This window comes from Rutilus rutilus, assembly GCF_951802725.1.
Source record: "Rutilus rutilus genome assembly, chromosome: 19".
In the NCBI taxonomy this organism is placed as follows: domain Eukaryota; kingdom Metazoa; phylum Chordata; class Actinopteri; order Cypriniformes; family Leuciscidae; genus Rutilus; species Rutilus rutilus.
In genome coordinates, this window is record NC_140232.1 from 19,149,136 (window position 1) to 19,293,314 (window position 144,179).

Sequence of the window (144,179 nt, forward strand, 5' to 3'; positions counted from 1 at the left end):
ATAAAGTCTTCACGGACTTTATTTTAAACTTCTAGAACGCTCTTAACTCAGCACTGAAGTATTTTTGACAAATAAACAAAACGGAACAAGGCTGAAGCCATGAATGGAGACATATCCTCATCTGTGTCCTGCTGGGAGGCGAGGTTCTCACACCGTGACCACGGCGTAACGGGGTAGAAAAAGCGCTCAAACAGCTTGTGTGTGCAGGAGCAGGAGTTTGTGGGTAATTGTTGTTCTTAGTCTTAATGACAGGTCTGTGAAAAACACAACAAGGGAGTGTTTTTATGATCTGCTCGTAACGGCGGAGTTGTTTAATGTCTTGCCATCACCCCTGCTGGAAAAATCCCTTGGGTGAGACAATGTAAATATATAATTAGCCTTTCTTTCCTTTTTTTCATCAAACCAAACTATGAACAAACGCTCCTTGTTGACTTGTCATCCCCGCACAGCTTTCACCAGTCCTTCGGGGGACATAGCCGCCTGGCCAATAAACTGCCACGGCCAAGATGGGTGTAATTCCAACAGAGAATACTAGTAGAGCGTTAGCTGAATCTGTGCAAGTGTAAATGGTTTGGCCTATATGTTATGCGCTGGAGAGTGTCAACACTGACGTGTACCAACACATACTAATATCCTTACTGTATGGCAAATAGAAAAAAAAGCTGTAGTAAAGAAGTGACTACAAATGTATAATTTGGCTCTTGACATAAGCAACAGTCAAGAGCAAATTATGGGCACCGTTGATGGGCCCCATTGACTTCCACAATATGAAAAAAAAAAATATATACACTCAATACAAGTCAATGGGGTCCATCAACTGTTTGGTTACCGACATTCTTAAAAATATCTTATTTTGTGTTCAGCAGAAGAAAGAAAGTCATGCAGGTTTGGGAAAACTTGAGGGTGAGTAAATGATGACAGGATTTTTATTTTTGGGTGAACTAGCCTATCCCTTTAAATAAACAAAGGGATACAAGGGGGTACTTCATCACTGCCAAAATGGGCTTTTAATAAAACTTGGCAACATATGCAGTAGAAAGGTGAAAAAAAAATTGAAATCGGTGCTATATGACTAGAGAAAATGGAGAAAAAGGCTGTTGTCTTCCCTTTTGCCCAGTAGAAAAACTTAAAACACCCATAATGCACTGGGCATCTTGCCATTCAAGACCATACCAGTCTGCTAAGGATAAGCTTACCAGAGTCAAATACCAACTTGCTTTAGTAGGAAATAGCTCTTAGCAAACTTTTAGTCATAATGGAATTGATCCCGGGTTGCTAGAATTCAAAGAGTAAACATTTAGTGGGAGTGAGTTATTTTCCAGTATGTTGTAGGTAGTGGCTAAAGCTTGCAAAGTATTGTAAATACAGAGAAAACACAGCGACGAAACAGTTTTTTGTTTTGGAAAAAAACTGAAATAAATTGCCGTTCTGTCAGTTCCGCCCGAAGCAAAACGTTGTCACATACAGATACCATGGTTGCCATGGTGTTCCAGATTTACTATAAAGCTTATTAAAGACTAGACATAGTATAGTACAATTTTCAGTGATAAACCTACACTTACAATAACTGTTCTGTTAATAACTCTCGGTCGATCCAACTGTCCGTGGGTGGGGATACAAAAATGTGGCAGTATAATCTGTAGTTTTCATCAGTGGACTTTTGCTGACAAATAAATGTGAATTTCTCTGTCCAGGTAACACAGAGAACAAGTAGCCCTAAACATTGTCCCTTTACATATACTGTACTTTCAACACACAAAGCAGGTTGAAAATAGGTGAAATTACCCTTGAAGTGTATTTTGGATGTTTTCTGTTCACTAGTCTGAAACAACATGGTATGAAAAGCCAAACAGGACACAATATCTCACAATTGACCCGTGAATTAAAAAAACGTTTTTACTTGTAGTGAATTGTAGCAGCTTTTAGTGTCAAGAATTCAAGGAGACATAAACCAGTAACGTTAGGCTAAACAACACCCACAATACATCATAACTGAACATACATGTAATAATTAAACATAATGCATAGGCTACACTATAACTGGGGTTTATATGATTATGTCTTACATGTCATAAGCTTCCTTAAACTTTCCAAAATTCAAACTGAAACTAATCTTGATTTTAAAGAGCTAAGACATTTAGGAAGTATGTTTACTATTTTTAATATTGAGCACACTATATTTTACAAGGTTAAGAGAAGGGTACTATTTTTTATTTACCTTGGTTTTATATTGTACATAATTTATATCATATCTGTCTGTATTCTCACTGACTCCAACATCAGCGCAAGAAGCATTTCACTTCTGTCTGAGTACATACACGCTTCCAAACAAACATTAAAAAAAGAGTAAAGTCATGAATATTTATTAAGTCACGTTACCTAATTAATATTCATGAGCAAGCAGCAAGGTCATAGTATGATTCGCAAATGCGCATCCTGCTTCTGACAATCATAGATGAAATCACACACAGTCAGACCAAAGGCTTCATTGTAATCTGAATAAACAAAGTAAACCCAGATGTTACCTTCAAAATCAGCAGGCTAAGCGCGACGACGGTCTTAGAAGACTTCTGCCGTCGTGTTCGACAGTTCTGCACTCTCACGGCTTCCTTATTTTGCTCAGGCTTTCTGTTGACGTACATGTATTGTCTTACTTTTCCAATAATCTAAGCTAACTGTATATAAGATTATTAAACGCAATACGGAATTTTCGCGGCATCAGATGCTGTAAAAATCTTTCTGAACTTCCCTCTCAGACAGCTAAACCGGATGTTGTCATCTGCTATTGGCTGCGCGCCTCTAAAAGGGGAGGGGCAAAGTCGCAGCATGAACTGAAGAGCCCATACATTATTCAGGAAAATACTGTTTTGTTAAATCACACAAAAGCTTTCACACTCTCATTATCTGAACCAACAAATGTGCCATATGTTTCCACCACATGACTGTCTGATAATATGTATGATGAAAACTACATTTTATACATTTCACACATTTTGAAATGAAATGAGAAACTGGTTTCCACCAGCTGCTTTTCAGCTCTTCACTACTATAATAAAAATGACACAACTATTAAAATGGTTTATTTTTATTTCACTCTTTGCATATTGTCATTATTTAAAAAAAATAAAAAAAATAATATTTAAAAAAAATGTATGATTATTTTAATTGTTTAAGACTAAGGATCTGTGATAATTCTTTGTAAAATAGCAATATCCAGCAAAAAATAAATGTTAAAGGCATGGTTTAATTTTTTTGCAGAACGTTTTAACATAAAGACCTCCATTTAATATCGTTCACCCAGGACATAAAAGCGCGTGAATCCACCCATTAATGTGCTTTCTAAAGCTTTAAATGGTATTTGATTACGTCATTAATCGCGTGTTTTGAAATATTTTGTGTATGCTTGATCCTTCTTCACATTCTCCTGCAGGACTAGTGCAGGACTGTTTTGCATTTGACCATTAGGTGGCACTGTTTAAAAATTGTTTCAACATCTTTAAAGTACAGAACTTAAGGGCTCTGTCCAAAATAGTTAGATCTCCTGTAAAGTGGTTTACTGTAGATAGCCTATAAGATTAATCCTATTGGCCTGTAAACTCTTATGTATTAGCCTATTGCTAAGCTGTTTGGAAAGTTTTATAAACAAGTACGCATTCCAGTTTTGCAACGTAATTTATTTAAAAACATGTTGTGAGGACTTTACAGCTCAGTCAAATGGACTGATAATAAAAGAGATGTTCAGAGGCATGATCTGCTGGACACCAATATGTGCGGTTAGAGTCTATTCAGTATTAAGGTGCAATGCAGGAAAAAAATCAGGTGACAGGTTGTTTATGTATCTATTCTGAGCCTTTAATGGAAACATCTGTTGTCCTCCATGTCTTTGAAGGCATGATGGCTTATCGGGGAGCTGTTCCCAGTAATTTTACTGCAATTACACTCTGATTTAACATCTCTGATGTCAGGAGTTCTGTCTTTAAAAACAAGGAAATAGGAGGATCTGATAAAGAAGAAATGGGATTTAGTGTCAAAATAGCAACAAAAGTAGCAAATAATAGTACAAATAATTAGATTATAACAAAACCACAAAAATAAAAAAATGTTAACCTTTGTTTGCATTGTGATAATAGTAATTTGGGATGAATGTGCTTAATTGTCATGGTTCTAAAGTGTTCTTGCTGGATCTATTTGTAGGCAGTTTTGAATGAAAACAAACAAATGGGAACATCACCTATTGTGAGACGAGATCTGACAAAGAAAGGGCTATAAATATACAGGGAGTCAGGGACACACCACGGACAAAATGAGAAAATTAACAAGACACTGGTGTAACACATGAGGGCAAATCAAAGAGTATGGCAGCTGATGAACAAAGACAAGGGCAACTGAACTGGGAACAGTGCAAAACTAACTCAAATAATAGTTATTATAGATAATAGATAATTTAATTTAATTTTATTAATTTTATTAATTTTATTAATTTTATTTATTTTATTTATTTTCATTTTCATTTATTTTATTTTCATTTCATTTCATTTCATTTCATTTAAATTTTATTTATTTGTTTAATTTAAATTTAAATTTAAATTTGACAGGGAGCCATATCTTTGGATTTATCTGAATTGCTGCATATATATATGTGTACAGTATGTATAGTTTCATCATTCTATTTGACTGTTGAACATGTTTGTTACACAAAAGTCTTGCATATTTTATTCCCCTAAAAAAATGGCCTCCAATGCAAAATTTAGATGATGTTATGCACACATTTCATTTAGGAGGTGACGTGCAATCACAATGAGGTACATACTCTGAGCCTCATACAATGGGGAGACTGTTTAAGGTCAGCCGAGAGCAGGATCTGGAGGATCTGGAGTCGACCGCATACCAGCAGCAAGAAGTCAAAAAGTCAGGGGTCTGTGCATGCGGCTGTCCCCCTGGAAGCAAAAACAAATGCACGGAGGTCCTAGGCTATGTAGCTGGTTTTAGGGAACAGTGATTCCTCAAGGCCACCTCAGCAGATGCAGAGCAGACGAATTACAACAGTTGTTTAAACAGAGGTAATGGTACATTTGTGTGTGTGTGTGTGTTGGTATGTTACATGTATGTTGTAATGTGGAGACAGAGGGATAGAGAGAAATACTGTGTGTTCTTGCGAAAGGTTGGTGTGAGGCAGAGTCTATAACTTGGGGAATGTGTTTAAAGTGGGCTAGTGGCTCCAGATTAGAGCTCACCACCCCTGTGGTTTTCTACACACAAACTTGCGTGTGTGTGTGCTCGTGCATGTGTGTGTTTTTCTTAGAGTTGGGTGGTGCCTCTGGCTCACTCACCAAATGGAAAGGCTGCACAGAAAAACCTCTATGCACACTACCAAGTCAAACAAATATTTATTGCAATAATTAATTTTAATCATTCATCTGTGAATGCATATAAAATGTTCAACAATAACACAATTACATTGGGCATTCTTCTTGGATTAATTATGTTTTTATTTTTTAAATCTTAATGCATCGTTTAAACTGGCCATCGATTCTCTGATAGTGATGCTCTAATTGCAAAGAAGTTGATTTAAAAATTAAATCCCATTAATGTACATGCATTTCTGACTGGACACACACACAGTTACAGAATGTTTATTCTCCCAGAAGTACATTTAGGTCAGTTCGGGCCAGATTCCTTTGGTCATTACATAAAAATACATCTGGTCTGAGCGGAACTTCTTTGGTCATCCAAATAGGAATAAAGAACACACAGAAAAATGTGGTTTAATGCCTGGGCTAGAAACCATGTGTGTTTTTCCCTGAGCTCAAAATGGTCGATCATAAGGTGGGGGAATAAGAGAGTTGTTGAATGTGGGGGAAAAAGGAGCCAATGTGAGAAAATAGCAAGGGCGGAGGGGGCCGAAATGATGGAAGGGGTATTGGCAGAAGGCAGCCATGTCCAGCGCTGAGATCACTAAGTGGGTGGTAGGAGCAGAGCTTCCCCTTGGCCAAATCATGAGAAACACTCATATCTTCCAAGCATTTTGACTGGAGTAGGATGTCAACCGCTGAAGCCTGTCTGCGAGCCAGAGACCGAGAGCTGCACAGATGGTAGTGCTGACAAATTAGTTCAGTTCAGATCCAGACCAGTTTCATTTCTGTACCTGGCAGCGGGTCTCTTAACCACTTCTTGCCCGACGGGGCTGGAATGATCGTTCTTTCCACTTTTTTTCCGCTGAATGTTCTGTTTCCAAGAGAGGTCCCAAATCTGGGTTTGTAGTTTTACATGCGATGCGGTTAAATGTTGAATATATGACCGCCTGTACAAAACGGCAGAGTTCCCTCCAATCTCTTTATTTATATTGAATGAAAATGTGCTGGCTGCCTGCATTACTGCCGCCCACATGAACCAGAATCCAAGCCAGCTGGCTTCAGACTGGATCCTAACTCACAGAGAACAGAAGCACACAGACAAGGTGTGGCCAGACCAACCTGGCTCTCCTTAGGTTACCATGCTTTGGATAGGAATGGACTTTCTCTGGCCACTAACCTTCTCATTGCCCTAATTTCGATCAAGTGCAGCATATAACAACATTTGATTGCGTCTAGATTGAGCTGCATGGTGTGAAATGTGCAATGAGAACAAATGAGACTCTTATAAAAATATAAAATAATAGATTCTACTCACATGTTGCCGGTATTCTGACCGCCCATTCAAAGGAAGGCGATTTCAACCCCTGGGAGTAACGGTACTTTGTCCCCCATTGCACGGTATAAGTGTCCTTAGTGTAAATGAGCCTTAACATCTTCGATGTTAGAATTCTTTCTCGTATTCCAGTGACCATCTCGTGTTCTGTTAACATGTAGAGAAAAGTAATCCATCCAACGCTAATTTGATTCAAATTTGCCTCGACCAATGAAATCAGTTTGGGTGGAACTATCTGTGGGCTGACCAATGGAAATCTTGGAGATGGTTAATGAAACCTGTTTGAAAACAATCAATATTTTTGCACGAAATACACACTTCAAACCTATAAAGAGCCAATTATAGGGCCGTAAACTGAAACTGTACGCGCAATTGTCGGTGACTTTTCTTTTAAAACAGCATGTTTTTCGCAGTAAACTCTAAAAATAGATCAATCCTAAATGATTGTTTAAGAGCAAACATCTTGAAGACTGAAGACAAACAATCAAACCAATCAAAAATCCACCCAACTTTAATGAGCATTAGCATTGCAGACAACATAACTGCAGCATGTGCTTTTAATAAACAGAGCATCGTTGTCCATTGGTGTGGACGCTAATATAGTAGTTATCTTTATAGTTATTGTTCTTAGTGTAAATGGGCCTTTACACATGTAAACGGATGGTTTTCAACTCGTAGTAGAGTGGAATAATTGGTCTCACAAAGTGAGAAAATGGTGGTGCGTTCATGCCGAACATAAAAATATGCTTGCATAATTAATCAGCAAGTTTGTGGTTGGCGTAACTTGTATTAACTCTACGTATTTATGACACAGCAAAGCCCCAATAGTGTGCCATTGATCACAGCAATGTTTCCTGCATTGCAACAGCACACCTCACGGGCTGCACGAGAAAACAACCAAACAGCGTAACCTGTGCAGTCCGGTTCACAAACATATTATGATTCGGTTCTTTAAAATGAACTGTCACAAATGTAGGAGTTGCTGGTCTGAATTAGTCTGACAAATCCTCCACTGAATGAAATCACCTAATCCGTCAGAGCAGCTACTGAATCAACATATGACTCACTAACCCAATATTCTATCGTAAGAGCGCACAATGCGTAGGCTACTATGTTCATCTGATGACAAATTAGCATTGGAAGTGAAACAAATGTTTAATGGCTTTAAACACAAAGTAATATTCAAGTTCAGCTTGAAGAGAGCAAAAGCAATTAGACAGTAAAAATTGGTATCAAGAGACTGGAACATCTTTAAGCAGGGAGATGAAAAAACAGATGTCCTGTCTTGCACAGAATTCATAAATCTTATGTGGAGGAATCTGTTGTCTGTTTCTGGGGGAGCAATCGACTGCACACTCCTCATTACTCAATAGTGTATCACAGGCTTTGTATTAAAATCCATGCTCAGTATCCCATGATGAATAAATGGTGCTGGAAGATTGAAGTTTGGGATTTAAAAATCCCATTGAAAATTGAAGATTGATTTTTTTTTAAGCATTCTGTGCAATGCCTGATTATAGACAATTGCAATCCTGAACATTTGTGAATTAATGTCTTTTAAATTACATATTATTGTCACAACCACTGACTGGAGTAATCATGATCTCGATCCCGACTCCCTTGTTTTCCCACCATGGACTCCCTGATCACGTCCACCTGTGTGTCATTACCCCTGTTAACTTTGCCTATTTAAACCCTGTGTTCATTTACTCATTGTGAAGGCTTGTTTAGTGTCACACTGCATTTCTGAGTGTTATCCTGGTTGTCTCCCTGGATTTGCCTGTATCTTGGACCTTGTTTTATGTTTGGACTGTTTGCCTGTGGTTTTGACCTTATGTCTGTTTAATGGATTATGATTATGTATTACCCTAAATACAGCTGTGTTTGAATCCTTAACCTGTGTTTCAGAGCAGTTTCATGACCATTATTATCCAAGCTAAAAAGCCTCAAAGTAAACATTTTCCTTGTTTGGGGTTTTCAGTTAGAAAGCTAACAGCTTAGCTTACTCACGTTGGGTAGCACAAAGTAATTAAGAAAAGCTAGACTGACTAGAACAAGTTATCATGATAATGTGATTCATTTATGATCCTTCACACAGTGAAGTGCATATAAGATGGTCACTTTGAAAATTGTGCTTCAGCAATAAAGGGATATTTGTGGACTTTCTGTAGGTGGACTGAGTTGATGCACTTTTTGATTTCTCTCATTCCATCTGTGGAAATTATATCTTATGTTTTTTTATTTGAGGTTGAATTTTATGCAAAGCTTTTTTAAAGGGATACTCCATTTTTTTTTGGAAATCAAAGGCTCATTTTACAACTCCCCCAGAGTTAAACAGTTGAGTTTTACCATTTTCGAATCCATTCAGCCGATCTCAGGGTCTGGCGGTACCACTTTTAGCATAGCTTAGCATAGATCATTGAATCGGACAGGACCATTAGCATCTCTCTCAAAAAAATGACCAAAGAGTTTCGATATTTTACTCTTCTGTAGTTACATCGTGTTACAGGCTGATATGGCTAGGAACTATACTCTCATTCCTGCGTAATAATCAAGAAACTTTGCTGCCATACCATGAGTCCAGCAGGCGTAATGATACGACGCATTGCCTTCCAACGTGACCGGGACTAAGTTTGTCTAACCTATTAGACCTATTTTCAGGCGCTGCGTCATATCATTACGCCTGCTGGACCCATGATACGGCAGCAAAGTTTCTTGATTATTACGCAGGAATGAGAGTATAGTTCCAAGCCATATAGCGCCTAGAAAATCGCAACTTTTCTTTTTCCGTCAGTCTTAGTACATGATGTAACTACAGAAGAGTCAAGTTTTAAATAGGAAAAATATCGAAACTCTTTGGTCATTTTTTTTAGAGAGATGCTAATGGTCTTGTCCGATTCAATGATCTATGCTAAGCTATGCTAAAAGTGGTACCGCCAGACCCGGAGATCGGCAGAATGGATTCGAAACCGGTAAAACTCAACTGTTTAACTCTGGGGGAGTTGTAAAATGAGCCTATTTCCAAAAAAAGTGGAGTATCCCTTTAACTATTTAAATTTTCCTGCTTTTATCTCAGTAACATTGAAATTTAAAATGAGTTTGCAGTGACATGGACAAACAAAACATCCACATATTGTAGCCTACTGTATGAGACAATACACTCTACACAGAATGCTCACTTCAAGTACACTGCTCTTTGGAGTGCACAGGGCACAGTGATGCTGCTCACTTTCAAATAAATTTCACCCTAGATCTCATTTGGCCTGTTTGTTGGGTTCATGAGAGCTGTGTGATCTCTAAGCCATGTGTAAATGAGATGGTCTGTGTGTTCGCATGCTCATGTAATGGCATCATCCGAGCTGAAAATTAAAAAGATGTGGTTGTTGTCTTTGTTGTTGGCTATGGAGTTAATTGCGCTTACATGGCCCTTTGTCCTTCCTGACAAGATTGTCATTCTCAATGATCAGAGGGGAATCGTAGATGAGGACTAATGGTTAGCACACCAAGATGAATAATGATCATCTGATTTTAATTTATAGCTTCAAGGTCTTTATTAGTCTTTAGATTTGAGTTAATGTGCATCATATGAGGTTCTTCCTCAAACTCTCTTAATTCTATTCATGGGTTACATGCATAAATGAATATAAAATTGTTTATTGTATAAAAATAATTTATGCCACCATTCTCTCACTCTTTGTCTCATTCCACATGCACTGATGTTGCACATTTCTGGATAAGTCTTTCAGAAATCTGTTTTTGACAAGCCAAACAGTTATCATCTTCACAATGACATATAGTCTCTTTTTTTTTGTGTGTGTCTTTTAGCTAACTCCACCTTTTATGTCCTCATAAATTAATTTATGTAGATCTTCAAACTTTAAAGAGGCAGCTAAGTCTCCATGCTCTCTATGTGGTTGGCATCCTATTGTAAGTTAGTGAGAAAGCCTAAGGTTTCATGACTAGAGATGGTCACCTTCTGAACCGCTTTACTGCAATTCCAAACATTTTTCAGCATAGTCCTTTATTGCCTGGTGAGGAAGTAAGGGATTCATTGGGGAAGAAGGGAATCTTCTGTGACCAATCTGAAACAGAGAATGCTTATATATTCTTGTTTACAAACCAAATACGCTTCTTTTTAACAGAGATTCATAGTGTGACCTTTTTTTTTAGCAAAGTTTATGATGTTTTAAGGGACAGCCACACAATAAACGCAAATATAATTTTACATTTGCAATGTTTGCCCATGCAAAACTCACCATCACAATGCGAGTGGTTGCAAAGGTGTTGCTACAGTATACAGTTTTTAGGATGTTCTGTGTGGTTAGTTCTCTAATGTCATATCGTGGTCCCTAGATATGTCTCAGGTCTCTTCTGTAAGTTTATGGACTGTTAACAAAAACATGTTCTAAGAACGTTTTGCTAACATTCAAATTCCCATTAAGTTATGAAAACATCATTTTTGAATGTTCTTTGAACGTTCAAAACGTCCTGTTTTTTCTAAATCAAAAAAAAAAAAAATTCTTGGTTATGTGAACATTTATATTTTTAAATACTATGAGTGAATAATAATGTACAGTATGATAAAATTAATACAATAATATTCATTTTGAGATTTGCTAAATTACATTAAATAAATTACATAATGTAAAATAAATGTATAAATACAAATAATATACAAATAATTTATATGTAAATGTAAAAATGTGGAAATCAGCATGCACAATAAATAATAAATGATATGTGACCCTGGATCACAAAACCAGTCAGAAGTCGCACGGGTATATTTGTGGCAATAGCCAACAATACATTGTATGGGTCAAAATGATCGATTTTTCTTTTATGCCAAAAATCATTCGGATATTAAGTAAAGATAATGCTCCATGAAGATATTTTGTAAATTTCCAACCGTAAATATATTAAATATTTATTTTTGTGAGTGAATGCAGCACAATCGCAAACATAAATGGACAACTTTAAAGGTGATTTTCTCAATGTTTAGATTTTTTTGCACCCTCAGATTCCAGATTTTCAGATGATGTATAAATCTCAATTTAAAAAAAATGTACCCATGTGACTGTTTTTGTAGTCCAGGGTCACATATGTTAAATGATATTAAAAAAAATATTAAAAAAACTCTAACATTGGCCTATAGATGATGTCACCTGTCTTATTGTCTTCCATGTTAAAAAAACAATAGAAAATTGAAAGCACACCTTTTTTCAACAGGCTGCGTGGTTTGAAGTGAGCTTAATGGCAAAACCTGATTTCACCAAGTACAACACGTTCCTGGATCAATATCTTTGTCGATTCTGGAACAACATTCCAATCAACCAATCAGATTTGAGACACAAGTTTACAGTTTATGTCAAGTTTAGGCTTACAACCAGGGTTAGGTGCTTTCATCATTCCCTCTGATTTTATGGACTTATGGGTAGGGTTAGGTTTAGGGGTAGGGATAGGGTTCGGATTATATTTTCGGACAGGAATGTTGTTCCAAGATCAACAAAATATGACGTGCATGGGACATCATTCACTACCCTCCTTATTCAGTTAGACATCAACTTTCTTAGTATTCCTCAATCAATTCATTATAAACAATATAAGAAGAAAAAAACTGACAAAATTATAAAATAATGCCTGTTTTCCCATTCATTTTTTGTAATAATTGTATAGGGTCGCTAACAACCCGAGTTGTGTAACAGTGTAAGTATATTTTTCCTGCACTACAATAATTGAAACTTTGATAACTGAATAAATGCAACTCATCTTTATTCCACAAGGTGACAATGACTGATACATGAAGTGACGTTTCACTCGTAGTTACCGCAGGCAGAAAAAAAAAAGAATAGGAAGTATCATTAGCAAACCTTGAAATGGCTCTGCAATTTACTGCAGAGCAAGTACTAAACACAAATATTAGTGACACTGTCACTTGATGGTGGATCTGGTGAAGAAGCTGTCAGCGATTAAAATATTGATTTTGAAGATGTTCAAAATGGTAGTTTTGAGATCGCGAATATGAGCCAGATCCTGAATGTACTGGGAAATTAGCTCAAACTGAACCCTTCCAAGCTTCAAACTAATTTTTTTATTCTTCTGTAATTATAACTCTAATATAAGGAGGGTTTTATATTATCGCGACAGGTATGATCCATCAGTGTTAGATATAGATCTGGGTCGGTAAAGACCCGAATATGTAATAATGATTGGCGAAACATTCATGCATTTAAGGGTTAACAGTCACGGTTCATAGTAAAGTCAGAGTTGAACCAAATTGAAAGGAGCTGTTTTACAGCATCTTGCTCTGATCAGTCTTATTATGTCCTATATACTTGGGCTAAACATGTCTGTATGTCTGATTGTGTTTGTGTGTGTGTGCGTGTGTGTTGGATGAGGGTGGATTATGGGGGGTATGGGGAGGATTTAATCAGCAAAGTTGTAGGGTACGCTCTTTGATTAAAGTAAATGTATTGGCCTAACACAAACAAGCATGGAGTTAGAGTCTTTGCCAAAACACAGATGGACTGACAGAGCAATCAGAGAGAAACAGCTTGCAGTGCAGATCCTGATTCATGGCTGCTCTCTCTCTCTCTCTCTCTCTCTCTCTCTAGAGCTTGTCTTGCATGCAGTCACACTAAATTAGCAAATATAAATACAAGTTTCCAAACACTTCAAACAAATAGCTTAACAGTTCAGTGACAAACAGTGCTGGAGAATATAGCCTGTCTTGGCAGAGAGATGTTCTGTTCTTTGAATAAGGCTGCTTAACAAAAATTCTGAGATGAATAACTTGTGATTGTACTTCACTGATGTCAATTATAACTGGGGCTGAGAGATCTATTGAATATTCTTTATATATTCCCGGTGAATTTCCCTATGATTTAAATCATTTGACAGTGTGTATTGCAATGGTTTAATGCACACTAAATTTTGACCATTACGTTTCCGGTGATAGTTTTGCGATCCCCTCCCACCCGAGCAAGGAACATAAAAGAAGATATTCTGAGAAATGTCTCAATGTTTTTGTATACTGTAACAAATGTCCACTGTAGGCTAGTTTGCAGAACCCAAGTGCAGTTTATTGAGAATCCCAACATGAACAGATACAAAATAAACAAAAGGCTTGAAATGAAATGAAATTCACCAAACAGTGGATTAAACGAACAATACTAGACATGAGACCAATGAAACATGAGAGCTATACACACACACACACACACACACACACACACACACACACACACACACACACACACACACACACACAAGACTAATGACCAAACAAGAAACACCTGAACACAATTAAACAATGAGCGCATTAAAATGTGACACACAAGGAACAAGGAACCAATAAGAACATTGGACACATGACCAAAAAAACCCCCAAAAAACAATCAGAACATTGACACATACAGGGGAAGCACAAGACATGATCACATTATTGCAAGATACATGAGGAGCAAGTTAAGTACATGACAAACAGGAAGCATACCTGAGAGCATGAATACAAAATAAAAGACATGAACATAAACCAAAACCAACGTGACATATACAGTGAGCAAAAATATTATTTTGCAAGCAATCTCTTATGGCTCACCACGGCTGCATTTATTTGATTAAAATACAGTAAAAAACAGTAACATTACTGTTATAATATAACAGTTTTCTATTTCAATATATTTTAGTATGTTATTTATTCCTGTGATGGCAAAACTGAATTTTCAGCAGCCATTACTTCAGTCTTCAGTGTCACATGATATTTTAGAAATCATTCTAATATGCTGATTTGCTGCTCAAGAATCATTTCTTATCATCATCAATGTTGAAAACAGTTGAGCTGCTTAATATTTAAAAAATAGAAATATTTTATAAATATATTTATTGTCACGTTTAATCAATTACGTCAAATCATCGCTGAATAAAAGTATTAATTTAATTAAAAATCTTACTAACCCCAAACTTTTGAACGGTACTGTTGTGAATCACAGTTACCTTTAAAAGTACACTGTAAAAAATTTGCTGTAGTTATGCAGCTGTTTGCCAGTAACTTTCTGTAGATTTAAATTTATGCTATTTACTGGCAACAGTTTGTTCAAAGTTAAATGAACATTAAACATTAACAAGTCTTTGTCTTTACAGAATAAAACTATAAAATAACAATCTAATGCAAAGCATTCTGGGAACCAGAAATCTTCATCAACCTTTTTCTGTTTTTCCTTCAGATTTTGGTTCCCAGAATGCTTTGCATGAGGCTGTTATTTTAGTTTTATTCTGTAAAGATAAAGACTTGTTAATGTTTAATGTTCATTTAATTTTAAACAAATTGTTGCCAGTAAATAACATCAATTTAAATCTACAGTAAGTTACTGGCAAGTAGCTGCCAGTAATACTGTAATTTCTACAGATTTTTCTAACAGTGTAATGCATTACAATATTGTGTTACTCCTAAAAAAAGTAACTAATTGCGTTGCTTAGTTACTTTTTATGAAAAGTAATGTGTTACTTTTACGTTACTTTTTCTCAACCGGGCTTGCTTTTTTGTTTTTTTTATTCTATTTTTGGCAAATGTAAAGGCCCTTTCACACCAAATGTGAAATGAATAAGCCTCAGGCTGAAGGAAATGCAAATTCACACCTGTACAGTAGAGGGTGCAGCTAAAACAAACCTTTGTCTCTAAAACACCAAAGATGTGCTGCCATTCTGGATTGCAGAAGGATGGGATGCAGGAAAAGAAAGTTCAACACTGGCTGCATCTGAAATCGCATTTGTGAATGGCAGTGAAGCGACGCAACTGATGCTGGAAGGTCACATGATTAAGACAGCATGGCCAATGTAGTACATCCAGATTACATTAATACTATATGGAACGTACTTTTTTAGTGGTCGTGAAGAAATTACTTGTTAAAAAATAAGTACCTACTCAAGAGAGTATGCGATTTCGGATGCAGCCTCACTTAAAAAAATTAAAAACACAAATGTGATGTTTATCTAAAGTCATTTTTGCTTATTAGTATGGTTGAACTGGATCATCGAAGGTCAGCAGCAAAGACATTGCATAATAAAGTGAGATTAAATGAAGTATATTTTTGTATTTATTGTAATTATTGCAGGCTTGCACAATATTCTGAGTTTGCATTTCATAGTTTTTATTCATTTTGAGAAATACTGAATCTGTTTCTGTGAAAGTGTGAATGAAAAGAGTAAATGCATGCTCACATTTAGTCTAAAACTACAATAACCATCATGTTTAGCGCACACAACGCCTCTGCACTTACTCTGGATTTCTCTCAAAATGGAGACAGGAGTCAGTCAAAACATAGGAAAACAACTTTACTTATTTGAAAAAGTAACTGATATTTTGTTGTAAATTTATAAGTAATGCGTTACTAAAAAGTAATCTGATTACGTAACTCGCGTTACTTGTTACCACCAACACTGAAAATTATTCAATATAATTTTTGTTTGGCGAAATAATTTTACATACACATTTTTACTTTTTACCCTTTATGAGTTTTATCTTTAAGTTGGCTGTTCCTTTTGAGTTGCTGTCATGAATTGAATAATTCACCATCACTTTTACTGCACATTTAAGGTGTTGGATTGATGAGGCTGATCTTTGTAGATATGAATAGTTCAGCCATTCGGATTGGTTTATAAAATGTAATGTTTCCAGCCAATCGATTTCAAGCATTCATTATCCTGTCCCTATATAACCTCGACGCATCAAACCGACGCACTATCGCTGCGCGCTATGAGAGTTCTCTTTTTTAAGTGTTTTCAACTAATTCCTGGATTCAAAAAGAATTATGTGAAAGTGTTTAACACCCACAATGAGCTCTACATCGCTGATGGAGAACATAGATGGCAGACCGCTCAGTTGAATCATTCAGAGCTAATGCTGGATATTTGGCACCAATGCACTGTGGGTAAATGTCAGCATGTACATAAGGAAAACTGTGGCCTCAGTGTGGTGTGGTCTCTCAGGTCCAAAGTTTCGAGCTGATTTCTCAATAATTACTCTGTTCGCTTTTGGCATGTAATGGTGATGGCCGTTGCTGCAGTTTCCTCGCAGTCATACCGAGCCAAAGCGTTCCACATAACCACAGAGGGACAGCACACAAGCTTTATAAGACAGGAGCATGCTTACATTTCAGGGGCTGTATGTTTTATATTGCATTTTGATGATTTTTACATTTTACTCACATTATGCAATGAAACCAAGATCTGGTTGCTGTTTAGCATAGTGAGCGGATTCAAACTATTGAACAAATCAAGCACTTCTAATACACAGTGGCCCCAAAGTGTATTTGGACACTGGAGCCACAATTAAAAATGCATTAAATGTGCAATTACTTTTAACCAACTGGTCCCAAGGTTCTTTTTAGTGGATGAAGTCAGTTGCCCTCAGGTTCACACAGATGTCCTAGAGTTACCACAGGTGTAGCTCATCACATTAACTATGAACATGTTCATAAAGTGTCTGAATACTTTTTGTCTGAATACCCAAAAATTTTTGACAATTATCTCAATATATATATATTTTTTTCATTTATTTATTTATTTATTGGAGCTCATTGAGAAAAAAAAAGCTCCAGCGTTTCGCTAAATAAAGTCTTACATGTTTGGAATGACATGAGGTTGAATAAATTATGATAAAACAATTATTTTTAAGTGAACCATGCATTTTTATTTATTTTATAAACAGTTTACACACTTGGTTTGATATTTTAGTATTATTTAAGTATTACTTATACTATAATTGTATTTATTAATATTTTGAATTAGTTTTTATTTTTGTATTTTTAGTTTAATCTTAAGTTTAATTTAAGGTTTTGTCATGCATTTGTCATTTTTATGTGTTTTTTTATATTTCTATATAGCTTTCATAAAAAGAAAATTCAGTTTTATTTTTATAATTCAGCTTAATCTTTATTTCGTTTCTAATTTTTACATTATCTAATATGTGGATTTTCATTTATTTCAGCTTTATTTTTTTTATATATTTAGTTTTAATTAACAATATCCAAATGCAATGACATTCATGAAGTTTTAAGTGTCCAAATACTTTTGGGGGCACCTGTAGGCACATAAAGGGGATGACGTGAGAGTAAATGGAGGTGGAGAGTCACTACTCCTTGACTCAGTGTGAGCTCCTCAACACCTGTTCCTCATTAGGTCTCTGTCCCTGTGCCAGAATCAATAAGGCAGGATGCTAGAAAACAATCTGACTGCCATTTGTGAATGGACAGAACATTAGCGAATTCCAAATTATTTACAAACACAAGCCTCTCCTCATTACTCTTCCTCCCGCCCATTGAGTCTTGGGGCCCTCTGCATCTCAAGCTGAAAAAGCAAGTTTTTCCCTCCATCCATCCTAGCCTTGTGAAATCAGATGCCCTAATTTTATTTGGATTAGCAGAATATTGTGTTCACACAACACTTTCAAATACACATGAAAGCATTTAACTTTTTTCCCCAAACCTTCACACTCACGTCTCTCTCCCTCGCCCTTTAGATGACGTATATGTTTCCATAGATTACTGCATATTTGCTGGCAAAGACAGACTAGTTAAACAAAAGAGGGAAGCTTTCTTAGGGAGGGGACATCAGGGCTCCGCAGGGGTTGTAGAAACCTGGGAGAGAAAGGGGAAAGAAAATGTTGCGTGGCAATGTACCGTAAGTTTGTCATCTTTATAATAAACACATCTACATCACAGCAGTGTAAACATGTGGTTGGGATTGGAAAGCAGGGAGAGAGAAAGAGAATCGTTCAAGCGGAGTGAGTTCTGTATAAGCATTACGAGAGATCTTGGCCTTGGCTTGCGCTTCACAATCACTGGGGTAGAAATGTAAATACCGAAATAAATGATGCGAAATGAAATCAAAGTAAACAAAGTAATTATTCACATGCCATCCCCCAATTGCAGAACCCTTTGTTTACCTATATGTGCCAAAATAGTTAGCCTTACTTATACAAAAAGTGATGAGGGGTGTTTATGCAGCATATTTAAATGAAAACATAAGCTTTGTTCCTAAAATTAAAGAGTTTCGCTGGATACTCCATATAGGCTGCTCCCTTCTAAAAACATAATTCAAAGAGCATCCTAATCAAATTACAATTGAGAAACTGCTCCAACTGATTCATAATTGTTTGAGATTCACTAAAATTAGCGACTCATAAGAGTCATTTGCTCGGGAATTGGAATTCTAGTCGGGTACTTTTTTTATTCACTATGAACCGGTTAATATTTTTTGTGTTCAGTGTTCATTGGGGATATTACTGATTAATCCTCATGTCATGTCTGTTTTCTATTAGCTGCTTAGAATCACTATTGTGAATGAATCACTATTGATCTATCTAATCTGTGAAATGGGTTTGCAAAAAGGTTTGAGATTGAGTTTGTGGTTTGATTCATTTGGACAGTTATGCATTTAATGGTTTATAGCGGTTTCTCACACTGTAATTGGATACTTTTTTAAAGACAGAAAAGAAAAATGTAAATGTTTTTAATTAACATGTTAAAAGCTTTTTATTTTATTTTTAAATGGTTGACATTTTAGTTGTAACTTCTCCGAGATGATCTTAATAACCGACTTGATTGCGGATTAATTAGGCCTACTAATTGCTATTAAAGTGAAAATGTAGGCTATCAAAGCAAATATTAATAATGTCTGCGCGAGCTTAGAAATAATATGGCTTAATGGCTTATCATCACCCCTCTCCCTTAACTTTTTTGCCAAAACTACCACATGTGGCAGGCCTGTGACCAAAATTTTAATAAAATGAAAACTAAAAGACTTTCAAATCACATGAGCTAATATTTTATTCACAATAGAACATAGATAACAAATGTTTAAACTGCACAAACTGCACAATTTTATGCACAAAATGAGCTCATTTCAAATTTGATTCCTGCTACAGGTCTCAAAATAGTTGGGACGGGGGGATGTTTTACCATGGTGTAGCATCTCCTCTACTTTACAAAACAGTTTGAAGACGTCTGGGCATCAAGGTTATGAGTTGCTGGAGTTTTGGTGTTGGAATTTGATCCCATTCTTGCCTTAGGTTTCCAGCTGCTGAAGAGTTTGTGGTCGTCATTGACATATTTTTCGTTTAATGATGCTCCAAATGTTCTCTATAGGTGAAAGATCTGGACTGCAGGCACTCGGAACTCTTCTACGACGAAGCCATGCTGTTGTAATACCTGCAGTGTGTGGTTTTGCATTGTCCTGCTGAAATACACAAGGCCTTCCCTGAAATAGACGTCATCTGGAGGGGAGCATATGTTGCTCTAAAATCTTTATATACTTTTCAGCATTCATACACTCTCAGAAAATAAAGTCCATAATAGTACCTTTAGGGGTACAATGGCTTGTTACTGGGGCTGTACCCTCAAGGGTACAATATTGTACCTTAACCTTTAAAAGAAACGGTACATATATGTACCTTTTAATGCTTTTTGACCCTTGAGGTCCAATAATAAGCCCTATGGGGTATGTTAGTGTATATTGTACCTTGGGGGACAGAAATGGACTCCTACTGTACCCCTATTTCTGACAATGAGAGCCTTCCAAAACATGCAAGCTGCCCATACCGTGTGCACTTATGCACCCCCATACCATCAGAGATGCTGGCTTTTGAACTGAACGCTGATAACACGCTGGAAGGTCCCCCTCCTCTTTAGCCCGGAGGACACAGCGTCCTTGGTTTCCAACAAGAATGTCAAATTTGGACTCGTCTGACTATAGAACACTATTCCACTTTGAAACAGTCTATTTTAAATGAGCCTTGGCCCACAGAACACGACGGGGCTTCTAGACCATGTTCACATATGGCTTCCTTTTTGCATGATTGTGGATTGTGTTTACCGACAGTGGTTTCTGGAAGTATTCCTGGGCCCATTTAGTAATGTCATTGACGTCATGCCGATGAGTGATGCAGTGTCATCTGAGGGCCCGAGGACCAGGGTCATCCAATAAAGGTCTTCAGCCTCGTCCCTTACGCACAGAGATTTCTCCAGTTTCTCTGAATCTTTTGATGATGTGATGCACTGTAGATGATGAGATTTGCAAAGCCTTTGCAATTTGATGTTGAGGAACATTGTTTTTAAAGTATTACACAATCTTTTTACGCAGTCTTTTACAGATTGAAGAGCCTCTGCCCATCTTTACATCTGAGAGACTCTGCCTCTCTGACATCCCTTTTATAGCTAATCATGTTACAGACCTGATATCAATGAACTTAATTAGTTGCTAGATGTTCTCCTAGCTGAATCTTTTCAAAATGTCTAGCTTTTTCAGCCATTTGTTGCCCCCGTGCCAACTTTTTGGAGACCTGTAGCAGGCATCAAATTTGAAATAAGCTCATTTAGCGGATAAAAGGGTAACATTTCTCAGGTTAAACATTTGCTATGTTTTCTATATTCTATTGTGAATAAAATATTGGCTCATGTGATTTGAAGTTCTTTTAGTCTTCATTTTATTCCAATTTAAAAAATGTCCCAACTTTTCCAGAATTCGGGTTGTACATTTAGCGTAAACAGCAATTGATAATGGATAAGTGGATACAGTGAAACTTGCGAAAACTCACTTGCGCTCCACCATGTCAGATAGTAGACTAAGCAATTTTTCAATAGGCCTGCTTAGTATTGAGTCTGACAATCAATTTTGAATTTTGTGCACATCATGGTAACCGGCTAATTCAGCTCTTCTGACTTATTTTTACAGAAAATGAGTTAATGGCTTCTGCCTTACATGTTTGACTACTTGTGTGACTAGTGTAACTAGGTTCACATAATCAGTTACAGTAGTATATCTACGGCATCTTACAGACTATGCATTTTTTCTATAGTCTTACGTTATAATCGTAACGTTACGCCGTCATGCCTGAGTGTTTTGTACCAGACTGCACACATACGAGCAACGGTGACGTACATAGTGCGAGACGAGAGATGTAGTTCACTGAGCAATTTTCACCTAAAACTAAATGTTACTCTTCTGTTTTATGAGAAACTGTGACTTTCTTGACTTTCAGAATTATCTTTTAAATTGACAAACATCATATGTGTAATTCAGGGAACAGTTCAGACGGAATAAAAAGATAAGTTGTCTCTCGCCATTGACTACCATACATATTTTTTCCGAAATAAGGTCCCATGAGCCGGAAGCGGAGGGGAGGGACTTAGGCTCTCTATTGCAGTGATCATCTATTGGTTGTCCCGCCCTCACCAGTAAACACGTCATCAGAGAAGAGGGATGTCATTGCACGAGGGAGGGGAAGTTATTTTGATTAGCCTATAGATTACAAGGGCACGTTACTTTTTAAAAATTATGATGTGCACTAATAATTCATTTATAATAAAAACTGCAAAATTCCATATGTCATGATGACTTGAAAGGCTAGAATTTTCAGTATTAACACACTACTTGCACTATTTACACTACAAAACGACATAGAATAGTGCATACGTATGCAAATCGGGACGCACCTAAAGTTTTGCATTGTGCGTTTTTGATTAAAAAAGAACCGAATTATATGAGTCATCTCTAGGATTGCTAATAGTCACGCTGTATGTTTTGATTCACTAAACTTCCCCTCCCTCTTGCAGCAACATCTCTTCTCTTCTCTGATGATGTGTTTACTGGTGTGAGGGCGGGACAACCTGTCACTCACATCAGATCACTGCAATAGCAAACCACAATTATCCAACAATCCAAATATGGACAAAATGAAGTACCGCCCTTCATGTTTTCTTGTTCGAGAAGCTGCTTATATCACAATAGGGAAGAAAATACTATTGCAACGTCAGTTTCATGTTGACTTTAACCCCTTTCCAAACACTATTTATGAGATGCTGAAATGTCTTTGTTATCACTGATTTTACTACCACATGTTCCATATGTGTTGGGAATAGTTACCACATATGGTTGCTGAAACAAATGAATTCATTTGCTTTAATCGTCACCAGCATACATCATTAGACATACAATGGCTGTTTTGTCCTTCACCCTTGCCAGTTTTTCTTTGAGTCTAGCTGGGTTTTTTTTTTTTTGAGGATATATATTCCATCACTCTCTGGCACTGGATAACTGCACTTAAGCCTCCAAGCCGCGTTAGACTTGATTTTGCTCCGGGCTGATGGCAGCAGTCACTGAAACGTAACGCTCCTCTGGGTGTTACCATTGAAATGTCAGCCTGCCATTGCTGATCACTTGTTCAACAGCTTCCAACACTGGAAAATAAACACCTTTTTCGTTTTCTTCTTCTACTGTCTGATTTTTTTTTTTTTTTTGTCTTGTTTTTTTGGGGTGGGAGGGGTGATGAGATGTGTGATTTCAGGGCCTCTGAATTCCTCCATTAATGACTCCCAGCTTTCCAGATCTGAGAGGCTAGAGAGAGGGACTGCAGCTCTGATACTGATAGACCTGCTAAATGCTTCTCTCACACAAACACGGACACTCTGCCGGGGTGGAGAACCAATATGGATGTCAGCTTGCTGATTGTAACATTTTTACTTGGAAAAGAAGAGTACTTTTCAAAGATAAAATATTTTAAAATGATGTACACTCACATGAGATGATTCCAGTCACATCAGTGGCTGAATAAAGGCTGGTTTAGTGCGCGCAATTTTTATACGCTTGTAGAACAGAATTAATCATGGCGGACTGCAAATGGTGTATTACAGTTTTTTCTGAATTGCTAAAACACATTTCTTGAAACCATCACTCACTTTCTCAAAACCTTAAACACAAAACCAAATTTTCAAACCACATTCAGAGAACTTCTGACTCTTCTGGCAAAATCAAACAATGGCCTCAAAACCATTTTATATGTGCTCAAAATCAAACAATGGTTTCAGATCATACAGACAGCGAGTCAATATTATAAACACTTCAGATCATTAGACACTGCATCAAAAATGGAGAACACAGAATCCAAAGCATGCAGTTACAGGAACAAAAGTATATTCCCAGACAGCAATATGTCAGCCCCGATCCGGGCCACATCTGGTACATGTGGATTCCATGCGTACCAGATGTGGGCCGGATCTTGGCAGGCTGTCTAGGTTGTACCAAAGTAAACAAATGCCAACTTACAGTAGTAAGGTGAATAAATTGTATATGCACTGCAGGTATAGTATTGTACTGAATATTGTATAGTATTGAATGTCTGTATATTCAGCACTTGCATACTGTGAAAATACAGTGACCCAACTGCAAAAGACAAAAAGGTTACAGTAAAAATCTCTAAATGAAAAGCACGTTACAGTAAAGGACACTTTACTTTAAATAAAAAAAAAATTGTGTAGATCCTTTTTTTTTTCATTTATTCCGTCCAAAGACCACTTACAATGATAGTGAAGGTCTCTTACACCAAAAACAGTCATCATTCAGTTTTTCTCTAATTTCTCAAGTTTCTGTCAATGCCCTCTTTGTGGAATAAATATCCAGAAAACAAATTTTGTGATTTTTTTTTTTAGGTCAACATTGTTTGGATCATAAGAAACAAATGGAATAAAGACATTTTTGAAAAAATATATATTTTATTCCTGTTATGCTATGTATGCATAGAGGATAGGACCCATTTATTAAGAAAATTAATACATGAAAATATGTGAATAGGCAAAAACAATGTATTTTTTTTCATTCACCAATCAATTTTTTGTTTGTTTTTTAAATCCAAACTTTGTATAAAAATGATTCTCAACTCTATTATGAAAGATATAATATAATTATTTAATATACTATTTTAATTTCTATCTATGGTATAAGTGTAAACTAAATTGGATAATTTAGTCATTTTTAAAGACCAAGGAGAGGAAGATGTCAAGGTGAAACCTCCAAACATTTGATATCTCTCTTACAATTCATCCAGACTTAAATCGAGAAATTCCCTAAAACATATCGTTCTCTACAGAGCCAAAATGCCGATACCTGGGTCTCAGGTACCTCTACCAGGGTTTTTTCTGTCATTTGGCCAAAAGCTCATGTTATATAGGATGAAGACAGAATTGGCTCTATGTCTCGACGACAAATGCAAGGCCAAGACATCTATATTTGCCTATATGTTTTATGGCAGGTTGAGTTATGATGTTTGACTGACATTTTGAGGATCCAATGGAGTTACAAGCTTCAGTTTCGAGCTCGTGTTAATACGTTTTTAATTGGTTAAATATTTGCAAAACACAGACATATGTAAAGGGTGACCTATAGTAATGATTTATGGAAAAACGAAAATATGACGAAATGCCTGATATTGTCTTACAGTGATCTACCATTAGAGTGAAATTTAAGAAGAATTAAAAAAATATATTATTTCTCCTCGTTGTAATAGCCCCCCATCCCAACCCCCGCCCCCATGCATAAATCTGGCCCTGGATGGCCCATCACCCATCCTTCAATAACAACCACTTTGCAAAAATCAGATGATGTCACAAGGTTATAGATTTCGTAATGAGCCATTTTTGCAGTTTAGCGTAAAAAAAAGTTGAATCATGAACAGATTTATTTGACCCGAAAAGCTCATTTCACAATAAATGTTGATGAACCAAGTCCAGCCAAAGTTCGATTTCTGAGTCTAGATCACATCACATGATTAGAATGTCAGCCCTGACTGGCTCGTAGGAGACATAGGTTGTGCTCCTGTTGGCTCTAAAAGCAATTACACCGACGACCACAGTGTATTCAAGAGAGCAAGTCGCTGCAGTGCATCAAAGGTTACAGTAGATTGAACCAAGCTTGGCAACTATAACGTAGCTATGAATAATAAATGGTTGCCACCCATGCGGCAGTTAGAAGGGGGCAGCCTGAATCAGTTTCCATCACTCTGTTTTTAAGGCCATATGCCCCTTTTCATTACTTAGAGCACACCAGCTGTATTGTAACTACAACCAATTTCCTTGCAGTCTATAAAACTGTCAATCAGAATCATACAAGAGAGCCGAGCGCAGAGTTGAGTATGACTGCCTGAACAGGGGGAGGCTGAATCTGTAGCCAGATGTCAGCGAGTCGAAACCCTGCGCGCGAGATAATGTTGTCGGACTTTCTTGACTTTATTGTAAAGTTCAGGCAAATTGATTAGGCGTTTTGATTGTACGTTTGAAATGTACAGAGGCTAGGTCAGGGAACCGTTCTTTCTTTTCTTAGACTCGCACAGCATAACCGACAACGTCTCGGATGTCTTGGTTAAATCAAGCAGGTTTGTTAGTTTAAGGCCCGTATGTGAGGAAATTTGTAATGACTGGGTGTAAGGTGATGAAAATGCTAATGCTCCGTGCAACATTTGACTCGTAAAGGTCACAAGGTTACGCTAAAGAAATAGTCACGGGTGTAGCTACATTTTTTAAAGAATCATTTATTAAATGTATAGCAAAGAGACAAATAAGTTATAATATTTTTATTTGTTAGAATTCTATCAGTGTTTGAACATTATTATTTAGAGAGCTAGTACATTTGTTCTACTTTCATGGCTAGCTTTTCACAAAACCCAAAAACAGTCTTCAGATTGGACTCACTCTCGTCTATATAACACTGTAACGGGGGAACTTTAGTTGTCAAGAGAACAAGTTAGCAATGAAAGTGTGCATCTTAACGTCTTCTCAGTTATGTTCTCACAAAAATGGTAGCATTACATATAAACTCTTTAAAAATATACTTCTGTCAAATAACTTGACAACTACTATGTACACTACAAAAATAAATTTTCATATAAATAAATTATATGGCATACATTTATCTTTGTAACTGAAAACGACATACATCCACGCCAAAACCATGGGAAAAAATGGCAGTCTGTAAAAAAAACAAAAACATTATTTTTTCCTTTTAAAATCCTCTAAGAGCTATGATGGATCTGTAAGGTAAATGTTATATACTATTTTTTTCCTATTTAACATTAGTAAGCACTTTATACAGATCAAAATCCATTATTGTAACAAAGAAACTGTAATAATAGTGTTTTCCGACAGACGTAAAAATCCCTGCATTGTTAAGAACTGGCATTATGACCATTATTGAACAAAACATCTTATTATACAAAAATATAAATATTGCAAAACAACTGTAAAAAAAAAAAAAAAAAAAAAATTAGAATATATATATTTATATATATAAACATTACAATAGTTGCCAGCCATGATTTTCTCCCATTTCTGCCAATGTGACATTTAGGAGAACACAAACACAACAAACAAACAAACAACACAGAACAGCTCTCAAAGTCTTTGTCAAGAACAAACGTATGTTTGACAGGAAGTCAAATCTGGACGAGGGTGGGGGGGGGGGGGGGGGGGGGGGGGGGGGGTCGCAGCAAACACAAACACACTGTTAAAGACACACATGCCAGCTTCAGAGCCATGGAGGAGTGGGGGCTCCATGACCCTTGACCCTTAAAGCACTCGCATGCACCATTTGGCAGTTGAGGGGGGAACGTCCAATTAGTGTCACAGCGTTATGTTGTGGATTTTTATGAGGTGAGGTCAGCGCAGAGAACTGCTCGTGCTAAATTAGGGCCAGTAGTTGTGGTTTGTCATTGAGGAGGTCAACGAATTGACAAAAACCATCGTCATGATCGGCCGTTATGCGACGCACACCTTGAGATTGCTCGTTAGCATAGCTTATTAAAACAAAAACAAAAAGACAAAAAAAAGTTACGTCACCAGAATCAGAGCGGATATTGTTTTAACAGTAATGTTTTAGCTTAAACCATGATTGAACAGAAATAATGCCGTACCGTAAAAACGAACAAACAAACAAACGCTACAATGAAAACCCGAAAAAACCGTCACATTACATTACCTTAGTAATGCAAAGTTGGAGTCATGAGCAAATTTAGGGTGGCCGCATACGACCGTTTTACAGTAAATAACTGGAATATGAGGAGAGAATACAAGAGACCAGAGAGAGTTCCAGTACAGAGGACAGAAAAACGGAAGCACAGTCACCCAACAATCACTCGTTTCCTTCTTCATTTCTGCTCATCTAAATTCTCACGCATAGCGTGTTTCAATGTTAAACAGTAATTGTTTTTGTTTTTTTTCAACTACCACAGGTTTGTGATAAGCAAATTAAAATTAAAAAGCATAAACTCTAAAGCTTCAATATACACAAAACGCACGCACGCTTAAACATCTGATGCTTGTCGGCAAACAACTGGATATTAATGTGAAGGTCTACGTGTTCTAGCATATGTCTGAACAAATATCATTTCCCTGAATGTGTCCTCTGAAAGTGAAAGTATCTGTGCAGTTTTGTACTGGTGTTCTGAACAGAAGTGTACCGTAAGTGCAATGGAACTGCCACAAAATCGTTCAACATATTATGTTAGGCCACTTAGTGTTTGTTCTTGTTAGTTAATATGCATCTGAGGGGTCTAGGGGGCCTGACGTGGACCAAAATATTCATACATGCACACATACAACAACAAAAAAAACTGTACATTTTCAAACTCTCACACGCACAGTTCTATAAAATTAGAGAAAATAATTGCATAGCATTATACAAACATTACAACAATATCATAAGCAGCAACGACTGTATGCTGAAATGTTTGTCAAGAATGAAGTTTCCTTATGGCACAGATACCCAAATGATGGGTGGGCACTTGGAACACACAAGTCTGACGATCCCGGTCAAATTATAGCTACTCTCATTCATTATTTACATTTGTGTACACATAAATACTTAGAAATATCTAACAATAATACACCAGGGTTATACAGTAACAGAGTCAAGCACCGAAATGGCACCGCTGGTCAAAGTGTCCCCGCCATGCAGCACCATGTTTCTGAAACGCTGGCAGACAGATGTCCCATCTTTGGCTGTTTGAGCTTCAACATTCAACCACTGTGAAGACAAAGTAGGGGAAAAACAGGTTTAATAGCAGTTAAATATTCATTCATAATAACAGATAAGATACCTGGTTAAGTCCACATAATTGAATCAGATAGAAAGGTGTTATTATTAGTAGTCGTTTTTAATTTAATTTTCTAATTCTATTATAAACAATTATGTGTTAAATAAGTAATGCAATTAAAAACGCATTTTGATATATGTAATTTCATTAACAATAAAAAAAAAAATTGTTTAATGCTTTTTTAAAGGAGTCTCTTATGCTCAAGGCTACATTTATTTGATCAAAAATACAGTAAAACAGTAATATTGTGAAATATTATTGCAAATTAAAATAACTTTTCTATTTGAATATATTTTAAAATGTAATTTATTTCTGTGATCAAAGCTGAATTTTCAGCATCATTACTCTGTTTTTTTATCTGAGTTTATATTATTTAACGGACCTGAGCTAACATGAACTAACAACATGAACAATTGTATTATTAACAAAGATTAATAATTACTGTAATAAACGTATTTTTCATTGTTAGTTAATGCATTGATGTAAAATTATTGTAAAGTGTTACCACATTAACATCAGTTCTCTGTAAAGCTTCTTTTTAAATCAATGTGTATTTTGAAAAGCACTATACAAATAGAACTGACTTGACTTAATATTTTTGTGGAAGCCGTGATTCATTTTTTCATGATTCTTTGATGAATAGAAAGCTCAAAAGAACAGTATTTACACTACCGTTCAAAAGTTTGGTGTCAGTTAATTGAAAAAAAGGGAAAGAAATTAATACTGTTATTCAGTAATACTGTTCTTTTGAGCTTTCTATTCATCAAAGAATCATGAAAAGAATTATCACGGTTATAATATAGTATTACAGTTTATATGGATTTTAATTACATTTATTTTGAATTAATATAAACTTAAACCTTAATTCATGCATTATCAATATTAATATTAACATTTGAATAAATTGACAGCCCTATTTATTCATAGAACTGCTGATTTGATGTGGACCGCTTTACTTGAATTCCGCCGTATAAGAAGCTCCCCAACTAACCTCAGCTGGAGGGTCTTGTGTGGCAGACATTGGGAGTGTCATATTCTAGATCCTGCAGCTCCATGCCCTCCGCTTTTGAGCTGTCGTTGCTCTCGTCAAAGGGCACGTGAGGGTCGGAGAAGTGAGGGTCAGTGTAGACATCTTCTGAAGTGTGATAGCTGTCATTGGAGGGGTGGGACGGGTAGGTAGCGCTCTGGCCGGGCATCCCCGAATGAACGGCGACCGTCACCGAGGCCGAGGCCGTCACTGTTGTGATGGGTTGACCATAGGCAGGGCCTGTGGACGGCTGGGAAGGGTGAGAGTAAGGGTTGTGGGAACGGGGGCGATGGGCCCCTGAACGTTCCCGGTGGTTGGGGCCTGAACGGCCTCCTGGCTCAGTAGCGGTTTCAAAAGCATCCATGCGCGGCCTGTGAGGGGGAGGCGGGTGTCCGCTCCCAAAATCCCTCTTAGGGTCCCTGCTACAGTATCGCTTTGACGACTGAGGTCCAGCATCCTGAGAACTGGGCAGATGGGTAGACCTGTAATGCCGCTGTGGTTGCTGCTGTCTAGAGTCATCCTGTGGAAAACATTGTAACAACGTTACTTCATTGTTTTTATGTAAAATATATAGTGATATAAACACTCTACTCACTGAGTAAGAAGGACACATTGGCAATTCAACTTGACGACTGCCTTGTCGTCCCCCTGTGGCGATCTGCACCTCTTCCTGTCTGGCTGATCGCCCCCTGTTGGGCTGGAGGTCATATTGCTGAAGCTCTTGGCTAATGCCAGACACAGTAGTGTTGGAACCGTATTCTGAGTCTGAGGAGTCTGAACCTGCTCCAGGGGTCGTGTGACTGGGCCGCATGGTGAAGCGGACCACCTGTGGGGGAGGCTCTGGAGACGGGGTGGGCAGCCGGCTTCGTCCGTCCACTGGAGATACCTGAAAGTGTATTGGCCATGAAAATAAAAATCTGAGAAGTTGCTCTATCTAAAATTTGTGGATGTCCTGTGATATTTGAAATATTTAACATCATCGTGCAGTTTGGAATATTTACAGTGGCTCAGTTTAGCCACGCTTAAAAATGCTGATAACAGATAAATTAATTAAAATTCGATGTTATTTTGTTGAAATAAATTTAAATTAAACTAAAATCAAGCATTTTTAATGCTGCAAGTGAATTTAGGCATCAAAGCATTATAATGTAAAGTATAAGAAAGATGACATTAAACACTGTTTTTAAAACATGAGTGTTACACTGTTAAAAAGTTTTTTTTGTTCATATTTGATACATCAAGCTTTTATGGCTCATAATGTATGATATAGAAAAATATGGAGCTCATCCTCAAGGAGTAAAAAACACCCCAATTTTATTCAGAGGCTCAAACTGAGCTAAAATATGCACTTTGGAGCAGTTGCTGATATTTATATGGGCAAAAAATAAAATGCATGTAAATCTCAGTCGTCATTCTATATCTGCCAATGATATGTCTTAAGATGATTTTTTAAATGTTTAGTTTTATGATCAAAGCTCTGTCAAAACAATACATATCTGATACATTTTAACATGATTTTTCTATAAAAAAAAAGTAAAAAAAGATGCATGGATTATTAAGTAAACCTAAGCTGCTTCAGTCCCGTATATGCTCATCTTGAAATATTACTTAAGTTATTCTTAGGTTTAAAAATCTGTAAAAAGACATGTATCATGACCTGAAGTGGGATGCTTTTAGAATTATACAAAAAGGCCTTTTACTCTAAAGTACTATCAATCAGACAACAGGTTTTTCAGCAAATGTTGGGCTTGGAAATCTGCGTGTCAAATATGATAGAGTAGGTATTATAGGGTGTGAGCATTAGATGACAGCAAAAGTCATCTAAATGTCTAATATTGGTAACAAAATATTTTGGTCGCTCTTTCAGAAAAAGCTAAAAGGAGTTTAGCTCCGTATAGCACTATGTATGGTATGTGAAGGCGTTATGCAGGATAACCTAACAGGAGCAATCCTCTTACCTCAGGATAAGGGCCAAAGTAGGACAATAAGACTGGGAGCAGCACCAGTCCATTCAGGACCCCTAATACTGTTAGGATGGCCAAAACAGCGAAGAAATACCTGTAAATACACAGCAAAAAAACACTGTAATCAGAATAAAAAAGGAACTTTACTGCTATGATTCAAGCACAGAGCAAAAGTCACTCAGGCACATTCTAACAAATACTCGCACACAAAAAGACTTTAGTCGGGTTTGGTTTTAAACAAAATTACCTTGTGCCAGAGAAAGTCTCCAAAGAGGTCTTTTAGAAAGCAGCACAGAGAAGCAGAGGACATAATTAGTTGGTTAATTCAAAAGGATGGAAAATAGGGAAGGAAAAAGAGAGAGGTTTTTCTTTTCTCTTTTTTCTAGGGGTGAGTGGAGTACAAGCAAACACAGGGAAAAGCAAAACGGGAAGGAATGTGGAGTACAGGCTTGCGAGAGAAGAGAGGCAAAGCACAAAGGGACAGGGGCCTCTCTCGCTCTTTAAAAAAAGAACGCAGAAGCAAACAAATGAAGTGAACGGTATAGAATTTAAACAATTTAGTCTAGGAGGAAGAGACGAGAGGAAAGACTACAGGCCCCTTTTGCCTGGCCTCGAGCACATTCACTTTCCCTCTCTTTCTTTCTCTATCAGTCTTTCTATGCTAAGCCCCTGTGAAATTTCCCTGCCTTTTACAATCCCCTGCTCTAATTAAATCTCTAGAGTATCAGGTAAGACCCCCCAATCTCCTCGACAAATCCCTCCCTCCTGTCCTCCTTCGCTCCCTCGCTCTTTCTCTCTTCTTCATTATGGCCAGCTTTCCCTCCTTCGCTACTCCAGCAATGCATCAGTGTAAATTGCTGCGGCTCAAATTGCAGCTGCCATCTTGTACTTTAGAGAAATACTGGGATGAAAACACACTTTTTTCTTTATAATATATATTTTTTAAAATATATCAGTGCCATTGTTTTGTCTCAAGATGCACACCGGTAATGTTTTTTAAGGAACATTTATAAAAGCTACTTAAAATGTCCTAATTCAACCAAGGTCTAATCCTGGCTTAATCTAAACCCTGTCTGTGGAACCAGGCCTTAATGTACTTCTTATCTTCTTCACACACACAAATAATGTTAGATTGATAATTAAAAAGATCATATATAAAGAGATAAATAAACAAAGTAAATCAAATAAATATTATATAACTTAATTTCTCATTATAAATACATTTTTTGTATACATTTATATACGGATTTTTTTTACTGGAAAACACATTTTTGCAGTGATATCAAAGGTACTGCATGGGCGAAATATGCATTTAAACCATACTTTATACTGGAATTAATATGTGAATGCATGTGTGGGAGAGACAGTGTGTACATTAGTGGGCCAGCTGGTATGCAGCACAGCTGCACCTCAGACTAAACCCACAGACACATTTATAACTGATGCTGCTCTTGCTTGGCCTCCCCAGGTTTACAAGCAGCTCCTCAGACTCAAACAATGTCCTGTTATGGCCGCACGAGGTGGGCTTCTCACTAGAGAATCACAGACCTGGGTGTCTCTCTAGACACGCTCACTTTATGTCATTTGGGAGGATTCGTAGGTCTGGTTCAAGGGAACAGCTACCACAGTGTTTAACCAAGCAGACGCCACTTGTTTGGGGAGAGAGTGGAGAGAGAAGCCAGCCTGGTATTATTTAGGCTTATGTTTGAAAAAAAAAGTTTGGATCTTTAGACTATGTCTGCATTTCATCAAGTAAGGTTCCTTGAATTGCACTTTTGGGTTTGCGTTTGGCTCTTGCTCTACCACACGAAAGGCAGAACTCACAAGCTGAGAGATCAAACAGATCAATAGCTACAACTCAACAGACATCATCTTGGTCGAACCGCTCGGAAAGTCACAGACTCCAAACTAAATGTTCGTGTTGACGAGTGATTTAAGCCGGTGTGCTTTTGCACGGATGAGAGAGATTCCTTCAGACTGGCTGAAGCAACAAGAGAGTTTTATGTTCTTCAACTTTGAACTCTTGAGACGTCGCGTGAAGTGTCCATGAACCAAGAGCTGTTCTCGAAAGCCACTTCTCCCAAGCGAAACCTCGCCGAGCAACACGTCCGATCTGTTTAGATTCAAAACATTAGCGGACCTGACGGAGCAAAGTCAGGGAAACATTTATTCCTGCAAGGCTATAAAAATACAGCCTGCGTTTTTTGTTTTTTCCATATCTCCGGAGGCCAGGGGGTTTTGTTTGATGAAAAAACAGTAGTTGCGTTTCAATGGGAGCCCATGAGAGGGACTGGGGCCCAATGTGGTCTGCGGAGAGAGTGTGTGATTGCTCTGAACTTGTGTGTGTATTATTTTTCTGGCATGCTACTTTAGATCCAGAGTGATTTGAGGGTGGAGGGCTGTGGTGGTTTTCCAGTCCTCTAATAAGAATGAGCTACTGCAGACATTTGTTCTTTACCTCCCATAGAAACAGCCGAGATACTTACCACTCAAACACTCATGACTCAGTTTGATATAAGTGTGATTTGAATTTCAGCACAGTGATAGTCTCGATACCGCTCCAAGAAACAATAAATTAGCGTATCTGTTCGGACTCATCTGAGGACAGGAAGGACATAAAACATAAAGCAATTGCAAAGTTACTGATTTAAATCCTCTAAGTAGCAGTGTGTGTCACTCCTCATTTCCACTCCTCGACAAGCTGCAAAATAACCTCCGGGCCCTCTCTGTGCTCAGCTTGTAAACGTCTTTGCAGGGCCGTAGAAAAAAAAAAAGATTACAGAAAACACAGAGGAGAGCCTCAAGCTCTGTGAAGACAGACAGGAAAGATTGTGAAGGGAGGTTGGTTAAAAATGAGAAGAGAGCTAGGAAAACATTTACACTGTGTCCTAACCAGGCGTGATGTGACAAAAGCGACAAGCGATAAAAGTGATATTTTCTATGTTAATCAGTTTCTGTCAAACCAGCTATGATGAGCAAAGAGCAGCACATTTTGTCATTTGGTTAGTTTCTATGTTTATACTTTAATATGTTGAGCCAGATAGCTATGCACTCAGAGGATATTCATTGGATCACAATCATTCTCCTCATGAATATTAAATCATAACCGATGAGGTCTGTCATTGTGCGTCAAGCAGGTTTGGTTGAGCTTCTGTTTATGTTCGCTGATCAATGTTTAAATGTGAATAAAAGCCTAAATCAAATCTGTTCATCATTAAAATTGATGACCGAAAATTTGGGCTAAACTGCTCAATTCATATGGATTACGATCTCTTTATGAACTTTTTGAAGTGACAAAGTGCTAGTTGCCTGAACTCAATGGAGGGACAGAAATCTCTCAGGTTTAATTCTAAATATCTTCATTTGTGTTTCGAAGATGAATGAAAGTCTTACAGGTTTGAGACGAGTAAATTATGCCAATTTTTCATTTTTGGGTGAACTAACCCTTTACTCTGATTAACACAGCTATCCCATCTTAAAGTACATTAAATGTACTACAATCTATGCGGCAGAAAGGGATTGAAAAATACAAGTCTGCAGTCTTTACCTGACTATGAAGTCGAACTCTGACCCTGCCAGCATCAAGACTCCTAACAGGGTGGAAAACGCTCCATCCAGCACTGGGGCAAACATGTGCTCAAGTGCTAGAACGGCTCGTTTGTTCCTGTCCCCGATGGCTGTGAGGAACGCCTGAGAAGAAAACATAACATATATGATCAATATAAATCACCTAGACCAATAATAATAATGAGTGAACTGGCTATATATAGTCGCAACTGTGAGATAAAAAGATGCAATATAGTCGCAATTATGACTAGCACATGAACTCACTAGTGCCACGTGGACGGTAAACTCCACACCGATGCCAACAGAAGCGATGAGGATGACGACGGGCACAGCGCTGAGCTTGATGCCGATCAATCCCATCATGCCAAACAGCTCTACCGTCATCAAAGACAACACCAACACCTGTTGGAAGAGGACCGGCAAACATAAATCCATCATCCTAGTTCTTTCCGAAAACACAAGGAGCCATACTTTACATAGATTAAAGTAAAGTACGGCTCGGGTTAGATGGGTCAGCTTAGATAAAGCGCTGTGGAATGTGGGAAAATATCTGTTCTTCAGACGGGCTCTTTTGCGACGCTTTCATATGGAGCTGAACTCGGGCTATGAACTGGTAAAGTAAATGCCATAATCAGCTGATGAGTCTTGGGTTACTTGGGGGCCTAGCTGCCTTTGAAGAGGGATGAAGAGGACAGAAAGAGGGCCAACGGAGGGGAGTTTGGGGGCTGGCAAATGAAAGGGAGGGGGGTTGAGCATTGCGGAAGTGGGGACGTATGGAGTTTAAGGGGGCCGCTGGTGGTCTGGGACAAAAGCGCAATGGTAAAAGCTGAAGCAGGGCTATAACTTTCCCTTTCAAGTGTCCAGTAAAGCGAAAGGATGAAGCCACTATCCTGTCAGACAGAGTTGGATCAGTCAGATGGCTTAAACACTGCCCCTAATAAAACAGAAACCATCAAAAAGTGGCTGACAGAGTGTGGGAAAGAAAGTTAGGCCTCATGAATGATATAAATGTTACATACGCGCACATTTCAGCAGGAGCAGCAGGTCTTTTTTATATGAGGAGTGATATAGTTGCTGTGGTAACCTCTCATTTCCCCATTTATTTTAGAGAAATGTCTCAAAAAGCCTCATGTAGACTAAACAAACTGGCTCTGACAGTATAAGATAAACACAAAGCGCAGGGCTGTAAAAACACGGCTTCTCTTCAGCTATTCATGCCTGCCCTCCCCTGTCTTGCTCTAAATTGTGCACATTTAATTACTTCCAAACCTCTTGTACATCACAGTCCTTCACAGAATAATGAAGAGGACGTTGTGAGAGCTTGTTTCCACCTCTGAGTAAAAAAATGTATTAAATGTAATCGTAAGAAACTTGTTTAATGACATATGAACTAAAGCGGCAATTGTAAAATGTGTTTTAAAGGTGGTATTATGAAAATAGTTGCAGTTTTGAAATATAAAGGTGCAGTTATGAGATATAAATGTGGTTGTGAGGAATAGTCACAATTTCAATAAATAAAACATTAACTATAAAGTTGCAATTGTGAAATATAAAATGTGCAATTGCAAAAAAATAAGGTCACAATTACCTTTTATTTTGAGGTAAATAGATATTAACGGATGATGAAGTTTAGTGAAGGAGCGAGAATATGAAGAATTAGAAAAATTAGCATTAATTGAACCCTTTGATGCATGTACTGGTGAATAACCGAAACAAATATTTTAATGTTACTTTTTACTCCAAAACAGGACTATAATATTTCAAAAGGTTGACTTTTGAGAGAGTAACACAATGAAATAAAACTCAGTTCAGAAGATATAAAAAAACATAGATATACAGTATGAAATATTTTATTTAGTTATCTATATATTTATATCTATATATTACCACTTAAGACCTGCTTACACTAAGTCCAGTGTAACCACATGCTACGAAAGTAAACAATATTTGGAAATATTTTTTATAGATTTGTGCCAAAACTACTTAGACCTAGTCTGACGTCTCTTAAAAAAATGTTTGGATACATGAATTAATTTTTTCGGCATGTGAACAATTAAAAAAAACGACCTAGACTCCAACTGAAAAAACAACAACAGATAATTGCAGTGGATATTTCAGATCATGAAGGAGTTCATAGAAATGTTCTGTTTCATGCCAAAAATTCAGACTTGGTTTGTACAAGCCTTGAATGTACATACACAGATAGAGCCAAGTCTGTGATGAATGTGCGTGTACACAAAACCCTGACACATCATAAGGAGAAACTCACTATGATTCCTGCAGTCCAGGGGTTGAGCAGGAAGACGGCGCACACTAGAAAGGTGCAGGCCAGCACGACGCTAATGGACAGCAGGAGCCAGTGACGCAGGCCTACGTACTGCTCCCAGAAGAGGAATGGGTAGCCATTTGGGTAGCTGGGCAAGCCCTGGCGGCTGTAGTTGCTGCAGATGGCGCGTACACTCTCGATGGCCTCCACGAACTGTGGCGTCTCACGAAGCCCGTTGAGGTAGAAGGGAAACTGTGCATATTCGATGGGCTCAGCAGCCGGAACTGCAGACATAAAGACAAAGACGTCCATACAAATGAGATAATTACTAGTAAATTTTACTTTTACAACAAGCCACATGACCTGTCACTCTTTGAGAGTCGCAGTTAGCATAAAGGACGTCTAGTTCTCAAAGTGACAGACTGCACCTATTAAACATGTCGATTTTTTTACCGCCCCAGGAGGAAAAGAGCGCTAAATTACCAGCTATCAAATCTCGACATGCAGCCGAGTGTCAATCCTGATGATGATCTGCTGTAATTATGTTGTCAAAAATCTGCACTGCAATATCCCATTGCTCCTCTCTGGAACGAACACACACGCACGGAAGACCATCAAACGTTTGAGTATTGCCAAATTCATGCTGACAGTTATCACCTGTCATCAAAGCGTGTGTGCACTGCAGGGCTTTCAGCAGCAGGCCTGGAATGAGTCATCACTCTTGCTACTGGACTTGGATAAGCGGCAGTCTTAAAACCACAAATAAAATCAGAAGAATGTGACCCAGAATGACTAGCGCTCCAGAGGTGTGTGTGAGAGCATCTGTGAAGGGTGTGTGGGTGGAAGGGAGGGAATATCTGAGTGTGTGTGTTCCAGTGCCTGAAGGGGTCAGGCAGGACCACTTGCTAAACATGCTTTTGCCCCGTTATAATCTCCACTATAAATTTCCATCAGGACGGGAGTTGGACGTCTGCCAGCCTGCTGTGGGGGCTCAGACTCGGAGAGGCCGTTTCAGCTTGTTATCCAGTCACATTTTCCCCTAGCGCCCACTGTGTACTGCACACACACAATGTACACAAGATCACGCAGCCCAGTGTTGCTGTTAACTTTAAAAATACAACTACAATTGGAATACACCCACTTTCGCTGTCTGAACTTCATAAACGATACACAAGTCATTCAGTTTTGGAAAAGCTCAGTTGACCATTATTAACCAAACGTCAAAACTTCATATGTAACAGAATACATTTAATCATACTCCTAGTCTTAATATGAACAATGCATGTTTCAAATTTATTGATTTATTTTAAACATGCACTGATGAATTGTTTATTTTATTTTTTTACTATAAATTAATCAAATTAAAATAAAATAATCAATCAGAAACAACTCATCATTTTATGTTTAAAGTATAAAATTTAAATTAAAATTATGTCACCAAGCCCTATTATTTGGTAAGCCGAAAAATAAAAAACCCTACATAAGAAGATAATATATATATTTTTTTATTATCCTGTTTTTACTATCAAATAGGTAAAATTACGGACGTACAATGTGTTGTAAATGCCATTTCATGTTGACGTTTATCATTTAACACAAAGAATTTATATCCTACCAAATAAAACCTGAATAAAGGAAAATCCAGCAGGTTTGACAGCAGGTTTATTCACAGGTTTAAAATGTCTAAACTTCCAAACCACTAATGTAAACTAAGCATAACCCAACCACGTAATGCATTAAATGCCATCTTCTGCTGCTTGGGATGAAATTATTGTGCACACAAAGCATAGGCGCTGAGGATAACAGGATAAGATCAACAAAATTCAGCATATTAAAATACTGAAAAATAAAAGTTGGTCACATCGACTCATTGTAAAGTTTCTGGCCCCTTGGACTGGTGATAAATGAATCAGAAAGTACTCACTGTTGAGTCTGCTGACAGGAATGGAGTCTGTCCTGTCATGGATCCAATCAGGAGGGTGTGGACGGATGTTGGCCTGGGATGCGGCGTAGGCAACCGGGTCATTGCTCACCCAGGCAGATAAATAAATATAGAAGGCGTTTGGGTTGATGATTCCATCGGCACCCACCAACCGCTGTCTGGTTAGCTGGTGATTAAAAAAAAGAAAAAGAAAGAAAATGTAAAATTAGAAACTGTTCAAAACAGTATGCTAACTTTAACTATTTCTAGAAAAAGCAGATACACAAACGTATGTACTACATAATCGAGCATTGTGAATGCCCACCAGCACTGCAGCAATCTCTGCTTCTCGCCTAGCTACCTCCTGTGAAGGCGAAGTCATTACGGCATCACACTCAATGCCATACATGCTTCTCAAGAAAATAAATCTACAGTTTCCTAGCCAGGAGTTGGGGGTCAGTGTGTAGAGTGTGTGTGGGGGGGGGGGGTATGGTCAGGGTGTGTGGTAGAAATGAGAGTAAGTGAGAGAAAAATTGCTTGAGTTAGTGTAACAATAAAAAAATTGGCCGGAGTCCCTGAGCGCGTCTGTGTGCAGTTAACCTTGCTGTTAACACTGGAGGAAATGCCACCCAGCAAATGGAGGAGAGCTATAAAAATAACACAGCATCTGTACAAATGTTGCAAACACTTGCTTCTCCTGACCCCTATGAATACCCACAAAGCCCGGCGCCACAGACGGCTCCTGCCGTGAAGGCAAAAATAGGGTTTTTGATAGGACAATGACCTAAAATCCCACTCAACACAAGTAAAAATTAAAAACAAGTAAAACTGCCTGAAAGCAACAAAAAAATCTTGAGATTAAATACAAATTAATTAAATAAATAAAAAATCTGTAAAAAAAAAAAAAAAACACGGTTCACCACGGTTCATGTTAAAACTGACGACGCATTTATAATATGGTTTGTTGTAAATAATTATAACAAAGTGTAAAATAGACAGAGTTTGGCTAATGTACGTTTCTGTCGATGGATACGCATTCTGGCTTCCCCATACATTACAACAGCGATGATCAAAAACACATGGACAAAACAGTCACTCTTTATAAACTTTGTTCGATGCGAGTGCCGCATGCTCTAATATGACCATTTACTGAATGAATGTCATTTACGCCGTCAAACCTGTGCTCCGCACCGGCCTCGTGTTTCACGGAGGAGCGACGACAGTAGAGGATGAGAGAGGACCAGGCCTGGACTATTTTACGTTATGTTTTGTTTATGTGTGCACAGCAGTCGTCCATGAGGGGCTGCCGCTTTTTCTTTAGTTTTGTGTTTGGTTATTGATTAACCTCGTTACAATGATATTACATTTATGTAGATTTTTTTTCATTTGCATTGTTCTTGCATTCCATGTAAAAAGACTGGCGAGTATGATAAAAAATTTGTACTAGACAATGGTGACTCAGTGAGCCTCATCGAACCTCAATGGTGACTCAGTGTGTCCGTAGGGGGTTGTAATTTATCATAGTAATCACAAAGATGATGGGAAAAATGTTTAAATAAAAATAAAATCTAAAATAAAAATAGTAGATGAGTAATGTCTTACTCACAAAATTTCAATTTAATAAAACAAATAATATATAAAATAGAAAGTTTATCATTTTGTATTGACTTTCTGTTTAATGTATTTTGAAATGAAAAATACATATAATATAATAAAAAATATAAGGTGAACAAGAGACAGGCAGCATGTGATTCCCGCCTCTGTATACACTGAAAGGGGACATGGCAGCACTTCCAAGAGAAGGGAATAAGCGGACCTGGATTCCAAAGATCTGGATTGCATTAAGCAGCAGGATGCGCAACAACTGTATGTCTTCAAGCTGTCACGGGAAGCACACAGTGCAAAGCTGGCGGCCTCCTGGCCCACTGCCGCCCCTCTTCCCTCACAGGCAGAGGAAATGACATCACAGGGCCGCACACCAACACAGATCGGCTGGCTTTTCTTTCCCATTCAGCTGGCAATGGTTCAGCACAATAATGACCACTTGAAAACAACAAAAATGCAAATCATTTCTGGTCTTATGTGTGCATTGCCAATTACCTGACAAGACGACACACTCTCAAACACACATACACACTCTTTCTCGCCGCCGTCCGCTCCACACCTCCCACCCTCTAGTCCCTCTGGCATATGGTATGCCTTGTATTTTTCATATTTTTGCTCTCCTCTTGCCTGACATTTCATGCTGGGTAGCAACTGGAAACTGTTAATGTGTTAACCTGTTATGTTTTTGTGTGTGTGTGTATGCGTGCAGTGGTTTCTTTCTTGACAAGGCCCCTCTGAAGAGTCCTGAAAAGGTTGTATAGGCTGAGCTTTAGGCCTGCAGCAAGAAACTGGAACAAATGGTTTAAATGAAGACTTAATTGCTTTTTCAGAGGCAAGTTGCGGCCCCATTGAGAGCTTTAAATTCCTGTGCTTGGTAAAGCAATCAGAGAGAGAAAGAGAGAAAGAGAATGAGGACAGATACAGACGAACATTCAGAAGCCAGGTGTGGTTCCTATGCGTGGTTATAAACCCTGACACTGATGCTAAAGACATATCTGGCCAAGCACCCCTCCGTCATCTTGAGAATTACACACGCAGCCGGAGATTCACATAAACATGTTGACCATGTCAACCAGGAAGTAACAGAAAAGGCCAGGCCACTGTACTGTATCAATATACTTCGGGGGAAAAAAATAGAGATGGGCATGACAATTGTTTAATAGTAAATAATAATTATAATACAATATATTATTATTATTATTATTATCAACAATTTTCAGAATTTATATAAATATAACATTAATAATAAATATTAGAAATCTTATATTACACAATAAGTCAATATTATTATTAATTATTATTATTATTATTAATACTAATAAGACAGACAGACAGACAGACAGACAGACAGACAGACAGACAGACAGACAGACAGACAGACAGATAGATAGATAGATAGATAGATAGATAGATAGATAGATAGATAGATAGACATTTGATATATGACATAATAATAAAGTCATAAACATTATATGTAATATTAGGCTACTGCTAAAAATAAGAACAAATTTTTTTTTTCAAAGAGTTCAGCATGGTGCTAGTAATATGATTTTTTTAAACATTCAGTAAAAATAAAAATAAAATAATATAATAAATACATAAATTAATTAAAATAAATTAAAATAAAATAAAATAAAAATGTCACCAAGCCCGCTTATTTAAAAAGCCAATAAACAAAAGAAGTTAATTAGTTGAAGTTGTGAAGTTAATTAGTTCATTTAAGTTGCGAAATTTATTGGGCGACCTGCATAGTATGTTTCTTAGTAAATAAACAGTGATGTGCTCTTTAAAAAGAGTGGATACTGTAGACATAGGTGAAAGTTTATTTGTGGATAAACCACCTCGGCTCCATCATCTCTCTGAGAATCATGGGATTCAATCTATGAAAACTGGAGTTGCACTGAGATGTATCTGATCTTACTCAAGTGAGGTGGACTCAAGTCTAGTTCATTTCTTACCAGGTTGATGTTTACTGGCTTATCCCTGCGGCCGGTCTGCACCAGGAGTTTGTAGGCCAGGACACCATCGTCAGAGCCGTTCCTGTAGTTCCCCTGAGTGATCCTACCGGCCTGCCAGTCCTTATCGAATGCCTCCTGCACACCTGCCAGGACACACACACACATTATTTTATGGATCCTGTTCAATAGGTTATACATAAATCATGTTAACCTCTCCTCTCAGTCATCCCTCAACCCCTTGTTCTCTCTCTCCCCTCAACGCCAGTGGTCCGTTTCTAGGGCACATTGTTTTCTCTCTCCCTCGCCTCACTGTCTGTGACCAATTTGTCGAGCCATTTCAAACCACAATATTAAAGACAGCTCTCTCCACCCTCTCTGGAGCGGCCTTTACTGAAGCCTATACGCACATACATACACCAAAGTAAACGCACACATAGAGACGCTGTCCCTGCACCGAACAAAAATGTGTTCTAATGAGACCGCTGAGAGGATTAAACAAAAGAAAGTAAATGAAAAACACCAATGATGTTTGAGGTTCTGGTTGGCCGAGCTGACAGTGACAAAGCAAGTCTGTACATGCCACCCAAACTCTGTCTGGACAGAAGTTGTTTGGAAACAGGTACGCTTTTTAAAAAAGGAGCTATGAGAGAGAAAGTGGGCAAAACAAGGTTTTCTTTTGAATTTGACCCGCCCGGGATTAGATACGGCATTCCGAGCACCCGACACATGGATTTCGTGGAAAGAAGCCACTGTGGAGAAAGCCATTGCAGGGACATGCCCTTTATCTCCCAATCTTCTTGTTTTTTGTTTTGTTTTTTTTACTCTCACCTTCACTGCATTTTTTTGTAGTAAAAAAAAAAAAAAGTATTTTCCTTTTTGTACAGTTTTGCTCTGTTTTTAATCTCTCAATTTAAATCTCATTCTCGGATCATAATCCGTCTAAAGAAATTAAATGTGTTACAGATTTGGAGGTTTAACAGCGCGATTGATGTTTGTGAGAAACAGATGATCTGATGATGGTAAAATTGAGGTAAAACTCGTCTCCAACGAAGCGAGGCGCTGTCTGGAAACCAAGACAGTCTCTAAAAATGAAGCAGTTGGTGAAACTCAAATGGTTTTTAGAGAAAATAAAATTGTTTATAGGCAAATGGAACGTTGGAGATTTTTCCCCTTTGTAAAAATACTCCACCATTCAAAAGTTTGGGGTCGGTACGATTTTGTTTTATGTATCTGAAAGAAGTCTCATTTGCTCACAAATATTATGAAATATTATTACATTTTACAAGAACTGTTTTCCATTTTAATTAATTTTATTCCAGTAATGGCAAATCTACATTTTCAGTTTTTTTGGCCAGAAATCATTTTAATGTTGTTTTGATGCTCATTTCTTTTTTATCATCAATGTTGAAAACAGTTCAAACCATGATACAATAATTCAGGATTCAAGAATAGAAAGTAAAAAAAAAAAGTTTTTTGAAATAGAAATCTTTTGTAATATTATAAATGTCTTTACGGTCTCTTTTGATCATTTTAATCTTAATGTACTTTGCTGAATAAGAGTATTAAAGTCTTTTTCAATTTTTTTTTTACTGAGCCCAAACTTTTGAATGGCAGTGTACATCTAACGAAATGTATTGAGGTGTATGCTGAAAAAAAAAAAAAAAAAAAATGCTTATGTTGGTCATTTTGCTTATCAGTCAGATGATCTCTTCTAGTCTAAATGGGCAGTTCTGGATCAGAATGAGCTGCATTGTGCAATATGACCAGACTTTTTGCAGTTTAGTTAAAAGTTTGGCCTTTACCAATGGTTTCTTACACAAGACTGATCGATTGCACATCTGAGTGTATTACCTTGCAGCCAGTCTCTGAAGTAATGCAGCCACATGCGTGGGAGCTGGCTGTTCTCCTCCCGCAGGACGTACTTCACAGTGCCGAAGCGTTGGTGCAGCTCATAGAGCTGAGGCTGGATCTGTGCGTAGTCCGCTCTCTGGGTCACCACATACATGTTGTAGAAGGAAAAGTAGCGGAATTGGGCACGGATGAAGTCGTATTCGCCCGTCTCCCTAGGCACAATGTCAGTCAGCTCTAAACCGTCCCGGACGCAGGTGGTGCCGTACAGACTGACCCCGAGCAATGCCAAGAAGAGCAAAATTACCACCACCTGATAGGAAACACACAAAAAGAGAAATATGAGTCAGAGTTTGGCTATATCTGAAGCTACTGCTGTTTTAGTGTCTTATGACGAAGTTCTGCCCTGTTTGAGGTGTTTGTGGTTTTCAGAAGGCCCTGACTCACGAAATAACACTCACAAAACTTAACTCCAGGAGATTAGCTCATTGCTGGCATCTCTAATCCCACTTCTAATCAGATGATGTGTACGGTGAAAGAAAAAAAAAAAGAAGCATTTTACCCTCACCTTTGTTGTAGGCTGCAGCAAAAACGGTGCATAATGATTCTCAGCGAATGATGCAAACGTCCATCGAGAACACGGCGGTTCCAGGCAGCGTAAACTCGACTCCCCAAACTGAGATAGCAAGTCTCGTGTGGAACTAGCGCCATCAGGACTTTGGCAGGATGCTGTATCAGAGGCCGCCCCCGGCCCTGCGCTGCTGTTGTTGCGGTTGTTGTTGTTATTGTTGTTGCGGTTGGGGTTGGGATTGGGATTGGCATTGGGATTGGCATTTGGATTGGGATTGGGGGCAAAGGGTTGGACGGAGATGTGAGAATGTGGCTCTGCCGTGGTGTAGTAGGCCTGTGTTCTGGGGTCGTACTCAGTGCGCAGCTGTACGGTGGACTGCATGGTGATTTGGGTGTGCTGGGCAAAGCTGTGGCTGCTGTAGGAGGGCGGAGGGCTGTAGTGGCTCGAGTCAGCGGAGGAGTCGGCGTACGCTGCCTGCGGCTCCAAATGGATCACCCGGTTAGCACAAGGGCTAAAGGAGAGAGAGAGAGAATGAGCATTTCAGTAACACAAAAGCACCATGTAACGGTCGATTCTGTGTGGAATTTCCTGCAATATCAATTTATATCACAACAACACAGGAAATGATACAGAAGAGCTGGATAAAGTCGGCATGTATAGACTTAACATTCACCACAAAGGAAGTTAAAAAAGGTAGGGATCTTAATCATTCTTCCTTCTAAGATACCTCGATTGGTCCAAATTGTAAGTCGGCATCATTCTTATCCTTAATGAAGAATTCAATCCCATAATGCCTGCTACAAGCTTAGTTGTGCTGTCCTAATTTGCCTACTTTTACTATGCACTAAAAAAATTACTCTTTTTGTGAAGAAAAAGTGGATAATTTTGAGTGTGTAGCAGAAGATTAGGCTTGTGGGACATACATCATAATTGCGTCTTTAATGGGCTGGACTATTGCATAGTTTTGTGCATCCTGTCACCATAAACTGGCCTGTCATTTTATCACAGTTAACATCCTCTTATACATACTGCATATTTCAGTTTATTTAATTTACGCTACTCAATCCGGGTACCTTTGGGATACTCATTTCAACGTTTGGGACACACTCATTCTAATTTCGAAATCCAATACTACCAGGATGGTGGACGAAGCGAGAGAGAGTCATTCAATACAGATAAGTATCAATAAATACATAAAAAAATTGGATTATTTTACCCAACATTTGCGTACGCTCTATTTTTTCTATTATTATTAGAATATAATGCTGTTAGCTTTACAACATGCAAATTACTGAAATCAATTGAAAGTTGAGTGTCCTGTGTGGAGAGCCATTTGTGGCGAGTCGCTGCCTATCTAGCATGCTCCAAATCAGTTACTTATAAAGGTTCATGACAGTTAGTATGCTGGCTTAGAAGGCAAATGAAGAAAGTTAACAAGGTTTTGTAAAAGAGCTTGTATCTTCTCCATGATTTTCTATACGAATGGAGAGTAAGCGAGTGAGCTTGTGAAAGTCCTTCAGATGTGGCAACTCATTACTCTTGAGCGCTCATGCAAATGCATGTAAACACGACCGCAATCAGCTTTCCAGTCGAGAGCAGTTAAAGCCGAGAGGCGAGTGAGTGCTGGTGACTAGAAAGCAAGGGTTTCAACCATGGTGAAAGTGTAGGCATCAGGTTTAATTTCCTGCAGGAGTTTGGGGGCATGACTACGAAGGTAAAGTATGTGCCTATAGCTGACTCGCTTTCTCTCTCTCTCATCAGACACCAAGAATGTTGCAGAAAGCAGGAGAGGCAACAGCATGTCTTATTTAAAGGCCCGGGGCCACAGACAGAGAAAAACATCAACACACGCACATATGCACACAAATTATAGATGTTAAGACAGGTTGACGCTTAATTGTGCGGTTTTATACTGCACTCAGTGTCATAAGTCATTGAATATTTTATCTGAATTTATTCACCATATCTGATGTGTGTGTTGATGAATGTTTATATGAGAATAAAAGCCTAAATGAAATCTGTTAATCATAAAAAGTGATTGTGTGTCTTCAGAAATTTTGGACTAAACCACTCAATTCATATGCATTAGATTTACGATATCTTCATGAACTTTTTGGAGCATCAGAGTGATAGTTGAGTAGACTGTCAATGGAGGGATTGTGTTTCAAAGATGCATGAATGAGTAAATGATGACAATATTCATATTTGGGTGAACTTAACCCTTTAAGGTCATCATGAGAACAAAAATGTTTATATATAGACCAAAAATGTATGTTTACTTGGGGACAAAACCCCAGAAGTTAGCCAACTCTATTAGGGAACATCCTTCAAAAGAAAATTGCTTAAATTATGTTTTTCTCCTAAAATGCAAAAGTTATTTTTTTGCTATTCAGGGTAGAGTTAAAGTAAAATTTATTTATCCAGTGGCTTTCACAGACTAGGTCACAAAGCGCTTTACAATAAGCTAAGCTAAGTGTGTATTAAATGTATCACTAAGTTAAGTTATTAAATCTAAATCTAAATTAAATCTACACTAAGTTAAGCTAAGTGTGTATTAAATGTAATTAGCATTGAAAACAACAGCAGTTTATGATGAGTCTTCCTTTAGCCAGATAAATGTGTTCACTACCTGACAAAGCAGCAGAAAATGTCAAAGCGGCGGTCCTCTCGGCGGTACAGGTCCATGCTGAGGATGGCAGGAAAGATCAGCAGCACCATAGCGAAATTAAACACCACGACGACTGCCGCCTGAGAGAAAAGAGAAGTTGCTATTAAGCACATATTCACACTTGCACAAAATATTCACATACAGCAACACCAGCACATCTGCAGACGGTCTATGCCAAAACCACAATGATCCCAACAAATTCAATTTTAAGACAATTATCCTCTTCAGAACAGATGAATGACAAAAAAAAAAAAAAACACAACCCTTCCAAAACTGAATTTGGGCTCATCCATCTTGAGTGAAACCCACTTAAATTTCTAAACGTAAATCACATTGCTATCGAACTCATAATTCGATCAACACACTCCAATATGAAGAACTGGCTATGAAGTGGTTTGTATCCAAACCCAGGAAAAATACTTTCTCAGTGTTCAGCTAGATGTGGCTCTTCTGACCTTGGGAAACAGCCACTTTCTTTCAGAGCCGATATATCACACGGTTACTAAAAAGACTCCACCGGGCCAAGAGCTCCTTACCAGCGTGGGGAAACGAGCGAGTGATTTGAAACATTTAATCCTGATTAATTCGGTTGAAGCTTACAGAATAACTAGTGTGAGAAGAGAGTGGATGAAGAAAAGCGACATGACAATGAGAGTCAGAAACTGAGAGAGAGAGAGAGAGAGAGAGAGAGAGGGCAGATCGAAGCATGCCTGCCCTAGTTAGGGTGTATTTTTTATGGGTGGAAGTTGGAGCCATGTCAGACTGCCAGACCACCCAGAGAGCAGCTCAGCCTGACAGAGCCAAGACACAAGAAGACAGAGAACTCATGGATACAAAATACAGTGACTCCAAAAAGTATTTGGACACACTTGTCACTGCATTACAAAACAAAATATCTAATCTATCAGCCCTAAAAAGGAACAGAGAGGGAACAAATGAGAGACTGTGCGTGAGTGATTCTAGAGTGAGATCTGTTAGGCTCGACATGTGCGGCCGCTTTTAAGCTGCCAAAGAAACAGATAAAAAGACAGAAAGTCAGGGAGGTGCCAAAGGAACAGTGCTAAACAGAGACAGAAGAATTAAAACAGGGAAATAATGTTTAAATTCAACATTAAGTGGTAATTGCAGCAACCCATCACTTCTGTAATGTTATTACACAAAAATACACGTTGTTTAAGTAAATGTGGCAATTTATTTTAATGGGGAATAAATAAAGACAACCCTTTTTTCCTCTGGAATAATGTGCACCAGTGATTTGTTAAAACTTGAAATGTACTATTTATTTGATCAAAAATACAGTAAAAAAGCTGTAAAATTGTGAAATATTATCACAACTGTTTTCTATTTTAATATATTTCAAGAAGTAATTTATTAAAGCTGAATTTTCAGCAGTCATTACTCCAGTCTTTAGTCACATGATCCTTCAGAAATCAATATTGATGCTTAAAACATGTATTATTATCAAATGCAGTTGTGCATTCTGCATTCGAAACTGTGATTCTGTTTATTTATTTTATGAATATAAAGTTCAAAGGTAAAGCATTTATTTGAAATAGAAATCTGTTGTAAGATTATACATTTCTTTACTGTCAATTTCTATCACTTTAATGAATCCTTGCTGAATAAAAGTATTCATTTCTTGTTAAAAAAAAATCTTACTGACCCCAACCCTTTGAATGGTAGTATTTATATTAGTCAATTAGGTACATTTTGAGTTTATGTTGACTTTTTGACTTTTGTTTTCCCAGAATAAAAAGCCCGCAAATTGGTATGCAAGTGTATAAAATGTTCATAGGGACAAGATTATCTATAGGCTTGAGATGCATATGGCAGGATGAAAAAGAAGAAGAAAAAAAAAGAAGAAAAAAAAGAAATTTTCCCCAAAGTGGATAAGTTGAACCAAACCATTACACAAAAGTTAAACTAAACACATTTGGACACAAACGATCAAGTAAACACACTACAGCTGAAAAGAGACTGTTAAGGCAGGAAATAACATGTTTGCAAAAGCAGTATCTCTTAGCCGTGAGTGAGAGTGTGTGTGTGTTCACAGCGGTTTTGAAGATGAGTGTTTTCAGGCACAGTTGAACAGGTGCCAGTTGGAGTGCGCTACAGTGAAAAACAGTGTGTGTCTGACAGATGTGTGTGAGACATCAATCCACACATCCTAATACTAGATCTACAGCACCGTGTGAGTGCGTGTGTGTGAGTTCAGGCGTGAGCCACGTGTGGTCGGCAGTCTCATCCCGCACAACATATTCTGAAAATATGCAATCATCGAACAGACACAAACACAATACGAGACTTCACATTGTCTACACTTGCAGATATATAAAGAAATGGTATATTTCTGATTTAGGATCAAAGGATCCCAAAATGGGGGAGGCTGTCTGTAGGGTTTAGGCTGAGATTTGTGTGAGCGTGTTTGTTAAACAGAACAAGGCGTCAGTGTGTAAATCTCCGCGTCTGTCTCTGTGCAGCTGTGCAGGTTATGTGGATGATGGCGAGGTTACTTCACCTAAAGTTCAAAGGTTAAGCAGCTCAAGCGCTGAATCAGTGTGAGTTTCATGTGAGGGCGATGAGGCTTCAGACGTCCAATGGGGGAAATCTTTCAATTGAATTTAGTAAGACTGATTAAGTAGGTTCAAACGTAGGTAGTGTCAGATTTCATCTAGGCCATTTAAAAGGTTACTTCACCCAAAAATAAACTCATGTCACTTTTTTTCAGTAGAAAATCAACCATTCAATCACAATGAATGGGGACTGGAGCTTTTAATCTTCGAAAAGGATGTGAAAGCACCATAAAAGTGGTCCATAAGACTCATGTTATACTGTATATTCAAACGTCTTCTGAAGCCATATGATAGCTTTGTGTGAGAAAAGACAAACATTTAAGTCATTATTGACTGATTAGTGAGTAGTGAATCATGAACGAATTTGATTCATTAAAAAGATCTGACTCAAAATTATTCATTCAGGAATTGGACATCAAAACTTGTCACTCAAACATGCTAAAGAGAGCTAGAGAGGATTATAGTCTTATTGTGTATGATTCGTCATAGAGACCACTTTTAATACACTTTAAAGACCTGTTCACACCAAGATGAATATTCAGTGGGAAAATTTTGCACGATAAATGGCTGTTAATGTATCTGTTTAGTAGGGATGTGCCTGAAGCCTAATTCCAAACGGCACGGAAAATGAAAAATGCATTCTACTGAGCCCCTAAAGATACATGGTTAGGCTTGCTGCGGTAGTCGGTTATACATTACAGTGCATCTTCACGTGAGGATAGTAAGGAGAGATGACTGACGGCTCGGTAGAATGTGTCATTTCCTTTCCGAACACGGTATTTGGCTTCGAGGCACATTCCTACTGTTTAGACTGACACGAATATTAGTATGGAATCAATGCAGTATTTCTGCTTTTCTATAAGTGCCACCTACTGTCAGAAAATTGCATTTTCCTTAATTTTCCTTCATCCTGATGTTTTCTATGCATTGTTCTAACTGAACTTTCATGCCGAACATTTGTGTTGGTGTGAACAGGCCTTAGAGTTGCTTTTCAGTTCTTTTTTGAAGACTGAATTCTCCAGTCCACAGCCTTCAGAATATCTCCTTTTCTTTCCCCACAAAAGAAAAAGAGTTATAGGTTTGGAACGACATGAGGGTGAGTAAATGATGACAGAATTTTCATTCGACAGTCTCTTTATCCTGATTTAAGTCAGGAACAGTTTGTGGGCAGATCTCCTGCTCAGCCTCTTTGCAATGTCACTTCCACAGCCTTGCGGTCATAAATAAACCGCAGATGTGTGGAACAACAATCCGTGAGACCCACCCCCACTCCCAGATTGAGTTACATGCCCACAATCTGCACACTTAGGGGGCCATACCACTAATCACACGCCGTAGGGGGGGTTACGGGCCACACCAGCTCCCTCAACCTGTCACACGCTTGGTTTGATGAATGAAATCAATAAAAGTCACGTGGAGAAATCTGGAGTCAATGAAGGTTTGGAACACACGCACATACACAAAGAAAGAGCAGGTATGGACATGGGAAATTTCAGCAAACATCCATTGGTAATATAAACAAACACACAATTGCTACAGACAAGCAATTTGAACTGCATTCCTGTTTAAGAAGATGGAAAAAACACACACACACAAACCTGTAAGGAGAAGGCTCGGAGTGCTGGGATTGGAATAAGGGCGGCCATGAAAAACGCTGTGACATTACTGATGGAGGTCAAGGCCACACTAGCCCCAGTCCTCTTCAGACATTCACCAGTGCGGTCCTGAGGGAAAAAGACAGAAAGTAACATCACACTGTCAACAAATCCACTGCAAGAATTGTATTCTTCCCCCTGGAGTCCACTAATCAAGATTTCTTGCACCAAAAAGTGTTGTATATTAGCTTTTCATGTCCATTTTTAATTCTGACCCTGAGAATTAAAAACTGGCTGTTTTTGCTACTGTACCTCAGACTACTATACATAAATGACCTCTGTTATGACTGGCATGTGAAATGAGTAACGATGTCATTACCAAGTTGCTGAATATGTAATAACATGTAAACATGGGGAGTATTATATTAATGTGTGCACAGTTTGACATCAATACCAATGCGAGTACTGTTTTTGCAGCTAGTCTGAGGCGGTTTAGTTTAGACGGCTGATCTAGGAAGATGACTGACATCTGGCTCGTGATAACGTTGACATTTGTTATGTTTAGAGTAGATTTATTAAAAACTGTGATGTACATGCGAACTTTGTCACTTATTATTCTTTCATCTAATTGTGCTTCGAGTTTGGATTTAGTACAATAGATATAATTCAGTTTAACTGGAAATGACAATAAATTGTTTAATCTATTTTATTTATTATTCAATTTATTTAATTAGTTATATACCAAATATGGGGGTATGTGCAGCTCTAGATGTTCTGAGTGTATTCTGTACGGCTTATTTTAAGACAAATTAAATTAAAATAAAGCATTTATTAATATCTTGTCATATGATATAAAAATTATGTTTAGTGTAAACTTATTAAAAACTGTAATATTCCGTGAACTTTTACTCATTTATTTTTCATCTGAATGTGGTGTTTTGAACAATTATATTCTCAGCTCGATTGAGTGAATTTCAGTAGAATAGAAATAAATGAGTTTAACTAGAAATTTATGATAAATACATAAAAAATATACATTTTATTTTGTTATACAATTATCAAAAATGAAAGTAGGTGCAGTTCTTGATATTCTAAGTGTAAGACAAAGCTCCAATTAAAAATAAATCATTTATTGTCACTCTCGGGCCTCGATTACTTTCGCAAATAACAATTCAGACGATAGCAGAACAGAAACTGAAAGAAAAAAAAAATCACCTTTAATCACTGACAGACACATTATGACTTAAGGTGTAACTTGCATTTAAGCGTGCTGAAGTTTAAAATCGAAGAGAGCTGATAATCAAACAAATTGCCGTGACAACTTAATGAGCTCAACTTCTGATGAAAAGCTTTCCTTTCTTGCCCCGCTATTATGTGGATTTTTTTGGAGAGAGGAAAAAGGCAAAAACAGATTCATTTCCCTCCCTTTTCATTATCCCTCACTCGCACAGAAATATTTTCCATCAATATCATTTTAAACAAAGAAGCCCATGGTGCAGAAACACGATTGGCTCGTTTCTTGTTAGGATAAGCACTCTCTCCTCGTTTCAAAGCCATTCAGGATACGAGGCGCAAAAGAAACAGTTCAAAACCCCATCTCTGGACACACAGAGGTAGAGATGAGGAGAAGGAAAGAAAGAGGGAAAGTATTTCTGTGGTGTCTGAGGACGTGCAGGACCACACACAGAGAGCTTTAAGACAGGAGGGCTCTGCACTCTCTCTCCTCCCACAGGGGAACTGTTTACTTTCCACACAAAAGTGTCGCTGCACGCTGTGCAATCTCACATAAACACAAGCAAATACATGCCTGAACTCAGCCGTCTGCATTAGAGTAGAGTAATCTAAATCACCTCTCATACACCACCACGCGTACACGCACACGAAAGCTAAACAAAGATACCCCTGACAGACAGATAGACGAAAGCACATAAATAAATTTACTAAAAAAACAGATCACAAACACATAAGATAGCCATTGTCCAATCAAGTTTTGCAGGCAAAACTAACAACTCAAATCCTTAACATATGTGCAAGTAATGGCTATACAGAAACTGAATAAAGATTTACACAAAAAGTACTGTGGCAATACCATGGAAAAGTGATGATATCAGATGATAATACCATGGTATTTTGATAAACTAAAAAGACCAAAAGTATGTGTAAAAGTATGAAGTATTAAAAAGACTGTACTGCAGAACAAATTACTCTAATGATCTGGTTCTTTTAATGAATCGTTCAAAAATAGTTTTAATCAGTTTTTTTCTTTTTAAATCAGTTTAACGAATCCTTTACTATTGCTTTTAGTAAGTGTGCATTTTATATTTTGTGCACTTAAGATTTGTAAAATGGAAATTGGTGTCATTATATATATATATATATATATATATATTTCAATTAATGGCAACAGTGCATGAAAATGTAAACTGATATCTCTTACTGACACACAACTGCAAAAGATATAAATAACTGACTTAAAACCAGTTTTTTGGGAGAAAATACTAACGTGCCTAAGACTTTTGCACAGTACTATATATACATATGGTTAAAAAATAAATAAACTAATAGATAATACACCATTATTATAATATAATGCAATATAATATTGCATAAACATTTTTATTTAATGATTACATTATATCAGATTTAATAGATATTATACAAATATTTATACAATACGAAAATATTACATATTTATTCCATGGTATTCATTTGTTACTTCAAAGTATGTTATAAAATACAATGGAATGAACATGAAAAAACTAAAAAAACAAAAGAAACCAAAACAGACAATGGTAGTATTTTTTTTTTATCAGTGTTGTGACATTGTTCATTGGCCCTCAGCAGATCAAAGCGTGCTAGTGTTTTTGAAGTTACATCACAGGTCGGGGCAGGTACACACACATTCCTTTATGTAAGTGATAACATGAGGGTACGCTCAGATATACCCTCTTCCCCTGATAACATACTAGCTCCCTCATTTCTGAACTGACTGCCTTGTCTTGACACTATCTTTGGATGTGTAGTCACTGTGTGTTTCTGAGGGTCTGTCACAGGAGAAAACAGTAGTTGTTTAGTAGTGTTCCCTGTTTTTCAGGACGTGTGGAATGAGATAACACACCTCGAATGGAATCCTCTTGTTCTGGCCGGTCTCGCTGAAAGCATGAGCCAGGAGAAAGACATCATCCACCCCTACACCAAGGGCCAGGAACGGCAATACCTTTACGCACATCAAAACAGAAAAGCATGCTACATATAAAGTACACAGTAGGTACTGTAACATCTTAGGGCTAGTTCACACAGAAATGTTTTAACAGCAAAAGACGCTGGTCAGTGGAAAAAAGAAAAGAAGATGCAAGGTCTTGAGATGCATTATTTGAAAGTTGGACTTCTTTTAACTTGAGCGCCACGTTTTTAGAATGCCGTGTCATGTGCGAGACGCTGCAAAAGATGCGAGTGCTATGGTTAAAGATAGCGTCTGCATTGAAAAAGATTGGAAAAGTAGCACAGCGGAATGAATGTGTTTTGTGTGAACATCAACTGTTGTTCATGCGATGTACCTGTGTGGTAGCGGCGTTAAAGGAGATGCCCAAAAGCGAGCAGAGTCCCAGTCCAGCGGCGACAGAAAGAGTGACCAGCAACACTCCGGCCAGCCCGACCGCCCCCTGAGACTTGGCGCAGTCCCACCGCAGCATGGTCAGACACGCATAGGCAAGCTGCACACAGATAACACAGCTATAGCGTTAATCTGACATTATCACGTTACCGCAGTGCCGTTCTCATGAGTGCGGTCACGGCACAGCAGGGTCAGGCATGCACTGGCAAGCTGCATGTAACATAACACTAGGCCTATACACACCAAGTCTGAATTTTCAACATGAAAAAACTTTCATGACAAGGTTTTAAAATGTGTCTCAATATTGATCAATGATCAGTCGATCAATTGAATCTTAGGCTAGGTCAATTTTTTCTAAACATTTTTTTTACCTTTAGACACTTGTAGACGAGAGAGATGGACAGACAATTATATATGAACAGTTACTGTAAAAGTACATTCAAACTCTCAGCAACTGCATGAGTAGTTATCTGCTTGGCAATAGCATCAACCAGTTGACTAATTGGATTATTTAAAGAATTTCTGTACAATTTTTGCTTGTTTGGGGCTCATCTGACCACGACTGGACACATTTCTTTGGGGGCATTTACATTAAAACAACTAGATGGGAGTTGCAACATAATGGAAAAGACTACAGGGGTCTCAAGATGCATTTTTTTAAGCTGGACTATTTTTAATTGTATCCAACTTGTGAAAAAGAAGTGCCCAAATCTTAAAAAGTACACTTTCATGACTATGATTCTTAACACATTACATTTTAAATCATTATGTTTTAATATCTTTGGTCGTGCTTTAAAATACACTTATGTACACGTTGACTATCATACTAAAGCATATGTAAAGTACTTCTCAAAATCGTAATTTTGTAACTTTGTAACCGCAGTGTGTTATTTAATTACATTTAAAGTTAATATATTTTTTATTAATATTTACTGAATTGCAACTTCATTAAAAAGGTGCTATTACAAATATATTTAAATAAATTACATACAAATGTCAATAGAAATTACAGTAAAGTATATTTTAGTTTACAATAAATACTTATCAGTATATTAATTTCTGTCTATACTTTTTAAAAGTATGCTATATTTCACAAGGGACAGAGACTTATAAACACCACGCTTTTTGTGGGATGCTCAAAGAACAGCAAGAGGTTTTGTATTTTCTTGCTATTTAGTTACACCAGTTTTGGTGTGAAATTACCTTAAAATGTAGTTAACATCAAAATGAGGCATATTCCACGATTATTCAAAGACTCGGGTGGGTACTTAGGTTAAAATGTGTAACGCAGAATGTAGTGAATGAGGTTGTGCTTTAACCGGAACATAAAAGGAGTCTTTTAGTCTAGATAAAACTAAAGCTCTTCAAGATAGAACTGGAGATGTGTGAGTGAGTTTACCATTAGGAGGTAGCCACTGGCGATACGGATCACGCTGACATCAGAGAAGGACTTAAGAATGTCTTCGAGGGTGGTGGTGGTGAACGTGAGAACTTTCTGAGACGAATTTGCAGACACACTCTGCTGGACGGCCTGAGGACACACAGGACGGAAGGAAGAAAAAAAAAAAATTATTTCATGTTGTTTATCTTCGATTCATTGACACCCTTTCTATCATTTTTTCACTGCTCATCTTTTCCTTGTTTTGTATTTTCCCTCTGGCGAATGAAGCTAATTAAATAAAGTGGAAATCACAGTCCCACAAATGTTTCAACAGCACAATTATCCAAGAAATGAAAATCACAGCCCCACCCCCTAAAACCACACGCACTCACATCCACAAACACACACGTTCAGCCCTGCACACACACGCACTAAAAGGAAACCCTATGCCAAGCGAAGGTCAGGGCTGACAAAACAGAGACCAGATGATGTCACACACAAACCACCAATGGGACGGCAGCTGTGAAAGAGATTGTGTGCTGAGCGGGTTAATGCGTTCCAGACGGTCCTGTCAAACACACACACACACACACACACAGATACCACACGCATGCTAAAACACACACACACACACACACAAGTGGTGGGGCCACCATACCAAGAGGGGGATTCTGCAATGGACACCAATCACTAGCAAAAACTAGCTGTGTTGTAATGCAGTCATTCCATATTAAATGAGCAAATCTCTTATCAAAAGCATGCTAAAATGATTTGTAAACATTAGTTAATGCATTAGATGACTTAACAATGAACAATAATTTGACAGCATTTAATGATGCATAATTTTAATGTTGGACAAGTAACAAGTTAACAATTACAAGTTGTTAACGACTAGTTGTCTAAAAAAATGATATATTATAAACTAGGGCTGTCAATATTTATTTATTTTTACGATAAGTATGCAATTAATAGCACAAAAGGGTGCGATTATTCACGATTAATCACATACTTATCATGGAATTAAGCATACATTGTTTATCTTGTTTAGCGTGCTTATTTAGTCATCATTTGCTATATCCAGCAAAGTAAACTATCAGATTAAAGGATGCTTCTTACAAAACTGTATTTTCTGCAAGCTTTTTTCAAGGTAAATTTGCGTGTCTTTCCAAAAAAGGACACTTGGAGACATCAAAAGGACACCTAATAACCAAATTATATAAGGAGCCCAAATAATACATACATTTATGCATATGAAAGCACACATGAAAAGAAAAGAAAAAAAAACGCATCCAGTGTACAGTATGTGTACAGTGCAACAGCAAAGAGCTTTTTAGAGCTTGTTTTCATTTTAGACATATCAAGCTGCGAATATTTCACAGGACCACATGAATGTACTGAAATGTGCGATCAGTGCGTCGAGAGCCCACATAAAGTTTGTTATACTGTATATACTATTGTTAATTTAATTCATGTTTGTTAATAGTACATTCATTAATTTATACATTTTAAAATGTTATATGTAAATGTAAACATTGACACTATGCAGTTTTAATAAATGCTGTAAAAATGTTGTCCATTGCTAGTTTGACATCTAACGCATTATTGTTAACAAATTGAACCATATTAATATTTTCTGTAAAATGTTCATTTATAAATAAACTATTGTTCATTTGTTAATTCACATTTGTTCAAAATTAAAAAAATTATAAATGCTGAAAAAAGGTTGTTCATTGTTAGTTCATGACACCTAATGCATTAACTAATGTTAACAAATTTAACCTTAATGTAAAGTGTTGATTTCTAAAACAGACAGGACCGAAATACCTCTAGATGTTTTCAGTGTCACAACATTGCACATCAAATACATGTGAATGGTTTATTGTGCACATTTCTACAGTGTCCCATCGTGACCTTTCCTGACCTTACAGATGTGCCCCGTTTTTCCAAGTTCACACTTAACCTGAGCGTTTAAAGTATGAAAAAGGAAAAAAAAGGAAGTCTATGCCTTTGAAGGACTGCACTTAAACAGCTGGGTCCTAACCTCAAGAGACACAGCGCCTTTGGAATGTATGCATTACTTATGACTAAAGACGAATGCCTTCACACTGCATGAGTACATGTATGTGAGTGTATTTTCCAGGAAACACAAAGTTGGACTGAAGGAATGAATAGCCACGGGCCCCCTAAACGGTTCATAACAAGATCCAGTTTTAGGCAAAGTAAAACCCGATGAAAGGATGAATTACTAAAAACACTAAAGCAGAAAAAGTCACTGTAAATGTCTCCACTAAAGTAGACTGAAGTCTGGACATCAACAGAGCATTTTTACATCCTTTCCGTGAGGTGATTCGCGGTGAGAGACGTGCATGTACCTCAGAGTATCTCCTTTGCCAGGCCTCTAGTACGGCAGCTGCTTTGTCCTCATTCCAGTTGATGTGTGAGACTTCATCGTAGACCTTCAAGTGCTCGTACATCTGCTTTGGGGTCATGAGTTGGAACATGGTCTGAAGAGCCTGTGCACTTTGAGGAAGAGTGAAAAGAGAACAAAATGTTGAGCTGAATGTATGGTATAAACTGACCAAGCGTTTCATATACAAAAAGTTGTGGTGACATTAAACGGTCAGCACACAACTTTGTAGTGCGTTGTCCTCGGTGCAACGTGTGGCCCAATTTCAAAACAAATCGCTCGATGGGTGTTCGCTTTATTGGTTATTTAGCATGCTGTTAAAGCTCAATTTCTTGGGGGGAATGAAGTGATAATGGATGCTGCTTAAAAACAGTCTTAACCTTGTCTGTCATTTCTTGGGGATGAAAAAACATGAAAAGAAGCACTAACATGCTGAAATACAGCGGTCTGTCACTTTGCTCCACAGACGAGCTCAGACTTCTCCAACTGTAGAGTACAGACTCCCTCAAGTGGACTGTCAACCTGCTATTGTTCAATGAACACTTCTTGAATGAAAAAAACCCTTGACTTTCTCTTTTCAGAAAGCCACAAGGGAGTGAAAAGATTCCTAGAAATCGTAGTGGACGATTCCAGAGCCACTTGAGAATATTTTTCCGCCACCACCACTGCAGCGAATTAACATTTTTGGGATTTGTGACAATGTTCTCTCATAATATGGATGCTGAATTCTGTCCCCACTCAAGACCTAAAGAGGTCTGAAAAAAACATAAAAAAATAGAGTAAAAGGTGTGGGCTTCCTCAGTCTGTGGGAATGAATACTAATATGCAGTTTACTAATGATTACAAACTGCCAAGAAACAAAAAACAAACCTCATACTGTAAGAGTGTGTAAGACAAATTGATATTTTTTTCCACTGCTATGTAATGCCCAAAATGGCCTCAAATTGCACTGCTAACATATTTAAAGACACACTTTACACGCTTCCTTTATTTCCTTTTGCACATCCTCTATGGTTTTCACGATTGTTTATCCCCTTTACAATTCAAATACATTACGATACATTTATTTCTATGAATGCCATCAGTGTTTAAATCCCAAATTGGTCTCTTACCTCAGAAGTTTGCCGCTGTCGTTCTTCTTGGTCCCACCTACGATAAGCTCCTCCTGCCAGTGCATGTACTTTTTGGAAAGCCCATAGCAGCCACCAGTCAGAACATGAGCCACGTCAAAAGGCTTAAGATGATGACAGATCATAAATCAGACACACTCAAGATGCAAAACAACTTTGCTTTAATTATGTATCTTAAGCTATAGCCTATGACTGGGAAAAAAGAGATCCAACAATGATTTTTAGCTATTGCTCTATGGCATCCTTTGTATGCTGAACCCACCCGTGTCATGTTCTTGTTGGGAGCTGACAATGGGCAGTCAGGGTCCGCAGGATTCAGGCAGGGGCGATCCATGTAGCCATGGCCCACCTCTGCTTTGACCAGAATCTCCTCCCAGATGTCCGCCGGATTTTTTAGCATCTTCAGCTCAGCAATGAATCCCATCGGATCAAAGTTGGTCCACTGCACTAGGGGTTTGCCACTGTGTGAAAAAAAAGAAACCATTTTATTGATGCGAACCTAAGGGGGCATTCACATTATGGCACTCACACATTACAGCCTTAAAGTGTGTTAGATGATGTACAACGGAATTGAATAGAAGGCAGGGTTATAGGCACATTAACTCCCATAGAAAGTTGCTAACATAAACACAGAGTACCCTTGACATGCCTTTTCCACTCCCAAATTTCTTAAGATTAGCCCATTGTTTAAAAACTAGCATTGTTTTTATAATGCGGCACTCATTGCGGTAAGATTTGCGTTTACCAAGGTTGCATGTATTTGATGGGGGGGAAAAACAGTAAACTTAAAAAAACTGTAATATTGTGAAATATTTTTACAATTTAAAATAACACTCTTCTATTTTAATATATTTTAAAATGTCATTTATTTCGTGTTAAATAATTTGTTAAAATAACTTAAATAAACAGTGCATGTTTAACCATGGATCCCTGCTTACGGGATGTTGGACGTGCTTAAAGTGGTACGGCACAACTACGGGGAGCGGAGGAAGGGTGACTGGATGGAATTCCGAAGGCTTAGGAATTGATGGATGCTGCACGTCACAGCGGTGGCAGCACAAATGTAGTTGGGATTGGATTTCAGCCTGCCTCCATAATAACAGCTTTGAGAAAATGGAATCAATCCGCTCATCTGATCTTTATCCCCTCTAATTATACTGCCGTGCCGGGTGATCCCGCTCAGGGCCTGGCATCTCCCCACAACTAACAGCCCAACGCAGCAGTTTCACAAACCTCCCATACTTTGCTTGCCATCTCGTCTCAGTTGTTTTTTTTCAAGACCCTCTTTCTCTTGCTGTGTCTTCACCCGGTCTCCCGTCCCGCCCGTATGTTTGACTCTATCCTCAGACGGCCTTCCTCGGACCGAGTTCACCCTCCCACTTTCCATCACCCATCCACTTCCACCGCTCCGTTGACTGATTCTCTAAGCCTCCCTCTGTCAAACCAGCTCCGCCTTTCTGTCCCTGCACCATCTTTCTCTCATTTCTCCCTCTTGCTTTCATTCTTTCCTTTTTTCTGTATGTGTTTTCTTCTGCTCGCCCCTCTGTCTTTCTCTTCTGGCAGGCCTGCGGTGGTTCAGACCACATTGTATGTGCCTAACCAGGCTTGAGTCATTATTCCAAGTCCCCCAACCAGAACACAGTAAAATCCTTATTTACATCCATGATGGAGGGAAAGAGGGAGGGGGGCAGAAAAACTTTTGCAGACTTGGTGGTTGTCCACTGAGTGTAACTGTTGCAAGGAGCCATTAGCAGCAGAAGTGTGAGGCCTCGAGCGGTTCAACATTACAATGAAGGCCTTCAGAAAACCCCACTGGAGACTGTGAAGCACCACTTAGGGCTGTCATTCGATTAAAATATAGTGATTAATGTAATGTTTTAAAAAATATATTCTTTATGCAACATCCCTATGTACTCATCTGATTCATGCAAAAATATAGATGATCTAATTCTCAAACTGAATCAAAATCACAGAACTTGATTCAGTAATAAAACAATCTTTCCTGCACTTCATGGACTTAATCTTACAAGCATAATGCAAATAGTTTTTGACGCTTCCATGCTCTGCGCATTCATTTTCCGCTGGTGTTTGCATTAACATTTCTATAAATTATAGCATTTAACTCGTAGATGATATCAGACTTGTTGAGCTTCATTGATTATTAAATTTCACCTTACAAAGAGTGCAAATGACTCTACTCTCATTTAACTTCCTGTTTAGGTTTGATTTAGGTTTGACCCCTAAAGAGGTAATTTATCAAATAAACATGGTAAAATCCACTTTTAACCACCACTCTTAATTGGATTGGAAAACTTTTTCCTTTAAATTTAGTTTGCTTGTTTGTTTTTTTCAACATGGCTCTATTCACAGGAAGGACATGTCAGCAAAGTGTTTACTGTATGAAAATGGCCTTTCTGGCAAATCAACTTGATTTGCAGAGTCAGACTGGACAGTCAATTACAAGCTCCAATGAAATACAGAAAGGTGTGTGTAACTTACGGGAGGTAGACCATTCCTGAATGTAGCTTAGCACCTTCCCAGAAGCAGTCCAGAGGAGTGATGATCAGACATGGGTGCAGATTCTCTATAATCTGAAAAGGTACATGTGCTATTACTTTCACAAGCTTTTTGGTCCTCCTCTGAAGTTCAAATATTTCTACTAAAATGTCATTTTAAAAAGATGAGCATTATTCCTTACCTGGTCCACATAATTGTTTTCTGTATAATGTTCTCCTGCTTTGTAGCATAAATGTTCCAATTTCCATTGCCTGAAAATGCAACGGTGGAAATTAGATATACTGTAATTTTGTGCACTACTATGATTGAAAAGAAAAAGAAAATTTAAAAGAAATAGTGATCGTTTATAGGACTTCATACAAATAGGAAAATATACACATTCACAATTTTAAACATAAAATAAATAAAAGGTCCATTGACATACTGTGTGTCAACTACCCAATAATAAAAAAAACTCTGCAGAGGCTGTTGTGCCATTACCTGTTGTACATGTAAACGTGCACTCTGCTGGCCTTTATGGCGGAGTCGAGGTGCTGCTTTAGCGCCTCCACGGTCAGAATGTTAGTACCTTCCTGTCGTGGCGTCTGTATCATGAGCTGAGGACTAAACATGGCCTCCTCTCCGATCTTCTGCCGCGTGTACTTGAGTTCCTGACTCACCCTGCCACCCACTAGGAAATGGAAATGAAAAGAGATGGAAAAGAAGACTCAGATGAGGCTCTACAACAATTTAGTACTTTTATTTATAAGTCTAGGAGCATGAAATGTTCCTTCGAATTCAACAGCTCAATGTCAGAAAATAATGAAAAAGTATAGTATGCTGCTTTTTTGCTGTTGTTGTTATTTTTGTCCACCACCAAATGAGCAAATTGGTCCTAAGTAACTACATAATTTTTATTTGTTTTAATTACGAAACAACATAATTACATGTAAATGTTTCACTTATTTATAATTAATTTCAATATTCACAATAAAATTGAGTTAAATATTTAGATTTTTATTCAAATCTAAATGTATTTTAGGTTAAAGATGACAATGTAATGATGTGGAGTTCAGTGGGTGAGTCAGATGCTAATTTGGATATATTTAGTTCATTAAGCGAAACATCAATGTGATTAAATTCATTAAAAACACTGACTCAGAGTCAGTGAAGACAGCTAAATAAAAAGATGCGTTTTCTCTGCATTATTTCGCAGTGCAATCTTTTTAAGCTCATCACACTCAATTCACCAAGCTGACAACTTAAATTTATTAATTTACTTGTTTATAAACTTATTACCATCAACAAGCAGTTGAAAAACCTACAAGAAACAGAGAAGCATGATGAAAAGTCACTCAGTCACAAACAATCATAACTTTCACTTCCGTCACACAGGGTCAAGCACAGTCTCACTGCAATCAATCATATCTTCCAGCCTCGATGAAAGGAAAAGCTAACACATGTACAGGCTCCCATCTGTCCTGTTAACTTGACTTCAAAATGCCTTTCAGTGCACCCTTTAACACCTGCAGTCTTCTTCACAGCCTTCAAATCCAGGCTTATGAATTATGAGTGTGTGTGCAAGTGCGTTTGCATGCGCACACGTGTGTGTAAGCGCCTTGGCTTCTTTATTGCATTGGGGCAGTGGAGTCGTTGTGTGGCACACCTAAGCTCCAACAGGAACAGAAAACCCTCACAGCTACAAAAGCAGCCTTTCAAAGCGTCTTGCTGAACACCGTCCAAGTCCGCCTCTCAAAGCTGTCGATTCTTCACGCGCTCTCTACCTGACCTTCGAAAATAGAAGACTTCTCCATTTCCAGGATCAAGCACCCTAGAGAAGCAGGCAACACGGTTCACAAGGACTTCACAGTTACTCTGAACCAGGTAATAATACAGTCTGGTGCAGTCAGGCAATCTGTCAATTCCTTGTAACGTAATCAAGCAAATCATATAATGGTGTGATGTGTTTCGGATGGCAGGTTGCATGATTCTGAAGCTCTTCTGAGATGTTGAAGCAGGGAGGAGGGTTCATTTATGGTCAACTATTTTACTTTGAAGTATTGAAGGTAAATTGTAAGTATTGTTAAAAAAATAACAACAAGAACCGTACAGAACCGAAAACCGTGACCCTAAAACCGTGATACGAACCGAACCGTGGGTTTTGTGAACCGTGCCACCCCTACTATTTACAACGTGTTTTTGTAGCGTTGAGCTTTGTAGCCAATCACAGACATATCTGTTGAGTGAGTGAACGCAATAACAATCAGATGCATTTAAGTTTGGTCTGAATACGCTCAACACCACTCAAAACAGCAGAGTTTTGTTCAGCGCGAGTTCTGCACACTTGTGAATCCTTTCATTATAACCCAAAAAGTATAAACAAAATATCAATAATTCATTGCACAGAGTAGGCAGCTTCATCGATTGCAGCTTTGTGTACCTGCCGTTATAATTGACAGCTTCATTATAATGGCAACAATCTTTGCTCGCTTTCTGTATAGGCTATGATATATATTTTTTCATGCTACTAACAACACATTGGAAAGTTTCTGGATTTAAATGTGCGATTGAACCCGACTGACAGTGATAACCATAGAAATGGCCGGGTCAAATGATCTGTGCATGTAAAGTCAAAATAATAGATCTGCCACTTCTATGTAATGTGTAATTTTGTTGTTCATTTTTATTACTTATTATTGTTTGTTGTTATTCATTTGATTACATTATTATCTTTTCAAATCAGTCACTCAGTGACTTTTTACATATAGCCTAAATGTACAGATTTTAAATAGATCATAAATCAAAGTGCTTAGAAGTTAGAACAATTCGATGTCTTGAGAGTGATTTTTTTTTTTTTTTATGAATAAATAGGATAAGTTAATATTACAAACTGTTTCTTTGCATTTATTTAATTTATTTTAGATTTATTGTCAGTACTGGGCTCGCAGTTCACATGGGTAGGGTACTTTGTACTGTGTGTGTGTGCGTGTGGGGATGACCGTGTTCATCCACCACCAAAGTCATTTTTGACCCAGGAAAAACCCTGGACATGAACAAAGAAAAATTAAGTCAGAATCATATGTTAGCAATTACCAATGTTTTTCTGAAGAAGTTACACTAGCAGGTTTTAAACAAAGTCCTCTCCCACCTAGTTGTGTGTGGCAACAAGACTTAAGGCTGATTTATACTTATGCGTCGGACCTACGCCGTAGCCGCTACGCTGTAGACTACACGTTGGTTTTCATTTATAGTTCTGCGTCGTTGTCCACGTTGACGTGCAATTACACATGCAGAGGGAGCATGTGAAACCCAAGGGAGCAGACCAATCACAGCACTTGCGTTTGCGTAGAATTGACGCGTTGTTACATTTTTGGAGAGGTGCACGTCAGGGTACGCGCGCAACACAAAGCCTAAGATGTAGCTACGGCGTCAGTTCAACGCAGAAGTATAAATTGGGCTTTAGGCTCTTCACAATTTTTCCACACTCTGAACATGTGAGAATGGTCTCAATTTCACGCAGCATAAGCAAGCATAAAACAACAAAAAATAAAACAATTAGCAACCAATTCAGCTTTTTTTTACTATTTCCCCCCTCAAAACCACTAAAACTTCAAAAACACAACATGCCTGATAACTAAAGCAAAAAAAAAAAAAAAATTCTCATTAACCTACTCGAGCTCTGGAGGAAGGGCTGTGTAAAGCAATCTGTAACAACTTATAAGCTATAATCCAATTTAAAAATGGTTTTCAATTCACGAGACAGACATACGTTGAATATTTTCAAACCATTGTAATTGTATTAAAGTTGAAAATATCCATGGTTTTTTCTAAGGGCAGACCACCCTGCCAGTGAAAAAGGCTGAGAAAGAGGGAAATGTCTAGAAGCATTCTGAGAAAGCAATGGATTTCTTTTTTCCTGAGCCCAAATGTACATCTGATCTTGTTTTGGGGCATGTTTATAATATCCCTCATTAATTGCAGCTTCAAGCGAGCCTGAGCTTTACTTCAACATGATTATTGGGACCAGGTTGATTATATCCCTAACAAGCTTAGCATGTTCCTGATTTTGAGGCCCTGGGATCACCAACATGTTTTGGAGATGAAACAGCCTCAGATGTCAGCTTTCAATCAGAAAAGTCTCCACTCTGGATTACCATGCATTGGGTCACCTACATGTCATGAATGGCTCCTCTGATGTATGTCCTACAGAGGCAACAGGAAGGAACTATAACAATGCATGTCGCTCACTTCACAGAGAAAGACTTCAATATTGCTGGAAACGTCATATTATGACCTGAACTCTGGAGAATTCAACACCCCTCCAGAGACGCATAGGTTCTGGGGTCACAAATGGCCTTGCCTCAGGTGTGAAATTAACACCAAAAGAAAATGTGAACGAGAAAGAATGACAGAGAACAAGAGGTGAATTCATTCAAACATGACTGCAGGTGTGTTTTATGGTCTTTTAAAAAACAGCATGATTGTCTAATCCTGTGCATCAAAACTATAAAAACTAAAAGCCCATAAACTGTATCGACATGGACAGCAGGACAGGTGTAGATATATTCCTGGGAGATCAAGGCCGCTTTCACACCTGGCTTGTTTCGGAACCTGGTGCGTTTTCTCCCTTCGTTTTGTTTAGGCAAATATGAACACAGCAACCGCGCTTGGATCCACACCTGAATGAGGTGTTCTCGGCCTGATTGAAAACAAACTCTGGGGCGGTTCGGTTGAGGTGAGAAAGTAATCTGCCCCGATGGACCAATGAACCAAATGGTATCATAATTTATAAGAGGAAATGTATTATATAAAGCAGCATCTAATTATGTGAGTGAGGACACTAGTTAAAGCAGTTGAAAACCAGAGAGGTTCATCTTAAAATATTGTGTATGCTCTACTTCATGCATTGCAAGAATGCGGTCCTGACGAAGCCTTGTGAAAAACTATTTTCTTGACCACATTATCGAATATGCATTAATCAATTGAAAAAAAAAAAATTCAAGGTTGGGAAACTTGGGAATCGAGAACCAGTGCATATTCCGTTATTACTCTTTTTAACAAACCAGTCAAAATCTCAAATGAATCAAACTTGAACTCATGAGTTATCTATTGGAATTAATCTAACAACTCACTTTCTGAATCAGAGTGGATCTTGAATCACAAGTCATATCTAACTCAATATGACAGCATATATGACAATGTAAAGTATACAGATTCAAAACAAATATTTGTTGTGATAAAAGTTTTTTTTTTTAATGATTTCTAGAAATTATCTCTATGAAAATCAGAATCAGCTCTGTTTATCTGATGAAATGTTCCCCAAGAAAAGCTGTAATAAAGCAGCTTATTATTTGTATACTACACATGTAAGCAAAAAAGACATAACATTAAAGCTAGGTGTGGTTTTATAAAGGCTAGCAACTTCAAGATAGCTTTGAAAGCATTAGATCCCATCCTCCCTTCAGAGCGTCTCCAAGGCCACTCCTCCTCCAAAACACATGAACCGGAGAGTCTGCAAAGCATCACGTGTCTCAAAGCACATAACATTACAATAATAATGAATGTAAACAACTTAGAGAGTTCTGACTTGTACCACCTGACTGCTGCAGTATCATTTCGCCCGTTGATAGTGTTGCCACAGAAATGCATAAATCCAAGTCTGAGGACATGAACAGCTCCGGGAACGCCACATGTTGCCATCTCGCAATCACAGTAATTACAACATGGCATGAACGCTATGCTTTAACCAGGTATTAAAAACGCTAAAATGTGCAGCAACTGAGACACCTATAAACAAATCAGATAATCACTTTCACTAACTAATATGTAGGTACTTTAGACAGCAGAGAGGACTTTACATGTAAAACCAAAACCATCCATATTGTCTAACCCACAGGTATGCAAGGGGTGCAGCAGGAAAGCCAGTGAATCTGGTGTGCATGTCAGTGTGTGTTGGTGCCTCCACTGGGCCCATTCAGTTTGTTGCATAACATTAACCCTTGAACCTCCCTTTCACAAACAGGGGGAGCTGCCATTGCAAGGACTCTCCCATTGCCCAGAGTTTTCAAGCGCATTACTATTCTCGCCATTCAGCTGCAGAGTGGCTTTTGAGTGGCCTGTTTCTGAGGGGTGTGAGGGGTTTGGTACAAAAGAAACATCCCACCCACACCCCCCCCCCCTCAACCACAGCCAAAACCACTGCACCCAACCCCTTGAAGATCATGACATAACTCCACACTACTGCAAGCTCCCCTACCACCCACCACTTCATCCCGCCGACTACGCCAATCACTCGGCTGGAGGGCCGGGAAGAACGGTTGCTGGGGTCGCTGCATGATGGGATGGTGTGGCTTATGGCAGCTTTTTTAGATTGGGGGGGGGGGGGGGGGGGGGTGCTGTGTGTGGCAATGCCGGCACAGGGAGGAACTTTTTATGACTGTGTTGCAGGCGGGATTAGCTGGATTAGACTCCAACTCAGAGAGACCCCCTGTGGTCGCACGGAAGTTTCTGCACAGGGTCATAGCGGCATGAACTCTCTCCCTCGCACAACGTGCACAAATCCAGGCACAAACTGTAGCGCACCACAAACAGCCTCATCAACGACGCACCAGTTTCGACATGCCGCTGACTGCTAAGCTCACATCTAAACCAGAAAGCTGCCTTCAAAGTATTTATTACATTTCGTTTGGGTTGAAGAAAAATAATACTGCCATTTCTAGACGTCAGTTTTAATAGCGATAAAATTAGGTAGCATATCCACAAATAGAGCAAAGCCCTGCAGTGGCTCCATACATTGACCTTCACCATGCACTTATCCACCTTTCGCAGAGGAGATACGATGGGTGGGAAAGAGGGAAAGTGAAAGTGAGAGAAAAAGAAAAAGTGAGGGAGAGAGAGAGTCCCTGACCCGCAGCTGTAGCACAATGCCCCCAAGCAGCCTGTTCGACCCCTGACACAAATTTTACACCGCAGCTGCCATTTACTCCACACCGCATTACCATATGTATGGCCAGCTCTCCTCTAATTATGCTAATCACCTGTCCAGATCTGCTCCACGAAAAATGGATGTATTTAGCAGTCCGCTGCCTACAAATACAGCTTACTGCAATCCAGAGATGTACATTCAGAGGGGCCTGAATGGGTAGATTTTTCCACGTTGCTGGCTTCATTCAAGTCCCTTGCCTTAAGAAAAAACTATTCAAATGAACTGGATCGCACTGCAACAAAAAGCATTAGGAAAAGTGTGTGTGTGTGTGTGTGTGTGTGTGTGTGTGTGTGAGTTTGTGCACACTTGAGGTTGGGGGATCAGTGTGCACACCTACCCAAACATTCGGTGAGCTCCAGCAAAATAAGATATCACTGGGACATTTCCAGTTAGTCAGGGTTTTAAAATAAATAACTCTCTGGAATACTGGTGTCTGATTGGCTGATTACAGGTGTCTGCAGTAAAAAAAATTGATATGACTACCAATAATCCAAGTTAGCTAATATAATAAGTAGGGTTGGGAACCGAGAATCGGTTCTTATCCAGAACCGTTTGTGTTTTTTTAAAATACCGGAACCGTGCGAAATTCCGAAGTTTCGGTTCCAAAAACGGTTCTGGTGCGATGTGTGGGTGAATTGCTGAAAGCTTATCCTTTAATAGAATATGAATATTCTCATGAATATTAAAATAGTAATGAATGCACTGAAAAGCCCTTGCGCTACTCTCTCAGAGAGAGAGTGTAAAGACAGTAGAGCTGCACGATTCATCTTTAAAAGATCTCGATTCAAACACCCACACAATCTTATTCCTAAATGACAAAAACTTCACACCGGAACATTCAAATCTGTTTGCGCTATCGCTGACCCAGAAAGGGCAGTTGTCAATATATATTATGAAACAGCTTTACTGTCACAGTCTTTTCAACCACACAGTATCGATATTTCTATGTTACAAATATTCAAATGATCACAGAAGTACTAAGATAAAAGTTTATTGTTCGAGTATAAACACTGATGTCTACGGTAGCAACCAAAATAGAGTAAATCACCTTTTGAAAGTCACTTCAAACAATGAGTGTATCGATTAGGCAACATCTGATGCTTCAAAACATTCATAAAAACGACTGTTAAAGCTGCAGTCCGTAACTTTTTTCTGGTTCAGAATTTACAAATTTTATATAATGAGCGAGAACATCATGAATGCCTTTTTTCAAACCGTGTTTTCGTCTTATCCTGAATCACTACGGTAAGCCTGTAATAAGCGTTTTCACAGCTGAGGAGTATCCCAGTACCTGCGTGACTCGTCATAGACATACAGAGAGAAATAGCTCCGGCTACAATGTTCTTCCGCATGCAGTTCTGTTTATTAACCGCTAGAGCGCCGATTCATCCAGTAATGAAATAAGTGAAGTCTTTATGAATCAATCATTCAAACCGATTTAAAAAAAAATCAGTTTCACCTGTCTGGATCATACGGTACATGTGTGTTCAAGCATATTATACCCTTTCTGAGAGGGTATTCTCCACTGCAGGTCCCAAATTCTCCTAGAAAATGCAGAAATTTTTATTTTCCATCAGAAAAATGAATTATTTTTGCATTAATTGCTAAATAATATGTTGAATTTGTTGACATTACCAGTCTGTTAAACTCATTTGACAAGTATAAGAAATAAACACATAAAGGATTGTGCATTTTTCCCTTACTACTAGTGTTTATTAGTTGTTTTAAATAATTTTTACTGAATGGGAACCGGAATCGGAATCGTTTGGTGGAACCGGAAAATCTATTTCGATTCCCAACCCTAATAATAAGTCTACTCAAATCAATAATATGCAAAAAGCTGCAACAGATATATTTCTACTATGGTTTTACAATCACATGCAAACCAATTTTATCAGCCTAAAAACACTCAACAGAGATCAATTTCCTTTCCTTGGTTGCCGATAAAGCAAAATATCGAACACTTCTTGCAGGTTAACTAGGCTTTAAAGGCATGTTTTAAGGCAAGTTTTAATTTTCACTACAAGTTTACTAAACTGTTCCCAAAGAACAAGAAGGAAACTGGTCAAGATGTAGGCTGAACTTCGTAGTATCTTGGCCCATTAACCGAAGCAGCAGATTGCAGAAAAACGGCCGCTCTAACCAAAACACAAATAACACTTCAGCTACTACGCTCCCCTCCCCCTCTCTTTCGCTGAACTCCTCCGCCCCTCGGCCACAGAGACAGGGAGGGTGGAGAGGGGGAGGGCCAGACCACCCGGCATCCATGGCAGGACTCAGTGTTTACATTGCTGCGCTTCACTCTGTAATACATCTGGCATCCCAGGGATGGACTCCCAAGTGAAGGGGGAGGAGGGGGGTGTCAGTGTGAGGAGCGGAGAACGGGGGGGGGGACGGACTGAAGGGCAGTGAAAGCTTTCGGAAGAAAAGAGAGGGGAAGGGGAGTAGGAGAGAGCGAGAGAGAGAGAAAGCATGAGTCTTTTCCGTCATTTTGGTGTCTCTGTTTTTTGAATAACACGGAGTGGAGGTATGCAGAATATAAACACAGGAATTGGAGATGTGTCAGGATGCTGGTTGTGGATGGGAGTTGCTCCATTCGTATCTGTCTTCCACACACTTGCGTCAGTTTTAAAACTGTTGAGGCTGCCGCTGAAGAAATCATGATTTATAGACAGTGTAAAATACGAAAATCAAACATATGTTTCTGCAAAGTATTAAACAAACAGTTTTAATCTTCACGCTATTTGTGCAACAGACATGAATGTCACCTCAAATTGAGTGGAAAGTTTAGAAGAGGTGCACTTTTAGTTATCAGCTTTCACTTGGTGGAGAAAACAGGCAAAATTCCCATAGTTACAATAGAAAACGGGCCAAATCTAGGGACAGTCAAGTGCCAAAATACGATAATCAGAGGAATTTGCTACATTGTAAACTGCTTTGTCATGCAAGTTGTCCTGCACTGTATGTGCTACTGACATGAATAGGCCCCTCAAACTGTGTGAATTGTTTAAAATACAATGCAGTTTTACTTTTCTAAGCAATCAGACATACAACTTTCACCTGGTGGAGAAAACAGGCAAAAATCTCACAGTTACATTTGAGAAAGAAACCAGAATATTACAGTATCCACTAGGGATGTGCAAGACTAGGACTTGGAAATACTAGCCTAACGTTAGTTGTTTACATATTGTTTTTATATTCTTACAAAGGCTACATTTAAATGACTGTTATGTTAATGATACATTTTTAAATAAATATATTATTTCAAAAAGTGTATATCTGGAGCGGTTTTTTATTTTATTTTAAATTTTACCTCCGATTTTGCATGCGTTGGTTTCACTAGCTCAGAGTAGTGGTGGGCTATATACTGGTAGACACAAATTTGTCAACTGGTAGAGATTTTGGACTATCGTCTCTATCGCGGTTACGCTCATGTGACTTTGCTGTGCTGCACGGTAACGAAAGCTTGTCGTTTACATGCGTTTTTAAACGATGCGGTTTAAAAACATGTTATTTTATAACGTTAAAGGGGCTATATGGGATTTTCTGAAATTTAAACTCGCGACTGACACCTGTGGCCAAAAAACGGAACTGCTCTTCCTTTATGCTCGCTCTCCTACGTGCACACTTCACAAGTCATCCGCTGCAAAGAAGTCAACATTATGTTTACAGAGGTAAGAACAGTCAAATACATATATTGTTTGAGAAACTAAGTTTGTTTGCTGACTAGCGGTGGTGGCAGAGTGATCTGAAACGTTTAACATGAACGCGCTTGACGTCACATCCGCAGACAGCGCGCGAAAAATCCGACCCGACAGAAAATAGGATACAGGCTTATAGGTGCACCCACTGTGAGCTGACAAGGTGTCAGTATGCTCATCAGGAGATGTTTGAGTCATAAATGGTCAAATAAAAAGGCTATTGTTACGTTTATTTTGGGGGAAAAGTTGCATATAGCCCCTTTAAAGTGCAATTAGCAGCGAAATACAACTAATTTCTCAGCTGACTGAGAGACGAGCGCACATTAATAAAGCGCGTGAGAACTGAACTAAATGCTTTTTTCCGCCTAATTGGGCTTGGACGACTGAATACACAAACCTACGTGTCAAAGTGACCATGTAGCCTATTTGCAAGTAAACACAGTAATTTATGTCTTAAGTGAACGTAATTAGTTGAGAAGTCTATGGCTGAGAAAGATAACGCATGGTATAACGGATACGTGCAGTCGGTCTTAAAGTGACAGCATCCAAATTTACCTGCTGACATTATTAATGCTAATCAAACAACAAATAAGAGAAAATCTCTCACTGCACCTCGACTGAATCACTTTTGTAACTGTAATAAGAAATGTATATTTAATTTAAACAATAAAGTCTACATATTGTTTTTTTTATGTGATTATACATTTTATGTAGTATTTCTTATTTCTAATCTAGTGCTTGAAGTTTTTCAGGTGGGTCTATTTCATTTGTGTCTTTGTTCTATTGTAGTTTGTTTTCCTATATGCTTGTAATTAGTTTCTTTGCTCTTTCTTTATCACTGTTAACTTGTCTTCAGTAAGCTTGAGAGTTTTTTTTTTTTTACTTAGGCTAGTGTTAGTTTTTTGTGATATTGAAAATGATGATTCATGATGAATTTCAATGATTAAACCTTATTTATAGCAAAAATAACTATATTGTGATATATATATTGTTATCATGAAATAAAATTACTCATATCGTGATAAAAGATTTTGGCCATATCGCCCACCCCTAGTGCTCTGCATACATCCCTTACAGTTAAGCCATGTGTGTCCAAGCCTTCCTGAGCACATCTAAACAGGGAGAATTCCACTAGATCCTGATCTCTTCACCACAAAGCAGGAAGGTCACATTCTTCAACTACTTCCTTCATAGTAGAAGAGAACTTCTTCCTAACATGAACTGCAGGTTATACACTCCTACACACTGCTAACTCTTAATCATCCTCATGTTTTCACTGGAAAACCAAAAGAGATTTGTCAATATGTCCACACCTGTTGAATGTAAAGGCATTCTCAGCCTACACTTTATATCCAAAAAAACCCCGGCAGGAGTAAACATCTGAAAAGAGCATAATAAAATGGCTCTACTCATAAAACACTGAAAAACTTGATAAAGTTAACATAAAACTCAAATTTGCACTAAAAGGACAAGTGTCTTCCATAATACCCAGATTTACTGCACATTGATCACTGATCTAATAAATTTACACTGCCCCCTGCTGGGTGTATAAAAACATCTTGCTGGTTAAATTAATCATTAAATGCCTTTAAATCGATCAAGCTCTTCTTCCACAGGAGGGCTAGTATAGTAAACCTTCTCTCATCATGGTTGGCGTTAGCTGGAACCCCTCACTCTGCACCCGGGTCATGTAGCCAGGATCCGATGAGCTTTTAAATAGCGGAGTCTCCACTCGATGACCTCAGGTCCTGAGGGACACAGCCTTGTGGCCCCGAGCCTCATGCTACTCCTCCTACCCCCTGCACGAGAGAATGGGACAACCCGAACCCTGATATTTCAATGATTTCACTGCGAGAGCGGTCCTTCTCAAAAGCGGCCAGGAGGGGAAGGCGTACAGGAAGGCGAATGTTTACGTGAAACTGTTTTAATTAAATTCAGGCGGTGCTGGTATTTTCGTAAAAAAAAAAAAAAAACTTGGAGGCTGTGATCTTGAAAAGCAAAAAAGATGGCTACTCATTTTATCTTCAACTCTTCTTTTTTTTTTTTTTTAGCTATACAATAACAGCAAATTTGCTTAAAAAGCCATTATTTTGAGTTTATATACACACACACACACTTAAATATATATTTTTTGTGGACCTGAAGAAGTCACTCTGCTAGAGGTCCACAAGTCTCCACAACTTCAAAAATTAGAGTCCAAAACATCAAAGCTACATTCATATCAGATCAGTGAGAGGATACAGCCAGTGAATTGAAAAGCTATGGCAACATTATCTACATCAATCATGTAACGCTGAAAATCTGTAGAGCAACCAAACAAATTATAATGGTTGGAGCGTAACAGCCCTCAATGGCAAGTGATGAAAGCCAACATGAGATCACACTGAATCCCATTCAAGCTGAAATTCAGGGAGAGTAAGAGACACAGCTTCAACGAAGGGTCATTTGGAGGTCGCTAGCAAAAGACTGTTCCAAACGAAACATAAACATGCATCTTAATGGACGCTGGGCCGACATCTCCCAGCGCAGAACCTGGCCAACCAGAACTAATCTATCCCTCAGCTGTGGAGTTTAATCTAAACAAACAGGTCTCGATGTTACTGCATCTGGAAGCTGTCATGTGCTTCGACATGGGAACAACTGAGGTGTGAGTGAGTGTGTGTCCAGCAACCGACTGTCATACTTCATCTGCAAACCTCCTGCACTTTTTGGAAAGGAAATGTGGAAGTGAGCAACAAAAATAAAGCCCTGAAGAGAGAGAGGATAAAGCTCTGGGTAAGGTGTTTGTGATAAGGTTCACGTTCGATTTAACAAAAATGACTTTAATGTTGAGAATAATTACTAAAGATTACTGACACTCAGCTTAAGTATTTACTTAACGTATCTAGCATTACCGCAAACATTTTTCTCTAACTGAGGGGTAGACTGAGGTTTTAGGGTCTAGGTTGCTACTGCACCCACTCCATTATAGTAGCCTATAAGCAATGACTTAAGCTGCTCTAGGGGAACTGGAACTATAGTGTAAGGTGCACTGGGTAAAAAAAAAAAAAAAAAAGGTGTCTGCTAAAGGACAAATTAGTCAAGTAAAAGAAAATAGACCAAATTTTTTTATATTACCTTCTCTAGTTTATCTCAAAAATGCAAATACAAATACCTCAAAACACCTTTTATGCAATTGACATAGTATATAAATAAATATAAATGTGTGTGTGTGTAGTAGCCAAAATTGCTGTCAAGAGGGGATATCTGTTTTTAATGAAAAAATCTAAGTAAACCATCAAAATATATTTAACTTTTTTTTTTTTTTTAATATGAGGGAAGAACAAAACACTTATTTGGTAAAAAACAAAACAAAATGCATAGAAAAACAAAAAGTTGAAAAATCATACATTAACAACATAGGCAGTCATTAATATTTTGTAATTTGTTGGTTCTCTTTCGTTTTTGCATGTGTTAAATAATAAATTCTTTGTAGAAAGTGTGGCCAAAAATTATATCCATACAATTTTGGTCTCTTTATTTGATATAAATTATATTATATATTTGTATATTTATATATTTGTATATATTTTCCTAGAACAGACATCACTTTTGGCCACAATATATATTAGTCGTGGGTAATTTTATTTGCTATATTTAGTTATCATTTAAAGCCATGAAGTGGCAAACAGACTTAGCAGTTTTGCAACTCCAAGGGAGGCAGTGCCTCCTCAAAAGTAATTTACAGTATAAAAACAATATACCAGTCATATTATACTAAATATGAGCTCAATTAGTGTAAAACTCACTCGTTTTCTATGAAGTAATATTGTTTTACGAGGGAGGGCGAACTGAAAAATACTGGCAAAAAGTCACATGACAGGAAATATCTTACTGGGTTCGGTCAATTATCGTGACAATGGCCACCTATCATAATAGGGACAGGTCAACTGGTCAAAATGGTGTAACTAATTACAGAATAAACAGCTCACCCAATCAGACATCACAAATTTCAACTTGAAATGAATTGAAACGATAATCTAGAACTGAATAAAAACTAAAAATGCGAAGATTGTTCATATAAATACACATTATTATACTAGCAGTTTGTTTAGTGTGTAAGGTAAACAGTGTTCCATGTTTACACAGTGTTCCGTTAAAAGGGACATCAAGTGGAAATGCAAAAAAAAAAAAAAAGAAGGAAACACTGAGAGGCAACTGTCTCATTTCATAAATCTACCACACACCACTGACTTTAATTTCAGTCCTGGATGGACAGAACATGGCGTGTGTATTTACAGTCCAAAAACACACTGAAAGCCAATTTATCCAATTAAAATAACTTAATATAAAAATGCCTGTGAAATCAATTATAAGGTAACCTCTTATATCAACTGTGGTCATATCAAAGGTTCTTTAAACTGCAGGAATGTAGATCAAAGCAGAAAGGCCTATTTGCCCCTCCCCCCTTCAAAAATCACCACCCACACTACATCACACAATTGACTTATTCATAAAATAAAACCAATTCTCTTTCAAACTCTCTTCAAACCGCCTATGAGCTGCAGTCTGTGTCGGGTCTGAGTGCACGTTTCTGCCTGTAGTTCGCTCGGTTCCTGCTGAAACTCTGAGACAAATCTTTTTGGAAAGTTGAACGCTGTCCAAAACAGGACCACACACAGGCTCTGTGAGCAGCACGGATCAGATTCAACTGCTGGAGGCAGACACACACACACACACACACTACTCGCACACACTCACAAAATGGCGGCTATTCGTGTTAAAAAAACACTTACATTGCTTTCTAAATCAAATATCCACTGATGTATCGAACTTGGAAATAATCGGCGGCCGCGCGCACGCTATAACGTTCCATAAGCAAACTGCATTCGTGCGCGCGAAGCAAATTCGAAGCGAAAAACATTCTTATCACGTTTAATCTGGATTTCTGCCAGACTTCAATACAATAAACAATTCCTTCAGCTTACATGACAGACCCCCCACACCACACCCACTGCTTCAGGTCTGCCTTTAGATTACACTTGAGGGGAAAACGTATTAGAAAGACTTAAGTACAAGGAAAACAGCTTCTTACCTTCTACCCAGAGTTTCTCCACATCCGTCTCCAGATTAGCTGCCCTTAGGCCAACAGCAAAAGCTCCGAATATTAAAAGGCCCACAACTAAAAACTTTCCGCAGTTCTTTTGTATGTAACAGCCAAGTTTAAACAAAAGTCTTTGAAACTTTGCTCTCAACCACAGCGGCGCTTTCCTCCCAGTCGCCTTCCCCTACAAGACAAGAGAGAGCAAATATTAAACTCGCTTCACCTTGTTAAACAGATAAACTAAATTCCGTCGATACTTATTGATATTTTTTCGATTAAATGCAGTAAATAAACTAAATTGGCACTTAGTGGGCTTCATTAAGTCTAGTATCAGGAAAAACCTACTTTCTTTTCAAGTAATTACTTGAAATGTATTAAACAATTAAGGTTATGTATAACACCACTCTTAAAAGTACCCCCTCCATCCACACTTTCCAGCACTGTTTCTATGGCAAGCCATTTTAACATTTATCCCTTAAAACTATTATATCATTATAGCAAGCACTTATTTTTACTACTAGTTACTAGCTGCATCATTTTTACTTCTAGTTTATTACTATTGCAAGTATTAGTGACTAGTATCTTTTTCAGTGTCACTAGACATATCTATTTATTAGATACCACCAGTAGTACAACTTACTCATTTACAACTAGTCACTATTGCAAAAACTAATCTGTTGTGGTGGGAAATTTGAATTATCTCATGTTGTTCAGATATCAACTTCAGAATAGTATCTATTCCAGTCTTACTTGTAATTATTCATTAGAATATAATACATTTTCTTATACTACCATCTATTCCAGTTTTCCTACTAATTAAACACACACTAAAACATATTTAATAGACACTAGTGTGTATTCAAGTTGCTATACTAGAATCATTCATAATCTTACCAGTAAAAATTATAATTAAAATATAGAGCAGCCATTCTGACTGGTCAGTCATTACATAGAAAAAAAGTTGTAAGTAGTCTTAGAATGTTATAAGAATTACATAGATTCAGGTGTTGTATAAATATGTGCTAAAAACTGGTGCACTGTATAAAAAAATAAAAATAAAAATAAATAAATAAACCTGCCTTAAACATTTAAGTACAATCAACTTGGATGTTTAAGTTAAATTACATTAAACTGACTTAAAAATAATAAGTTGAATGTTTTATAACTTATAAAAAAAAATTAAATGCTTAACTTATTTTGACAAGGTAAAGCAGTGTAAAAACATGTTGTCATATAATTTACAATGTGCATATACCACATTAAAATAATAGTTCATATTTGAACCACAGATCCTCAAAGAATTCAATGGCAAATATTCAATTTGCTACAGTAAAAACAGAAAAGTTATTTGTCATTATTGGTTTTGTGACTAGGAATAATAATTATTATCTAAGTCTAAGACATAGTTATTACTAATGAAACTATTTTAAAAAAGGATGACTTCATTTTTTTTATATAATAATAATAATAATAATAATAACTAGTCACAAAAAAATAAATACTACTTGGTTCTAATGAATAAATGTTAAAACAGCTTTCCATACTACTTGTAGCCTACTATTCTCTCGGCATTCAAAGAGCATAATTCAAATGAGTTATTGTCCCACGCATAAACTAGACGTTAAACTGAGTATGGCTGCAATGTGACAGATTGCATCCTTTGGACATTGCACCAGGGAAACAGGTTACAATGTCCAAAGTCATGTAGGTAATATCGGATATGCACGTGGGTCGCATTGCTGAAGGGACGCGATGTGATGTGATTTGGGAAGTGCTGCAGCCATCACAGAGGGAGTTACGACAATATTTGTGAACGGAAGAGGGCAGCCACATGGATCGTGCCTGAGCAGTGCGGGACGAAAACGACTCCGTGTGTAGATCCTATCTGAGGGGGCTTCAATCAGTCGGATAGGGCCAACATCACTAAGACCCTTCGCTTTACTTTCAGAGCTCAGCTTCACGTCTGACAGTTACGTTTACGATGAATGTATCGGGACAGATGGACATAACGGTGAACAAATGAAGCGGCTACAGGTTGCCTCGCGTATAGACCCCCCCATCGGCGCCGTGGCTATCCCGTTACCTAGCGACTTCACTAAAGTTGAGCACTTTGTCAGAGATTCCCAACAAAGTCCAAACGCAAACAGGGCAAACATAAAAGCACCTCTGATATCTGCTCCAATGCAAAGGCAGCATCGCAATAGCTCGGTCGCTGCAAATACTCCAAATCCGCCGCGGTGGTCCGATAGTTGCCCCTATTTCTCCGTGTTAACCTCGGCCGATCGGGGTCTCTGTTTTCCTGCTCGGAGGAGACATTAACAGCCGAGGCCATGTTGCAAAGTCTGCGCCGAACGTCTCGTTATCCGCGCTAGTGTATTTCCCCGCGAGCGTTTAGTGATATCCGAAGAAAACCAAGTTTGTCTCTCGTTGATCCCAGATCCGCGAAGCACTTCATACTCCTGTTTGAGACGGCGAGTCAGAGTCTGCGCCTTCCATTCCAACATTTCGCGAATCTGGAGGTCTCCAACAATTCCCCACTTTCACGCCGTCCGCTGGAAAGTCCGCGATATCAGAAGGCGAAGTGGAAGATGCTGTGGAAACGTCGATCTCTCGGTGGCTGAAGCATTCTGTGATCTATGGGGTCCCTCCTCAGGCCGCGCGACAAGGCGATCTCTGAGAGATTCAATAGATGTGAAAAAAGATCACTCTCCATTCGGAGAAGGGGAGGAGGGCGTGGCGAAGACCGCTCGAAATCCCGCCTCCGGGGCTGTCAGATGGCCGGGGTTCCTGGGCTCTGATTGGTTCCAGAAGGGCAAAAATTACTCAGCAAACACGACTATTATTAGCTGCTTAGCAACAGCTCACCAAAGTAGAGGGACCACCCAAGCAGCGAGCCCTCGTGTGTGCATCTCAAACTTCAGGGGAGTCTTAAAGAAGCAAAGCACTCTTTCTTGCAGGACTCGAAGCGCTGGGTCCAACTCAACTCAACTCGAGACTCGAGACTCGGCGTCCAGACAAACACATGGAGCACAAAAAACTGCTGAAGCAGGAGAGAACGGACGATTTCTTTCTTTCTTTCTTTCTTTCTTTCTTTCTTTCTTTCTTTCTTTCTTTCTTTCTTTCTTTCTTTCTTTCTTTCTTTCTTTCTTTCTTTCTTTCTTCGGATGATCTTATTTCTTTTAAACTAAAATGGTGTAGCAAAGGAGCATTGTGTTCAGAATTTGAAAGTTAATTTCCTGTAATTCTATTTTTTTAGAGATTATTTATATTTTGCAAACAGTGTTTTTGTAAATTTGTAATAGAGAGCATTTTAAATTCAAAATCTTTCTTTATTTCATATGGTTTTCTTTCTTTCATTCTTTCTTTCCTTTTGACTTTCTTTCATATTGTTCGTTTGTCTTTCTTATTGTTTATTTCTTTACTCTTGTTTTGCTTGTTCTTTTTTGTTCTTTATTTGGTTTTCTTGTTAATTTTCTATAAGTTGTAGTTAAGTATAGTAGCGCCAGTTTTAGGTTACAGGGCAATGGAAAAATGCAATTTTATGTTTTGTACAATGGGAATTCCTTGTCTTGTTGCCATTTTTTTTCATCAAGAATTATGCAAACATTACATAGGTTTTATACTATTTTATACTTTATACTGTGTGTGTGTGTGTGTGTGTGTGTGCTACTCACTACTAATATATGTGTGCACTGGATGGGGTAAATGCAGAGGACAAATTCTGAATATGGGTGCCTTAATATCTCACTTTTTCTTTCACATAAAGCACATTACACAGAATAATACAAATATATGCAGCTATATAGTGCTATATAAACACTGGACGATGATTGGAGTGGTGATGTCATCAGATTAGGAGACTATGGGAGGAAAGCCTTGACATTAGTACTAAAATGAGATACATCGTTATGAAGAATCCATTTCCTATCCCACCCCACCATCAGGAAATTATTACAGCCATATTATTTTTCTCCAGAAAGAAAAAAAACTGCACCATTAGTCATTAACTTCCTCTGCTGGATTCTCTGAGCTATATGATCTGTCTTGAGCACTATGTTTCACTCAATCTCTCCCAACAGTTCTGTAGTTTGCCATGGTTCCCACTGCAGTGATGTACCCATGACTTTTCCCATGTTTACTCTAAAGCACAAGGTTGTGCTCCATCACAGAGATGTGTTTGACAGCTCTGAGCACTTCTCTGCCAGTGTTTACACTCTCCAATTTCCTCTGCGATTGTGTGGCTCTTGTATAATCAGTGTGACACAAGAGAAAGGAGAGCACTTCATAAAAACTGGCTATTTACCTTTGAACGGAGGCTGGATGTTTTCAGTGATCTATCTATCTATCTATCTATTGATATATCTATCTGTCTATATATCCATCCATCCATATTTTAAGATATTTTCTATATTAAAAGGAACACACATCATCAAAGCAGTGTTCGGATTATCTGTTTGGTTTGTAGTATATCCCTGCAGAGCGGTTGGGTCTCCAATGCCCAGATCCTGATCTATGCTTAGCCTACAGTCTTAGCAATCATAATTTTCAGGCTTAAGTTTGGACCTTTCCCAAAACAGTCCTTAAAAAATTCTGAAGTATGCGCTGATTTTATGTTTTGTTTTCATTTCATCACCATAGAAATCTACCTTACACCCTTTCTGTTCCACCACTGTCTGTCCGCAGCAGTTTACAGAAATATAACACTCATGTGAATGTGAGATTGGTTTTATCCAAGTCTCCAAAAAAAAAAAAAAAAAAAGGAACAAAAAGTAATCGTTCCATTCTCATTAGCAAGATGTGAGTGGCTCCCCAGTGTCCCGGCACACAAAAGGCCACACATTTATTAGCTAATTACACAATATCATTTCTATACCTCATGAGAGGTCCTTGGAAATCATGGTTGTCTTGCTTCACAGCTGTGTGATGTTTGTCCCGTTCGACTGGCTCTCATCAGAAATACTGTCCAATAGGACAAAACATATTAAAACGTGATTTGCTTCAGTATTCAAATTCATATGCATTATATTCACTCTTAAAAATAAATGTTCCAAAAGGAGGTTTTCAAAGCAATGCCATAGAAGAACCTTTTTTTCTGCAATGAAAAGATTCCATGGATGTTAAAGGTTCTTCATGTAACCATAGATGCCAATAAAACCTTTATTTTTAAGTGTTGGAAGTAAAATCTGGCAAAAGATCTAACAAACACTGTATTGAGCTTGTTATAATTGATCAATAAGTTCTGAGTAAAATACTGCGGGTGTTTTCCGGCGACAGCAAAATACTCTCCAAAAACATTTTGGAGTGAATTATATGATGACGTGGCTCTCCACAAGTACCTACAGCTTGCGAGCAACTCTGTGGCTCTGAGCCCTAAAGGACCCTCTGTTCCTTGAAGCATTTTCAGATTGGCAATTATAAAGTAAACACAGCTGGCTGTAATATATATGAATTTATTGGCTGCATCATGGTTATTTAGGCAAAAAAATATTACATATACAAAGCTCTGCAGCTGATTGAGCTTCTCAGCCACGTACTGTCTTCATAAAGAAACCTTTATTTATTGAGAAATGGTGAATGTCGAATCTTTGCAGACAGGTTTGTATTGCAGTCTCTTGACAGAGTTTTTTCCTAACTAATTGTATTATTCTATTCTAAATCTTGCTGTCCGGACACTGCCAATATTACATATACTGATGTGACATCATTTATGGTTATGTACTTAATATGCACGCCAGCACCAAAAATTGCAACTTGAAAGAGAGCTGTGCGCATCATTGGCATTTATGAGAGTACATCTACGTTCTTATGTTAAATCAAATCTGATGTTTTCAGGCTCTGACATATTATTCATCATGTTTACTATTGCTTTTGACACATGACAGAGAGACATCTGTAGTCATTTACCACAGGCCATGCTTGGATTATACACTCTGGGACAAAGCATGAGCAAAATACCGCACTCCATTAGTTATTTAGATGTCTTTGCTATGTGAATTGTAAAACGTCAAGTATAAAATGCAAACCTCTCCCACCGGCTTTTCAAATGTGTGGTGTTTATACACAAAATCTTTTTTTGAGGGCCAATCAATGCCTGCTTTGTAGATTTACTGCCTTCTTTCTTCAGTGCACAATCGCTGGTGACTCTGTGAGCCTGTTAGCACTTATGAAATAATTTTGGGAAAACACATCATTTACTGATCGAGTGATTGGGTGAGAGAAGGGAAGAGGTGTGGTGCAGATGTTGAGGTCCAGTTGCAGGTCTGCAGGGACCGTGAACCTGCAGGGTGATATTTTGATTGAGATTTCTGACAATACGACCATACTATCATATATCACAGTATAAGAACAGGCTTTGTGTCCTTTTAGCCAAAGCATATTCATTTTCAGACTAAAAGATGAATGCAGAAAGACATGGGGTAAATGTTGAAAGTATGTTTGGTGTGACTAAATATCCACCGATTTCCTCTTTCTTTCTTTTTTTATTACAATGAACTGTACTCAAAAGTCAGCATAAAGTAATGTGCAGAATGTCAAATAACATGTCATAACAAGTGTAACAGACGTAGGCCAGTAAGAGCTGTGCATGTCTTTAGTGTCCTTGTTAGCGCTCGCCTCCCATGCCAGAGACCCCGGTTTGAATCCTGCTCAGAACCGATTGAGTAGGACCAGTTACATTTGGTGCCGTGAACCAGATGGGAGTGAGGTGAGTGTAACTGTGGTAGGCCAGTAAGCGATGGTCTTTAGCGTCCTTGTTAGCTCGACCACCTCCCATGCCAGAGACGCCAGTTTAGATCCTGCTTTGAGCGGGTCGAGTAGGACCGGATACACAAGGCAGGTGAATAATTTTGTGCCCTTGGAGATCTTTTAGATATTGTTTTCATGCACATTTATGAAATAAAAAGTGATTTACAGTAAAACATTAGATTTTTTTTTAAATGATGTTTTATTAACAAAGTTCGGGAGGAGCACGTTCAGATAATTAACACGAGTGGAGAGCACTCAGCAATCAACCATAAGAGGTGTGTAATATATTCAGCAGTCTCACCTCAATTCATTGACAGTTTAGCAGCATCCCTCCACCACCCCTTCTCCACACTTCTAGTCCTAACCATTTACATACGGGGGGAGTACTCTGGGTTCGGGCCGAACTTCGAGCTCGGAGCCCTCCCCCCAGACAGCGCGCCAAATACGCATTAAACTTTACTTCCTTTTATTGTATGTAAGTGAGAACTCGTGAAATTGCATTATATAGTTTCATTGTATATCAAAACTCTGTTTCATTTTCCTGCTCTTGTTTCAAATCTGTATGGTTTTCTTTTTGGATAGAGTAAGATTTCAAGCTTCAAAAAGAATACAGAAACATCATAATAAACGGAGCAATTCCAATAAGGTCCTCACACCATCGGTGCTCGGGCCCCAATAAGCGCAGGCTATCATAAAATTCATCCATTGCAAGTGTTTTGACCCCATATACTAGGTTGTGTATAAGGAACAAATCAAAATTCAGTCATTATTCATGATAATCGTCACTTCCTGTGAGTACTACTCAAATCACTGCGACCGGAGGAATGAGTCGCTGAAATAAAATACTTCCCCCCTAGGCTATGTGATTTAAGATCCCACCAATAGCAAACCACAATGATCCAATAATCCAATCAATTCCCAATGGAAAAAATCAAGTCCTGCCCTACGTTTTTCTTATTCAAGAAGCCATTTCATATATATACAGTATATACGTCACAATAGGGAAGAAAAGACTATTGCAACTTCTGTTTCATGCCGACTTTAACATTCACCTTGTGAAGAGCGGGGAAATCTTCTTTTGGTGTAGAATCTTTCTGCTTTAAACCAGTCCACTTGAGAATATCTGAGATCATTATGCAGATGGGGAAAAATCCCACAAGCAGGTTTGTAGTGATTATTTTGCGTTGTCTTGTTATTTGCCGTAAAGGTTGCATAAGAGCATGAGACGAATGTACGAGAGTTGGCAGCTATGATAACTTTGATTGCCTCAATCTCCATTTATTTAAATTTTATGTAAAGCACATTCACTCTCAGAAAAAAAGGTACAAAAGCTGTCACTGTGGCGGTACCTTTTCAAAAGGTACACCTTTGTACCTAAAGAGTGCATATAAGTCCCTCAGAGGTACATATTGGTACTAAACGTGTACATATTGGTACCAAACGTGTACATATTAGTACCTAAATGGTACATATTAGAACCCTTTTGAAGGATACTGTCCCAGTGACAGCTTTTGTACCTTTTTCTCTGAGAGTGTTCTTTAAAATATCTTTTTTTTGTGTGTTCCATGGAAATAGAGAGTCTTGCCTTTGGATGAGAGTGAGTAAATGATAACAGAATTCATTTATTTTAATGAACTGTCCCATGTCAGACTGACAAACTTTCTAGTTACCTTTGCTGTCATTTCTTATCTTTGTGGGAGTGAGATGTGAAAAACGTTTTTGACGTAGCAGGTAAATTAAGTGCAGCAGATGAACATATCCTTTAAATACTCATTAATGAATCTTGAATAATGGACAGAAATGGAAATATTCGTTTCTTCTCAAACTATCTTTAAAATCTTTAAAATCAACACCAGGTGTTAATCGTATACAAGCATACTGATGATAATGAGCAATAAGACAGCTCAGAATGAATGAACTTCTTTTCATGTGCCTCAGACCGGGTTTATCTCCAATGTGGGGTGCAGGACTGACACAGATTCAGTGGAACACCTGGAAAGCTTCACTGACGTATACCTTTTGTCTTTTGGTCAGAAAGCTTACACAGTGAGGGCCGGTGCCAGAACTTGTTTGTATTATGAAAGTGATTATTCCTAACTGTCAAACACAGCATTCAAGAAGACGTATGGCCACATGTGCTGCAGGGGTGTTTGCACGTGGCAGCGACCGAGGGGAAAATCTTGGGAAAATAAACACTTCATACATTTGTATTTGTTAAGCAGATGCCTGTCTTCTTTCAATTTGTAAGCACAATGAAAATCCTGATCAGGCCCCACAAAAAGAGCACGGGCGCTAACTTTTCAAGACTTCTGAGGTTTTTGATAACTAGTTCCAGTTTATATATTGCATTTAGTTTGTAATTGGTTTCATATCATTTAAGAATTATGTCCCTCCTTGACAGGTTAAAACTCTGGATGACAGATTTCATTTTTTATCACAGCGATAACTAAGATTACACTCCCTGGTACAGTTATTTGTCTGAGTGCACTCAGTTTTACGCAACCAAGAGTCACCCTCGTTTAGTGTGTCTCTTCTTATGTGTTTAGTTCACGTCTGTAGCAAGCAGGTCTTTCCTGAGGTTGAGAGGATTGTTACTGACAGGCAGTTTATACAAACACAACTCAGAATTACAGTCAGGCACTCTTGATTAACACAGACGTGATCCAAGCGTGTGTTTGCATGTGTATCATACATACTGTATATCCAGTTTAAATGCAATCTTTTATGGGCCTAGTCTCAAGAGTCAAAAGTTTTATATAGCACAGTTTACTTTACAGTTGAAATATGCAATTGTGGACATACATGTGCTCATTAAAGGCTAATTCACCTAAAAATCATCATTTAGAAATCTTTCTTCTGATTTTTTAATATTTTTTTTAAGAATGGACAACATTGGACCTCATTGCCTTTTTAATTTTTCACAATTTCTTTTTAGTTTCACAGAAGAAAGAAATGCAAACAGGTTTGGAACGACATGAGGGTGAGTAAATGATGACTTTGGCATTGCAAATATAACATTGCATTGTATGTAAATTTTTAATACTGCTTAAAGTGTGTATTTTATCATTTCAAATGTGCATATGTGATGAGTATAATGAGTTTAAAAGCCTCTATATAAAAAGCGCAAATATGTCCCCCAAATCATGTCTTATGTTCAAAGCTATAGACATGTTTGTGTTTGCATCGACATTTACGCAATAGAGACACGTGGTTTCACTGGTAAAGACGAACATTCCTTTTATTGTACTGGACTTTTTTTTCCCCCGTCTTGGAACCAAGGAGAAGCGCAAGCTCCCCGGAACAAGCCTGGGAGGTAAAAGACCACACACCAAGCAGTATTTAGTTTACCGCTCATAGGCAGAACGCCTCTGCGCTCAGCTTGCTATCTGGTATCAGTGCTTAAACATGACCCGAAACTTGAAATGAACTTCTGAAAGTCAGTGTCATTGTATAATATTTGTTGCTTTATGACCACCCACATGAGTGTATTTATGTAGCCGCGGGTCACTGACGCTGCCTTCAGTGGCGTTTATGTGTGTTACCATAATGTCAGTCACTGTGTGACTGTAGGCTATTAAAGTTTCACTGTTTCAGTTAAGTCACATGAAGGCGACTCTTTTGGATGTGGTGAACTGTAGTACAACCAGTGTGAACAACACGAAGAGAACACAGTTGATTGCTTGTTGTTTGCATTCCCCCTAGTGGCCAAACAAGATAAGAAAATAAGGACAAATTCTCATCCCTCAACCTTATCTTTAATGCAACTATCAATCAAATGTTTTGGATCATTTAGAAGTCTTTTGTTGCAATTGATATATATATATGTGTGTGTGTGTGTGTGTGTGTGTGTGTGTGTGTGTGTGTGTGTGTGTGTGTGTGTGTGTGTGTGTGTGTGTGTGTGTGTATACATATATGTATTACACTGGTATTACAACATAAACGTGGTTTATGAGGACATTTCCTGAGTCCTTGTAATTAAAATGGCTTAAAAACAGACTAAACAATGTTTTATTAAAATATAAAAATGCAGACAGTGTTCTGTGATGGGTAGATTTATAGGGTTAGTGTAAGGGATTAGAATATACAGTCCCCACAAAGATAGCGAACCAGACGTGTGTGTGTGTGTGTGTGTGTGTGTGTGTGTGTGTGTGTGTGTCTGTGTGTTTTCTCAAAAGCATTGTGAGCGAAGTTGATCGTAGAGACCATTGGTGGCAAAGGCTCTATGATTAGGCTCACAATGCTAAACGTAGCCCTGGGCAGTGGATCTGTAGTTCCCAGCATGCTTTGCAAGGTACTGCATTAATAAATATTTTTTGTGTTTTTCATTAGGAAAAGATGTTTATGTTTAATGTTCAGTTATGTTGGACATTTAGAGTTGCTTCCATTTTGCGATTACCATTGTTCTGAAGAGTAGCGCTTATACTTTTATGTTCAGTACTGACACTTATCTTTACTTAGTTGTTCATTGTATACATTGTGCATAATAATGAACAACACTGTTGACCCAATTACACTGATTTATTTTGAATAAACTAAATTAAGTTGATTTAAGTTGATAAAAAAAATGTTTCAATTAGATAAGGTTAATGAATATTTTTGAGTGTATTACAGTATTAGATTTTTTATATTTTACATAGATTATATCAAACTTATTAAGTATTTACCTTGCTGGAGAAATCAGGTTATATCTACTGACAGTTATACTTCAGTAAAACCTTGTTTTTCAGGTTGGTTGAACTCAGTTATAATCAGTAATCTTAAATTATATCTTTCACTTCAACAAACCCAGTCAATGTAGAAGTTACCGCATGAAGTTGGACTGACTAAACATTTTTCTCAGTATATGCACTTGCCTCATTCATTTATTTAAATTATATAAAAAAAAGACATTGTCATGTACCCATTTACATTGTTTACAGCTGCACTTATCATTTCAAATTTTTTCACAAGACTGTTTGATCATAGGCTGCGTAAGAAAAGGATTTATTTGAAAATGGGCCATGGCCACACACAAAGAAAGAAGAAGAAATGAGAGAGAGATGAGAGAGAGTATCATACCGTGAGTTACAAACAATTCCCTTATGTGGCAATGGTGTGAGCATTGGCTCTGAGAGGTCATTGAGGACGGTTATGTGTAGTATGGTCTGATGCCAGCGACTCTTCAGTCTCAATCAGAGGTGGACAAAGTACACAACTTCCTTACTGGAGTGAAAGTACAGATACTACTGGTCAAATATACTCCGTTACAAGTAAGGTAAAAGTTAAGAAGTACTTGTTTTTAAAAGTACTTAAGTATCAAAAGTAAAAAGTAAATGTCAATGCATTGTTTTATTATTGTTGCATTGTAATACTTGCAGTACTTTATGCCTCTGAATCCATGCCTGCTTACCTACCCTCATATCAATATCAAATGTATTTCTAGAACACAGTTCCAGTAGTGGGATTGAATGTGAGATTGAATAAGTGCACTCAATAACGTCCACAATGGTTTCGGACACCCAAATGGCTGTTCCCTCAAATTGTGCCCTATTTAAAGCTTTTTGGCTTTTAGTATGAATATGTTAGCCTTACTGTTATAGAAGCTAGTGTGCTCCAAAACAATGACAAGATTCGCATTTAGTAGACCAAACCCAACGTTGAAAATGAAAATCAGGTTGATGTCAGACTCCAATGTCAGATTGACGTTAATCTCCAACGTTGGACAGACGTTGTATTATGGTTGAAAATGAAAATCGGGTTGACGTCAGAAACCAACATCAGTCGGGTTCTGACGTCAACCCGACTTTCATTTCATTTCATTTCCAACCAAATGCTGACGTCAATCGATGTCGGGTTCTGTCGTCAATCCAACGTCGGGTTCTGATGTCAATCTGACGTCAAACCGACTTTCATTTCCAACCAAAATGCAACCCCTGCAACCAAACTCATCCCCTGACTGACATTACTACTTTCTACTCAAGGACCTTGACAGAATTGTAGTGGAGTAAAAAGTAAGATATTTGTCTTTCAAATGTAGTGAAGTTAAAGTAAAAAGTTTCCAGAAAAAATAATACTCAAGTAAAGTACAATACTCCATGTCCACCTCTGGTCTCAGTACATTTCATAAACATGTTTGGAATCTACATTGTCACAGCACACTGGCCCCCGGTTCACAGACAAGGCTAAAGCCTAGTCCCTGACTAAAATGCATGATTGAGCTGTTCTAACTGAAAACAACTTGCACTGACATATCTTAAAATATATCAGTGCCATTGTTTTGTCTCAAGATGCACACCTGTTTTTTTTTTTGTTTTTTTTTAAGACACGTTTATAAAATCGACTTTAATGTCCTAATTGAACTAAGTCCTAATCCTGGCTTAATCTAAGCCCTGTCTGTGAAACCAGGCTTGGGTGTTTCTCTAACTATATGGGCACTGAAGTTAAAGAAGTTAAACTAGCTTATTGGTTGATTTTTAAAACATCATGAGCATTTCCTCCACGATACAGAGCCCCTAAAGCAGTGGTTCTCAATTCCAGTCCTCGTGACCGCTCGTGACCCACTGCTCTGCACATTTTGTATGTCTCCCTTATTTAACACACCTGAACCAGATCATCAGCTCATTAAAGGAGAACTCCGGTCAATTTTAACATTGAGCTCATTTTTTTGTACATTTGGAGTGCTGTCAGTACAGAGAACAACGACAAAAATCGGTGTTGCCTACACCGAGTTATCCTCTTTTTAAAATGTGCACCCTGTTGACTTCAATGGGGCAAGTTTTAAACCTGCTTTTAGCCTCTTAACATCCTTGATGTGTCATTACAAGTGCACAGGTCATGTGAGTGATTTCTTCGGAGTGAACGTGGGTGAATCTGACTGCAGTAGATGTGAAAGATATTAATAAAAATGATGTTTATTCAGCCAGCGAACATATTTCCATCCTGTTTTCGGTCGAAGTCCACAGTAATCGATTGTCGAGTTCACGCGCATAGGTTTAGTACATATGATCACGCGTGTGAACTCGACAATCGATTACTGTGGACTTCGACCGAAAACAGGATGTAAATACAGGTATGTGCGCTGGCTGAATAAACATCATTTTTTATATATTTCTTTCACATCTACTGCAGTCAGATTAACCCGCGTTCACCCCGAAGGAATCACTCACATGACCTGTGCACTTGTAATGACACATCAAGGATGTTAAGAGGCTAAAAGCAGGTTTAAAACTTGCCCCATTGAAGTCAACAGGGTGCACATTTTAAAAAGAGGATAACTCGGTGAAGGCAACACCGATTTTTGTCGTTGTTCTCTGTACTGACAGCACTCCAAATGTACAAAAAACTGAGCTCAATGTTAAAATTGACCGGAGTTCTCCTTTAAGAGAGACTCCATGAACTGAACTGAGTGTGTCAGATAAGAGAGACATATAAAATGTGCAGAGCAGTGGGTCACGAGGACTGGAATTGAGAACCACTGCCCTAAAGGGACATGGTGATAAATATGAGATGGGAGGGGAATTTTTTTAATATATTTTTTTTTTACATTCTGTTGCAAAAGTTTTGCGTTCCCCTGAGAAACTTTGCATTTGATCGCAAAACCCTTGTGTTCTTTGAAAGCACACGCAAAGTTTCTCAGGGGGAATGCAAAACATTTTGCGAAAGAACGTAAAAGCTTTGAACCATATTCCCATATTTTTTCCACCATGTCCCTTTAGGGGCTCCATAGTAATGCGGTTATTTACAAGGTCAAATCTTTTTCAGAATGTAGCCTAATTGTTTCATAACATTCTTTGGTGGAAATTACATTTTTGAACTTGGACTTGCGAAGGCTAATTTAGTATTTTGTAAATAAACATAATTAAATATATTTTTTTCATTCATCTTTTTGCATAATTGGACAACATTTTACCTTGATGACCCAGCTATGAAGGGTTGTATCACAGTGTTTCATAAATAAGCACAATTAAAAATCTTTTTTCATTTCTTTTTCTATAATTTGACTAAATTACAACTTGATTGCAAAATAACGCACAATAGAAATATGTACTTTGACTTTACAGTGTTTTCTTCACACATATTTAATCTCAAACATGTTCTTCATTGACACTGTTGTTTCGTTGCAAAACAAACCTTTAATCAAATCTGTGGCAATATTGTTGTTTGTAATGAAAATGAGGGCACAACTGATGTGTAAAAAATAATATAATATATAAATAATTTTCATACAATAAATGTCAAAAAGGTGTATGCCTATTTCCTTGTTTAGATTAACTTTTATAACCGTGCACAATGTATATTTTTTAGGATTTAAATGTTTTCATTGTATGACTTTAAAATCTAGAAAGTATTGAAAAGTAGCAAAAATAATTGAAGGAATGATTAAAAAAAGTATAGAATTAGCATATTCATATAACATAAATAGGACATTTGTGACCCTGGACAACAAAACCAGTCACATGGGTAAATTTTCTGAAATTGAGATTTATATATCATCTGAAAGCTGAATAAATAAGCCAATGATGTGGTTTGTTAGGATAGGACAATATTTGGCCGAGATACAACTATTTGAAAAACTGGAATCTGAGGGTGCAAAAAAATCGAAACATTGAGAAAATCGCCTTTAAAGTTGACCATTTATGTTCGCGATTGTGCAGCATTCACTCATAAAAAGAAATGTTTTATATATTTACAGTAGGAAATTTACAAAATATCTTCATGGAACATGATCTTTACTTAATAACCGAATGATTTTTAGCATAAAAGAATAATCGATAATTTTGACCCATACAATGTATTGTTGGCTATTGCTACTATAGTGGCCATACTGTACGTGCCAGGGATGTGGACATTGGGTTCTGCTGAGCTGGTACATTTCAGAAGGCCTTTGTTTTTCTGTTCAGTAACACATCACTGTTGGTCCGTGGTGGCACACAAAACCCATGCCACCGTGCCAGTGTCCAATGGTGGCGGGAGAACGTCTAGCTGCAAGGATGAATAGGCGATTCCTACCAACTGTATCAGAGCACTCCAAAAATGCCGACACCAGCAGGTTTTTTCACTGGTCTTGCGTTTTGTTTGCTTATCAAATCAGTCTCAGACCATAAGAGGCCCATCGAGGCTTTTGATGATGGAACAGGGAGAGTTATATTGGATGCTTGATGTGTTTATTGTAGCTCAAGTCAACAAACAAAAGGGCCCTCTATGGGGTCCCGGCATAATGAGCGCCGCTTTGGTTGTAAATATGTGTTTTTTTTTCATCCAGTCTTTCCATCTCAATGCAGGACAAAAGAGACCAGCCCATCCAATTCAGGTCAGCCTGAATTTGGCGATGTAGCTCACTGAGTTAAATCATTTGCGCGCACAAAGCCTCAAGAGGATGCCAGCCGACGATGGGAACGACGATAGATAAATAAATAAATAAATAGTGTACTTGTTATTTGCGCTCTTCCTGCAACTAGATTCTGTGCCTTTCTGTAACAGACCCCACTTCAAGACGATCAGTGTGTGCTCTTCAAGTGTGTGCTTGCGGTTGTATAATTGCCTCTGAGAAAGACAAAGGAAGAGGGATAAAGGGGCTGGATTTAGTTCAAGAAGCCTGGAGAATGTTCAAGTATACATCTACACTGAAACGCATGGCAGCACTCTATTTGTTGCTGTATTTTATGTGGGCAACATCTTTGATAAAGCAAGTATATTAAAAAATAATTCCCATGTAACTACTGTTGACGTGTGGACAGTTACATTTATATACAAATGAGAAAAAAATAGGTAGGGGGAAGGAAAAAGAAAGAAAAGAGAAGCCCTTTCCACCCCGAAGGCATTAATATTCTGGGCCATGTGACATTTTAAATTAACAGTGAGAGTAAATAGCTGACAGAATGCGGCACACGTTGCCAAAGCCGGGTCCAAAGAAATCACAAAAGTTCTATGTACTCGTTCCAGAATTCTAGAATTATTTTGCAAGCATGAGGCGCTGGTGAATTCAACCACAAATCAGCCGCTTATGTCTCGCTGAGACACGCTAGCAGTTTACATGAAAGTTTTAATTGTGTGCATCCCTAAAGTTTTAATAGTAAGCAGTCCTAGACTGTCACAGAGCCTGACAAATCTGTATGGAAAAGAAGACTGATGCCTTGTGGATGAAGGGCCGGGAAAAGTATTAGGGTTCTATCAGACACCTCATTCAGACTGTTTGAAAGATTCAGTGGTGTGTCTGTGATGTTGACCACACAAACAGAGACGTGGGGAAATGACGCAAAACTTCTGGAATCTGCTTGAGACAGACCTCACACACAGCTGAAACTTCCAGCTCGACAGAAAGGAGATTTTGTAAAGCTTTGCTGCTGATATGAACATGTGCATTAATGAAGAATATATTGGAAAAAGACTAAGGGAATAGTAATGCAAACCCATATGGTCTTATAATCACTCATGTTCATATAATGTTAAAGAAAATAACTAATAGTAGCAGTTATTTTTGATGGATTTCCAGGGTAGAACCACATCCACATCATTTATTTTTCGTGAATGAAACCGAGGTTAAGCGTATACAGTCCATTTAACAGGTTGTGCTGTTGTTAACACTAAAAATATGTCTATCCCAAAAAAATCCTTGTGTCAAAAAAGTCTGGACAGCATGCATGTGTTAGACATGATGTGAAACTTAGACATGAAACTTAGACATGATGTGACTAAAGACATTACAACCTATTGAGCATCTATCCGCTGTCTAGACTATGTTCTGTTAGATGTTTATTGTTCAGGGGTGTCTAATCTTTGGAGCTGGTGGTTAGAAAAGACAAGAGGTTTTTGAGCTCAAGAGGGTTAGGCTATTTATTTACTTATTCATTTCTCCAAGAACTCTATTTATTTTTCCCCCCCAGAGCCCTCTTTTATTTATTTATTTACGTATTTATTTACCCAAAAACCCTCTTTTATTTTATTTTTTTATTTCTTTTTACTCCAGAACCCAATTAATTAATTAATTCATTCATTCATTCATTCATTCATTCATTCATTCATTCATTCATTCATTCATTTTTATTTATTTGTTTGTTAATTAATCCAAGAGCCCTCTTTTATTTTTTTTTACCCCAGAACCCTATTCATTCATTCATTCATGTTTATTTATTTTCCCCAGAACCCGCTTTTATTTTATTTTATTTTCATTTAGTTATTTGTTTGTTTGTTTATTTCCCCAAGAACCCTATTATTTTATTTAATTTTTTATTTATTTATCCCAGAACCCTTTTCATTCATTCATTCATTCATTCATTCATTCATTCATTCATGTTTATTTATTTTCCCCAGAACCCGCTTTTATTTTGTTTTATTTTAATTTAGTTATTTGTTTGTTTGTTTATTTCCCCAAGAACCCTATTTTTTATTTTATTTTTTATTTATTTATCCCAGAACCCTTTTCATTCATTCATTCATTCATTCATTCATTCATTCATTCATTTATTCATTTATTCATTCATTCATTCATTCATTCATGTTTATTTATTTTCCCCAGAACCCGCTTTTATTTTATTTTATTTTCATTTAGTTATTTGTTTGTTTGTTTGTTTATTTCCCCAAGAACTCTATTTTTTATTTTATTTTTTATTTATTTATCCCAGAACCCTATTCATTCATTCATTCATTCATTCATTCATTCATTCATTCATTCATTCATTCATGTTTATTTATTTATTTATTTATTTATTTTCCCCAGAACCCGCTTTTATTTTGTTTTATTTTAATTTAGTTATTTGTTTGTTTGTTTATTTCCCCAAGAACCCTATTTTTTTTATCCCAGAACCCTATTCATTCATTCATTCATTCATTCATTCATTCATTCATTCATTCATTCATTCATTCATTCATTCATGTTTATTTATTTATTTATTTTCCCCAGAACCCGCTTTTATTTTGTTTTATTTTAATTTAGTTATTTGTTTGTTTGTTTATTTCCCCAAGAACCCTATTTTTATTTTATTTTATTTTTATTATTATTTATCCCAGAACCCTATTCATTCATTCATTCATTCATTCATTCATTCATTCATTCATTCATTCATGTTTATTTATTTTCCCCAGAACCCGCTTTTATTTTATTTTATTTTCATTTAGTTATTTGTTTGTTTGTTTATTTCCCCAAGAACCCTATTTTTTATTTAATTTTTTATTTATTTATCCCAGAACCCTATTCATTCATTCATTCATTCATTCATTCATTCATTCATTCATTCATTCATTCATTCATTCATTCATTCATTCATGTTTATTTATTTATTTATTTTCCCAAGAACCCGCTTTTATTTTGTTTTATTTTAATTTAGTTATTTGTTTGTTTTTTTATTTCCCCAAGAACCCTATTTTTTTTATCCCAGAACCCTATTCATTCATTCATTCATTCATTTATTCATTCATTCATTCATTCATTCATTCATTCATTCATTCATTCATTCATTCATTCATTCATTCATTCATGTTTATTTATTTATTTATTTTCCCCAGAACCCGCTTTTATTTTGTTTTATTTTAATTTAGTTATTTGTTTGTTTGTTTATTTCCCCAAGAACCCTATTTTTTATTTTATTTTTTATTTATTTATCCCAGAACCCTATTCATTCATTCATTCATTCATTCATGTTTATTTATTTATTTATTTTCCCCAGAACCCGCTTTTATTTTGTTTTATTTTAATTTAGTTATTTGTTTGTTTGTTTATTTCCCCAAGAACCCTATTTTTTTTTATCCCAGAACCCTATTCATTCATTCATTTATCCATTCATTCATTTATTCATTCATTCATTCATTCATGTTTATTTATTTTCCCCAGAACCCGCTTTTATTTTATTTTATTTTCATTTAGTTATTTGTTTGTTTGTTTATTTCCCCAAGAACTCTATTTTTTATTTTATTTTTTATTTATTTATCCCAGAACCCTATTCATTCATTCATTCATTCATTCATTCATGTTTATTTATTTATTTATTTATTTTCCCCAGAACCCGCTTTTATTTTGTTTTATTTTAATTTAGTTATTTGTTTGTTTGTTTATTTCCCCAAGAACCCTATTTTTTTTTATCCCAGAACCCTATTCATTCATTAATTCATTCATTCATTCATTCATTCATTCATTCATTCATTCATTCATTCATTCATTAATTCATTCATGTTTATTTATTTATTTATTTTCCCCAGAACCCGCTTTTATTTTGTTTTATTTTAATTTAGTTATTTGTTTGTTTGTTTATTTCCCCAAGAACCCTATTTTTTTTTATTTTTTTTTATTATTATTTATCCCAGAACCCTATTCATTCATTCATTCATTCATTCATTCATTCATTCATTCATTCATTCATTCATTCATTCATTCATGTTTATTTATTTTCCCCAGAACCCGCTTTTATTTTATTTTATTTTCATTTAGTTATTTGTTTGTTTGTTTATTTCCCCAAGAACCCTATTTTTTATTTAATTTTTTATTTATTTATCCCAGAACCCTATTCATTCATTCATTCATTCATTCATTCATTCATTCATTCATTCATTCATGTTTATTTATTTATTTATTTATTTTCCCAAGAACCCGCTTTTATTTTGTTTTATTTTAATTTAGTTATTTGTTTGTTTTTTTATTTCCCCAAGAACCCTATTTTTATTTTTATTTTTTTAATTTTTTTATTATTATTTATCCCAGAACCCTATTAATTCATTCATTCATTCATTTCCCCGTAACCCTATTAATTAATTAATTAATTTATAAATAAAGAACATCTTTTAACATCTTACATTATTACCAAAACATTCTAAATGCTGGTAAGAAGTCATCACCAAAATGTATTTTACTGACAGCCATAGTTTTTATATTTTAAATAAAAAAGAGATAGCTACATTAAATGTGTATCTGTCTGTTTTAGGAAGGGGGTCCCTCACAATAGGATAATCATATATGGGTCTGTGTCATCAGCAAGTTCAAAAACATCTGGTCTGCACAGTAACTTCAAGCAAATACAGGAATAAAAACAATAACATCAACAGAATCCTTTTTTTAAATTTCCATAATCAATTTTATGAAGTTGAAACTGTCATTTTTGGCCTAGCAGTAATTGGTTTTGGCTTTCTAAGTTTGAGTGACTCATGGGAGAAAGTCTGTGAAACACAGATGGAGAATTTCCTAAGCGCAGGGAGAAGAGGACAAATCTCCCATTCAGCATCTGCAGTGAGGGGGAACTTCAGTGGTCTCTGCTGCCTGCCATCTCACACTGCTAATGAAAAATGCCATTTACACTACCGCATGGGACAACATAAGTGCATGGAGCTCAAAACTACAACACTGTGGCCTATTGTAGGAAAGTCATCTAAGGGCATTTATTGCTCAGGAAAAGCCTGATGCGTCTCCATCTGAACATTATACCTCAGGAAACATTTTACCTGGATGATTGAGGATATTTGTGGTAGAAACAATCAAGAGGGCTTACATCTGAATGAAAACCTAAGGAAACAGCTTGTCGCTATTGTTATCCAAGCTAAAGATGAGGAGGAAGCCTGTGTTGTCCGCTCGGCTATGGTACACTGCAAGACAAAAACAGAACTTTCTGTTCGTCCTCTCTCAATGCTGGGAATTTATAGGGCAGCTGCTGGAGATGTTCTTATAAAGAAGCCCAAACAGTCATGACAGATGGTTTACATAGCAGAAGGCACTGGGTCGAACACAACACTTCTACTTCTTCTTCTACAGAAGCGCATGGGCCTGTTTGCCCCCATGAAAAAAACAGCCACCCAAGATGGGTGGTAATGGTGAGGTCAGTCCGAATGAATGTGTTAAAGAGATATGGACCACCCTTGAGCAAAGCCATTAACTGCGTTCGTTGACCATAATTAGCAGATTTGGTGGCTCCCCTGAAAAGAGGCTCATAGTACTGAGAAGAAATACGTACATCTAGGAGGATGTCAAACAAATGAGTGGAACTTTTCCAGTCTGAGCCTATAGCAATGGGGCTGTGTGCTAATTTGCACTGGTCTGGTCTGGTTACCAGACACAACCTGCCGTATTTAACTGCAATTCAAAATATTTTGATTTGAAGATCAGCATATGATTGATTATATGATTTTTGCACCAGGTAGAACAATAAAACCTCAGTTTGCATAGCTCAGGCATATCTGATTATTATAATTAATTATAATTATTTTAGTATTATTTATCATAGTATTTATTACTTTATTATAATATTACTATTAAATTAAGTAAAACTGAAAAATATTTGTATATTATCTATTTTAAAATTCATGTTTATTTTAGTTTTAGTTTTTTAAGTTTAAGTTGTTCATCTAAAATATAAATATTAGATGGGAGAAAGTCTGTGAAACATAAAAATAAATAAATAAATAAATAAATAAATAAATAAATAAATAAATAAATAAATAAATAAATAAATAAATAAATCCATTTAATTTATTTAAACAAAAAAGCCCCTTCAAGTGAAGATAGAAAAATGAACAGTATAAATATTAAGAGCTAATTGATCTGAGTTTACTAATTTAATCTTTAAACTATTACAAGTAGCCTATTGGCTTTGTTTTTAAATTGTATTTTATTTTATTTTGTTTCATTTCATTTTATTTTATTTTATTTTATTTTATTTTATTTTATTTTATTTTATTTTATTATATATATTTTATTTTATTATTTTATTTTATTAAAATTTTATTGTATTTTATTTTATTTCGTTTAATTTAATTTTATTTCGTTTCGTTTAGGTTCTCTCTAAGCGCTTGTCCGGAAAGTGCAGCTCTCAACACACAGATAGGTAAATAAACGCGAATCTCTCCGCTGTGACGCTGGATGCAGCATGTTGCTAAGTTGATGAGAACGAAATCAAAATTCATTGGACATGCAGAGGAATAACAACCTGTTTATCTCACAGTCAAGCCATTACAGGCACCAGAAATACATGATCATCTCAGAGACTACATCGAGACTAAAATGAATTCATGATGGTAAGACTAAACTGACTTCCACTGTGTAAGGAATTAACTCAAGGAATAGCACTTAAAGTGATCGCAACGCGCAAAATATACTTTTAAATTAAAACAAAGAAATATTTAATCAAAATTCGCGTCAGACTTCACGAATGAGTGAGACAGCTGAGCTTAGGTAAAGACATAAAAATTCTGATAAATTATTCCTCTGGGGAATCTAATGTCATGTTCTTCCTAAACTGTCTCAGTCCCCATGATTCACTCTCATTGTATGGGGAATAAATTTGTTTGCTGATCTATACTTTTAGCTTTAGCTTTAACCTTTCAGCAAAGTTCCCAATATCCAAATAATATGACTTATATAGAATTTATTTATTCAGCCTCTGTTTTGCAGGTCAAACGTACAACTCCTACTCCGATCACCAAAATGATTTCATCGTTTGTGCTGCTCCAAAGGAGAAGCCGGTCACAACTAAACAAGCCATTATCTAGTTAGCACCTGTATTGATGTGAACGCTGTCTTGATGGAGATGGAAGAGGAAGGCTCATCTACAAAGGGCTGGAATGCCAGAACATCTAGCCCTCAGTTTGAGGACGAGAGGCCTCTTTTCCACAGTAACCAGACGCCTCCAGGTACTTCTGAGCCATTTCTGCTGCCAGGAAGTGACGTAAAAGTTCCATACACCATCAATCGATATTTACGAGACTATCAGCGAGAGGGCATTCAATTCATCTATCATAACTATGCCAAATCCAGAGGATGCATCTTGGGTGATGACATGGGTCTTGGAAAGACGGTTCAGGTAAATCCACGCAAATCTACATATTACAATGTATAGAATAAACCCAGTAAGGCCTGCTCATGTTTCCTCTTTCCTTTGTTCTTTTAGGTCATCGGCTTCCTAGCTGCAGTTTTGCAGAAAACTGGTACATGGAAAGACGTTGAGAACAACAGGCCACAGTTTTTGCTGTCACAGAAGCCATCAGAACAAGTTCAGAAGGTAAGTGTCAGGGTTTGGGTTGATGAAAGTAGCGAGGACTCAGATGCAGAGTGATGGGCTTTTATTAAGCATAAAATAAAACAAAAACGACCCCGTGGGGGGAAACAAGACAGGCAGCAAGACTTTACAAGAACTGGACTTGGCAGGAACAGGAAACATGAGGGTACCTTAGACGACGAACCGGCACAGGACTGCAAACACAAGGAGAATAAATAGGGAGAGCAAACAAAGCAGGTAACGAGGGAGGACAGGTAGGGCAAATTAACCAATAATCAGGTAACAAGGGTTAGACAAACGACAGGAGAGCACATGGCACAAGGAAACACATGACAAGCCATGTGCTCACACCAAACATGATTAAAACACAAGCACATGGCCAGCAAAACAAATCACAAGCCATGTGATAACACAAAACGAGACATGAACACGCAGCCAATGAGAACACTCATAAGCCACGTCAGAGAATGTCTAATATGGCGAGAAGTTTCACTCTCACTACACTTCCGGCTTCTGAACTGGTTGCAGTTCCACTCTGATTCCATATGAGGGCGCTCACAGGACGAGTGCAGAATGAATGGAGGTCAATGGCGGTATACCCCTCAAAATCCACTTTTCTCAGGATATAATTTTTTGTCTAGTAATTTGAATGTTGTATTCGAAAGGAGATGCAAAGAAATTACACATTGCTGGGTGTTAGATTTTTTAGAGTCACTTATTTGCTTTAAAAAAGTCTTTCAAAATGTCAATGACGTCAGAATGCTGACGTCATTAGCAGAATGCTAGCGTGTTATGGGCAACAACAACTCAACCTGTAAGAAATCAAAACGACATAAGTACTCGTTCATTCAACTTTCGACCTAAAACCCATGTTGAACTTGCAAAATCTACAATCACATCTGAGATTTCTCAACGGCAATCGGGTGAAAGAGACACATTTAGCCGTCTAGCCCCATTGACTCCCATTCATTTTGCACTCATGGCGAGCGCCCCCAGTGGAACTCTGGTGGTACTACAACCAAAATTCGGTACAATAGGACTTAATAGGGAGTGGACAGGCTCTCCGTAGACGGGCTCTGGCCACGTGTTCACACAAAACATGACAACATGAAAGCACACAGCTAGTGTAAACACACACTGCGTGCTACACAGCACAAGACAAAACATGATGTGAAAGCACAGGAGTGTCAGGGCTCTGTCACAAAACCCAGAAATAGACTAGACTGAAGTGACAGAACCCTGACAGAAGGTTCTTGTGTAATACTGCATTTAGTAGTAGGCTATTTTTTGTTTGTTTGACTCTGTTCAGGTTTTCCTCATTGTGGCTCCGCTCTCTGTCCTCTACAACTGGAAAGATGAGTTAGACACTTGGGGTCATTTTAGAGTTGTGGTCGTGCACGGTGTGAGGAAGGATGAAGAACTGGCGCGTGTGCAGAGAGGAAGATGTGAGATTGCTCTTACTACTTATGAGACCCTCAGACTCTGTTTGGACCAGTTTAACAGGTATATTGTTCATACTGAGTTCAGTTTGTTTTATATGTATACTTAACTGTTCAAAAGTTTGGGGTCAGTAAGATCTTTTGGTTACACTTTATTTTAAGGTGTCTTTGTTAAACTGTAATTATACATTAAGTACTGAGTAATATTAAGTAACTACATGTACTTACTATAGGGTTAGGATGTGGGTTTAGTTTGGTTTAGGGTTAGCTGCATGTAATTATGCATAATTTATAGTTATTACTATAGTAACTACATGCAACATATGTAACTGACATAAAATAAAGTGTTACCGATTTCTTTTAAAATGTTTTCTTATGCTCATCAAGGGTGTATTTATACAAAAGTACAGTAAAACAGTAATATTGTAAAATACTATTACAATTTAAAATAATTGTTTTCTATTTGAATATATTTTAAAATGTAATTTATTCCTGGTATGGCAAAGCTGAATTTTCAGCATCATTACTCCAGTCTTCAGTGTCACATGATCCTCCGGAAATCATTCTAATATGCCGATTTGGTGCTCAAAAAACATTTCTTATTATTATCAGTGTATCAACGTTGAAGAAACTTGTGCCGCTTAATATTTTTGTGGAAACGTGAATTTTTTTTTCAAGATTCTTTGATGAATAGAAAGTTCTAAAGAGCAGCATTTACAGTATATAAATATTTGTTAACATTATTAACATTTTACCGTCGCTTTGGATCACTTTAATATGTCCTTGCCAAATAAAATATTAATAAAAAAATAAAAAAAAACATTTGCATGGTATTTAGTTATATTGAGTATATTTTAAAATGTTTACTGGTCAATTTTTTTATTTCCTTTCATATTTAAACATTCATTGTACAAAGTTAAGTGGTCAGTGTAGTTTTCAACATATTTATTTTTCTGCTTTTCTTTGTGATTAAATTCAATTAACGATGATGACTCATCTTTTTCACACTACACAATGTAATGTTTGATTTTGTACAGTATTGATTGGGCTGCCGTTATCGTTGATGAAGCTCACAAAATAAAGAACCACAGGTCCCAGATCACTCAGGCCATGAAGGAGATGAGATGTAAAGTGAGGGTTGGACTGACAGGAACAGTTCTTCAGAACAACCTTGAGGAGCTGTGGTGTGTTATGGACTGGTGAGACACTCAGAAAGCACCACTGATTTTAACCCTGATTGAGGTACTTGAGCTCCATTTTGACTTGGATGCTTTTGTAGACCGTTTACTGGGGTTTGTTTGGAACATAAGTTGTATATTTTTGTGCCATTATACTACCTCATGATAATGATAATTTCTCCATTCATGAGTTTAAAACACTTTCATATGTCATAGGGCCATTCCTGGATGCCTGGGTCCTCTGGCAGGTTTCAAAAACAGGTTTTCGGACCCCATTGAGCAGGGGCAGAAGCACACTGTGACAAAAAGAGCTCTAGCAGAAGGCCGTAAAGCAGTTCAGGAACTTGCCAAAAAACTCTCACACTGGTTCCTCAGGAGAACAAAGGCCCTTATCAGTGATCAGCTACCTAAGAAAGATGATCGAGTGAGTTAGTTCAAGTCAAAGAAACCATCTGATTTAATATGATATCTCATAGTACGTGCTCTGATCTGCACTCCTTCTGGTCTTGTCCCTCTCCAGGTTGTCTATTGCTCACTCACAGACTTCCAGCGGACGGTGTACCGAGCAGTGCTGGACACAGACGATGTGAACCTGCTGTTGCAGAGCTCAGGAAAGTGTCACTGTGGCAGTGGCCGTACACGGAAGAAGTGCTGCTACAAACTGAACGCAGACGGTGTGCCGGTCAGAAACCTGTACTTCAGTTATCTGGCTATACTGAGAAAGGTCGCAAATCATGTTGCACTACTGCAGTCCAAAGAAGGAACCAGCAAAAAACAGGTTAGTAATTGGGTGTAGTGGGAATAGTGAAGGATTGTTGTCAGATTATTGTTCAAAAGTTTGGGTAAAAGTAAAATAATAATAATGTGAAAATATTATCACAATTCAAAATAAATGATTTCTATTTTAATATATTTTAAAATGTAATTTATTCCTGTGATGGCAATGCTGAATTTTTAGCAGCCATTTCTGTCACGTGATCCTTCAGAAATTGTTTTAATATGCTGATTTGCTGCTCATGAAACATTTCTTATTATTATCAGTGTATATTATCAGTACAACTGGTCTGTTCAAACAGATTTGAGGTTTGATTGAATGTATTTTAGAATGGCTCAAATGGACTCAGATTGTGTTTATCATCATCCTTTATCTTTCTGTAAATATTTGTGCAATTTTTCCAACCACAGGAAAAATATGTAACAGCCATTTGCGAGCAAGTTTTTAAAAAATTTCCAGATTTCACGGAGAGGTGCAAACAAGCAGCATTTGAAGCAATGTCTGACCCCATGTACAGTGGAAAAATGAAGGTGAGGCATTTTTCCTAATGATCAAGAACCAGATTTGGAGTTATTTCACACAATAATTGTATATTAGATTGGAGTACTGTTGGGGCTTTTTGTCATTTCAAATTTTTACTTGCCCATCAACATTTTCATTGGCTCCACCACAAAGGGAATGATACATTTTTATTTTTAACAATGCAATTTTATTTTCGCTAGAAAATATTCAGTTTTTATTCAATGTAAATTTTTCTTTGTTTATTATAAATATTTTTTTCTTTACAAAATTCTGAAAATGACATAATTATAATGTAACTATAATTCATAAACACACTTTTGCTGGCCTGCAAATGAATTGGTTTGCCGTTTTCAACACTTGGTGACACATCAGCAGAATTTTCAACAACAATATTGAATACATTGTTTTAATTTTGCAAGACATAAAAAATAATGTACTAGATAAATATATCCCGTCCTCATTGTTGAGCCCTGAGTGTAAAAGTATGTTTAGTTGCATATTAGTTATTAGAATCAGGGGTGCCCACATTATCAAACGGACAGCATAGAAAATTTGCTTCGCCAAGATATCTTCATTTCCAGTCCGTTCCGGATTTTTCACTGGCAATATGGAGATTAATAAACCCTCTTGTGGCTAGCACTGGCCCTGAGCTGTCTTCCATCTGAGGCTGTGGATACACTTCCTTGAGAAATAACAAGGACAGTATTTAACATTTCTTCAGGCCTTCCTTTCAAAGGTTTCCCCCTCCCGTTAGCCGGAGCATCTTGAGGGTGCTGTTATTGGCAGATGCTGAGTTACTGGCATCCTCACAAGAATGGCCGCTGGTTTCTGAAACATCAGCAATAGAAAGAAAAGACACAGCCGGCTCTGTTAATCTCTACCCAGTGGCCACTGACTGACGTGTTATTTCTCATTACAATTTAAATGAAAAACTTTGTGTGTTTTCACATGTTATGATAAGCAAGATTGTCTTTGCTCCCATCATCGTTTTGAAAAGCGTGTCCTGTTTTTCTTCCTGTTTCAGGTTCTGCAAAAGCTGCTAAATCACTTTATCGCGAAGAAAGACAAAGTTCTACTCTTCTCTCTTTCCACCAAGGTGAGGTGGTTATAAAAAGTTTGCTATGCTATTAACACATTTTTTTGTATATTAAAAATTTGTATAAACTATATGGTGAACGTGATTTCACCAAGTGCAACATGTTCCTGGATCAATATCTTTGTTGATTCTGGAACAACATTTCAATCAACCGATCATATTTGAGAGTGAAGTTTACAGTTTATATCAAGATTAGGCTTACAACCAGGGTTAGGTGCTTCTACATCAGTGTTATTCACATATCATTTCCCTCTGATTTTTAGGGATAACTTATGGGTAGGGTTAGGTTTAGGGGTAGGGATAGGGTTAGGACTACATTTTCGGACAGGAATGTTGTTCCAGGATCAACATATTATTTTGATTCAGGAACATGTCTTACTTGGCAAAATCATATACAGTATATATAATCTGCAAGACCCCTGAAAGTGTCCTGTGTATCTGGCACCAAGACGTTAGTAGCAGATCCTTTAAGTCCTGTAGGTTGCGAGGAGACCAGAGCAACAGCTTGAACTCTTCATCATGGTCCTCAAACCATTGACCTGAAAGAGGCCACTTCCACCAGGGAACACCATTGTTATGAAGGACTGCAACTGGTCTGCAATAATGTTTAGGTACAGTAGGTAGCACGTGTCAAATTTATGTCCAAATTAATGGCCGGACACAGGGTTTCCCAGCAGAACATTGCTCAGAGCATCACACTCCCTCCACCGGCTTGTCGTCATCCCACACTGCATCCCGGTGCCATCACTTCCCCAGGTAAACGGCACACATGTACAAGGCCGTCCCACATGATGTAAAAGAAAATGGGACTCAACAGACTAGGCGACCTTCTTCCACTGAACACCCATTATAGGTGCTTTTGACGGTGGGGCAGGGGTCATCATAAGCACATAATTTAGAGTGAGATGCACTGTGTGTTGTAACACATTCCTCCCATAACCATAATCCCATAGTTAAAATTTTGTGTGACTTTTGAAGTCTGTTGGCTTGGACCAGATGGTATAGCCTTTGTTGCCCTCGTGCATCGATGAGCCTTGGGCGCCCAACACCCTGTTGCCAGTTTGTCCCTCTTGGACCACTGTTGGTAAATTCTCACCTCTGCTGACCGGGGGCAACAGTTGTGCCGTTTCAGAGAAACTCTGACCCTATCGCCTTGCCATTGCAATTCGTCCCTTGTCAAAGTCGCTTCGATCTTAACTCCTTATTACAAGAACTGATTGTTTGCTTACCATCTAATCTACCCAGACCTTAATATGTGGCCTTGTTAGGGGGTGATCAAAGATATTCGCTTCACCTCTGACTGGTCATAATGTTTTGGCTCATCAGTGTATATAATTTATAATTAATTGTGAATCTTTTTTTAAATATAGAATTGCAATTAATATTATTAAATATAAATCAGGTTATACAAACCTTTCTTTATACTTTCTTTCACAGCTGTTAGATGTTCTGGAAAGCTATTGTATGGCCGAGGGTCTGGAGTACCACAGACTGGATGGAAACACCAAGTCTAAGGACCGAGTTAAAATAGTGAGAGAGTTCAACAGCTCTCGAGATGTCAACCTGTGTCTGGTGTCTACTTTGTGAGTGTGGCCCCAAAAGCTATTATGTTTCGTTATGCCTGTTATTTACAAGATCTCCCAAAATTTATAACAACATGACAGTGTGATTTACAATGATTTTGATCTTCATGCTTCTTCTGTAGGGCGGGTGGGCTTGGCCTAAACTTCATCGGAGCGAATGTTGTCGTTTTGTTTGATCCAACATGGAATCCTGCCAATGATCTCCAGGCTATTGACAGGTGAGCAAATAAAAAGGAAATATTCATATAATTAGGTATTTGCATTTGAGTATTAAATATTGACAAACATTTTAAAATTCTTCAATGCTTTTTTTATACTTTTAGTCTGCAAATCAGCATATTAGAATGATTTCTGAAGGATCATGTGACACTGAAGACTGGAGTAATGGCTGCTGAATATTCAGTTTAATCATCACAAGATTAAATAGAAATAAAAAGCGTTAAAATAGATTTTTTTTTATTGTAATAATAATTCACAATATTAGTGTTTTACTGTATTTTTTTATTGTATAATGAGTATAAGAGACTGCTTTCAAAAACATGAAAAAAAAATCTTAATGACCCCAAACTTTTGAACGGTAGTTTACATTTGCAGGTTGAATGGAATTTATCAAGGTCCCAATAAGACTTGTGTGAATCCTGTTTCAATTTACAGGGCGTATCGTATTGGCCAGTGCAGGGATGTGACGGTTTTTAGACTCATCTCTTTAGGAACGGTAGAGGAGATCATATACTTGCGCCAAATTTACAAACAGGTATGTTGATAAAAAAAAATTACATTTCAGCAAAGGTGTATGAAGATATCATTCCTATACAGTTTAACAGTAATTTGCTGTTGTGAGCATTTTTAGTTTTAGCTCCCTCATCATTACACCTAATACATATGAATACATAGCCTGGCTAACGTCAGACCTCTCTCTCTTTGAGACGTGCAGCGTGAATAAAATCGCGCTGCGCTCAAGGCAGCATGGGGAAACCCAGGCTAATGAATACACTAAAATTATGTAAAATTTATTGAGACCTGTTTGTTTTCCTCTCCTTTTTTGCTTGACAGCAACTTCAGTTGTCAGTGATTGGCCAGGAGAATGCTAGACGCTACTTTGAGGCGGTTCAGGGTACTGACAGCAAGGCAGGGGAGCTGTTTGGTACCCGAAACCTTTTCCGCCTGCAGACTGATGGCACCTGTCTTACCCATCGCATCCTGGAGGTAAAAAAACGTCCAAAATCCGCATCCAAACCCAGCGTCTTAGTTCTGTATATATATATAGATATATAGATATAGATATATTTTATATATGTTATATTGTTCAGTTTTCCAGCCCTAGTCTTGTGAAATTAATTTAGATTTTTAGGGCACATCATGAACTTGTAATGCAGAGGTTCTGACGAGCATGTGGAAACTATCTACAGAGTTTTACTGTCTGTAAGGGCCCAGCTGATCATACATATCCCTAATGACATGCCTTTAATGAACTGTTTATATGAAATGAATTCCTTCTCATTGACATGATGGGAATCGCGTGTTTGGCTTACAGAGGGAGGGCCAAGTGGAGGTGGGAATCATGACGGCCAGAACTCAAGCTCTGGACGAGAGGATGGAGGAGCCAGTGAGTACCCACCCTGTCACAGACCCGTGACTGAAACGTTTCTCTTTCCCACCCATCCCTCCCCTCTTCTTTCCCATCATTTATCTGTTCCCACGGCATGACGGGCGAACACATGGTCGTAATCAACCCCTTCTGAAGCCCAGTGGTGAAGACCACACAGAAACATACTATCTATACCACATTTATTTACTCAGCAGAGGCCTTATCTAATTGTTCTTCTGGAAAGAACCTCACACATTGATTTTCTGAAGAGGCAACGTCTCGGCTTGTTAAAATCAATGTTTTGCTAAAAACTGGATGACGCTATCATTAAAGTGTGGTAAAGTTGTATGTTATGTGTTTAGATGTAATCCATTAAGAAACTATTATAGACATTTCAATATAGATTGGTGTGAAATATACATTTATGTAAAGGATGATGCTTCCTTGGTTGAGAGCAGAGTTCTGTATTTTTTTTAAGCATTGCAGTTGTATTAGTAAAGAAGACAAAACAGTAGAAAGTTGTTTTGTTTGCTTATTTTCTTGTCATTATTTGACAGCCATTATTTTATTTTGTCATTATTTTATCACATGCAGTTTAGATCATTACACTGTAGAAAAAAAATATGATCAATGAGCTATGACAACATATGCTTTTACATTGCTTAACTCATCAAAATAAGTTAAGCAATTTTCAACTTTTTTATGTTATACAAGATGCAACTCATTTTTTTAAGTCAGTTTAATGTAATTTAAGTTGAAATGACAAGTTGATTGTACTTCAAAATTTAAGGCAGCAACTTTACAAATACAAAAATAAAGATGGAAAAGAGAAACTGGTGCCCGCAAATTGCCCTACATTTTTATTTACCCTACAGGGAACTTAAAAAAAAAAACACACACAACATAAAATAGAACAAAATTTACAGATAAAAATACTCAAAACCTTCAAAGCAAAAATACAACTATAACACCTGTTTGAAGAACTCACTAAATCGTTTGTGTCCTTAATTTTCATATTTTTATGCAAATAATCAAAGCAATGTTAATAGTTAAAAAACAAAACAAAACATCTTCTGTATAAAACTAATGAACCATCTTGATTTACCTCAGGATCCCCGGTCAGCGGATGCTGCTACTGAGCAGACAGGTGGATCAGCAGGCTATGGGCTTAAAACCGCTGGGGTGTTGGACTTCAGCAGTGCAAGTGAAGATGAAGATCCCTGCTGCTCCAGGCCCTCAGAAACACACACAGGAGAGCAGACGGGAGCCGGTACTTCCTGTATTGGCAATATGGGCCTGTATAGTGCTCTCCAGAGACAAATGACTCAGAGAGGATTGCAGGAGACGGACAGTGAAGAGGACTTTAGTAGTCAGAGTCAGGATGAGGATAACTATGCAAAACCCACCACGATTAAGGGACAAGCATCTAAGACACTGGATCTGTCCATTGAATCCGATGAAGGGATTGAGGGAGTCACTGATGGTAAACCACAGAGAATATCAGAAGTGTCAGCAGACCTTGAGCTCCTTCCACCAAGATCACACAAACACAACAATGACAGCACAACTGGTGGCAAGAATCATGTTCACAAAAGGGTGAAGTTTGCAGATAAAAGATCTGAAGTTGATATTGAAAGTTTTTCTTCATCAGAAGATGAAGTGCCTCAGAAAGGCGTGAGATGTATGAAGGGTCCTTCTCCTCAGGAGAATAAGTCAACTCACAGATGGTCTTCTGGGAAGGACAACACTACACAAATGCCTTTGGGCATAAAGAGCCGAAACACATTAGGCTCTAACAAAACCCAATCCAGAGATGAAGAAACCACCGGAACTCTGGACTCATTGTTGGGTATAACTTGGACCGTTTACCTGGATTTGAAATAATCTTTTATATTCAGTATCTTTATTGATGGTAACACTTTATTTTAAGGTGAAGTAGTTACACATTACTACATGTACTTACTATAGTAATAACCGTAAATTATGCATAACTACAAGTAACTAAACCAAACCCTAACCGTGACTCTATAGTAAGTACATGTACTTTTTTGAGTAAGTACAATGCAACTGTCACCTTAAAATAAAGTGTAACCTTATTGATTTTTGGCCAATTATCACAAACAGAATATTTAATTAAATAATCCAAAAATAGATTTAACCACCAACATTTGAACATTGCCATCTTTGTGGGGACATTTTGTCCCCATAAACGTAGGGTTTACCAGGACACACACACAAATAAAAATAATAAAGATGCAAGTGCACGTAACATTAATTTACAATAACTGAATAACAGTTAATAACATTATAGTGCAGTTAGACTATCGTTTGTTTTACACATTCAGTCCAGTCATTTCATATACAGAGTCAATAAGAAGTTTAGACATTTTGAGAAGATTGGTTTCTCCATTGGGTGTTTTAGATATCAGTCTTCTCAAAATGTCAACTTTTTATTGACTATATATGAATGAAATGAATAGAGAGAACTGAGTCAATAAAAAGTTTTGACTTTTTGAGAAGATTGAAGTCATCTTGAGTTTGTTCCAATTCTCTTTGTTCCAGTCTACTTGAGTGTTTTGACTTCTCTGACAGGTGGACTTCAGCAGGTGAGCTACACCCACTCGAATCAGAAGGTAGTGGGCTCCAGCAGAGCAGAAGACCGCCTGAGCCGTGCTGCCGTACGAGATGTGTTTGAACTCAACAAGCACTCGCAGCTTCCTGCAAACCAGATTCTGGATTCATCAGAGGTTTCTACAAGTTTTATATTTATGCACCTCACACCAATCTGACTAGGAGTTACCACGCTTTTTTGTGTGTGGTATTTCAGTGCAACTAACTAATATTTGAATGTTTTTTAGATGTTTTTTTATATATATTTTTAATATTATTTTTCTTAATTAAAATATAATTTATTAACAAAAAGTACAGTCTGTCATTTAAATAACTTATATTTTTGCACACTGTGGGGGGAATTCTCTAACAATTTTCTTTTGCATGCAGTATTTCAATGCAACTAAAAATAGTATTTTGGTCACATCCTAATGTTTGAGAGATTTATTTTTATAGAAATTAGTAATCATTTTTGTATTCAAATTTAAATATGATTTATTAACAAAAAATGTTGAACTACATTTGAACAACCGGTCAGTAACACAACTCATTTATTTCACAGTCCTTAATTACACAAACCTTTTGGTGTCAGAAATGACTGAATATAAAAACTTCTGTTTAGTGAGTGAATAAAATGTTGATTCAGTAACTGCTCCAATTCGATGCGTTCATTTGGTGAAAGATTTGTCAGACTGATTGAGACTAGTAACTGTGATTTATTAAAATAACAGGCTCTTTTTTTTTTTGAGTGGAATCAAAACAGTTTAACTGAAAGATGTATTGTTTTCGCATTATTTCATGGTGCTTTTCTCTCATTACATTAAATTCAGTGTGGAAAATCACAATTTATGTGAAATATAATTTCTGGAGATTCAGCTCTGCAGTTCAGGAACCACTGCATGAGACACAGCATTGGTTGGTTATTTTCTTTAAGATGTTGTGAAATAAAGCCAGTTCAGCAAGTTTGTCCTCAGGTGTTTAAAATGATACATTTTGTGTTATAAATCCACTGCAGATACAGATCTACTACGTACCATTTTTTCACCATTGCACACAGCATAATGATTATCCGTATCGGTTATGTTTTGTCCTGCACGTGCTTTTCATTTTTTTTTTGAATAATTAATTCGTTTGAAATTCCAGATAGGATTTTTGGGTGATCAACCAAGAATAATTTGGGAAAGACTCAAGACTTTTGGGTAAAGATTTGTTAAATAAGTCCAATTCTAACATACTTTGTATTTATTGTGTAACAGACTTCCACCCAGTCATCTGATCCCGTACTCGCAGATCACGGCAATGGAGGTCAGACACCGCTAGCAAATGGCAGACCCCACATGGAGCATCCAGTCACCCACACCATCAAAACCTCTTACCGCCAGAACAATGTCACTGTCATAGTGGGCGAAACACCCAGTAGCATGTGCAGGTAACACTATTTTCTGCTCCAAATCCCTCGCTTTTCTCCCCGCACAAGATCTGACTAGCCATCATCTCCACACAAAGCAAATAATTGTGTCAATTGGGCTAAAAACTCAAACACTAGAACAGCAAGTCAGTGAGAAGAAATTCCTGGTAGCGCAGGGCCATGTGCCAGTTCTCCCCACAGCTATGGTGTGCTGCCCCCGCCTGGCCCCTGGGGCCGCAGGAGCGAGGGAAGACCACCCCGGAGCCCTCTCACCCACCCATTTCCCAAGTCTGGCCAAAGTCATAAGCAAAACCCCCTCTTTATTCTGCTTTTCTCCTCAGTACAATCTCACAAATGTACTGTTTGCTCATGTAATGGTGAAAACACACACACACTAGTGTATAAATTCTCTTTTTCTTGATGAATTGCTTTAATGGGATTCAACTCCACTCCGACACATACTTAAGGGTCTTGCTTCATAGATAGTTTTTGCTTTGAAACCACAAAGGGTGGCAACCATTAGAAGTTACGCCACAAGCAGCTTGTGAGCTCTTTCAGTTTCAAATTACTAAGTGGTTTTCCTTAAAGACCCTTACACTGAATTTTCTGGGTTGTTTTATGTTTTAAAATGGGGTTCGTCGTTTAATTCATCTTAAAGGCATAGTTCACCCAAAAATAATAAAAATAGTGTCATAATTTATGTACTCCTCTGCTTGTCATTCCAAATCTTTGACATTCTTCTGCGGAACACAAATTAAGATATTTGGAAGAATGTTCCATTTCCCCCCAAAAATCTCAAAATATATTTTATGTTACACAGATGAACGAAAGTCATACAGGTTTGCAACAACAGGAGGGCGAGTAAATGGTGACAGAATTTTCATTTTTGGCTGAACTATCCCTTTAAGAGTGTGTTTCATGTCACGTGTTTTAGCATTAAGCAAATCTTCTGGTTCTTATTATGCTGTAACTTATGGGCTGTGGTCTTATGATATAATATACAGGCTGTCATAAACTTGCTCCCTGCCTGTATTTTGCAATGCATGGAGTATAAAACAATCTCTTAGAATTTTACAATACACTCAATTTCTTAAGTAAACTGCTTATTAATATTTCAAGTCCTACGTTGTGTGGTCTAAAAAAAAGAAATCCCAAAACAAAACAGGAAATGACATATGTGGACCCCATTGAAGACCCTGCAGACCCTCATGACTGTGTGTCTCTTAAAATGTAAAAGATCATTTGAGCTTTTTATAATACGGTTATAAAATATCACATGGTGCAAATCATCAAAAACTTGATTGTTAATAAAGCGTTTTTTTTTAAAACCGTATGAAACCAACGTGAATACAAAGAGTACATCTTTAAGAACTTGGCACATGTGTTTTAAACTAGATTTATTTATCATTGACCTGTATAGTCTAATGATTTACTACAGATGATTTAGCCAAATAAAACACTTAAAATAAAAGAAAACACACTTAAAGCTTTGAAAATCATTTTGTATATAGTTGTGTCACTAAGGCCCTGTTTACTCCTGGTATTAAGAAGTGTTTTGGTCTATCAGATCACAAGTGGGCGACGCTAAATACTAGGGGTGTAACAATACCCTCATGTCACGATTCGATACATATCACAATACTAAACTCACGATACGATATTATTGCGATACTCCATCAAAATGCTAAATTTGATATTACATTGTGGGTGTAAATAAATAGGCTTGGACTTGGGGCTGGTAACCCAATGCATGGGACAATAGTGACACCAGAATAAAAATATTCATGATTCTGAAGCTGAAAATACTGATATATTTTAGACGAATGCTTGCACTCTTTCACTGACTAGATATACTTAAAATAATAAAGGCCACTTTTTACTGGGAACATAAGACATTTGGCATTATCAGGACACACAAATATTCCCCCATTGCATTATCATACAATACATTCAACATAATATATATTAGTTTAATGTAGTACTGACACTAAAACTCTGTAAACTCTGTCATTTTTTCACGCATAGTAATTTTTATTTTGGGTGAACTACACACAATACAGATTGTCACTATGCACGATACATATTGTTGAATTTTTGTATTGCGATATATTGTGACACGATATATTGTTACACCCCTACTAAATACAGGTGTAAACGGGGTCTAAAACATTTTGAGCTTGTCCACTTTCGACCACTTCCAAAGGTAGTAGAAAACACATTTGACTTTTGCTTTTGTAGTGTAAACACTCATGTGGTCGATTGCATTTCGAATAGACCACCTGCTCTCCGCTTGCTGACCTAGATAGATAGATCGATTTTTATTTGTCCTCGAGAGGAAATTTGTTTCCACCGTAGATGTGTACATAATACAAACACACATAACATGTTAAATTATCGCCATATCATAATACAATCATAATACAATCAAAAATAATCGCTGACATCACAAAACAACAACAAAAGCCGCTTTCCGACCAAGTAGTTACAGGAACTTAGTTATAGGAACTGTCCACTTCTAAACAGTTCTATGAACTACTCTCACCCAAACTCGGTTTTGCTGTTTGCGTTCGCACTGGCCAAGTGGCCATAGGAACTGGTAGGAGGGGTAAGGGAGTGACGCAAGCACGGCGACTTTTATTTTGACGGCGCGACAGACCTTTATTTTGGCGGCGCTGAGAACGCCAGAGCAAACAATGCTCGCATTCTCTGTGTTTATTAGTTAGCGATCTGTCTAACAGTACTGTTTAATATGTTATTAGATAGAACTGTTATAGAAAGTAGACAGTATATGAAAAAAAGGTTATTAGCTTATGTCGTGTGGTTGATGTCCAGTGTTGCTAGCTGGTCAAGATAAACATAATCATGTTTGGCTTGGTCCCCTCAAAGTTGCGTTGGATTTTCTCTTCAGCATAAAGGTTTAGAGACCCATCTATCACTGTTTTCCATGTTTGTATAGTTAGTTTCTGGAGTAAACATAGGCTATAATCTGTGTGTTTACATTATAGCTGTTTTAAAAATGGCGGGTGCTGGTGTTCCGCGTGCGTTCGGTCAATCAGCGTACACTAACGTCACGGATAGTTCCTATAGTGCTGGTTTAGACCCTACTCTGAAGTAGGACCTAAATTAGTTCCTACAAATGGAGTTCCTAGAACTAAAATCGTTCCTAGTTCCTGCGGTGCGAACACGCCGACATCCGGGTACTTTAGCCAATAGTTCTAGGAACTGTGAAAAGGTTCCTCCGGTCGGAAAGCGGCTAAAGAGAGCATAAGTGACGTATCAATGGCCGATTTCCTATGTATTTAGAGCTCGTATAGATACAGGAACACAACTCTTACTATACCTGGCCTTTCTACACATCGGTAACCTATACCTGCGGCCTAATACATGCATATTATGGGAAGTGAGCTAGCCAGATGGGATTTAAACTTTATCGGCTGGAGACCCGGGACAAAAAAAACGTACCAAGCACAATGTTCTCTCACTATTCCTGATTTCTTCTGGTTATCAGAGCACAAACGAAAGCTGCTGCTCTCCGTAGTTTTTCCATCATCTCTGGTCATGTTCATATGTAAATTGCGTGAGCTTATTTCATCCAGTAGATCAAAAGATTTGAAAAAGCCCATAGATTTACCTGCCCATAGACCCTCCGCTCAAAAAAAAAAATCAGGACAGAAGTGGTTGAAAGTGGAAAATAGAGATGGATTAAAACACCAGTTGTAAACGGGTATGTCTCTCTTGTCTACTTGTGATCCGATTGACCAAATCCCATCTTAATGCCAGATGTAAACAGGGCCTAAGATAAGTTGATTTGTGTCATTAAAATAATATTTTGTCTCGCAGACAGCAGTTGGAAGAAATGGCTCAGTTCTTTGGATTCGACACTGTGCGAGACTTTGCAGAAGACATTCTGAAGAACGATTCAGAGCAGAGACTTAGCCGATTGCGAAGCTTCTACAGCCAGGAGAGACCTGAGCTCAAGAACTTCACAGAAAAGACCTTTCCTAAACCCCACGTCGAGCCAAAGCCACCCACCTCACCGCCACCTTCTACAGCCAGACAAAGAACTACCTCAAAAAGAGCCCACCGAAACTCCCCTCTTAAACCTCAAGTTGAGGTACCAACCCTTGAAGTTGAGGATCAAAGAGAACCGTCAAAGAAAAAGAGAATGGGTAAACCAGAAACCTCTGAGGTTCACGTTCACTGCAGTACAGACCTCACAAACAACAAAATGAAGATGTCCTCCACATACAAATACCCATCATCAAGTTCTGGACATCTTTCTCAAAGGTGCAGTGCACCAGTAGAAGAGACTAAAACCAACATTATTAGTTCCTCACAACCTTTCAAGAGCAAGAAATACACTTCACGGTCACCTTTAGTCTCCACAGATGATTGTGCTGCATCAAGCTCAACCCAGACCAGCAGCTCCTCCAAAATCACAGACCTTATAGGTGACACATCCATCCTGAATGACTTGTTCAAGTCAAAGAAGAAAACCGTAGACCAACCGAGGGATGTGAAAACATCCACATGCACTGAAAGAGCAAAACGTAGAGGAAAGGACTTCTGGGACATTTTGAATGAGGGGAATGTGGAGAGCATTAACAAACTCACAGATCTGACTGAGGTGGAGAAGATCTGTAACAGCGTTAGTGTCTCTGCAAAGTCCAGGAGTAATGAGAAAACCGAAAGTTTTGAGGGCTCGCAACTTTGGAAAAAAAATGAGAAATTTCTCTGGAAACACTAGTTTTAAGGTTGCTCTTTTTTACAATTATTTACAATGTTATGTTTTATTGCAAGGACAGGCTTTTTATTTATGATCATTTGTTTTTATTTGTTTTAAATTTTGAATTTATATATATAAAAAAAAATGTAGTTTGGTTTTTCAGGATTCAGTACAATGTATAATTGACTTTTATTGTATTAAAGTTCATGTTTTGAAGAAGGCACAAGGCACATATTTTATGAATGCATATGTATTAAATGAATAAAACAATAAAATAACATTGACAAGATGGTTCACTGGTGGTTTTGTTACAGATTTTGGAAATTGGAAAAGGAATTCAATGTTTTATTTTAATATGTAGCTACTTATTAAGATTAAAATATAAAAATAATGTGAATTTTATTCATACATGGTAAGAAAAGTGTTGTCAGAGCATGTGGGGTAGTTAAATGTTGAATGTTAATTGGTAATTTAAATATTTTACAGTATTTATATCAGAATTGGAAACAGTGCAACATGTTCCACAAATTTTTTTCTTTTTTCCTCCCACACAACTGTGCCTCTCATTTGGTTTCAGGCAGTTAAATGACTTAAATAGTTGGTGGTCTTGGACCTCAGACCAAAAAGTGGTGTAAATAGTTTTGAAGTGGTGTAATTGCTTTGACGAAGTGGCACAAATCTCTCTCGCCGCAGTCTCTCTTTCATTGAAGCTTAAGGCCGCTGCTACTTGTTTCATCTCATCTGCCATGTGTCGCAGAGCTCAGCACCTGTACCATATCCTCAGAACACTGCATTAGTGGTGGCACAATGAGAGAAATGACACATGTGACTTGCAGCTGTTGTCTCACATCGCTCAGCTGTTGCACTTAGGTAAACAAGAGGAAACGGTTAGGATTTTCACTCTTGGTCTTCTCTTAAATGCTGAAATTAGACAGTGTTGATAGCTTTAATACAAATGAAGACAAGTTGTGGCTACAACAGGACACTCGAGATGGCCTCCAAACTTCTGGGAGGTAGAACGAGGATGTCATATTTTCCTCATGAAACATTTGCCACGATTGTGCAAATGGTTGTTTACAAAATACCTTAAGAAATTGTTTCCAAACTGGTCTTCAGTTTTTATATTCCTTAAGATCATCCATAGGTAGCCTACTGAAGGGAACTTAGTTGTTTGTACTTGTAAGGAGGGGTGTGTGATATCACGAGTTTTGACCGTGGACGGTTAAAATGTCTCCGCGATCTGCTTTTGAAGAAATATCGTAGTATTGTGCTATACAGTGTATTCTATCAGTTGCAGTTCTGGCACCTCCATCCCAACATACTGTACAATGAGACGTACATTCACAGTGTCCATGCCGGTGTCGGTGTGTCCGTGCCGGTGTCGGTGTGTCCGTGTCCGTGCCGGTGTGTCCATGTCCGTGCCGGTGTGTCCATGTCCGTGCCGGTGTGTCCGTGCCGGTGTGTCCTTGCCGGTGCCGGTGTCCGTGCCGTTGTGTTCGTGCAGGTGTCCGTATCGGTGTGTCCGTGCCAGTGTCAGTGCCGGTACCGGTGTCCGTGACGGTCCGTGACGGTCCGTGCCGGTGTCCATGCCAATGTTTGTGAGAGTCTCATGTTACCAAGTCATATAAAATTTTTTTGCCGTGTCGTGTCGGTGTGTCCATGCCGATGTCCTTGTCCGTGCCAGTGTCCGTTCCGGTGTGTCCGTGCCGGTGTCAGTGCCGGCATCCGTGCCGGTGTTCATGCTGGTGTCCATGCCGGTGTGTCCGTGCCAGTGCTGGTGTCCGTCTCCATGATGGTGTCCATGCCGGTATCCATGCTGGTGGCCGTACCGGTGTGTCCATGCCTGTGCTGGTGGCCGTGCCGGTGTGTCCGTGCCTGTGCCGGTGTCTGTGCCGGTGTCTGTGCCGGTGTCTGTGCTGGTGTCTGTGCCAGTGTCCGTGTCGGGTGTCCGTGTCCGTGCTGGTGGCCGTACCGGTGTGTCCATGCCTGTGCCGGTGTCTGTGCTGGTGTCTGTGCCAGTGTCCGTGTCGGGTGTCCGTGTCCGTGCTGGTGTGTCCGTGTCCGTGCTGGTGTGTCCATGCCGGTGCCGGTGTCCGTGCCGGTGTCTGTGCCGGTGTGTCCGCGCCGTTGTGTTCGTGTCCGTGCCGGTGTCTGTACAGGTGTCTGTATTCGTGTCAGTGTGTCTGTGCCGGTGTCTGTGATGGTCCGTGCTAGTGTCTGTGCCGGTATCCATGCCGGTGTTCCTGAGAGTCTCATGTAACCAAGTCAAATTTACGTTTTTTGGCGCGTCGTGCCGGTGTGTCCGTGCCGGTGCTGGTTTCCATGCCGGTATCTGTGTCGGTGTCCGTGTCGCTTTGCCATCACAGGAATAAATTACATTTTTACATTATATAAATATTAAATAATTAAAATAGAAATATTGTCACATTTAGTTTTGGCTTTTGTTTCATGTTCATGTTTCATGTCTATTATTTTGAAATTCTCATAGTCATGTTTCCTGTTTGTCATGTGTTTCTCTTGCCATCATAATTATGTCTTGTGCTTCCCTAGTCTTATGTGTCATATTCTCATTGTTTGACTGTATTGATTGTTCACATGTGTTTCTTGTTAGTCATTAGTCTTGGTGTATAAATAGCCCTCATGTTTCCATTGTATCTTGTCTAGTTTGTCTGTTGGTGAGTGTCATGTTACCAAGACGTTTTTTGTCGTATTGGTGCCTGTGTCCATGTCGGTGTGTCCGTGTCGGTGTAATAGTAAACATGCTGCCGTTTGTTCTTAAAGGGATAGTTCACCCCAAAAAATTCTGTCCTTATTTACTCCCTAGAAAATCCCTCACTGCTCTGAGAACTTCATTGGTAGCTTTAATAAGTATCAATGTATAATTTATACAGTGAAGTTTATGTAGTGTTTTATTTTTATATTTAATTTCTTTCTTGAATGCTTCTGTTAAATACACCTACTGTAGCTGAATTTTTTATATTTTTTTATATATATATATTATATGTTGTGTATATGTTATGTGTATCTTTGTTATCTTTTAACAACAAAGAAAATAATGACAAATATTTGTATCTTCACCTCTTCGGGCTAAATGTCTGCCATTCTTTTTTATTTTATATTTTGTTACCTTGTAAGGCTTTGTTTTTTAAATAGGGACATTAGTTTGGCTGTAATGCTCAGTCACTTGTAAAATAGTAAAAACAACATAAAAAAAGAATCGTGATAAAATTGTGAATCGTGATTAAAACACCAATACAGAAAAATTTTCACAGAAAATTCCTTCTTATAAACCTATGTTTATAAACCTATGTTTATAACTTTTCTTAGAGTGCGTCTTAAGAAATACACCAGCGCTCAATAGTTAGGGGTTATAAGATTAATACTTTTTATTTAGCAAGGATGCATTAAATTAGTCAGTGACAGTAAAGACATTTACATTGTTACAAAATATTTCTATTCCAAATACATGTTCATTCAAACTTTCTATTTATGAAAGAATGAAAAAATAGTTCAGAACAATCATTTTCAACATGGATAAAAATAATAAATGTTTCTTGAGCACCAAATCAGTATATTAGAATGATTTCTGAAGGATCATGTGACTCTGAAGACTGCTTTAGTCATGATTATATTCAATATAAAACATGATATAAAAAGGATACAATGAATTGACAAAAAAATACCATAACATTTTACACAAATCTTGTAATCATTACGTTTATTATATTTTTTAGACATGTTGGAAATGCTAGAACATAAGATGTATATCAAATAAATAATTTAGTTCATATGGGCTTCTGCTGCCAAAAAAGGTAGGAGAAAAAAGGAACGCCTGTTTTAGGTTGTTTGAAAATGAAACCGTTTCATCAGTTTCTGCTATATGCAAACTCAGGAATTGGACGTCCTGTTATTTCTCCATGTTGCACAAAGAGATATTCAGAAATCACGGGAGATTTGCTTGTTTTAGTAGCACCTCCTTCAGCACTGCAGTTCAGTCCGGGGCAGGTAGAACAAGCTGTTTGTTTTTCCTGATGCTAACCAAGACTGAAGTCACGTATGAGATCGGTCTGCTGACTCTGATTTACTTTGCTTATTTTATAATGTCATTTTAGCAGGCATTTTGATTTGATTTCTGAGAATGTGCAAAATAGCCCAACCTCTGTTCAGACGGAGGAAAGGGGCAGCTTTCGTTTTCATGTCATCCTACTGACGAGGAAAAGTGTTGATTGTCTGTCCTCCAAGTGAGCACTTTTTCTTCAGAACTGATTTCATGTTCGTTTAACACTTTCAGCCGGTCCACAAAAATCCCCCTACTTCATTTTATTAGGAAATTACAGTCGTGCTTGCCATGACGACGAGTCCACCATCATTAAGGTGAGCCCTCAGGCATCAGCTGCATTGGTTTTCTCCCACTAAGTGTAACATGAGTAACTTATTGAATATCACACCTCACAAAACCGTTGGAGAATGTAGTATAACAATAAACTCCCACTCAGAATGAAGGTCTGACCCCTGAAAGAGTTCCCACATGCTCCTTCCTTACATGACCAAATTTGAAGTGTTTCTGTACATACTGAAGTAAGCAAACATGGCTGATCCCACTTCCCAGATAGTGTTATTAATGATGTTTTTAGATCTTGTCATGATAAACACACACACAAAAAAAAGCACGGATTTGACAGCAAAGACGGGTAAAATGACACAAATAGACATTAAAGAGGAACTATTTGGTTACAAAATGTGCATGGTATGTCTGTCCCAGGCACTGACAAATGGGACTTTTTTGATATATTAGGGTAAATATTTACCCGTTGGGGAATTCTCTGTTTGATTGCCAGAGTTCAGTGTCATTTGATCTGTTGTTTAGAGAATTGAGAGCTTGGTAAACAGTCATTCGTCCTACATCTGCCTGCTGTTTATGTGTGTTGGGACTTGAAGCCCTTGAAGCTGGACCACACAAGCAAAGCTTATTGAGACTGCAGTCAGATGTTGACTGGTGACAAAACAGTCCTTTCACTTTCATGTTCTTATTGCTGATATAAACATAAAGCATTGTGCTTGTTTATTTCAGCAGAAAATGTCCAACATGAAAACAATTTGTTGGCTCATGACTACATGCAGCTGTTAAACTTTGCAAAATTTAGTAAACAAAGCATGTAATATTTTATAACAGTCCCCCGGTTTCACATAGGCTCAAGCCTAGTCCCAGATGCATTATTGAGCTGTTTTAACTGAACGCAACTTATACTGGCATATATGGAATAATTGACGACAGGCCATTGAATTGAAAAATAATGCACACCCTACGCCTCGGGTGCGCATTATTTTTCTATAATTCAACGGCCCGGAGTCAATTATTCCGCTTATACTACGATTATCACACCTCAAAACATTGTTCAGATGATGTATTTCAAGACATTTGTCAGGTTTTTGTCCATAACATGACTAATTTCTTACGCACTAAACCCAAGCCTCCGTCGCTATTTCCAAAACGTCATTTTAGAGCTTAACGGAGGCTTCAGCCACTGATAGCAGCCTAATGCAGTTATTAGAGAGAGAGAGAGAGAGAGAGAGAGAGAGAGTTATCAAGCGTGTATGAATTATCTCAGTCTGTGTGTCTCTCAACCAACAGTGTTCAGCAGCATCAGTGTCTCGACTAATAACGAAACTGTACGTTTATCTGCTCCAAGAACAGAGCCGTTATTACATAGCTAGTGAGAAATGTCTTGTTGCTTTTAAGTTGTTAAGCTTTTTTACTGATAAAATTGTCAGAGCAGCGCTGACAAGACGTTTCTGTGAGAGTGTGTGTCCGTACTGTATGTGTGTGCGTTTGAGTGGGAGTGTGGGAGAGAGAGTAGCCTATGCTCATAGTCCGTAACCAGGTTACGGTAACCTACATAATAAAATGTAATTTTGTGGCAAAAAAAACATGGACATAATTAGTTGTTTTTTCCTAGTGTTTACTATATTTATTTGCTTGGTCAGTGTCGTTGTGGGTTTTGGTTCTTTTGTTGTTGTAGGCTGTAAAGACCTTTGAAATAAATGAAATTGTTTGGCGAAGTGATATGGAACTGTAATGGGGTCAAGACCTGCCTGGAACAACTTTAGCCGTGCGTTTCCCTGAAAATAATTGCACATTAAGTGCATAAATAAGTATGTTTTAAAGTATGTTTTAGGGTACGGTTACACGACAACGGTGTACTAAAAACGGAAACGTTTTTCCTCTGTGTTTTTCGTGTACAGACGATAACTTTGTCAAAACGATCCCGTTCACATGGATGACAACAACAAAAAAAAAACTGTATTATGCATCCAGGCCAGTAGTTGTCGATGTCTAAACAAACACTATGCGCCCACAGACTGAACAGGAACGCATGTGCAAGACGTCACCGTTTTCACCCTATGGTTTTCACACATTTGCTTTTTTGTAGTTTACATGGGTCGGAGACGATAACGTATCGAAAACGGTGTTGTGTAAATGACCGCTTTGTATCTTTTGTCATGCTTTAAAGTAGGCCTACACTTATTTTTATGTGTTGACTATCATATTAAAGCACATGCAAAGTAGTAGCCTACTTGTAGTGTGTTATTTGATATTACATTAAAAGTTAATATAGGTTATATTTAAATGTTAAATATTTAAATTGCAACTTCATCATTACTAATGTGTATTACAAATATATTTAAATACATGATATACAAGTTTTAATGGAAATGGCATTAAAGAATATCTTAGTTAGCCTACCATAATTGCTATTCAGATATGGCAGTAAAGTCAATAGAAGTGATTGTTACATATAAAGATGTAGCCTACTTAAATCTTAATCAAGTAAGTAATTTAATTTAAATGAATTGTTTAATTGTAAATTACATGCAATTAAGTGTCTGAAAATATTATTCAGTTCGCACTTAGTCTTTCAGAGTATATTATTTCTGTAATAATTAGGCTACTCTTTTGAAAAATATGCTAAAGTGTACTTCTTAGTCACCAGGGCATTATTCTTCAAACTGTGGTCTGAAGTTATGGGTAAACAAAACAAAACAACATGTGTTTTTCTTTGGGCACTTTTAGGGATTCATTTAAATAAATAAAAAAATCAGGATTTTTTTCCCCCACTTGGAATTTATTTTTGCTACTTTTCAATTACTTTTATAGATGTATTTGTATTAGGATACATAAAATGTGAGCAATAAAATTAGCCTTAGCAAAACAAAGGAGTCAACAACTATAGGGAACTATTGAGTACAATTTTAGATAGTGAAAAGTTGGCTCATTTAGATTAATTAGCTATATAGCAGTTAAATAATTAATCTAAACCAATCAATTAAATGAAATAGAAACAAACCAGCCATCTAGCAAAATGATGGAATGGAGAAAGTGAGGCTATTTTAAGATACAGTTTGTACACTATTTAAACCACATTATTTTTTGATATATAGTTGGTGGTTTCTGCAAGATTTGGGGTATTAGGTTTGCAACTTTAATTTTGCTTATCTGCAACTTGGAAGCATGTTTAAAAAAAAAAATCTGAAATCACTGCTGCAGTCAAAGCAAGCATAGCTTAGAAACGATGAACACAAAAAATTCCCCAGTGTTTTTTATTTTAATTATTGCCTTAGCCTTATTCCACATAAATGTCTTTTCTGTTACAAGCAGTATCATTATAAATTATCAGTGGAAATTCCCTGTAGTAAAAACACAAACCCCTTTAATGTGAGTGGAAACTTGTTATCCTGTCAGCTGTATTTCAATCAGGACAGCACGCTTAAGGGTGAACAGCTTTATTAACAGCTACATCTCAAGCGGAAATCCCCCATCAGACTGCACTTGTTTGTGTCCTTTACCTGCTCAGCATCTTCAAGAGATCTTTGAAATCTGAATCCACACACTACATGTGACCGCTTCAGGTTGCAGAATCAAAAATATGCCCTCTGCTGGCCGCATGTCAGAGTCAGAAACAAAACTAGCAGCTCTTTTTTAAAGTTAAATGAGATATAAAGTAATTACTGCAGTTACTGTACAGAAAGATCCATAAGTGTGTAGTGTGTGGCGTTGTGAAGTGTGTAATGTCTGTGTTAAATTCAACTCAAATCTGCAGACTGACTCTGACTAACTGTTCTTAAAATTGTTCTAAGATATGTTAAAATGTATAGCCATATACATAAATAAAATGTGCGTTCTTGTGCGCCATTGCAGCTATAGAGTGATTAGTCACATAAAAGTCAAAATAATGGGATAATGAGAAAAAATGCATCATCTTCAAGCTTTAAAGATCATGTGAAAGTGCATTTAACCACTATGTGGCGCCAAATAACTGGATATTTCAAATGAAAATATGATTTTGCTCTTTAAATAAAACCAAACATTTTCTAATCTTAAAATATAGACAAAAAAAATAACAAGGTCACATCTCTTCGACTGTCATTTGGCCTTTGTGAAACTGACCTTCTGTTAATGTTATCAAGGTCAGTTCCACTCAACTATCTCCTGTCTACTGATATGATTATGATTAATAATTATTACATTCCATTATCAACACTGATATAGCATATTTTGAAGGACCGTGGACTCTTGTCAGTTGTTTCGTCCTCACACTTTCTTTCAGTCTTATATTTTTTGCATACTGTATTGTCATAATTAGTCCAAACAAAACTATTATCCACAACAGTTGTGGTGTGTAAATGTTCAATTCTATATACTCTATATACTTAGAGGATGACAATTCTCAGCTTTCGACCCTTTCCTTCACATATTCCTTAAAGTGATGCTGAAACGCTTCACTCTGCAGGACCCAGGTGGGAATGGACTGCACAATCCCGCCCTATAGGACAATTACACGTTGGTCAGAAACAATACATGCACAGAAATCACACACACTCTTAAAAAAAGGGGGTTTTCACAGAGGTGCCATACATAGAAGAACCATTTTGGGTTCAGTTCTTAAAAGAACCATTTTTTTCTTAACGTGAAGAACATTTTAACAATCTAAACAACATTTTCCCACTATAAATAAATAGGCTAACCTTTTGTGCAATGGAAAGGTTCCATATATGTTAAAGGTTTGTCATCGAACCACTGATGCTAATAAATAACCTTTATTTTTAAGAGTGCACTTTAACTATATTAATAAACAGAGGTCATTACCAATATGGTATGAGTGACGCTGCCATATGTTTGGTCACCAGCCTTCAGATACTTCAATGAGCTGCTCACAAACTCCTCAGCTGTGAATGTAACCATATCTGGCTTCTGATGTCCCGTCATTGATGTTGAAACCCCAAATGGCGCAACTGTCTGAGAAAAATAAAAGACATGAAGACATTTACATTTCTCACTTCTGGTTAGCAGATATGTAAATTTGATACACACACACAAAAACCACATTATTTAACTGTTGTGTTAACAACAGTTTTTATTTTACCTGAATAATAATTCCCTTGGATTTATATTCTGCTTGAAGACCCTGTGAAAATCTCTCAACAAAAACCTGAAAAGATATATATATATATATATATATATATATTGATATGTTGACATTGCTAATACATTGCTTTTCAACTTTGTGTAGATGTGTATTTTTTTTTTTTTTTACCTTTGATGCTGAGTACAAGGTGTAAATAGGGCAGGGTATTTTGGCTATTCCAGAGGACACATTCAGAATGACTCCTCTTCCTCTAAGGAAATACTAATTGTCAGTGTGCTTGTCATATGTTAAAATTCTGCCATTTTTATTTTGATGAGCCCCTTTAGACACTCTGTTGACTATAAGTAACATTGCACCTACATGTCCACTAACTCTCATTAGAGTATTGTAGACTCTCTGCTTAAAGGGGCTGTATGTAACTTTTCTACTAAAATGAATCCTTTTTTTATTGCCTGTGTGTGAAGGGGTTGTAATCTCACATTAAAACGATCCACTTTGCGGGTTTTGCTATTACCTCGGAATTTAAGCAAGTATTCTTATTTTTATGTGAAGGTGCCGGGTCGGATTTACCGCGAAATCCAGTGACGTGACCTGCACGCGCGCTCCCGAGCCTCTCGCCTCGTCTAGCCTACTGACTTTGCACTCAACAGCGACGACACTGCAACTTATGACATGGACTTATGACGTATGCAACTTATGACATGTCTGATAACACTAAGAAACGACCTGCTCCCAGCACAACACAGACTCCAACACAAACTCCACATATAAAAAAAAATAAAAATAAAAATTAGTTTTTTTTCTGGCTCAACATCGGCAGGGCATTTGAATCATGGAAAAACCTTATCTACAAACCTAGAATGTACATTTCCTGAAGAAAATGTGAAGTGGTGCTTGCAGTGGCAAAATTCGGCACGGCTGATAGGGTTCCATACTTATCATGGTACGAGCATGGAGCATTAGTTCAACGTCAGGCTGATAAAAGTAGCCTATTATTGTAACGTTGCAGTGGGAGTTTACCTTAGTTTCCAGCATGTTGTGTGATGCTTTCTCCGGTGTGTTGCGTCTCGGTACCCACAGTGCTCGCTCATAAATTCGAGCACGCGCTTGTAAACTTATTGGTTGCAATCTGAAACATCACCGCTAAACAAAACTACATACAGCACCTTTAATATCTGCTAACACTTTATTTTGATGGTCCCTAACAGACATTCTACTGACTATTAGGAACTTTGCATCTACATGTCAACTTATTCTACTAACCCTAACCCTAACCCTTACATCTAACAGTCTACTAATACTAAGTTGGTTAAACAACATTACTTACAGTCAACGGAGTGCCTAAAGGGGATATGTGTGAAAAATTACGAGAAAACTAGTGAGGTCAACAGAGATGGCCAAACCTTTGCTGCATTCCTGGTAGGACAATTCTGCACATCTAAAAATGGAGGAAAACCGTATGAGTGCATTCTATTAAATCTCTTTAGCACTGAACCAATGGTTCTCAACTGGCTTTTATTTAGGATTTTTTTAGGGCAGGACAACCTGTCACTCACATCAGATCACTGCAATAGCAAACCACAACCATCTAATCAATTTCCCATGGACAAAATCAAGTCCCGTCCTTCATTTTTTTTCTTGTTCGAGAAGCCATTTCACTCAGATATACGTCACAATAGTGAAAAAAGACTATTGTAACTTCCAACTTCCATTTTATGCTGAGAATTTACAATTTTTCTGATGGACTTTGATGACTTTTAAAAGTTTATAAACTTGCATTTTTGCTAACTATGCACAATTATATCATTAGTTGCATTTAATTAATGGCATTTTTTCCTTGTTTTCTGCAACCCTGTCAGAGCTGTGACTCAATTTTGGATGTGACCACTACGACCCACTAATTGACTTCCTTATCTATTTCAGTATACGAGTGAGTGGTAAAGACCCAGTTACATTTACATGTATGCATTTAGCAGACACTTTTAAAATAGGGCAACATAAGCATTTCTTCACAGAGCCCACAATAATCATAGTGTACAGTTCTGTTTGCATTTACTCACCTTAACCATGGCTTTTACATTGCAGTTGATAACATCATGTATTCTCTAGAGGTCACCACATGAAACAAACAACAGTTTCTGATAAATACTTTGTAATAGTATTTATAGTAATACTGTGTTCCTTTCTTGAAAGAAATTATATCTGTGAGGATTTTCAGTCCGGATTTAGACCGTACCATAGTACCGAGACAGCTCTCAGTAGAGTCACAAATGATTTGCTCTTATCATCCGATCGTGGTTGTATCTCTCTATTAGTGTTACTTGATCTTAGTGCTGCATTTGACACCATTGACCACAACATTCTTTTAAATAGACTAGAAAACTATGTTGGCATTAGTGGAATTGCACTAGCATGGTTTAAATCATACTTATCTGACCGTTATCAGTTTGTAGCAGTAAATGAAGAGATGTCTTATCTATCACAAGTTCAGTATGGCGTACCACAAGGCTCAGTACTAGGACCACTGCTGTTCACTCTGTACATGCTACCATTAGGAGATATCATTAGGAAACATGGAATTAGCTTTCACTTATTATGTTGACGATACTCAGCTGTATATTTCTTCAAAACCTAATGAAACTTACCAATTCACAAAATTAATGGAATGCATAGCTGATATAAAAAATTGGATGACTAGTAATTTCCTACTACTTAATTCTGAAAAAACAGAGATTCTAATTATTGGACAAAAAACTCCCACACGTAATAATCTAAAATACTGTCTAACACTTGATGGCTGCTCTGTTAAATCTTCGTCGTCGGTTAGGAACCTCGGTGTGCTCTTTGATACCAATCTTTCATTTGAGTCACGTGTCTAGTTATCTGTAAAACCGCATTTTTCCATCTTAAAAATATGTCTAAATTACGCCATATGCTTTCATTGACAAATGCGGAACAATTAGTTAATGCGTTCATGACCTCAAGGCTAGATTATTGTAATGCTCTACTGGGTGGTTGCTCTGCATGCTTAATAAACAAACTACAGCTGGTCCAAAACGCAGCAGCTCGAGTTCTTACCAGAACCAGGAAGTATGACCATATTAGCCTGGTTCTGTCAACACTGCATTGGCTGCCTATTAAACATCGCATACATTTTTAAATATTACTGATTACTTACAAAGCACTGAATGGTTTAGCTCCGCAGTACTTGAGCGAGCTCTTAACGCATTATAGTCTTTCACGTCTATTGCAATCTCAAAATTCCGGCCAGTTAATAATACCTAGAATATCAAAATCGACTGCTGGCAGTAGATCCTTTTCCTATTTAGCACCCAAACTTTGGAACAGTCTTCCTAACATTGTCCGGGAAGCAGACATACTCTGTCAGTTCAAAGCTAGATTAAAGACACATCTCTTTGACTCACATCTCATCTCTCACATAATACATTATAGATTTCTATAATTCAGTGTTAGGCTGCATAGATTAGGTCAGCCGGAACCGGCAACACTTCCCATAAATCCTGATGTACTCGTTACATCATAAGAAGAATGGCATCTACGCTAATTTTAGTGTCTTTGTTTATCCCGAGGTTTTCCCGCAGCCTGCCGTATCCAGGCCGTATCCAGATCTGACGAAAGACCTTCGCCTGGACCCAATGACAACGCAGTGCTGAAGTGCCAACTAGTCTCTCCCTATGGAGGATCCCTTTACCACTCTACAGATAAAGCGTTGTCGGGAAAATTCGTTTTGCGTACCTACCCCGAAGTGACAAAATAAAATAAAATTCTGTATCAAAATTTATAAGGAAAGACCAGTACTTTGTTTAGGCTTGGTTTGTTGGGAATTACAAACCTGCGCACATATATTCAAACGCACATAACTATAGAACCAATTCTTAATCTGCATGTGAATGCCATCAGCGTTTATCACAGGTTTGCGTTTAAAGTCTGTGTAGAGAGAATGGTGTCGTCTTAGCGGCCCCTAATTTAATAACAAATGATCGTTGCGACGGAAGCGAATCAATCAAAACTAACTTTAGCTGGAAAAATAACTTTATTAAAGAACCGCTATAAAGCCAAAACAATCTCTGTTACCTTAAATTATACGTTTATCTCCGTAAAGCTGCTTTGAAACAATCTGCATTGTTAAAAGCGCTATGCCAACCATATCTACAACTATTGCTTGATAGAATTTCATTTGTGATATTTTATTAAAGCATGCTTCCATTTAGTTTTACAGTGGGCATTTTTCTATTACTAATATCTGAAATAATTGCTACTACATTGTTAAAGGTGGGGTAAGTATTATTTCAAAATCGCTGTTGGACATTGTTGATATTTGAAATCAACCCAAACACACCTCTCTCTTCATTGCTCCGCCTCCAAAAGTCACCCTCCAATCATAACCGCCCTGCTCCGAGTCAGTCTTGATTCCTGATTGCTGGCATGCGAGGCAAGTGCACTAACAATGACGCTAACCACATTCCCTAGCAATCGTCAGAAAAACTCTCACTAACTGAGCTCCGTTACACATGCAATCCAAGAGTGAATGTCTGTTTATCATAGCAGAAGCGCAACAAAATAAAGCTTCAGGAAAAATAAAGCGCAGATGATGAATGAATGACAAGGAAGCACTTACAGTACCCAATAGTAATTACAAAAAAGAGTTGGTTGTTAGTTGCCAACAGCACAGCAGCTCCAGACACACAATGACACTCAAACCCAGTGTTACTCACGTGAGGAGCGGAATCAAAGCAACCTGTCTGTTTTCAGGCCTTCCCGCTTAGCTCTCTCCAGCGCCGTAAAGCTTTTCTAATATTAACGTGGGTCCTAAAGCTCTTGCCCAGTCATAACCCTTAATTTTCCAGTGATTTCTTCTGAGTTTTTCTCTTTTGTATTGTGTCTCATCTCTATTTCTGCAGTCTTTCTTCAAATCTCCCTCTTGCACGTTCTCTCTCCTCCACTGCCATACTAATGCTGATTGGCTACTCACATTTGTTGTTGTTTGTTCGTTTGTCGGTCCAACTAACTTCCAAACAGCGTTTTTTAAAATATTGCTTACCCCACCTTTAATGGGAGCCGATACTAGTAGCATATACTGTAGTTTCATGCCCAATTTAAATAACTTAGATATCAAAAATGTGCAGTGCTGAGAAGGATCCATGCAGGAACAGTTTGAAAACTCTTAGTATTTATAAAGATAAATGCATGAACAATGATTGTATGAACCACAGATGACCTCACTTCTTCCAAATCAGATGTTTCAAGTAGCTTGCAGGGTATTTGGCTCGGTAGAATCCCAACGTTGTTCACTGTGTTTAAAGAAAAGTAACAGTAACGCTACTGTTTTTAATATAACTGCAGTAAATTTGACACATTGAGATATCTGATACCTACTGACCTAAAATACCAATATCCAAACCCTCAATGTTTTCTTTAATGTGTCCATATATATCGTCTTTGGTGAAGTCAGCAGCTATTACTTTGACTTTCCCTCCTGTAGTGAGCTCTGTCAGAACAAGAAAAGAAAGCAGGTTAAAAATTAGCTCTAAGACTACAGACAAAGCTAAGAAACTGAAATTTCAACAATAAACGCTTCACCGATCTTCCTGGCTGCTCTGTCAAGCTTCTCTCGATTTCTGCTGATGACGATCACATTCATACCTAGTTTTGAAAGCTGCACAGAAAGACAGGAAATACAAAGATTGTAAAGTCTTATGGAAACAGCCTATATATCTATAGGGGATGAGCTACAGTATGGGATCTTAACAAAGAATCTGTTCCAGATTGGTTACAGGCCTACTTTACAGGTGTACACATTACTCCAGTATTCAGTGTCTCATGATCCTTCAGAAATGTTGATTTGGTGAATCAAAACTTATTATTATCAATGTTGAAAACATTTGTGCTGCTTAACACTTTTTATTTCTGCTTCATATTTGTAACGGTTATGTTGTATGTGTGGACACTTGTTGTTTTTCCTTTGGTTCCCGTGTTTCCTTCCTGTGTTTAGCTCCTGTTCCCTTTGTTCCAGTTGCTAGTTGGTTTCTGTGGTTACTCATTGGTTAATTGATTATGTTCACCTGAGTCTGGTTCCTCATTTAGCCATGTATTTAAGCCCTCAGTTTGGTTCTTCTCTTTGTCCTGAATTGTCTTTACATGTATGAAGCTGTTAGACTGATTTTTGTCTTCTGGATTGCCGTTTTTAAATAAACTAAATCTGCTGCAAAGGAGTTTCTCTGTTCCTCTTCACTTGCCTGCATTGTGATAATATTGTAGTGGAAACCATGATACATTATTTTTTCATTATTCTGTGATGAATAGAAAGTTCAAAAAGACAGCATTTATTTGAAATAGAAATATATATATTTTTTACATTATAAATATCTTTACTGTCATTTATTTTGATCAATTTAATGCATCCTTGCAGAATAAAAGTAATAATTAGTGTAGTCAGTGTATGCTATTTGGTCATTATAAAGATAAGCATGAACACATTTTACTGTTACCTTTTTATCCTTATACTTAATTATTGAACTAATCTAATATCAAGATATAGTCATAATAAAATAGTTTTCACATAGGCGATAGGTACCTCTTCTGCATATGCTCTACCTATTCCATCTGACCCTCCAGTGACCACTGAAACAGAAGAAAACGGTAAGAATAATTATTTCTCTAATTCACTGATGTGTCAGTTTATGTAATTGTGAACTAATGTGATCAATAACCTATTCAATGTGAGAAAATAAAACAATTTAACAATTTTAATCAACATTTTTTTTACAATGTAAAACAACTACGACCACATAATTAACACATTTTATTACAGAAAATAAGCTCTGGTATCAAGTGTATTAAGAATGTGATAATCTATCTCCAATCACTCCCTCTAGGAATCTCACACGCTTCAGATGATAGGCAGTCAGTGTTTTTACAGCATGTACTTGGACAGATTGTGTGTTCCCACCAATTTAATAAACAAAGAGGAAGCATGGGTGGTGTATATGTGTGTGAAAAGTCTCTCTGAAAGTTTGGAGCTGCATCTTCTCTCCACCACTGACTATTAGACCATCATAGAAGTTCACATTGTAGAAGAGAGTGGGAGGAAAAGGGGTGCTGGAGGGCCAGTGTATAATGTAGAGGAAATTATGATGTAATTACTGCCTTCATGCTTTCATTGCAGACAAGAGAGATTTGAACTAATGTCCGGCTGTTATCTTCTATGTGGGAAAATGACTTTGTGTCTTTTTTACTTAATGGTTTACCATGCTTTTGTTCTTTCTTTGCACCACTGGTTGTGTGTACAATACGTACAAGTAGTACCCTGCTTCACAATCTCAGTGAGATCTCAAGATAAATATTTTGAATGCAAAAACTTTGTAAATGTGAACCATTCAATCTTCATTTGGCTTGCCTCAGTTTTATAATTTATTATAATTATTATAAATTAATAAATGCTGTGTTACTTCAGTAAGGTTAACAGCAATGAATCTCCTTGTCAAGTCAGCTGATAAGTTACATCGGGGTGCAGTACTGGCAGATGGCACCCAACAGGTGCCTATCAGAGCATTCATGGATGACTTGACCAACACGGTAAAATAAATACCCAAAGGGAGATGGACTTATTAAGCTTGCCGACTGGGCAAGGGTGGAGTTCAAACCCGCAAATTCCAGACGTTTCGTGTTGAGGAGGGAACACGTCCAGGATTGGTTTCAATTTAGGATCAAAGAGAACACCATTCCAACAGACCAAGGAAAGTCAGTGGAGAGCTTGGGAAAGTGGTACAGGGCAGACCTCAATGACAAGCAGAGTGTGATGGAATTGTTTAAGGAAGTTGAAACCAGGATGACATCCATGGAGAAGAGCGGCCTGGCAAGTATAAGGCCTGGGGATACCAGCATATAGGGTCCGGGTATAGATTGATCTGGCCACTGCTCATTTATGAGGTACCTGTCTCTACTGTGGAGAGGTTGGACTATTTTAACTATTTGAGGAGATGGTTCCATTAAGCTTCTGCTCCATAGGCCTGTATAGCACAGGCAGCAAGCTGCAGCTGCCAGTAACATCAGTGGTGGAGGAGTATAAGCTAACAAAAACATGGCAGGCTATGATGCTGCGAAACAGTAAAGACGCAAGAGTACGTCAGGCGGACATTGAGGTTAGAACGGGTCGCAAGGGGTTATCCGGCAGAGCATTGAGGGAAAGTCGACATGTTAAGTCTGGAGCCATGAAAAAGCAGGGCAGCTGGACGAGTTGGGAGAGGGTTCTGGAGAGGGTTCTGACCTTGGGGGACATCTGGAGCATGGAAGAGAGATTCTGTTGTGTTCCATATATAATCTCCTACTTACTCCATCAAATCTTCATACAAGGCGGTTGACAGACTCTGGGGAAGGCCAGCTAATCTTGAGCACGTCCTCTCCTCGTGCAGGTCAAGTTTGGTGATTGGGAAATTTTGGTGGAGACATGACCAAATATTAACTCAGCTGCTGTCGGGGTGAAGCAGGCAAGAAAGAAGCCAAAACTACTTTTTGAGGGGCATTGTTTCATCCAGTTCCTTAGGTCTGGAGAGAGCACAGCAACAGAGAGGAGGAGTAAAGGAGTCTGGGCCACGGCAAACGACTGGAAGATGCGGGCAGTCCTTAAGAAGCAACTCAAATTCCCAGAGGAAATAATCCATACAAGCTTCAGACCTGATATTGTGCTCTGGTCAAAGGGTACCAAGCAGGCGGTACTAATTTATAGCTGACAGCACCCTGGGAAGAGAGGATGGAAGATGCACACAAGCGTAAGCTTAAGAAATATCAGGCTTTGATTCTCGAGCGCCAACGGAAAGGAAGGCTTGGAACCTGTCAGTGGAGGTTGGCTTCAGGGGTTTCGTAGGGCAGTCACTTTGGAGGACCATTAGACTGCTTGGGATTGGCAACCAGGCTAGGAAGCAGCTAGTAGCAAACATCCCCAAACAGACAAAGCTTGCATTCTGGTGGATATGGATAAAATGGAACAAGCAGTGGCAGAACCAACATGGTGAAGGGCCAAGGGGGGGCATTTGATAACCCGCAGAAGCCCTAAACTCAATCAAGTTGTGTTATATAAATATTATATACACACAGACACACACACACACATATATATATATATCATGCACACATACAGGCCAAACCAACTGTGTGACATCTAGAATGTGCAGGACAAATTGCAAAACTCTGCATGAATATTTATTCAAAGTGAAAACAACAGCAGATACACTATGTCTTAACATGCAAGAAAACACCCCTGGGAAGGGATATTGTAATGCACACGCACACACACACCAGGAAGAACTTTTCAAAGCCTCAAAGTGAAAGAATTAGTTGTGGAAAGAGAGAAAAAGTAAGGTTAATTTGTTTTAAACTGAACAGGAACAACCATTCAAAATCAAGAAATGAATAGAGAAATAGTGTCCTAGAACATACTGTTCTAATTGCCTTTTGTTCTCTGCCACTCTCAGCGCCGCAATGGAATGGAAAGGAAGCTTGGGAAAAAGTGGCTGGAATTGTTGTTTTGTGTTGCTGAACTTACATAAACAGTATAATTTCAAGGAAGCCATAAAGAGGATCCCTCTTTTGCCAACAATAAAAATTCCTGTTTAGGGAAGCAAGACATTTTGAGAGTGACAATTAAAAGTGAGATGAGAAACTTGTTCCAGGGTCAAACAGTGGAACAAAAGCAAGGTAGTGCTGGCTTCAATCTGACTGTTCTCAACCAGCGGTTGTCCCTCAAGGCACAGCAGCATGTTTTCAACATACAAAAAACATAGCATTTTCTTAAATGCTTAAATCATGACATTTCTAACTATTAACTAATAACTTACTTTTAAACGAATTATCTATTAAGCATGATTTAAAGTAGTAATGTAAAAAAATTTTTTTTTGCTGAATGACATCTTAATATTTAAACTAAACTTGACTGCCTGTTATATCAATAAAAAAGCATGCTTAAGACAAAAATACAGGAAATAAAGTCAAAATATTGATGTATCTCACCTGCCCATTTCCCCAGAGAGGTGAAAAAAGATTCAGAAAGGGGACAGAAGAGCTTCGGGGCAAGCATCATAAGAATGCATAATAGTTTCCCTCCAAAAACTAGGACGGTGCAAGTCCCGGTCAAAATGAAGAGAATCTCAGTGAGAGTCATGATAGATTTTCCCAAGGCTTAAAATGAGTCCTTCCTGCTATTTTGGTCCTTTTTACTGCACTGGTCTCATTCTCTTATTTAATCTGACCACAAGCTTTCAACCTTAATGTTGACAGCCCCCTCGGCCAATCAGAATCTTCACTGCCCATTCTGCCCAGGACATAATTCACATTCCTGATTTGTGTGTGTGTGTGTGTGTGTTGTGCCATTTAGCTTAAAGCTAACAGCTTTAACTGTTATACGCTTAACGTATTAACGAGTTCACTAACCTGGCACTATTAGTACCCCCCTCTCTTTTTTTTAACCTTAAACTCTTGTGTGGAAATTTACCTGAATCTTTTTGTTTTCTTTTTATATTTTAATAAACCCTTTTTATTTATATTGTCACATTCAGTTCAGTGTTATTATTAATGTAGAGATGGATTAGTGATATAAAAAAACACATTTGCTCATGTTACAATAATAAGGCATGAACATATTTACTCAACAACAAAAAGATTTCACTGTTTCTAAATTTATATCTGTGATCATAAACTGGAGGGTGATAAAATGTATTAATAATTATTAGTAAGAACATCCAGACCCATCTTTTTTTATGGGAAGACTGAAAGGTTTGACTAAATATCAACTTTTGTAACTTGATTTACAGTAAATGTGCACTGCTCGCCTCATTTGTTGACATTTTGTTTTCACAATTATTGATCTTGTGAAGATAAGTCAACAGTCACTCTTGAATTCATCATCACAATAGTTGCCCTTCTCTTGCTCTCATCATCAGCCCTGTCTAGCACATTTCTCAGTGTTGAACTCTCTGAGGCACTTATTTAAAAAAGCTCCACCGCCATCTAGTGTAGTAAAAATCACGCCCTACAGCCCAACTGCGTAAAGTATAAAACATCATGTTACCCTACTCCATTTTCTATTGATTGTTCTAACTTCTTATTTAATATATGTTAAATTATGCGAGTAGACTCAAAACTAAAACTCCCTCCCTCAGATTAATAAGTCTCATAGAAGGGCTTTGTTTGGCTCTGCCAGCCACTGCCCACTCAGGAATATCTTGAACTGAATGGATGTACAATGTTTTCTGCCTCATTGTTTAATCCCTAGCAACCGGTTTGTTATATGATTCAAGAGGGATGTTATTAGTGAGATGTAGAAATTAGCATTATTCACTGTAATGTTTTTTATTTTATTTTATTTAACGAGCACGTCTTGTTTTACTAAATCAACATTTGCATGTCGGGATGAAACAGCAGAGGGCGCTGTTCACCAAGTTTGGCTTTTTTTTTTTTGGTCGCCTGCAGTGTTTTTTATCTGCTGAACACAAAAGAAGATATTTTGAAGACTGTCAGTAACCAAACAGTTGCGCCCAATAACTTCCACAGTATTTTTTTTCCTACTACTACCGTCAACTGCATGGTTACCAACATTCTTCAAAATATCTTCTTATGTTTTCAATAGAAGAAAGAAACTCATACATGTTTGAAACAACTTGAGGGTGAGTCAATTATGACAGAATTTTCCCTTTTTGGATGAACTTCAACTATCCCTTTAAATATATGTGGATGAAAAATCACAATCAAGTTGATTTAACTTAAATTATGCAAACAGCCACTATAAATAGTCTATAGGCCAGTTCATATGATCGAACTGCATCTTAAATGATCTCTTATAGCAGTAGCTGCTAATGAGTTTGACATTTTTGATCAAAGGCTACTTGAATATGCATGTGAACGAAAAATAGCAATACAACAATCAACTTCTCGAATAATTTAACTTTAATTATGCAAACGAACAATATACAGTATGTAGAATATAGTTATATAAAGTTAATGTTATCAAACTGTAAGAACTGAAGAAATACCGTCCTCTATTATTATTATTATTAACATATTGAAGCAACCCGATGGCACAAAATTCTGACTGGTGCACTGTCTGGTCGAAATTAACAGGGGTAAACGTGTTATAATGTTATATTCCTAAATGTTACCTTAATAGGTAGATGCTGTATGTAAATCAATGTCTAGGATGAACTCAGTGAACCTGTGGTGTTCCTCTTCTGAACTTGTCTCGTCGTGTTTGTCCGATTGATGAATCCGAGTCAGAGTCGAATTTGTTCAATGAATCGTTTGAATCACAAAATTGGTCTGAACAATTCGTTAAAGATAATAATTACGTAAATTGATTGGGACCTATTATCCTGAATTATCCATATTTAAAATGCACATAATGTGATTATATATATATATATTGTTTAATGTAATACAAATATTTAGGTTCTAAACTTTTATGAGATGAATCATATGAAATTACAACGAACTCCCTTATTAATAAAGCGTGTTAAACGTTAGCGTGTAATATGCCAGGGACCAATTACGTCCGAGTGTAAAATAACCGATGAATCGTTTTAACAGTTTTTTTAAATTATTCATTAATAGAACCGATTCGAAGAAAGGAGTCGGACTTCCCAGTCTCGTGTGGCGCGCATGTGTTGAGAACGCGCGAATGCTGTTACGTAACAGTACGTATAGCCTACTATATCAACTACCTGCCCGGAAACATAAAACATATCAATATTTCGAATTGAGAATTTATACCTAGTGTATTCTTATCCCAATCGAGATTCATTATGGATATCGATCTCTCGTTGCGTGATCCAGACATTACAATAAACCTCCTAGAGGTTTCCTCAGAAAAAGCAATGACCTCGTGGCTCGTGCACCCACAAGGATACATTTCGGTAATATCTAAACATCCAATAAATAAACCTAATAAAACGCCAGTTTGCTTGAATCCACTGACATTTGGCTGATACTTCAGTTGAAGGGGACAGGACTTTGCGTTGGTTCGTCTCCACACGTTCTTTCCCGTTTTTTCTCCGTACACGGAAAGCTCCTGCCCCCTGATCCCCCAAGCGCCCGGATGCACACAGCCACACACACCAGCAACAGTCAGTCAGTCAGCCAGTCAGGACAAACATGGTCGCCAGAGCTGAAGGAAGCCTTTAGGAATCTCCTCGCCGAATTTCTCTTTATAAAGTAAGGGCTCTTAGACTGGTCGCCTGAAGCACGTAAAGCCTCGTCCGAGGTCTACATTTTCTTCTGGGTGAGTAAAAAGAGCTGTGTCACTGAACGCTGTCAAGCCGTCGATAATTCGTCAATGGATTAGATTCACGCGACACTCAGGGAATATTTTCAGCACCACGCGCTCAGGAATAGGAAAATGCCCGTTTATTACCTTATTACTCGCGTGTGCAGCTGCATTATTGCTTTGAGACGCGGTGATATTGTCTCTATAGCCTAGTGCTTGTATATTAAGAAGGGATTGCGTAATTTTCCTCAGGGTCAGATTTGTCCACTGGTATTTAATGCTATTAACCGCTTTGTATTAAGCATGGTGCTCGTTTTGTGAATGACAGGGCTTTTGTTGATTTGTTCCAATGTGAATTTAGGCTATGTATTTGTTAGAGGTCGCACTAGTCGAGACAGACAGCAACGGACAGGCTGCAGACAGTGATTTTTAGAGACGTTATACACGTGATTGTCTGTGTAATGTCGAAGCACTTATTTACTATAAACTCATTTTTTTTGTTTTGTTTATAGTTTCACAGCAGTGTCACACGGAAAGAAATAGCCTCTTGCCACATGTAATCACAGCTGTGCTAATATTTGCTGGTCTGTGATATTGCTTTCAGTAATTAATTGCTTATTTAATTAGTAGCATAAGTAATTAATTCAGGTGTAAAAGGTACGAGAGACCCCTGTGCGTTTTATAAAACTGTTGCCACATAATAAATAAGAACAGCAATTTACATGAAAACATTTCTTTAATGCAAGCTTCTTCAAGTGGAATTTTTGTTTTTTTGTTAGAATAGTCACAAGACTACTATGTCGTATGTTATTATGAATATTATTAGGTAGGTATAAGACTTTAATGAGGGAAAGAAGAACTACAATCACAAGAAGCATTGCCATTGACATTTATACGTCATTCTTTTGGCACAATTTGTGATTTGTTTCGATTCTCTGATTGGTGGAGATATCTTTGCAGAATCATGGCTAATGTAGTTTTTCACCAGGAATTCCGCCGTTAAATATAGGTGTGTTCACGCCATGTTGTAATTACCTTAACGATTCTGAACTGTATAAAGCCGTCACGTGCTTGTAGAACTTGTAATTACAATGTGTAAACTAGTAATTTTCTGAGAGCTGCGACTTGTACCACATGATCACCTCCGCTCCCCTCCAACCATCAGTCTGCAATAAGCGAGGGATTGCGACTGAGAGGAGGTGCGCTAAACAACATCCAGTTCACGAGGACTTTAAGGGTGTGCTCACAGTCACACTTGGTATGTTTGGTTTGTTTAAGACAAACCCTGGTGCGATTGCTCTGTAAGTGTGGGTCATTTGAATAAGTGTGAATGCTGCCATCCAAACCCTGGTGCGCACCAAACGAACTGAATTCTGGTGCGGTTCCAATGAAATATGAATGCAGCACAGACCAAAGACATGAAAGCGAACCAAAAACAGGAAGATAAGACCCTAAAAAGTCATAGTCGTGATGTTGCCCATCCATCACAGTTCGATACAGGCATCAGAACCGCGTCTCCTTGCAGCAGATCTTCATTTGTGTGTGTGACGGAGGGATTCCTGCTGCTGTTTTGACTCCTTTACACATATTATAAGCTGTTCATGAGTTCTCAAGTAGGTTACGCACATACGAGCACATTAATCCCAGCACACAGCATACAGCTATCCGAAATGATTAGAGATAACGTTCTTTTCACCATCTAGGATATTTTTCGATAAAAACTTAGATAACAAATATGATACAAGCATAGTTCTGTTTAAGAATTAATTATGACATGACATGCTTATAATAAAAAAAAGAAGTAAATTATGCCTTAATAACAATTAACAATGTCGCAAAACATACCTAAGCATGCAATTTCTTTCACTTTAACTATATAAATAATCAGGATAAAAATAAAAGATTAC

The 144,179-nt window shown here is 37.7% G+C and overlaps 5 protein-coding genes across 8 annotated transcripts in view; 2 read left to right on the plus strand and 3 right to left on the minus strand.

Moving 5' to 3' along the window:
* Nucleotides 1-2,801, minus strand: part of fancc (FA complementation group C) — a 28,833-nt gene extending 26,032 nt beyond the window's left edge. The window contains exon 1 of the mRNA XM_084390388.1: nucleotides 2,526-2,801. The gene's annotated coding sequence lies outside the window, so the exon portion shown is untranslated. The remainder of the gene's footprint in view (nucleotides 1-2,525) is intronic.
* A 24,923-nt stretch (nucleotides 2,802-27,724) lies between these two features.
* On the minus strand, nucleotides 27,725-81,652 carry ptch1 (patched 1). 2 transcript variants are annotated; one of them, XM_084388890.1, is made up of 24 exons: nucleotides 81,124-81,652; nucleotides 78,951-79,143; nucleotides 63,692-63,881; nucleotides 63,393-63,462; nucleotides 63,194-63,285; nucleotides 60,957-61,155; nucleotides 60,677-60,798; nucleotides 59,530-59,677; nucleotides 57,176-57,307; nucleotides 55,721-55,876; nucleotides 55,282-55,380; nucleotides 52,167-52,292; nucleotides 47,957-48,075; nucleotides 45,325-45,838; nucleotides 44,760-45,069; nucleotides 42,909-43,051; nucleotides 39,349-39,532; nucleotides 37,428-37,708; nucleotides 35,423-35,560; nucleotides 35,139-35,281; nucleotides 31,586-31,685; nucleotides 30,223-30,513; nucleotides 29,592-30,147; nucleotides 27,725-28,530 (listed from the first exon to the last, which is right to left on the minus strand). In XM_084388890.1, the coding sequence occupies exons 1-23, from the start codon at nucleotides 81,289-81,291 to the stop codon at nucleotides 29,593-29,595; spliced, it is 4,473 nt and encodes a 1,490-aa protein (XP_084245016.1). In that variant the 5' UTR covers nucleotides 81,292-81,652; the 3' UTR covers nucleotides 27,725-28,530; nucleotide 29,592. The 2 variants fall into 2 exon arrangements, with proteins under 2 accessions (XP_084245016.1, XP_084245015.1); XM_084388889.1 differs by having other exon boundaries at nucleotides 29,592-30,513.
* Nucleotides 81,653-101,454: 19,802 nt separating this feature from the next.
* Nucleotides 101,455-119,869, plus strand: ercc6l2 (excision repair cross-complementation group 6-like 2). 2 transcript variants are annotated; one of them, XM_084389661.1, is made up of 18 exons: nucleotides 101,455-101,672; nucleotides 102,049-102,457; nucleotides 102,545-102,655; nucleotides 103,962-104,155; nucleotides 105,129-105,290; nucleotides 105,486-105,693; nucleotides 105,790-106,047; nucleotides 106,455-106,574; nucleotides 107,591-107,662; nucleotides 109,100-109,245; nucleotides 109,368-109,463; nucleotides 109,900-109,999; nucleotides 110,299-110,451; nucleotides 110,780-110,851; nucleotides 111,944-112,682; nucleotides 113,426-113,580; nucleotides 114,700-114,872; nucleotides 118,692-119,869. In XM_084389661.1, the coding sequence occupies exons 2-18, from the start codon at nucleotides 102,179-102,181 to the stop codon at nucleotides 119,596-119,598; spliced, it is 3,945 nt and encodes a 1,314-aa protein (XP_084245787.1). In that variant the 5' UTR covers nucleotides 101,455-101,672; nucleotides 102,049-102,178; the 3' UTR covers nucleotides 119,599-119,869. The 2 variants fall into 2 exon arrangements, with proteins under 2 accessions (XP_084245787.1, XP_084245788.1); XM_084389662.1 differs by having other exon boundaries at nucleotides 101,468-101,672; nucleotides 102,035-102,457.
* Nucleotides 119,870-127,162: 7,293 nt separating this feature from the next.
* Nucleotides 127,163-139,386, minus strand: hsd17b3 (hydroxysteroid (17-beta) dehydrogenase 3). Its single transcript, XM_084389106.1, has 11 exons — nucleotides 139,029-139,386; nucleotides 135,598-135,644; nucleotides 134,604-134,679; nucleotides 134,404-134,511; nucleotides 134,247-134,314; nucleotides 131,063-131,107; nucleotides 130,406-130,440; nucleotides 129,171-129,252; nucleotides 129,000-129,065; nucleotides 128,723-128,872; nucleotides 127,163-128,399 (listed from the first exon to the last, which is right to left on the minus strand). Exons 1-11 carry the CDS (start codon nucleotides 139,177-139,179, stop codon nucleotides 128,304-128,306), a joined length of 924 nt encoding a protein of 307 aa, XP_084245232.1. The 5' UTR covers nucleotides 139,180-139,386; the 3' UTR covers nucleotides 127,163-128,303.
* Nucleotides 139,387-142,098: 2,712 nt separating this feature from the next.
* The window catches only part of slc20a2 (solute carrier family 20 member 2), a 39,929-nt gene continuing 37,848 nt past the window's right edge, over nucleotides 142,099-144,179 (plus strand). The window contains exon 1 of one of the 2 annotated variants that reach the window (XM_084389102.1): nucleotides 142,099-142,287. The gene's annotated coding sequence lies outside the window, so the exon portion shown is untranslated. The remainder of the gene's footprint in view (nucleotides 142,288-144,179) is intronic. The other variant, XM_084389105.1, reaches the window with a different exon arrangement.

Excerpts from the sequence above, each read along its gene's own strand:
- ptch1 (XM_084388889.1), bottom strand. The coding sequence starts at position 81,291 with ATGGCCTCGGCTGTTAATGTCTCCTCCGAGCAGGAAAACAGAGACCCC. Across the intron at positions 79,144-81,123 it reads CATTGGAGCAGATATCAGAG|GGGAAGGCGACTGGGAGGAA; the intron begins GTGCTTTTATGT and ends CTTGTCTTGTAG. Across the intron at positions 48,076-52,166 it reads TCCGAGCCTTCTCCTTACAG|GCGGCAGTCGTCGTGGTGTT; the intron begins GTTTGTGTGTGT and ends CTTTTCTCTCAG.
- ercc6l2 (XM_084389661.1), top strand. The coding sequence starts at position 102,179 with ATGGAGATGGAAGAGGAAGGCTCATCTACAAAGGGCTGGAATGCCAGA. Across the intron at positions 105,694-105,789 it reads TACCTAAGAAAGATGATCGA|GTTGTCTATTGCTCACTCAC; the intron begins GTGAGTTAGTTC and ends GTCCCTCTCCAG. Across the intron at positions 110,000-110,298 it reads TGCGCCAAATTTACAAACAG|CAACTTCAGTTGTCAGTGAT; the intron begins GTATGTTGATAA and ends TTTGCTTGACAG.
- hsd17b3 (XM_084389106.1), bottom strand. The coding sequence starts at position 139,179 with ATGACTCTCACTGAGATTCTCTTCATTTTGACCGGGACTTGCACCGTC. Across the intron at positions 129,253-130,405 it reads CTACCAGGAATGCAGCAAAG|AGGAAGAGGAGTCATTCTGA; the intron begins GTTTGGCCATCT and ends GTATTTCCTTAG. Across the intron at positions 129,066-129,170 it reads CCTTGTACTCAGCATCAAAG|GTTTTTGTTGAGAGATTTTC; the intron begins GTAAAAAAAAAA and ends ATATCTTTTCAG.